General features: G+C 51.6%; 1 protein-coding gene across 1 annotated transcript; it reads left to right on the top strand.

Annotated features, from left to right (window-relative positions):
- The first annotated feature begins 38,137 nt into the window (after positions 1-38,137).
- LOC120385088 (corticotropin-releasing factor receptor 1-like) lies at positions 38,138-119,871 on the top strand. The gene is made up of 13 exons (XM_039504210.1): positions 38,138-38,242; positions 47,607-47,693; positions 82,376-82,495; positions 91,663-91,748; positions 93,709-93,815; positions 95,939-96,059; positions 98,907-99,060; positions 100,177-100,237; positions 101,367-101,439; positions 107,763-107,848; positions 111,976-112,111; positions 112,784-112,825; positions 118,779-119,871. The coding sequence occupies exons 1-13, from the start codon at positions 38,140-38,142 to the stop codon at positions 118,917-118,919; spliced, it is 1,317 nt and encodes a 438-aa protein (XP_039360144.1). The 5' UTR covers positions 38,138-38,139; the 3' UTR covers positions 118,920-119,871.
- Positions 119,872-143,052: the final 23,181 nt, after the last annotated feature.

Genomic DNA, 143,052 nt, shown 5'->3' with positions numbered 1-143,052 from the left:
GCCATCCCCAGAGTATGGTGTCCCCGTCCCCTTCTTCCTGCAGCGCTGTGCAAATGGAGTATCCAAGGAGTGCTCGTCAGGACAACCATGCATCTAGCTGCTTGGAAAGCACGTCTCTAGTTACGAACGAGGCATCTCGGCCCTGCAGACCCAGTGCCCTAGAGATGCAGCTCTTCCCAAGCAGGGTGGAGGGAAAACTGATCGCTGCTGGAGTGATATTGTTCAGATTCTTCCCTGGGACCACAATAGCAAGTGACAATTCTTTTCTCCCTGCACTCTCGTTGGGTGCAGCTGTAACTAGACACTGAATTCCACCTGACCATAGAGGCCGGAGATTTCTGACAGGCAGAGAATGCTTCCACTCCAGCTCTCTGTGCCAGGCATGCCAGTGGGATATAGCCTCACAAGGTGACCTTGGAGGGGAATGTGAGGGTGGGGGAAGGCAGGCTTCCTGCTTAAAGAGAGAAAAGGTGGCATATGGGATCTCCGGGGAGCTGTCAGAGGAGTAAAGATGAGTATGGTGCAGGACTCCAGCCTTTACCGTGGCCCAGATGCAGGCAGGACATGGGAGGCCAGTTTCCCAGTGCAATGTGACAGGTTCATTCTTAAAAACTGCATTGTCATACGTGCTCCTGAAGGCAAGAGTAGAGCCGGGTGAATAATGGAGTTTCCGTTGCACAGGCAATTCTGACAAGTCGTTTCTAGGTGGAACCAACCATGAACAAATGTGGGTGAATAGAGAAGCCGACAAAAGTTTTGGCTTGGCTCGCATGGAATGAATTGTTTGGAGACAATCAGGATCCTTCAGTTCAACGTTGAGCTTTTTTAAGTGGGGTTGAATTTTTAAAAAAAAATAAAACGAAAGTCAATTTTGAAATGGAAAAGTTGTTTTTTTGACTTGGAAATGGACACGTTTGGTTTTGTCAATGTCACAATGAAATGGTTCCGTTTTTTCAGATTTTTTTTGTTTTTTTCCCCCCATCAAAACAATTTGGCAAAATTGACATGAATTTGCAAAATATTTTCATGTTGTGCTTTTTTTGGGGTCCCCCCCCCAAAAGCTTTGGATGAAAAATTTTACCCAGTTGTACTTGAGTGTGCAAATGCCTTGGGCTTGATTCTGCTTGGGGTCTGATCCAAAGCCGACTGAAACCCACAGATGCTTTTCTATTGGCTTCAGAGAGCTTCGGATCAGGCTCTCACAGCAGCGTGATGCCCCTGTTCAAGCATTGGCATGCGTCACTTTCCTCTGGGGGTGAAAAGGTCTTTGCAAACCTGCGAGCCATGCAGGCTTTGGAAATTCATTATTTTTATTATTATTAACTTGCAGCGACAGCATTATTATTTCAATTGAGCTTTATCCAAATCAATTATATGATGTTAATTAAAATTTTATTAGCATGCTAATTAAGCCTCATCTACTCCTGTGATAATGATCATGAGCCTTCTTTTATGGATTGGGAAACTGAGACATGAGGCAATGAAGTGACTTGCCCAAGGGCACGCTGTAAGTTGGTGGCAGAGAACACAGGAGACTCGGCTCTAATGCCTCTCCCTTCCACCCCCTGCTGTGACACCCTTCCCTGAGTAACTGATCAGCGGCAAACCAATCTAATGATGTCCACCTTGTGTCTTGACCGTGCCCCTCGTCGCCAGGGTACAGATGGGGAAACTGAGGCACAGAGAGGTGACTTGCTTCAGCAGCTGTGTTTACCACAAACTGTACCCAGGGATTCTTGCAGCTCTGAATTACACCCACCCCCCAGGGAACACCTTCTCAGAAGTGTATCCCTGCCCCTTGGGCTAGAAAAGCTAGGGAGGTCCTCTCTCCTTCCAGAGATTCCCAGGAAGGGGCTTTCATAAGGTGTTTTTAAGACTGTCCCTTCCCAGCTCAAGGTTACCTTTGTCAGACTTAGCTACTACTCCGGTCACCCTAGTATCTGAGCACCACACAATCTTTACCGTATTGATCCTCAAACAGCCCTCTGGAGCAGGGCAGAGCGATTGTCCCTTGTAAAGCGGGAAGAAGTGACTCCTCCAAGGTGACACAGGGAGGCTGTGCCAGGGCAGGGAATTGAACCAGGCCTCCCAGGTTGCAGGCTGGTGTCCTGACCACCGGAACATCCATCTTCTCCCCGCAAAACGTCCCGAGTGAGCCAGCCCGCTCTGGGATTGGGATTGGCTCATAGGATGGATGAATCGGTGTCAATCATCTTGATAACTCACATGCCACAGGAGAACCACAAGAGGGTTTTTCAGAGACCTTCCCCGCCAGACAAAGTGCTGTCCTGTTCTTACACTCTGACCTCCTCCTTCCCCCAACCCCCTGTCCTCGCTCGCTCCCCTGTTGGGCTGTGATCCATTTGAGATGGTAAGGCAAGCACTGGGCCATTCATCTGGCTGCAAATCCTCTAGCATGCTCCAGGTGCCGGGTAAATACCAGTAATCTCCACGTGGATTCCCAATGGGAAACCCAACGGGCTATACACACAACCAGGGCTGGCCATACATTTTTCATCAAAACTGTTTTTCAATGGAAAATGGAGGGGAGGGAGGCTTGACTAAGTATTTTTCATAAAACATGGTGAGTTCCTTAAGAAATTTTTGGCTTTTCATAAAAAAAAACCCCAAACTCCTGAACACCAAAATATTTCAGCCAAAAACCAAAATGTTTCCATTTGGAAATCTTACTGCAGCCCCTCATGGGCGTAGCAGTTCCATCGCCTCATGTCCCCATTCTCATCTCTTGGCTAAGCGCCCCCAGCTGGACCACATCTCTCATGGCACACAATATCCCATAATGCACTGCCTCCCCTCTCAAAGTGATGCATCATGGGATATGTAGTCTGAGTAGGGAGCCCCACCCATAGACAGGAATGGGAGCATGAGACACCCAAACTACAACTTCCATGAGGCATCATGGCAGTATTTCCAACCCGAAATGGTCCAGTTTTCAGCTAAAATATTTCACTACTTGAATTTCTGCTGAAAAATGGACATGTTCTGTGGAAAAAATAAATAGTTTTCAACCAGCTCTACCATGTCACTTGTGTAATTTTCCCACTGGAATGAGGAAAGCCCTGGAGAAGGTATTGTAGATAATATCCTCATATTAAGCCACAGAAGAATGGATAAGAGAGAGCCTGGTAAGTATTTACCGTGCTGAATTACTAAAATTTGCTGAGTGCCTAGAATGTTTCTTTTTCCAATAAAGGTTTAACCCTTTTCATAATTCTCCCAACTGGAACAGTGAAGACCAGTTCAAAGGCAGAGAAAGGAGCCCCAAAACAGTCCCATCACTAAAGATGCAGTCCTGCAAACTGCCCCATGGAGAACCCCAATGAAAACCCTGGGCGCTCCATGATCAAGGCAGTAGCTTGTGGGATCATGGCTTAGGCATGCCTGGACGAAGAAGTGTTTGGTACAAAGAGAACATTTGGTACAGGTGCAAAATATCTTTCTCTCTGCAGGCAATAGCAGCAGTACAGTGCCATTGCTCCTTCACCAGAAATTCTTAGATACACCAGAAATTCTTAGATACAGACCCAGCTGGGGAAACCTAGTAAGGTGGAGTGGCCTGCAGGACCTAATCATGGAGAAGAACTTGAGATGATGGGCAAGCTCATTAACTAACCATATTACTGCAAAAGCAGATGGAGATATTCCGAGTGGGTCAGGCACCTGCCTGCATCTTTGACCTATGAACCCTTCCACAGCAGACACATTTGCAGGAATTCCATTCTAATCAGGCTGAAAGTCATCATCTAGCAAGATGCTACGGTTGCTAGGCAATAACAGCCGGTGGTAACCTCTACACATCTATCCCTTTGGATCCTGCCGATCTCCTAAGTGTTTGATTTTTGGCCGGCATCCTGGCAAATGCCAGCCTCCTAATTAAGGCCTGAGAGAAGTAGGGGTAAATCAGCGCAGAGACCACACCAGGGAACTGGAAGGGAGAGTTGCTGACATATTTTGTCGCTATCATATTTAGGGCCCAACCAAATTCACAGCCAGGAAAAACATGTCATGGACCATGAAATCTGGTCTCCTCCTCTGTGAAATCTGGTCTTTTGTGTGCTTTTACCCTGTACTGTACAGATTTCACAGGGCAGACCAGTGTTTCTCAAAAACCTGACCCAAAAGAGAGTTGCAGGGGGGGTCACAAGGTTATTTTAGGGGGGTCGCAGTATTGCCACCCTTATTCTGCACTGACTTCAGATCCGGGCGGCTGGAGAGTGGCGGCTGCTGGCTTGGTGCCCCGCTCTGAAGGCAGTGCCCCCCCAGGCAGCAGCGCAGAAGTACGGGTGGCAATACCATACCGTGCCATGATTACTTCTGCACTGTTGCTCTGCTTTCAGAGCTGGGCTTCGGGCCATTAGCAGCACAGAAGTAAGGAAAGCAGTTCCATAACCCCGCCTGCAATAACCTTCTGACCCCCCCGCCACACACACACACACACAACACCTGACGTTTCAGATTTAAATAGCTGAAATCATGAAAAATTTACGACATTTAAAATTCTATGACTGAGAAATTGACCAAAATAGACGGTGACATTGGTAGGGCCTTAATTATATTGCAACATGGCGCTTGCAAAATCAGGGGCCAGCTACATGCAATGACAAGGGTAAGCCGTTGAACCACTATTGGGTCCCCACCTGGCTCACCACCTCCTGCAGTGCGCATCACCTCTTTATTATTTTGCAAACAAACGACGCATTGTGAGGTCAGTAAAGTGTGATACAGCCCCTTCCCAGCCAACCAGTGCAGCCGACAGACTCCGTTCCATCTATCCCACGGTTGGATCTGTCATCAGGGCACTCAGGATCATTACCCTGAGTTTTTCCAGCTTCATTGACCAGACGTTGTTGGGATTCCAGGTCTGCTTTTAATTGCGTGTCGTGTTTATGCAGCTGAATTTAGAGCAAGCAGGACAGCTGAAAATAAAGCCGGTTTCAGTCGGGGGAAGAGGAGGGAGGAGGAAGGAAGGGCCTGTCCAGCATCATTGTACCTCCTCAGTGGAGCGTGATATGTCCCACCCGGTCCTGCCACTCCCTTCGTGCCAAGCCATCTCCGCTGCATTCCAGAGGCCAGGTCTCCTCATCACTAAAGCCATCACAGCTGGTAGTAACTTGCCCCGTTACTGAGGCCTCAGCAGAGAGGCCAGTGAATTGTGCAGTGATTGTCAGATTGGATCAGACCTGAGATCCATCTGGATCCTGTCTCTGACCATGGCCAGCACCAGATGCTGCAGAAGAAGGAGTAAGCACCCCGCAGTGGGATAATCTGCCTCTCATATTAGGTTGCACAGAGATCATTTTAAGCCCTGAAGCACAAGGCTTAATATCCCTTCCAGAATTGTTGTTAGCACGATAACTCTGGGTGTTCTTGTTACCCACAGAAATGTCCAATCCTTCTCTAAACCCTTCTCTCACCCCACAGTGGGTGCTTTGGGCTCAAAGCTGGTGCTGTGGAGTTATGGGGGCTTTTGCACTACCCCCGTTCTGTGCAGAAAGGACTGATAAAACTGATAGAAGGCAACACTTTTTCAATCAACAGATAATTTGACTGTGGGACTCATTGCCACAGGATACTGCAGAGGCCAAGAATTTAGTAAGAGCCAAGAGAGATCGGATGTTTACATGGATAACAAGTCTATCCAGAGTTATCATAAGTTAACATAAAAGAATAACATTGGAAAGGAGATAAAATCTCATGCTTCAGGGCTTTAGCTGATCTCTAACTATTAAGGATCAGGATGAGCTCTTCATAGGGGGCAGATTATCCCACATCTGCTGCTGCAGGGTTCTTGCACATCCAACTGCAGCATCTGGGCACTGAGCTAGATTGATCTTGGGTCTGACACACACAATTTCCATGTTCCTACAACACCCGTATCCAGGGCTGTCAAGCTGACCACTGTGACCAGCACTGGACCTGGAGCCAGATGAACTGGGTTCTGTCCCCAACTTTATCATTGAATCCCTGGATGAGTTTGGGCAAGTCACACACACACACACTCCACCCCCCATGTGCCTCAGTTTCCCCATCTGTAACACTGAGGTAATGACATTAGCCTCCCTTTGTAAAGCGCTTTGAGCTCTCTGGAGGAAAGGGGGGTTTGGAAGGGGTAGGTGTTACTATTCAACCTCAGCTGAAACTCTCCCGCCCTGCAGAGTTATTTTTAAAAACACAACAACAACCAACCCACCACGGCAAAGCAACATTCCACACGTGTAACAAACACACTCCCTGCACTCCCAGCACATCATCCACCTCCAGGTATCACAGTCATCCAGGCCTGGCCTGCTGCAGCCCTTACTCACCCATGCCAGGGGCAGTGGAATAGGGTGTACGGACCCCGTGCGTTGGAATTATTATTAATACAGGGTATCGCACGACACCAGTTCAACCATGAATTCCCTTATTGAATCTAAAGGCCGAATGGTATTTGTACAGTTGCTCCATACACGTCTACCAGCTCAAACAATAAGCCAGCACTACCTCCGTGCAATGAAACACACTCATGAGGCTTTGATCAGAATACTCACAAACTGGACCCAGCGATGCTCCAACGCACCTTGACGGGCACCAGGAATTCGTAACGAACCTTTAAGAACTTCCCCTGTTCAGACTCGTCACCAAACAAGCGATGTCAGATTGACTGTTACTAGCTTAGCTGAAAACCGGGCTTTGCCTGGCTTGCGGTCAGTACTGGTTTAAGAAGCACAATCCTTTTTATTCTTCAAAGTAATCGGAACTATCCCTGATAACTGCCCTCCCAAGGACTTTTTCGCCCAGCTTACCAGTTCCCTTTTGGGTCCAGTTTTTCCAATTAAGCCACATTCTAAGCCCAGCCCTTCCCTCACCCCTACCCTCTTTCACGTCCTTCCTCTATTTTACTTAAATTACAAAATGCATCTGTTTCCCAGCATTCCTATCCCCAGGCTACGCTGGCCGCTGAGGGGTTAACTGGGAGACTAGCTGGCATCTCAGCTGAGGCTAACTGCTGGCCTTGTAACAGGCTGCAGGCCACCAGCAGCCAGAGGTGGCTGTCACTGAGAGGGGATCCCCTCAGCAATGGATTGGTAAGAAGCTGCCCAAGAGTGGGAGAATCGGAGCATGGGTCTGGGAAAAGCCTGATTTAGCTGGAGATTGGTCCTGCTTTGAGCAGGGGGTGGGACGAGATGACCTCCTGAGGTCCCTTGCAACCCTGATCTTCTATGATTCTCTGAGATGGGAAGCAGCGAGGGAGCAGGAGGAACTGGTTTCAGCTGCTCCATACAGGGTCCTTGGGCTGGGGAAGCCGCGGGTGGGCCGGGGTTTCCTGCCACGGCGAGCAGAGGGGATAGTGAGGACTTTGGAGCAAAGAGGTCAGGCCCTGTTGGTCACGGATGGTCAACCCTTTGCTAGGGTCGTGGGCCTGCTGGTCCGCCAGATTCTGTATTGCCCTCCATGGGGAGAGGCTATAAATGACCTGGCTGGAGTCCTAACAGGACAGCCCCAAACACAGAACGAAGCGCTTACTGGCAGCGAGGTGGGAGGATTGAGTCAGACTTGCTGCAGCATCCCACACAGCCAGGGAAGGCAGGAGCCGGGGAAGGCAGCCCCCGAACAAGACAAGCAGCTGGGCCCTGCTCAGAGAACTCACTGAGGAGCAGCAGGGGCTACTTGTCTGATACTCCCTGTGGCAAGCGAGCGAAGGGGTGGAGAGTGGGAAGAATCCTGGCTCCCACCCACCCCACAAAAACAATCACCAGCCACGATCGCTGCCCTGGTGCACTGGAGGAAGGAGCTGTCCCCGAGCAAGGGGAGGAATTGGGACTTTCAGGGTGCCCCAGGGGTGACGCTGCGACACGCCACCCCATACCCAGGGCAGACTGGGCAGATCTGTGCCCTCCCCGTTTCCCAGATGGGGGTGGGGAGTGAGCCCCAGAGGGCTGGCGTCTGACACCCTGGGTCTGCAAGGACCCCAGCGGGTTAACCCGCAGTAAGGTACCGCTCAGTGTGAGTAAGGGCAGCCCAAGGTCACAGCCCAGGGATGGGCCCAGCTCCCAGCCCCGCTTCTCCGTTTGCTAGACCACACCTGCCCTTTTTCCCATTGCTCTCCAGTGCCTTTGTGAGACCCCTGGGCCCGTCGCCAGCGGGGGCTGGAGCTGCAGAGCAGAGAGGCTTGGTCCCCAGCTGAAATCACAAATCTAAGCCCAGCGGGGTCAGCCCCTCTATTGGATTTCAGCATTTCTGGACCCTTTCCCAGCAGCGCGTAAATTGGATTCCCAAGGAAGCAGCCCTAAATAATCCTGGCATTGCTTCGCGGCTGTCCTGGCTAGGGAAGAAAACGCAGAGCTTAGAGTGCCCTGGGGGATAGGGTGCCTTCCTCTTATGGGCAGTTCTCTCTGAAGCCATTACCTCTTAGACCCATTCCCTGTCCAGGGGGGAACAGCCTCCCACCTATGGAGAAAACAATTGTACGGGCTCAACCCTAAGGGAGAGCTCAAGATCAAGCAGGGAAGGGAGACCAGGTGCCTGACCCACAGCCCACTGAAGTCGATGGACAGAATCCCATGGGAGCTGAGCCCACGTGACGGGGACTGGCTGGGAGAATCCATCCCAACCAGAAAGGCTGGGCTGGGGATGGGAGCTGAAGTCTTGAGAAATTAGCGGAGGGGGGGGCCGTTACCCTCTCCCTTAACCTGTGTCACCTCCCTGTTCAATCAGATCTGTCTCCTCTCCCTTGCTTGGGCCAGTCACCCCTCCACCCACCCACCCCCACACACACACGGAGAAGATCCCTCCCCCCACGTAGCACTGTGAAACCTCACCCCTCCCTGCCCCAGGACTTGGCACCAAAGCCCCCATGTCCCAGCTGCCTGTCGCCCCCGCCCTCACCCCCACCCCTGGTGGCTCTCTGCCTGGGGGAGGGTCGAGAGTTGGCAGCCCTGGGGGGCAGGTGACACAGAAAGCTAGCGGAGTCAGAAGGGAAGCTATAGACAGAGCAGGGCAGGATATGGGCCTCCCAGCACCAAAAAACCTGCCCTCCCACCTGGCACAGTAACCCCTGGGAATGAGCCTATGCCCAAGTGCCATCTGTCCAGGAATGAGCTAAAGATTCCTACAGAACCAGGCTGCTTCTGGTCCCTTTGACACGTCACCCCCCTGCCATGCATGACCATTTCCATGTCCGTTATGGTTACACCTCGGGGCTAACCCAGCGGTGGCTGAGCAGGGGAAGGTGCCTGATTTACTACCGTTCTGGGATCCGTTGCCGTTGACACCAGGATAAGAGGAGAAGAATCCGGGACAGAGAACGAGAGGGGTAAAAAAGGAGAGAGGCGGAGAAGGGAGAAAACACAAGATGAGGCGACAGCGGCCACCATCCGTTGACTAAGAGACAGGAGCTCAGACAGATCTTGGAGCTGGACACTGGGATTTCCCGGGAGCCCCGACTGAATTGCCGGCTGGTTAGTCACCCTGCTGCGTAATGCCCGGGCTCGGATGGGGAATATCTCTCTGTGCCAGCTTTCAATATTTACCTTCAGGTCGTTCCAATTTCCCCAGCTGTCAGTCAGAACGGCTCCGAGCACAGAACCCCCTTTCCAGCACTGCAATGCAGCTTCGCTAATATTGACCTGATGCCCATTCCCAAGGGAGGTCAAACTGCTGCAGCCCCATTTAAAGAACCAAAGCTTGTGTGACGTTGCAACATTTCACACCCTGACACGCCGGTTTGCAGCACAAATGCGACTCGTTCATCCTGGAGGACACACTGGGAACGGAGGGCTCATTGGGGAAGTAAAGAGGGAAACTCACAGGCCTGATCTTCCTCTCGCATTGATGTAAATCAGCATTACCTGCGGGTGTCCAGCTGAAGCTATGAAGAAAGTGTCTTCATTCCTCATGTTGGAATTAGGCCAGTCCGCGGTTCGCACCCTGACGGCCCCAGGATGTGGTGTAAGTATCAGCCATCAGGGCCTCTGCTGTGCAACTCAGCTGAAAGAGGCCACCCTTAGTGTCCCTATTATCCTATGGCCACCTCAATCAAAACCACACGGAGACCACGGCACTTCCTCACTCACCAGCATCACTTCCTGAAAGCCCAGTGCAATTCTCTCACCCAAATGCTGACCAGACTCCGTGCTGCTTAACTTAAGCTTCCCAGGCTGCAGCCCAGCATGGTAGAACTGCAGATAATGGCCCAGCTTGGAAGTCTTCTCTGGGCTCTGCCACAACCCTTCTGTGGGACCTTGGGCGAGTCACTTGACCGCTCCGTGCTGCAGGTTCCTTCTCTGCAAAGCAGGTCGAGCCCCGTCTGACGCTCTGCCATGGCTGGTGGGAGGCGTCCTTCACGGAGGTGAGCAAGGGGTGCAGGGGCAGTCGCGAGGCTGAGTGTGAGCTGACATGGCCAGGAAAATACGCTGTGAAGAAGCTCAGCTTCTTGGGGAGGCCTTGGCTTTGTTAATGACCCATTAACTCACAGCGTCGTCGGCTGGGAGAACACGCTGCCTGCCTCTGGGAAGGACTTTCTGTCCGACCTACCCTGGGGGGGCAGAAGAACGGGTTTGAGAGCTGATCTGCAAACTCTCCAGTGACAAGTTTAGGGTTGATTCCAAGACGGATTTGTTTGTCCTTCATAAAACTTTTATGTGCAAATCCCACCCCCGTGGAGAAAAGCAAAAACACACAGGTTGCACCGAACAGAAACGTAACGACGCACGGTCACGCTTTACATTTCTATACAAGCCAAATTCCCTTTTCTAATACAGGTCACCTCGTGCCTTTGACTGGTTTCTGAGCATGCCCTCTGTCCAATGGATCCCGTGCTTCCTGGGCAGCACCCTGCTTAGAAGCTGGCCCTCGGTTTCTGGAGGCAGTATGTTCCACAGGTTAATTATGCCTTGGGAAAAGGTCTATGCCCTTTCCAGCCCCGGTGCCAGGCAGTACTCCCAGTACTTTTTACTCGTTGCTGCACCTTTGGCCTGAGCATTTTAACCAATATTCAAGGCCTTGCAGGCTTTTTGTTTCAATTAGGATGAAAAATCGATACGAGTCAGATCTATTCGTGGCCTGATCTTGTTTATTCATAAAGTCCTGTTTCCCAGAACGCAGTAGAAACAAATGACGACAGGGAGCATCCTTGTTCAGAAATCCCCACCCCTGCCCCTCCAGTTTTGAGTTCTGTGCCCAAGAAGCCCCGTCTCTCTGCTTCATCTCAGGGCCAAGCTCAGAATCCCTTCTGGCCTTCTGCCTTCAACACACGCAGCCTGCACCTGATAGCCTAACCCCTACATTCGCAACCAGGCAAACCCCCATCAATCTATCTGGCTTAGCTCTGCTCTACCATTCGGCCTGTTGCCTTGGGTGGTCGCCCACATTTTACCACATAAATGGGCTTTAATTGCTCCTTCTGTTGGGCCTGAAAAAGAACATTCGGCTCCCATTGGCTTTAATGAGGTCTGTGAATGGCTTTGCCTCCAAGACCTCCCCCAGATGTCAAGCCATTAGCACCGTACAGTGTAACACTGTTATAAATACTAGTACAAAGACATTTTCACACAGGGCCATTCTTGTGCTTCTTGAACTTTGCACAATTTCTATTGAATTTATTTTCAAAATGGTTTGGGGTTTTTTTGGTAGCCTTTGACCAAGTTTGAAAATCCAGCTGAGTTCTTGTTTGCTCTTGAAAGCACTTTCCCTAATTATTGGGACTAATCCCTCAGTAAAGTAATAACGGCTGAAATGAAAGGCCAACGGAGATCTACATTTTACCCCATGGGCTTCAGTCATTTGCATATCTGTGCTCTATGGTTTAGTAGAAAGGGGCAGGGGAGGGTACAGAATTGTCCATTACGCTGGGGAACTTTTTGCTTGTTTCTGCTTAGCCAGTCAGCGCGTCATTTCTCCTCGGCGTCAGTCGATTATTTTTTGGAGAAATGGAGATTCATTTTTCATCCAACGCAAGTAAAATTAATAAAACGCATTTCCACAGTTCAGCTCCCGCTGAGGGTAAATGTACAAGCCCAATTATTACAACCGGTGGCACGGATGAGCCTGAGTCCCAAACTCCTTATAGGGACAGGTCACCCTGTGGCAATGCCCTTAGCCCGTAACTGGGGGCGTTCTGCACTCCCTTCCCTGTTTAGGGGCACAACTCCCTGAACGCGGGATTTGATTTGTTGTTGTTGCCCGTGGATATTACCCTGATGAGACGCGCCGATCATATCCCTCCACGGTGGCTTTGTACAAGTCACTGAGCATCTCAGTATCCCCTGCCCCTCCAGCCCTGAACACCCAACCCTGACCTGGAGGAATTAACTCTGAGGCTGACAGGTGAGTTTGGTCTCCATGATCTAGGGTGACCAGACAGCAAGTGTGAAAAATCTGGACTGGGGGGGGGGGGTAATAGGAGCCTATATAAGAAAAAAAAATCGGGACTGTCCCTTGTAGACGTGCGGACTCACCCCTGCGGCGCCTCCTGCTGGTGTATTCCAGGAATTAGCTCACTGCCAGCCAGGAGCGCCCTCCGCAGGCTGGTGATCCACCTGTCCTCTGGCCCCGAGTCCCTCCCTGGACCCGGTGCCCTTTTACCTGGGGTGCTGCCCCCGGGCAGTACCCCACCAATCTGGGTCTCCCCTCCCTGGGGAACCCCCAACCCACTATTCCCACTTTGCCTCAGTTTGGGGCTACTGCCCAGTCTCCATCTAGCCCCCGCTCACTGGGGCAGACTGCAGTGTGAGTGCCACTCATCATAGGCAAAGGGGTCTGGACCTGCTGCCTCTGCCTACCCCCTGGGCTGCCCCCTGCAACCCCCAGTACCTCTTGGCCTTATGCTAGGCCGCAGCCTGGGGCTTTCCAGGCAGGAGCTCCCCAGCTCCTCTGCCTTTCCCCAGCCCTGCTCCCCTCTATAGGTACCTTGTCTCCAGCTCCCTGCAGCCAGGCCCTTCTCACTCTGCAGCCAGAGAGAGACTGCCTGGGCCTCTGGCTCACTGCCTCTTATAGGGGTCAGCTGGGCCTGATTGGGACCTGGCCCCAGCTGAGCCTGCTTTCCTCCAATCAGCCCAGGCTTCTTGCCCCAGCCACAGCCCTCTCCTGGGCTGTTTTGAACCCCTCAGGGCAGGAGCGGGTAACCACCCCACTACATCCCTATAAAATCAGGACATCTGGTCACCCTACCATGATCCCTTAAGTTTTTGGCCTCAAAATGGACATGCGCTGAGAGAGCTGCTGCTTTTCAAGAGACAGACGTATACCTGTCCACTGGGATCTGAACTGAGACCCTCCATACTCATGTCCAATCAGTCACTGGGTATCCACCAAATACAGGCAACTTTTAGAACATTCCTCGGCTTGCTTTGGTCCAGTGCTCTGGCAGAGAAAGGCTCTGATCCCATTACCACCACCTGGAGCTATCTGGTTGCCCTGAGCGGTTGCAAACTTTTTTAGTTTGCCTTTGAACTCCAGCCCCTGCATAAAGCCCGAGGAGAGTAACAATATATGCCACCGAGATCTGTCATCGCCCGGTCCCCACACTCCTCCCCAGCACCAGCTGTCTCGGGGTGCGGTTTTCAAGTCAGATGTTACTAATCCCCACCACATGAAAAGCCAGGGGAGTGGCAAGGACGTGAGGAGCAGCTGGCTCAAGCGGAACCCGGACACAACGTTGTTGGGAAAGGGGAGATGCTCTGAAGAACGGTCGGGGAGGTTAGCTTCCTCTTCCATTGTGCAGGAGTGTGGTGGGAAGCCTCCGGCCTCTGCTTGAGTCCCCACTTATAGCTTGGGTGATCGATTAGCATCAATATCTCAAAGGGATTTCTTTCTCCTCCCGCTCGCTAGGAAGCTTCATTCCTTCCTGCCAGACGAATAGCTGGCCACTGCGATCCTTGCACGTGTCATCTCCAGCCTGCCTCATGATAACTCCCCGAATAGGAAGTTGTATGTGAAGACAATGCACAGGCTGGTACCGGATGTGGCTGCCCGGCCTTCTCCAGGACTTAGCTGCTATGAGCACGTCAGGTCCATGCGCCAATCCCTCCACTGGCTCCCAGTCACTTCTGACGCCAGTTTAAGGGCTGGGTCCTAATTTTCAAAGTAAAGGATGCATCAAGCCCCTGCTCCATCGAAGACCACATTTTGATCCATGAACCACTGCAAGAGCGGGCATCCTTGGGATGATGCACATCCGAGGCCAGGGTGATGCAGGTGAGAGCTGGCGAAAAAAAAAATTCTCACCCAAGCAGATCCAGCCACAGAACCACTCCCGGGTGACTCCAGAGGTGACACTGAAGAACCTTCCTCTTGGGAAAATTTTCCCACCATAGGAACAATACAAACTTGACACTCCTTCTAGCTATAAACCCTAACCCAGACACCCCTCCTGCCCCTACCAATCCAAAGAGGAAATTAAGAACACAAGAACAGCCATGCTGGGTCACACCAAAGGTCCATCAAGCCCAGTATCCTGTCCTCTGACCGTGGCCAATGGCAGATGCCCCAGAGGGAATGAACAGAACAGGGAATCATCAAGTGATCCATCCCCTGTCACCCAATCCCAGCTTTTGGCAAAAAGAGGCTGGGGACACCATTCCTGTCCATCCTGGTTAATAGGTCCATCAGTGGCTATCTTCCATGAATCTATCTAGCTCCCATTTGAGCCCCATTATAGTATTGGCCTTCACAACACCCTCTGGCAAGGAGTTCCACAGGTTGACAGTGTGTAGCATGAAAGAATACTTCCTTGTGTTTGTTTTAAACCTGCTACCCTATTGATTTATATTCATTACTATTCAATTAATAAAATCTACAGCCAAAAACCCTCCTGCAAACAGAGCTTTTAGCCGAAAAAGGGAGCCAAGCCAGAGACTCATGAAACCTACAAGGGATTTCACTATTGCCATTGATTTTATGTAGAAGACCGTCAGATACTAGATAGATAGGCCGGCCGGCCAACAGCACTTTGCTAGCCTGGCTGCTCAGAGCGGAGTGTTTAATTCATACCAAGTGCCTGAGAGCGAAGGGGCAGTTAAGGAAAGAGCCAGCCAGCAGCGAGCGGCGGACAGAGCCAGCCAGCAGCGATCAGCTGTGCCTGTAGTTTACATGGCACAAGCTGCCTGTGTATATGAACTGGCACCTCTGTGACACGCCTCGCTTTCGAATGCACCTGCTAACCCCCTCCAGCCCCTTCTCTCTGACTTTGCTCTGGGAAGCCTGGGACCATCGCACATAGGCCAGTTTATCAAATGTGTCTATAAGCCGCCATCCCCCTCTCCCGCCGGTGCTAACGGAAGCTCCCCGGGGGCACAGGTGCAGCCTATATTCCCTGTCCATGGCAACAGTGCTGTGTAAATAGGAGCTGGCACGGAGATTTAAATGCCACATTCTTTCCATCCTCTGGGCTGAAGAGTTAATGGACGGGGTGCAGAGGAGCCTGGCAGCATGGTTCTAAGCTCAGCGAGGTGGGCGACACCTCCCGAGCGTGTCAAGCAGGCATCCATCCCGCTTTGGATGCAGCAGAGTCCAACCCGGGGCTGTTTCTCTCCGGCAGGGAGCTCCCTCGTTAGTGACCTAACTCACCTTTCTCCCCATGGGTGCACACGGCCCGGGGTAGGTGCATGGGGACTGAGAGCCAGGGTCCTTGGGCTCTGCTCCCCGCTCTGGCAGGAGCAGAGGACTGGGAGCAAACACTCCTGAGTCCTTATTTTTCTGCCCTGAGTGGGGACAGTCTCACCCTCCCTACTGGCAGCCCCAGTCCAGCACCTGTTAGACACACGCATGGGGGTGGGGGGCATCGCTCCCCCAAACTGCAAGCCTCGGGGAGGTGCAGAATTTGCACACGCAGCCTCACGCGGCCCCTTTAGCCTGACTGGAATGCCCCCCCCCCCCGCCACCTCCCAAATACAGAAGTCAGACTTCACCTATGGCCACGTGGTGATAATGAACTGGACAGGGCAGATCTGCCATCAGCACAGCGGTGGGGACGATGCCACGAGTCACATTACGTGGGGCAGAAAGTCACGTTCCTTTGTGGGGGTGGAGGGGTGGGGTTAGCCAATGTGTGGAAATAGCACGTGGAGTTGTATGACAGCTCCCTGGCTGAAGCGGAGAGCTCGTATGTAACGCCCAGCCAAGGAGCGGGGACCAGAGCCCTTCTCCATCCTTTACCACACCAGCTCTCTGTCCCCGGAGCAAGAGGGAACCACCTTGGCCCACCCTTTGTTTCCTGGGGCAGCTCAGCCATGACAGGTCTTGTGGTCCAGGCACTGGCTGAGGTGCAGGAGATCTGGGGTTAATTTCCCAGATTCCCCTGTGCGACTCTCGAGCGAGTCCTTTCTTGGGGCATGAACTTGCCAGAGAGTAGGGTGCCGGTGCTCGGAGACCATTGCCCAGTGTAACAGGGCCGTACTCACCCCTGCCGCGCCTCCTGCTGGTCGGTCCCGGAATGTCCCTCGGTCCGGCCCTGGAGCGCCCTCAGCAGGCTGGTGACCCGCCTGTTCTCTGGCCCCGGCGTCCCTCCCTGGACCCGGTGCCCGCTATCTATAATTGGGTCTCCCCCTCCCAGGGGAACCCCACGCTACTATCCCCGCCTTGCCTCAGTAGTGGCTACTGTCAGTCATTGTCTAGCCCCACACCCTGGGGCAGACTGCAGTATCAGCCCACTCATCACAGGCAAAGGGGGTTTGGACCTGCTGCTTCGTCCTACCCCTAGGTTGCCCTCTGCAACCCCTCAATACCTGTTGGCCCACTGCTAGGCCGCAGCCTGGGGCTTTCTAGGCTGGAGCTCCCCGGCTCCTCAGCCTATTCCCCAGCACTGCTTCCCTCAGGTACCTTGTCTTAAGCCCTAAGCAGCCAGGCCCATCTCTCTCTAAAGCAGAGAGAGACTCTCTGGGCTCCTGGCTTCCCTGCCTTTTATAAGGCCCTGCTCCTCAGTTTGGGGCGTGGCCCCCAGCTGCAGCCACTTCCCCAATCAGCCCAGCTCTGTCAGGCCACTTTTAGCACCTTAAAACCCCGGAGCAGGGTCCACCCTGCTACACCCAGCAATATGGGTTCATTGTTTCCTTTCGCTCTGTCTGTGTCCACCTGGTGTCTACGGGGGGGTTGTGACTCACTGACTATGGTTCAGGTGCATTGAAATGACCTGCATACACAGCTACAAACCCTTCACGCGCCACAGTAGAGTGGCCGGCAGTGCTTGGCCGGCATAGTGCGTTCACTCTGGATTGAGTTAGTGTGGACGAATGTTCATGTGAACACATCATTCATTTGCCTTGGTTTGGCTGTCCTCCAACAGCTATCCCACACTGCTTTGCGTGTCACTGTGACCAACCTGTCTGTTCACCGGGGGACCCTCCACTGCTCCAGGTTGACTGGATGTCACATTCCTCTTTAGCAATGTAGATTGTCAGCTCTCTGGGGCAGGGGCCATCTCTTTGTTCTCCATACAGGGCCTAGCACAATGGGATCCTGATGCATGACTGAGGCGCCTTGACACTGCTGCAACATAGATAATAATAAATTCATCTGTACCTCAGTTGTCCCATCTGTACAATGGGAGTAGCACTTAATGATCTTGCAGGGTAGGTGTGAGGGTATGTTCGTGAGGCGCTCAGCTCCTACAGCCATTCACACAAAGCTAGGCCAGTACACTTAGGTTAGTCACCTCCCCCCTCTGCGTTTCAACCCTCCCATACGTGCAATGGGGCAAACACTATTTCTCTATCTCCAATGGCCCTGATGAGGCTCAGTTAATTAATGCTGCTAAGCCAAGTTGCAAGAGAGGGCAAAGCATCTGGATTATTAAGAAGTAAACTTGCAGTGTATGGAGCCTGCCTGCGACGCATCATGACGAACTTTGCGATGCAAAGGTACGTAAATAGAGGAAGATTTCATAGCAGCATCGGTTATAATCTCCTTTCCAGAGCCTGCAGGGATTATGTGGCAGGGAGGTTGGTTTGGAACTTCTGGGCTGTTTGAAATAGATCCTCTAAGAAAACAAAATCCTTGTCCTTTTTCTGTACCCGCCTGGTTTCCGGGGCTCTGGGGTCACTGCTGGGTTGTCCCCTGGCCAGTAGGGCAAAGGTCTTCCAATGCACCCAGTCCTGGGCGTTACGTTCACGGCATACACACAGAGAGTAAGACCCAAAACAGAAACACTTTCCCGGAAAGGCTGCGACATGACATTACTTCATGGCTCAGAATCCAGAAATCCGACATACAGCCGCCAAAGACAGAGAGAAACAAAGCAAGCTGTGAACTCAGCCCATCTTCCTCTAGCTGGCTAAGGACCCAGATCACATGCTTCCCCACAGAGCCCCCCTCACCGGCCAGCAGGACCAGGGCACCTTAGAATGTAAAGCCGTCACTTGTAATGTTAACGCCGTTTTCAATGCACCACTTTCGGCAACAGTTCAAGGCTCAGGTGCGCAGCTGCAGGAAACAGACATTTGAAGCAGCTATTCCAGTCCCGGGCCCCTTAACACTGCGAATCCCTGGTGATTCTGCTCAGCTTTCCAACCCCTGAATCCTGCTGCTTTCTCCCCCATGCACGAGGAGCAGACCTGGTCTTTCATGCTTCCATGACCTGGGTCATCTATGAAGAAGACAAGTCAGGATTCCCTGAGACAGCAAAGTGCCTCTTGCAGAGTACAGGAAGAGGGATGCAACCTAACACCCCTATGCCGGTCATCCACGGTGGGGCCTGGGACTGCTGCATCTTAATCCATTAGCAGCTGCTGCCTCAGCTGAAAGCCCCAGTGCTGTGTGAAAATGCTGTAGCAGGATCCTGGGTCTCTAAATGGCCCAGCCACCCCTCTGGAAGGGGGCAGCACACCGTCCTGAGTGGGCTTGACTTTCACGTACTTTCTCTCCTGAATGTTCCCTGGGGTTGGGTTGGGTCTGATCTGTTTCCAGTGCTGGCCTTCCTGAGTCTGCCTGGCCACGTGCTTCGGGAACAGGGGCTTGTTCCTGTTATTTCCGGGCTGCCCAGGGAAGAGCCCTGGATCTGCTTCGAAAATAGGCCGCAGCTACAGGCTCATCGCAACAGCCACCGACTAGCAGCCGAGGACCAAATGAGCCAGGCAGGTGTCTCCATCTCCCCCTGCACCTCCGTCCCCACCCTCTCTACAGACTCCATACGCCTCCTAAGGAAGCGAGTTGCTTAGAAGAGGGGTACCAGGGCGACCAGACTTGCAGTGTCCGATCATCCTGTCAGACAGGTGAATCCAGTAAATTTCATCCCAGCTGACTCCTGTTGCCTGCTGTCAATGTGGGCATCTGGCCAAAGGTGCCAGGGAACGGTCTGAATGTGACACCGGGCACTGTGATTAAAGTGCCTCTTCATTTGCAAACTGCTTGTCTGATTAACTTCAGCTTTGGTTGGGAATGTCTCCTTTTCCCATCGGCTAGACTTCCGCCCTCCCTCAGCTCCCATGTGGAGAGCTTCCTGATGCCGCCAGGCAGAGGGCACGGGGGTGCATAGGATTTTACAAGGATCAGATATATGCATATTAGTTCACCAAAGGTGGCATGTAAGAGCTCTACCAAGAGCCAGTAGCCTGCTGGTCGCTATAATCACTGTGAAATGCAGGTAAGGATCATATTTAAGCAGATACGTATCTACCCTAAAAATTGTTCTTCGGGTATTGAAGGTAAATAGGTCACCAGGAGGTGACATGCCTCGAACAGGCCCCTCTCAGGCAGGGGGTAATAGATGCTTCTCTCCCTGCCTGGTCATATGTGTTCTGTGTATTGTCTGCTTCCACGGAGGCCTATTTGCAGACTGAGCTGATTAAGAGATAATAAAATCTACCCAAACGGTGTATACAGGAAAAACCAACCTTCAGAGGGGGCGTCCTGTTATGAACGAGGCCAATGGATTGTTCTGATCTCTCTTGGGGTGCAAACAGACATGCAGGATCTGTCGCCGAGTCTGGCTGCGAAATGCTGGAAGGATACTGGTTGAGCATTGCTCAATAAGACATGAAACGATCCCGTTAGGTGAGTCTAGGTTCTAGAATGCGTCTCAGGATTCTATTTTAGATGGAGCCGTTTGTCTCCAATCCTCCTTCTCGCTATCCCTGGGATCTCTCGACTGTCAAATCCGCACGTGTGTGTGTTCACCGGATGCCCGTCGGAGTGTTGCATGTCGGGCGGAGCAGGGCGCAGAGGGGAATGGGGACCCTGGGCTGCACTGGCTTTTTGGAAACAGCAAACCAGAAAATACTGCGAGCAGCCGGTGCAACAGGGGCTGGCCGCTCCAGGGAGACAACCGCGGAGCTCTGGGTGCCTGTGGCTAGCTGGGAGAGATAGCGGGAGCCTCCCTCGGCCTAGAGAGCTACTGGAGCCTGGTGGAGCTAGCAAGCTGACTCATAACAGGCCCAGACAAGGCTCCTCGCGCTAAGGGCAGGTGATAGCGAGGTGCTGCCCAACTGGGTGCCCCCGGGAAGCGTCACAAGGAGGAAGGATGGTCCAGTGGTTAGGGCTGTAACCTGTGCTCCCAGAGACCTGCCCCAGATTCGCTGGGTGACCGTGGGAAGTCACCGAGCCTCCCTGGGCCTCGGTTCCCCAGTGAGGATAACAGCCCTGCCCTGCCTCGCTGGGGAGCTGGGAAGGTGAATGCATTATAGACGGTCAGAGCAGCACCCGAGACAGACAGCAGCTGTGCAGGAGTAGGCTTCAAATGCTGCTCCAGCAGACTAGGTGTCACTGACCCAGGTGGCCGGCTGCACCAGCTCAAGGGCTCGTTGCTCGTTAAGGCCACCGAGCCATTCCGACCTCGCTGCTCGAAATCTTAATTTTAAAACTACAAGTTAAATCACCTAATCTTCGGCCTCCCGCGCTGGATCACGCCCAGATGAGTCCAATACACGACCTTCTCTCTCCCTGCTTCTCAAGTTGTTTTGCAACCAAGTGGCAAAATCTATTAGCCTGTTTGAACTCTGGGGAGCAGCCTGTGTTCCTTGGCTGCCAGGTTTTGAGAACACCTTGTTCGGTAAACTTCAGCCCTGAGGGGAAAATTCAACCTTTGCCTCAGACCTAATTTATCAGTTTCGATGTTCAACGTGCCTTTGCCTGTGGATTTTAGAGACAGAGCCAATGAGAGGCTCATGGCAGAGACTCATTGAGGCCCATTTCTGTGGAGTAATTCCCAGCACTCCACAACAGCGCTCACCACGGGTTTTTCATCCACACAGCACAGAGCACTTTATAAAGGGTCCCAATGTACAGATGGGGAAACTGAGGCACCGAATTGACTTCTGAGCTTACTGTGCCATTTTCCGTGCCTGTCCCAGTGCACCGTGGGGCTTCGTGTTTACTGTCTCTTAGTGATCCCAGCACAAAAGTGCTCAGCTGCCGACTAAAATGAATTCAAACTGCGTCATCACTAGGAATAAAGGGTCTGCAGGGCAAAGCAGGCCCACAGTGCAGTCCTGTTACTGTCAGCTGGCGTGCCCAAGTGTCACTGATTGTACTTCAGTACATAATTCTGCAGACAGCATCCAAGCAGAAATAGACTCCATCTTCCTTGCCCTTAGCCGAGCTGCACAGCAGGACGGAGCAAAGGCCAGTTGTCCTTTTAGTCGCCAGAGCCAGCAGATCCAACTCTGATGTACCCAAGGGGGCAGCTTGGCTGAGTGAGACGACGACATGAGCTTTGACTTTGGGGCTTCATAACAATCGCTCCAAATAACGGGCTTTGGGAGGACGCTGCTGGGGACCCAGAAACATCAGGAGCACTTACAGACGGGGGCGGGGGGAAGAGTTTAAAGGCATAAAAATCTAGTTCAAACTTCCCCCCCTTGTGATCTTTCAGCAAAGCTTTTTCTCTTCTTTTACCCTTCCCTAATACCAGCTCCTGCCTTAGCGTCTCCGCCATGTAAAGGAATTTGAGCTTAACCATGACGAATGTACTGTCTCCCTTTTCTCAGGGACTGGTTTATTTTTCCTCTGCCGCCTCTGACAAGTTGCATTTTGCCATAAATCCCTTCAATTAGGCCTTTAAAACAGCTCTGCAGTCATTTCCTTGATGTATGGGGTTGGAATTAGCTTAATGTCCCTGGCAGCCAATTCCTTGACTAAAAATAGTGCCGGCTGGCTTCGCTTCCCCTGCCTCTCCTTCCTTTCTCCTGGCATCTCAGATGCGCTGTCATTGAGGTCCTCCTTCCCTGGGACTCGCGGACAGGCTGGACGGCTAAGAGTTAACACCCAGACCTAGATGGGAGCCACTCTGCTGCAGTCTGTCCTTTGCATGAACAGACAGTTTGCAGTGCTGGAAAATCCTCATTCCAGGTGGCAGTGGCTATCCTGCATTGGCTTTGTGTGGAGGAGTGCGGGGGTGACAATCCCCTCCTGTGGGTGGGCCTTGAGGAAGGCTAAACCCTGCCGTTGAGGGTTGTTAAATTAGTCCTGCTTTAGCTCAGGGAAAGAGGCCTGTGGCTGGAAGACTGTGGGGTCCAGCCCCAGCTTCTGCCCCCAGCCGGACGCTGTGTGGATCCAGCGCTTGTGCCTCTCTGCAGGACAGGGCTCCCTTACAGTGCGGGAGAAGGGGCAAAAGCGGATCGTGGTTCTGCTAGATGATTTTAAAATTGGGGTGTGCTCACATCTGAGGTTGCCATGTGCCCCCTGCACAGCATCCCCCTGCCCTGCTATCATGCCACCGGTCAGTGCTGAGCTGGTCCCAGACCAGCAACGGGAGGAGGAGAGGTGAATGGGATAAATCATAGAATCATAGACGAATCATAGAATATCAGGGTTGGGAGGGACCTCAGGAGGTATCTCTGCTCAAAGCAGGACCAACCCCAACTAAATCATCCCAGCCAGGGCTTTGTCAAACCAGGCCTTAAAAACCTCTAAGGAAGGAGATTCCACCACCTCCCTAGGTTACCCATTCCAGTGCTTCACCACCCTCCTAGTGAAATAGTGTTTCCTGATATCCAACCTAAACCTCCTCCACTGCAACTTGAGACCATTGCTCCTTGTTCTGTCATCTGCCACCACTGAGAACAGTCTAGATCCATCCTCTTTGGAACCCCCCTTCAGGTAGTTGAAGGCTGCTATCAAATCCTCCCTCACTCTTCTCTTCCACACACTAAACAAGCCCAGTTCCCTCATCCTCTCCTCATAAGTCATGTGCCCCAGCCACCTAATCATTTCTGTTGCCCTCCGCTGGACTCTCTCCAATTTGTGCACATCGCTTCTGTAGTGGGGGCCCAAAACTGGACACAGTACTCCAGGTGTCTTCACCGGGGTGAGTCAACTGCTGCCGCTCCCCCGTCAACTCCACCTGGAGTACAGGAGTCGATGGGAGAGCTCTCGGGGGCGCGATTTATCCCATCTAGACTAGACACGATGAATCGATCCCGGCTGGATTGATCGCTACCCACCGATCCGGCGGGTAATGTAGACATTCCCTCAGTCTTGCAGCCCTTACTCAGGTACAATTCCTCTTTAGAGATGGTTGAAATCCTGCATTTCAATCCCAGAGGAAATTCCAATATTTGTTTTCATCCCAAATTAGGACCAAAAGGGAAAATCTCAGAATTTGTTGCAAAATGAAATAGACAGCAAATATTTTGTTTTGACTTTATCAGAATATTATATTATATTATATTATATTATATTATAAAGCAATGAAGTCAGAACAAAACATATCAAAAAATTCCTGCAAAAATGCTCAAAAAATGGATCTGTTCCTGTGAAATATTTCAATTTCATACAAATAAGCATTTTCTGGCAAAAATTGGTTTCCTCTGAAAATTTTTGACCAGCTCTGCTCCCATTATAACCCAAGTTCCTGCCTCCCAAGGTAGCTGATACCAAATGCTTTAGAAGACAAAACCAAAACATAATGGGCCTCATCGTATATAACTATCTGAGGCATTTCTTCCTGACCTCAGCTGGGAGTTACTCGTGCCATGAAGCATGAGGATTGCAACCCCATGTAATTTTTATCCTAGTTAGTATAATTCCAGTGTGGAGGCTCTTCTTGTGCCTAAAAAATCATATCAAACTGCTTGTTCCAATAAAATCCTGCCACAATGAGTTCCAAGGCTTAGTGTATATGTTTATATAGGCTTGATATGGAAGCTGTTGAAGTAAAACAGAATTGGACCGTAAAGACTGCTGCCTTGTTTCACCACCTGTTGGTGCTCTGGGATGTTATGAGACATAAGAAACAAATAATAAATGGCTTGAATTTTTAAGGCTTTTAATTATTTTCAACTATTTTCTTGGCTAAATACACGTCATAATATTTGAGGAGTTTAGTTTATATTATATGTTTTAATGAAAGTGCCTAGAGCATGTGCCCTTCAGGAATTGAAAGAATCTGTTCTATTCCTACAGTCCCTTCCATACCAACAATCCCAAAACAGCCTACAAATATAGACAGGAATCACTTCACTTGTCACTGAAATGCAGCCACCACTGGTGTGGAACGCAGCAGGTGTTTTATCAGTGCACAGCAAAACTACCCAAGAGTTAGTTCAGGAAGCGAAGAGGAATTCTGACTCCAACTGCAAATGCAGGCAGAATTCAGGTGGGAGGAATGTAATTACCGAGGCTGGAATTTGACCAGGAAATCAGATATTAAATTTTTCTTCTTCTTGAATAAGGTGCCTTGGGATCACTCATGTTTGGTACCCTGCTGGTTTTATGTCACATCCATCACTGAACCTCCTAGTATCTAAGTGCCTTCTTGTTATATTATGACAACACTAGGCCTGATTCTCATGTACCTCAGGGGAAGTCATCCACTAAAGTCAATGCATGTCCTGTGAGAGGAGAATCAGGCTTTGTCTATATCTGTGATCCTCTGATTCTGTTGCCCCATCAGCTGTCACTGGTCTGTGAACGCCATTTTGGAAGACTAAGTCCAGTGGCGCTGGGGAAGGTGGCTGAGGGATGGACGTGTGCAGGTCTGGACTAGCGTAAGACCCACCCAGACTCTGGTACAGGGCTGCATAGGTGCCGACTCCATGGGTGCACCTTGTTCCAGCCAGATGGAGAGCTCCAGTTCTTGAAGTGACTTTGCAGGACGTTTAAAGAACATCAAAGAATGTGGAGAGAATTTGTATAAATTATCTGGACTTTAAAGTGGCCCTTTTGGCAGTTAGCAGGGTGCTGATGGAACCGCTGCAACATGAGCAAACATTACGGCAAACTTGGGCAAGGGGTGTACCACAAAAGGGCCCACAAAAAGTGACTTGTGGAGGTAAGTGGCTGAACGGCACAAAGCTGCCGGAGTTGCAGGTATGTTCCAAGATGGTTGTATCAACAGTTCCGGCCTACCTGGCCTTAAAGGAGGTGGTGTGATAAAATATGTTGCACAAACAGACTGGAAAATTCCAATCCCAGTTGCAAGATCTCAAAAGCTGATGTCTCCTTCCCAGATTGGATAGGTGAGAGAGGACGGCTCTCATTTTGGTTGGACATTTTGAATCTTCAGAAGATGTATGGGTCACCATCTGATTGGTCCCTGCCTGCACCTCCAAGAAGAAGAACCAAGTTGGATCACAAAACAGAAACAGGGTAAAACGGCCTTTCTCCTTCAGCACATCACTTCCTGAAAGCCAAAGACACCTGGAAGAGAGACGACTGAGGTCCTGGGCTAGCCACCTGGGCATCCTGGTAAAATCAAGGACTTAGGCACCTTTCACTGTCTCGTTCTATTTTCCAGCAATTCAGGTTGCCCACTAACGCACTGGGAAAAGATTATAGTTGAGTCTGTCCTTCGCTCCACCCTTGTTTGCAGTGTCAACGCCTGCTGTGAACAATAACTGAGCTGAAACTGATGGTTGAGTAAAGATCTGGTGATAAGCATCACAGACACTTTCTCTTGGGTGATGACCCAAATCAGTCAATTGACCGCTTTCTGAAACTGAGTAAGGATGCGTATATGCTTTTTTTATGCATTTTAAAGAGAATTACTGTGTCTTTGTTTTATAGCAGGTTACAGTCAAGATTGTTGTAAAACGGAACCAGTTGTTGTTAACTAAGACCTGGTCTACACTAGGGTGGGGGTTCGATCTAAGGTATGCACCTTCAGCTACGTGAATAGCACCTGGCACTGGCACTGGCCACTCTCAGAAGACAGGACACTGGGCTATATGGACCATTGGTCTGACCCAGTATGGCTGTTCTTATGTTCTCTTGCTTCTGCTGGAGGCTGACTCCTGCCACCATGGCTTCAATATGAAGCAAATGCCTTGTCTTTGGAATATACCCAGAGAACCAAGCGGGAGTAGGAGAGGGAGCAGGGCAGGCAGTGTGGCCTAGTGGACAGTGCACTCGATTGGGACTCAGAAGCACTGGATTCTGTTCCTTGCTCTGGCCTCCTGGGTGATGTTGGGCAAGTTGCTTCACTTCTCTGTACCTCAGTTTACACACCTGTAAAATGGGGATAATACTGCTGCCTTCCTTTGTAGAGCACTTGGTGACCCACTGATGAAAAACAGTACATTAAAAAGCAGGTGTTGGTATTATTATGCCATTCCTAGTGCATAAAGGCTGAATGTCAGTGCAGGTGCTGCTCCCTTTGCCCCAGTTCAGTTGAATGGATAGGAGTTGGCCGGTCCAGAGAATGAGGGGAAGCTGGTCCCCATGTGTGGGGTGATAGGATTGGGGTGAACCTTCAAGCAGGGAGTTTGCCATTAACTCCTTTTTGCTCATGCCACGTGCACGTACCTTGACGTCTTGTGATCGCTTACAGAAAAGGACCTTGGTGACTGGCTGGTTTTTTCCTACTGAGTCTTTCATTATTATTTTTTTAGGAAAAAGGACTTTAATTCTCTCCAGTAGATGTGGAAAAAAACTAGAGACCTCTGAGATTGGAGCTGTTTCACACATGCAATGTACGCACATATCAGATGTTTAAAAGACCATATGCAAATATAATAGTCCCATTGAGGCATGTTCTTCAAACAGCTTCTGAGCTTCTTCAACAGGACCAACCATGTAAAAAGCCTGTTCTGGTAACTGGTCATAGTCACCAGATAAAATGCTCTTGAATCCCTTGATTGTTTCCTTCAAAGGCGCCAGTTTCATTCCAGGCAGGTATATTCCCAATTCATTTCCCTGGGGCTGGCTAACCCCAATCACCCTTCTACAAGACAGCCCCACATTCTATGGCCATTGCCCCGCCAAGGCCTGCAGGAGCAGTTCTGGAAGCAGGGGTGTGGAGGATCATGACTGCAGAGTGCTGGGGTGCACCTCACACAAAGCAGGATAACCCCAGGTCCCATTAACGGAGATTGACCCATAGGGAAAATGCTACGATATAACATCCCTGAACACTTCAGTAACGCCTCTGTGAGCTACAGGGGCTAGGACCGTTAGGGAATATTACATCCGTCCAGGTAGCCCGAGTATTATGGCCCCCAGAAATGCAGCAATGTTATTGCATTGCAATGCTTTGAACCACTGCTTGACCTTCTTTTATGAAGGTAACCCCTTCCTCTGCCGGCTTCCCCTGGGAATGACTCCGCCCAGGCCCACTAGGCAGCCAGGAATAAAATCCTCCACCAGATCTATCCCTCCTGTCCTGGAAACAAATTGAAAATTGTACCCTGGGTCCTGGAATGCCAAGAAACAAAACAAGAAGCGGCAGCTATGTTGTCCTGACTCTATCCCCTAGCGATCCCAAGGAAAGTGACCGGGGGAGCTGTCCCCCCCCGGGGCTCTCTCTCGGCTCTCTCTCTCGGAGCACTTCCCAGGCTCCCCTGGAGTGGCAGTTAGAGCAGTGGAGGTTAAGAGCCAGGACTCCTGGATTCTACTCCTGGCTCTGCCACCGACTCGCTGTGTCCCCTTGGGCAAAGTCACTTCCCCGGTCCGTGCCTCAGTTTCCCCTGCTGTAAAATGGGGATAAATTACACTGATTTCAATTCGGGTTCAAAGTTCATTGGCGTCCGAGTTCACAGGACTTGCTCTGAAGCTCTCACGTTTCCGAGGTCAGACAAGGGGCTGGGGTATGGGAGATGAGCCATGTGCCTGCAAAGACACCTGTGAATTCAATCGGGGGGTTGCAGGTTAGCGCAGGGCTGTCATAGAAGGAGACGGGGGGGGTGCACTGGGCTGTGGAGGGGGATAATCGTCCTAGGAGTGGGGGCGGAATTGCGGGGGCAGAGTCCGACAAGGCCCAGGGCTGCTGGGACTTCCCTAAAATCCCCTGCCCAGCCGCGTCTCCCCCAGCAGAGCCGGAGGATGGGGGAAGGCGCCAGGGCGCAGTACCGCCCCAGGAACACCAGAGGCGGCGGCTGGCACAGGCGTGGGTCCCAGCCCCGCCGGCTGCGGGCAGGCGGCAGCGAGCCACCCCCACCCGGGACAGCTCCCAGCCTTATCCCGCTCCCTGCAGCTCCTCCGTGCGCCCTGCGCCCCTGCCCGCCTGGCGCGCTCCGGCCCGGCTCCTCTGCCCGGGGCGCTCGGTCCATTGCCGTGTCCGGCCGCGCCGGGCGTCCCGCCGGCTCCGCGCCTGCAGCGCCGCAGGAGTGAGTTAAAAATACCCAGGATCTGCCTCCTCCCCCGGCCTCGGGCTCCCCCCTGCAGCCGATGCGCCGGGCTCAGCCTCCGCAGCGCCAGCCTCGCTGCTGGCCTCCGCCGGCTGAGCCGCTGCTGCAGGAGCAGGGACTGGCCGAGGGATTGGGGAGCCGCTGGCCCGGGCGGGCTCCCAGGCAGCCGGCTGCAGAGAATCGGGTCCTCCCCCCTTGGCTGGGCAGGTTGGAAGTAACTGTTGCAAAGGGCGGGGGAGTGGGAAGGCGAGGGAGGAGGAGGAGGAGAGAAGCTGGTGGGAGGATGGCGAGGAGAGATGTAACCCAGCCCCATCCGAACAGGGGAGCTGGAAGGTGGCGATCCAGGAGCCGGAGCGGAGCGAGATTATAAAAGGAGGACACAGGCTGGAGCAAAGGGACAGCGCCTGCTCCCAGAGACCTCGCTCCCCAGGCTGGGAGACCTTGGCTTCCTCCCAACTCCTTCTCCTTGACAAGAGCCTCTGAAAACAGCCCAGCGCCTTGCTCCCAACCAGCAGAAGGGAGCATGCCTGGGTCAGCTGGCCCAGAGAGGAATTAAAAGCCCCAGGATGGTGCTGTGGACATGTCCTCATATCTTCCTTCAGGTAAGAGCCTCTCCGGTTCTCCTGCTGGGTTTGTCAGCCCTGTCCCCCGCCCCAGAGATAGGGCCCCCTTGGGATGTCGTATCCCTGGATTGTGGAGTGAGAGGGGAAAGTGAAAAGCTGTGCTGGGGATTCTGCTGGGTGACACGTAGTTTGGGGACAGTGCCGTGAACAGAGACATCGGTGCACATACCAGATGAACTTCCAGCCAGGAAGCAGAGGAGCTACATGGAGGTAGTTTCTGCATGGCTTTGCTTTCATGCAGATTAGTATTTCACCCAATCTCAGTATTGCGAGCTGGGCACCCACAAGGAAATGGGCTTAAAGGACATTCTCTGGTGTCGTAGAGAGTGAGCCAGCAGTGAGAGAGTGTCAGCCCATCTTTCCTCCAAGCAAATCCTCTGGCATGATGCTCCGCACCTCTCTTGCTTCATTTCCTAGTAAAACCATCTGCTCACCGGTTTCCTTAAACTGCAGGAGAGGAAAGTCCCCCTCTGCCTTGGCTGGGAAGAAGCAGGCATGGCAAATACATGTCATGCCCTCCCCACCTATGTTTCGAAATAAACATTCTTTTCAAAGGAATATACTTAAAAAATTGCTCTGAATAAAGCAATTTCATTTTTTCATGAAAAGCAGCCTTTCATTTTTCGGAGGCGCAAAAAATGCAACATTCCAGCTGCTCAGGAAATGACATTTCTTTTTCTCCCATGAAAATGTTCAGGGTTTCATTGAGAAACCAAACACTTACAAACCGAATGTTCTTCCATTGCCAAATGGGGAGGGATTGTTTTTCGATGAGCATCTGAACGTTTTTCACCAAACCGGACATGTGGGTTGAAAAATGCCAGATTTGTCTTGACCAAAAATGTATTGAGAGAAATGTGTTTGACCAGCTCTATGCAAAACACTGCGTTAATGGCACAGTAAAGGCTGCATCCTTCAAATGACAGTCAGCAAATGCAGAGGTTCAAGTTCTATCATCCCTTTTAGCACAGCGGCAGTTTGCACGCTGTGTGCCTGCATGTTAAGTTATATGTTGTACAACAGGAACGGTAAGAAGTATTTAGATGCTCATTTTAAGCAGCAAAACTCGGAGTCAAAAGTGCCAACATGTGCCAACAATTGCTAATAATTGTTCATAAGTGTTAATAAGCTGTTGGAAGTTTCTGTCTTGAATGACCTGAGTTTCTGAATCCTATTGCATTAACAGAGTGTTTTGTAGCTAAATTCCGTGGTGGTTTTTTTAACGAAAATAATGGGAAATATTGCCTGTTTCGAGTTAGAATTTAAATGGTCCTCTATAGTTCCACTGTCTTTGATCGCAGAAATAGCTGAACCTTTCCCCCATCATTCTTTCTAAGCTTAACTCACCCTTGGGCAGAGACCAGTTCTGGATAATTCCATCCCGAACGATTTGAGAAATTATGATCAGTTCACAAAGTGGGGTAGAGGGATGAGAATGGAAGTAATTGAGCAGCCTTAGTGACAGTGGGTTCGAGCTGTCCTAGTATATAACGTGTGTGTAAAATAATCAGTAATACACCAGACTCACCATAATAAATTTACATGTCAACGCACCTCATAGAGTCATGGAACTGTAGGGCTGGAAGGGACCTCAAGAAGTCATCAGGTCCAGTCCCTGCGCTCAGGCAGGATCAAGTAAACCTTGCCCATCCGTAGACTATCAGACACTTTGCTTCCTTCCCCAGACCTGAAGAAGAGCTCTGCATAGCTTGGAAGCTAGTCCCTTCCACCAACAGAAGTTGGTCCAACCTCTCCCACCTTGTCTCTGTCATATCCTGGGACCAACATGACTACAACAACACTGCAGACTAGAGCATCCTTCACAGTGTTTATCCAAGCTGTTCTTTAAAACCTCCAAAGACGGGATTTCAAAACCTCCCTTGGAAGCCCGTTCCATAGTTAGAAAGTTTTTCCTAATATCTGACCTAAATCTCTCTCACTAGGGTCCTGGTTTAGATGGTTATCTGAACTAACATACAGTGTACTCACCTCTGATGGATCACACCATGCCCCATAGCTCCCTTCCCACACCAATACTTTCCTCCCAGCACCTCCCATCAGTTCCTCCCAGGCGGGGCCTCTCTGGGGAAAGGCTGGTGATTTCTTACCATCCTGTCTATGTAGAGTAGATGGACTGTTCTCCAGTGTCTTCAGGAGCAAACCAGGCATGGCCTCTGTGTTGCTCAAGTCCTGGGCAGTCTTTGCAGGGCTTGGGAGAACTAAGAGTCCCTCCTACATGGCAACAGAGTGGAACAGAGATGTTCTGAGTGGCTCAAAAGTCAACCAGGGCCCCGGAGACAATGAGCCAATATGGCTTCTGCTAATTCTGTTGACCACCCAAGTGAGTTCAACCAATCAGGGAACCAGAACCAATGTCAAATGATTTACGCAGCCAATCACAACCATGCAACCCAGCCTGAAAGAAGTCAACCTAAAAAGAAATAAAGTCATTTAAACTTAAAAAAAAAATAGAAAATTAAACCCCTCCTCCAAGCAGAATGTTTGCTCCAAAATGAGAGAACTGCCAGAGACGCCATGAAATCCACTAGGGACTTCGCTATTGCTATCAATTTTGCGCAGATACTATGGTGATGGAGGGCAATCAAAAATCCAGAGAGAGATGTGAACATTTGCTGCAAAAAGTTCACCCTTATCCTACAAGTGATTAAAAAACCCAAAAATGTTCATGTGACATTTTGTCAGGAAATGTTGACATTTCATACAATTACTGCAATTTCCAAATTGTTTTACCAGCCACAAACTTGATGGGAAGGGAGGGGGGGAAGAAACCTTTTTGCTGCCAATCTTTTGCCCGGCTCTAATAATAGTAATAATGAAATTCAAAACGGAGACACCTCTGCTCAAAAGCCTGAGGGAACTAAGTAAGTAAGTAAGTAAGTAAGTGTGTGTGTGTGTGTGTGTGTGTGTGTGTGTGTGTGTGTGTGTGTGTGTGTGTGTGTGTGTGTGTGTGTGTGTGTGTGTCTGAACTAATCCCCTGGATCGTTTCATGTCTCCAGCAAATGAGATAATAGTGCAATCAGTGCTGAAAGTAGTTGTTCCATTGCTATCAGATGGCTGTGCAGAAATACAATCTGAGAAGCCAATGGGAAAATCAGAAATCTTGTGTAGAGTCCCTGCATATGTTTACACAGATCCATTGGAAGGTTTGCGTCCCAAAAGCCTCTCTAGAGTGGTTAGTCTTGAGTGAAGTTATGCATCACCAGCATTTTTTTTCACTGCGTCTAGGGAAAGATTTAATCTAGCAGACAAAGGAATAATGAGATCCAGTGGTTGGAAGCTGACAGTAGGCAAATCTAGACTGAAAGCAAGGCCCAAATTCCTAACAGTGAGGACAATTAACCCCTGAGACCAGGACAAGGTGGATTCTCCATCATTTGAAGCCTTTACATCAAAGCTGGAGGTCCTCCTAAAACACATGGTCTAGCTCACCTGGAAGTTACGGACCACATGTAGGAATCACTGGGGGCGGTTCTCTGGCCCGTGTGATGCAGAAGGTCAGACTGGATGAGCACAGTGGTCCCTTCTGGCCTTAAAAAACCTATGAATTCATGCCCTCCCGATCCCTGCGGGGTCAGCTTTGTACAGAGCACATCTGCTCTGAGCATGTCGGCCAATTTGAGTCTCTCTCTTTGAAATGATGCAAACGACGGGGGCCGCGCTGCAAAGCCCTTCGATAAACCGTGACCGAATCCCCCTTGGAAGCTTATTTCTGTGCAGTGAAAGGTTGCCCTGGATTTGGGGCTGGCTCCTTTCCCTTAGAATCAGAATTCTGCCTTCATTTCTGTACTTATTGATTTTTGGACTAGGAGAAAACCAGAGACGGTGAAAATAACAGAAATTCAGCTACAAACAGGCTGGGAAGAGGAGCTGCTGCGAGAACCAGAGCAGTTTTCAGTTAATCGACAGGTTCATTGGAGTGACGGCGACTGGAGAGGAGACTGAGTGATGAAGAAATTCACTCAGAAGGGCCATTTTTCTTATGCTGCAATATTAGACTCCTCTCTAGTCAGTCATGTTCTGAGGAACTCACCTGAAAAGTAGCTGACACACATAAGGTTGAAGCACTATTCATTTTTGGCGTGTGTCTTTTTCCTAGTCACTCTCCCTAAATCTGGGCTCTGCATTATGTCCCCTGTCTGTCCCATGAGCGCACACAGAGAACAGCTCCCTTCATATAGTGCCTACTCCTCGGGGGTAGGTCTGTCTTTCTTTTTCATGTACAGTCCTTCCCCAGTCTGCTTGTGTTCATAGCTAATGCTTTAGGTGAAATCGTGGCTTCATTGAGGTCAATCGCAAAACTCGCGTTGACTTCAATGAGGCGTGAAGTTCATCGATTCCCTGGCAGAAGGAACCAATGTGATCTATATATGGAGATATACCTATCTCACAGAACTGGAAAGGACCTTGAAAGGTCATCGAGTCCAGGCCCCTGCCTTCACAGTAGGACCAAGTACTGTCCCTGACAAATGTTTGCCCCAGATCCCTAAATGGCCCCCTCAAGGATTGAACTCACAACCCAATGCTCAAACCACTGAGCTATCCCTCCTCCCATCTCATCTGAGCTCCTGCAAAACACCTGCCAGAGAACCTCACCCAGATATTCCGGGAAAGCTTCTCCCTTTACATTGTAGAGCTCAAGGGAAGGGTGAGTATCATTATCAACAACCCACAACCCCTGAGTGAGATGGTAGCAGAACTCAGGTCTTGTCCCAGGCAAGAACCACAGTGGTCCCAGTTGCAAACTCTCAGCTAACTAATTATATTTGCACATCCGTGCTTGTTAGAGACCAAAGCTGCAGGGTTGAGCTGAAAAGTTCACCTGGAGGGGATATGTTATGATCAGAGCTGTTCGGAAAATGGAATTCCCATCCCATGGGAGCCTGGTATTTCAATGTTTGTTTTTGTCCTGAAATGGGACCAAAATATGTTGACATTGTGTTGCCGTGCAAAAGGTCCCCAAACAATTCCAGATCTGCAATGTCTGAGCATATTATTTTTGACATCGTCACACGAAGCAAAACATTTCACTTCCAAAACATCGGTGGTTTGGACATTTTCCAACCAGCGGTGTTTCAGAACGTCAATATGAAATGAAATGTTTCCATTTAGAATTTTCCCATGGGAGAAATTCGTTGAAATTGACATTTGCCCATGAAAAAGGTGGTTTGCCGCGCTATGTTGGGAGAACGCTTTGGTCAAAAAAACGTTGACTGGCTCTAGCCAAGAAAGACGTCCGCAGCACAGGAAACTTACAAAATACTGTCCCCAGGGCTGTATTATTATAATTAGCTGGATTACTTTGTATTGGGAGCATCAAAGAGCCTAGCAGTGCTAGTCGGGCTCCCATTGCGCTAGGTGCGGTACAAACAGAACAAAAAGACAGCCAGTGCCCCCAAAGAGTTTACAATCTAAAGAGACAAGACAAGACCGACCTCGGGTAGGGGAGGGGAAGAGATAAAAACACAAGCAGAGGGAACAATGTATAACATTGTATAATCTGTAACAGGGCAGCCTGCCCCTTTAGGCGCCAGGAGGCTCGGGACTGCTCAGCCCCGTTCATTTAGCCCAGCCCTGATACACACGTCCGGGGTGGTGCATTTCAGAGGAAAGTGATTCTATGACCCTATTAGCCGTGCCCCTGGCGGCCATTAACCCTACCCATGCCACAGTTCGGACAGGCACAGCTAACACAGCCGGACGACCTTACCTCTGCTCACACCGTGGCGCCACCATGGGACGGTGGCTAAGGGCCGCTGGAGTTTGTGGGCCCAGCTTTGCTGAAATGGCACTGGGCGAGATCAAACCGCATGGGGTGATGTCAGATTGGGGTCAGCCGGGGGTGGGGGAGTCACTGAACAAGCTTGAGTCCTGGTGTGAGCAAAAATAAGCGATAAGGACTGGAAACATTTAGGGGCGCTGGATCTTGGGAACCCCTTGGCCAAATGGCCTCAAATTTGTACTACCAAGAATACCCTGGCCTCCGATGGAGCTTGGGAACTTTCGGGACAAGCTGAGCATGCACGTGGCTTTTAGGGCAGTTAGCGGGTAAACAACAAGCTCCTGACCTGTAGCGGAGCCACTGCCCCACTCTGCTCACTTCACCCTCTGTAACTCTCACTAGCTAGATCACTTCCTCCCTTGAATACGCCTAGGACTGACCGACTGAAACCTAACACAGCCGCAGCCCCTTTGCTCTGCTTCTTCTCAGGGGCTCGCTCAGCCAGGGCCCCTGCTGACTTGCAAAGCCCAGGGCAGCTGTTGTGCTTCTGGGGCCGGGGAAGAAAGTTCCCCGGCCTTCAGCTTGGCAGCCCGGCATGCATCGCCTGTCAGGTCCGCCTGCCTTCGACCGGCCAGTGGAAATCCCTGCTGTTCAAAGGCAGCGCGGCGGGTCCCTGGGATCTGGATGGAACCAAGAGTGAGTGGGAGGGTGCTGGCACGGCTGTGTCCATCCTCCCCCTTGGTTTGGGTCTGGTATCGTCAGAGAGGTTTGCCACGGGCTCCTTAAAGGGCGCTGTGCCTGCCAGGCTAAAGTCTGAGTCCTCCCCCGCAGCGTCGCAGCTGCCTGGGTCGAGATGGACTCCGGATGGGCCTCAGCTTCCCTTTACGGTTTCTCTGGCTTGGTTAACTTTTCACGCGCCTGTTGCAGAGGCATAAGTGAGGACACCAGGCAGGAGGGATGGGGGGGATCCTCCCTGCTAGCAAGGGATGAGGGATGCATCCACTCTGCCACCTCGGCCGATTCTGGCCCTGCCGTCAGGAATTGCAGAGGTATGTAACCCTGGATAGTGCCAGGGGCCAGGGGCATTAACCAGGTTCTATCGCACTGCAGGAAAGGACCACAGTTCTCCAGCCAGGAACGGTCTCTGGTTTAGGGCCGGGTTTTGATTGATTTGATTCATTCCACAGGCTGCATCAGCCCAGCTGGGAGCTAGCGAGCACCCCTGGGTCTGTCCGTGTCCAGCCAGCCTCAATACAGGAGCCCGTTGATGGTCATTACTGCAAAGCCAGACGCTACAGGCTGTTTGTAAGCCATTTGCTGCAAGTATTTGCCTCTCACCCTAAGCTGTGGAGCCCTTCCCTTGATAATACCTGCCAGCACTTTTCATGAGTACAGCTCAAATGGGGAAACTGAGGCACAGGCATGGGCGGTGTCTTGCTCCAGGTCACCTACCAAACCAGTGTCAGGGCTGGGAATGGACCCCCAGTCTCCCAATGCCCGAGGCAGATCATGCATCATTTCTTTCCCTGTTTAGACGAACAATCCTTTATGGGTGACTTCTGCTTCTCCCTGAAAATGAATTGCGCTGGCTCCCGAAAGCTACATGGCGATTAAACGCGCCTCAGCCATTGCCGCCTGGGCATGTGCACGCAAAAAGTGAGCTGATGTGGGGGAGGCATGGGGGTGGTCAGAGCCACGTCTGACAGCGAAGGGACCAAACTCTTTGCAGGGAACTTCCAGCTGTGAAAAGGCCTCATCCGGAGTATTGCGTCCAGTTTTGGTCCCCTCACTACAGAAGGGATGTGGACAAATTGGATACAGTCCAGCGGAGAGCAATGAAAATGATTAGGGGGCAGGAGCACATGACTTATGAGGAGAGGCTGAGGGAACTGAGCTTATTTAGTCTGCAGAAGAGAAGAGTGAGGATTTGATAGCTGCTTTCAACTACCTGAAGGGGGGTTCCAAAGAGAATGGAGCTCGGCTGTTCTCAGTGGTGGCAGATGACAGAACAAGGAGCAATGGTCTCAAGTTGCAGTGGAGGAGGTTTAGGTTGGATATCAGGAAACACTATTTCACTAGGAGGGTGGTGAAGCACTGGAATGGGTTCCCTAGGGAGGTGGTGGAATCTCCATCCTTAGAGGTTTTTAAGGCCCAGCTTGACAAAGCCCTGGCTGGGATGATTTAGTTGGGTTTGGTCCTGCTTTGAACAGGGGGTCGGACTAGAACCTCCTGAGGTCCCTTCCAACCCTGAGATTCTATGATTCTATTAAACTGCCTTCTGTCTCCCAGCACTTGTCACTGACACCCCACGAGGCGCTGCCGAGAACACAGACGCTAACGCAGCTGCCTGGCATGTCTTTGTTCTGCAAGGCATGGAATAGTTTGCTTAATAAAGCTTAGTGGCTCGCGCTCCAATTTCAGCCCCGCTGAGAGGGGGAAACCCAAGCTCCATCGCCCATTGCTAATTAGGCAGCTGCCCGTCCATCTTTCTGCTCCGAAGCTGTTGCAGGCCTTCCAGCCGCCCTGCTCAGGTCTTGTCCGGTGCAGGGAAATGCTTGGACTTGGACATTAATTAATTAGTTAATGGCTCTGGAGCTCTTTGGAGATGGAGCAAAGCTCAGTGTTAATCCTGATGAATGAGGATTTTGCTGTTAGGTCACTGGCAGCTCAGGGGTGGTCACTGTGTCTCCGCGTCCACCGCTCACACACCTCTTAGCAGCAGTCACCGCCAGGGCTCTCCTCCGAGCTGCTTCGTGCTAACAAGTGCTGACAGCTTGTCTCTCAGCCACCACCTTTCTCTCCAGCAGGGAGGAGACCGGCCCACAAAGCACGTGGTCAAGGCCAGATTCTTCTCTGAGGCTTGGGAGGAACTGGAAAAGTAACGCATAAAATCAGAGATGCACGCCAGCCTCGACCAGGCTGGGAAGGGTCCGGAGATGCACGCCGGCCTCGGCCGGGCTGGGAAGGGTCCGGAGATGCACGCCGGCCTCGACCGGGCTGGGAAGGGTCCGGAGATGCACGCCGGCCTCGACCGGGCTGGAAGCGTCTGGAGATGCACGCCGGCCTCGACCGGGCTGGGAAGGGTCCGGAGATGCACGCCGGCCTCGACCGGGCTGGAAGTGTGCGGAGATGCACGCCGGCCTCGACCGGGCTGGAAGTGTGCGGAGATGCACGCCGGCCTCGACCGGGCTGGAAGTGTGCGGAGATGCACGCCGGCCTCGACCGGGCTGGGAAGGGTCCGGAGATGCACGCCGGCCTCGACCGGGCTGGGAAGGGTCCGGAGATGCACGCCGGCCTCGACCGGGCTGGGAAGGGTCCGGAGATGCACGCCGGCCTCGACCGGGCTGGGAAGGGTCCCACCCGGGAACGGTCTGCCCAGAGTGAAGACATTGGGCTTGGTGTGCATGAGTGCAGGGTGGGACTGTGATGTCCCGGGGATCAAACCAGCTGATCCATGCTCCCTTCCAGCCTTAATTTCCATGAGGGGGGCGGTGCCAGAGAGTGTGTTGCACAGGGGACTTTATAAAACCAAACAGGAGCTGCAGTGGGAGCCCTGATTTCTAGCTGGCAGCAGGGCCTGATCCTGATGTCGCATCAGAGGGCGTAAAAGAGCAGTACGTAACTCCGCTGCACCCAGCGGCTTTACACTGCGGGGAGGTGGTGGCGTGAGACCAGAGAGCGCGCCCCAGGTGGGGTTGTTTAGGGTTTCGTTTAGTTTTGAAGTCAGTGTGGGTACGTCTACACTGCCGTTCGACTCCTGCGGCGGGCCTGCACCAGCTGCCTTGGGCTCGGGTTCAGGGGGTGTTTAATTGCTGTGCAGACGTTGCGGCTTGGTCTGTAGCCCAAGCTCTGGGACCCTCCCGCTAGGTCCCGGGCTCCAGTGGGAGCCCAGATGTCTACACTGCAGTGGAACAGCTCCGTAGCCCAAGCCCTGCAAGCCCAAGTCACTTTCACAGGCTCCTCTCGTCCAGCAAAGCCCAGGGTCCTGGCTGGAGGCTCTCGGGGTCAAGAACAAAGCTCAGAGGCTGGCGTGTTATCCAGCTGGCCGTGCGGTGCACATTCCCGAAATGGCGTGCCCGCTTCGGGTCCCTTTTACACAGGAAGGTTTGGTGCATGACTCCTCTTGTGCTGCTGGACGTGCCATCCGCCAGTCCCCAGGTAAAAGCGAGGTCCTGGCGGGTTACATTCATTGAAGAGCCGCTGGCACTTTTGATAAGAAACAAGGTGTTAGCCCCGGTGTCTTGACTAAAATGCACTTCCCTAAAATCTCCCTTGATACTTTCAATTGGATTTGCCCCCTTCTTCACTTCCAGTCCTACTCTGTTCTGTAGTGCTGTTAAACAGCACGCACGTTCCACCCCAGAGATGGCTGCATTCCAGCTTGCCTCAAGGAGAAAGAAAGGGCTGTAAATCCCTTGACATTGAGATCACTTCCTTGTGGACCAGGGCTTCAGATCCCTTGTGGGGAGGATGTTTTATCCCAGGGCTCTGCCTCTCTGTCTTAAGCAGGATCCCTTGAGGTGAAATAGATGAGATGTTCATTTATAGGTCCCCCAGCTTTGAAACCATGGCACATCTAGCTGGTGGATTGACCCAGCCTAGATATTACATTCCTCCCATTCGTGACCCTCCAGCTAGCCAGCGAGACAGGCTGGGGCTGTCCCTTTGAAAAATGGAGTGGGTCGTCTCCCACCTCCCACATCCCAGGTGCCATCACTTATTTTTAGACAGGAGACAATGAGCTTTTCCGATTAAATCCGGGCAGCGGCAGCAGCCGTCAGATAGCATCCAGGTGGATTCAGCCTACACAGGCAATATTAATATCAAGCCTGTTCTCAGAGTCAATGTTCAGGTTATTAATTCCGTCACTTCGGGGGCAGGAAGGTAGTGGCATGTCCTTCCTGAGCGTCGAGCAGCCGTGGCTTTAATGGGAGTCCCAGGCACCACTCCCCACAAACCCGCTGGCTTGGAAAGGGATCCTGGAGACAAAGGGAGAGAAAGAAAAAGGAAATCGATTGCTAGGGCAGGTCAGCTCAGTTCACACAGGGAAATCTCCCGGCCTCCGGCCAAAATGCCAGACCCACCTTTCAGAAAAGTCTGCTACCCCGTTATTGGGGGGGAACTTTCCCTTTTTGCTGGGGACTGAACTTGCCACTTCGGGCCATGCTGGCGAAAGAAGCTACCAGGCAGAATTGGCAAACAAACTTCCGTAAGCGGTGACGTCTCCGTGGTGGGAGACGGATCCCACTACATGCTGCTTTTGAGACTTCGGGGAAAAGTGCCAGAAATGCCGAAGTGACTGTGACCCCCTGGCACCCCGTTATTCACCACTGTCCTGTAATGAGGATCTGCCTTATACGTAGTATGTCTTGTGAGGTGTCACTCTAAAAGTCTTGATCTGCTAGCCGTTAATAGCGCGTTGGATTGTGTGTGCTATCGTCGTGTGTGAAGTTATGCAGTTTGGCTAGGTAGGTGTTGCTGAAACATGTCGTGAGGTTGAAAACACCCACAAGCAGCCTTTCAGGTATGGCAGTAAAAAGGCCAAACAATGTGAATGGCTTATTGAGGAAATGCACACTAGCAGCAGGATTACCCCAGGAACTGTGCGCAATAGGAACCTCTCAGGGATAACACTGCTCAGTGGGAACTGCCTGACCCAGGTCACAGCAAACGAGCTTTCCAGCAAGTGGGGAGAAGAGATAAAAGGGAGACAACGACATCATGATGGTATCTCACTCTCCCTACAACAACACACCTGCAAACACCTGAGGGACAAGGACTGCACTGGGGGGAGTGATGGTCCCAGGCTAGAGGGATTTTTAGCCTGAGTGTGAAAACCTGGGAAAGTCAAGGCAACTTGTGCCTTAAGAGTCTGCCAGCCTGTGTATCACTCAGGGTGAGAATTTGCTAATTTATATCCTACTTATCTAGTGTGTTAAGCTCGGTTTGTGGTTTTGTTTAAGTACCACGGTTATCTGCACAATGCAGTTGCGGCGTCTTCGGATACTAATTGCCAGCTCCTCTGTAGCACTTTTCCTAGACAGAGCTCAAAACTCAACCCAGTCTTTCCTCCTCACCGCCGGCGAGGCCAGGCAGTGCCGTTACCCCCGTTTGGCAGATGGGGAAGGTAGGCACAGGGAGACCGAGTGACTTGGCCAGCATCACACAAGGGAGCTGGAGCAGAGCAGGGACTTGACCCCTCATCCGCTACACTAGGGCCCTAACCACTAGGCCTTCCTCTCAAAAACGGCTGCTGAGGAACATGCGGATGCTTCGCAGCCTAGTGTGGAGAAAAGCCCGTTCATCCAGCCTCCCCAGCTTGCCTGCGGACAAAGAGAAGGCTGAAGCATTCTTCATTCCCAAGAGTCAGGAACGTCCCAGGCGTAATTCTGTTCCCAGCATCCCGCTATAATTCCCTGCTGTGATGCCAGAGGCTGTGCAGTGAGAGCCCAAGCGCCTGTCCGGCATTGTGGGAGGAACATCTGAGCCCCAGCTTGCGGAAAACAGGCCTGGGACCAGGGCCAGAGGGGGCCCTGCTGACCGTTAGCTCCGATAAGGGCTGCAGAGCAAACTCCCTTCTAACCCTCTGCTCCTAACTCCCAGTCTGCCATTGCCCGTGGCTGGGCCTACATTTTCCAAAGTTACTAGTGAGTCTGGGGGCTTCTGTTCTGTTCTGTCCAGATTCTTGTCCCACGCTCATCACCGCAGTATCTGAGCGCCTTCCATGGGCCTGACCTCTGTGATTGTTCTTATCCTAAAAGTCCATGCAGGGGAGGGTCTCATTTTGATAGGAGGTTTTTAATTATTTTTAGGGGGTGAAAAGTCCTCAGTGTACAGGGGCCCAACAGGAGACCCCTCGAAGGGGCCAGACTTTAAGAGAGGGCAGAACACCTAGCACCCTGAAAATCAGACTCCTCTTAAAGGAGCCCCCAATCTGAAGTCCCCAGGATCCCTAGCCACTTTGGATAGCACGGGTCTCGGTCTCTGCCCAGCGATGAAGCTGATCTGCCGCCCTGGAGGACGAGAAGAGAAAGGACACTTTGCCCCCTGAAAAATATTCTTGCCATTTAGTCGCCATCTCTAAAGCCAAAGCGGTGAAGGGCTGAACGCTGCAATCAAAGGAAACAAGCCCTCAGGGCGGATCATGGCACAGCCTTCCCCTGGCGGGAACTGGCTTTGATTTGACTGAGTGGGGAAAGTTTGGCTTGAAATGGGATCCCAGAGGGTGAAGGTTATGGCAGGCCTGGTGTGCCACGCAGGAGCTAAGTCTCATGCAAAGAGACACAGGGGTCCAGTGGAAGGGACTGAAGATGGTGTCAGAAGTGGGATCATTGGGACAGGACAGCGAGTGTTCTGAGCTGTGCTGGGAGGAGGAGGTCGCATGCACTGGGGCAGCAGGGACTTTTGCAGTTGTGCCGAAAGCTGTACGAATTTTAAAAAAAGCTGGGGCAGGAGACAGGGACTGAGATGCCCAGAGCTGCCCTTCTCTGCCAGCAACTCACAGAGCGGCCGTGTGGTTCCCCAGCGGGCGAAATAACTCCCAGTGCTGGAGGTGTGGTGTGAGAAAGCAGGCTCGCGCCAAGCACCCGCATTCCCTAGCCCCACTGCAGCAGGCGCAGTTCGGCGATTCAGACATTCCAAGGCCAGAAGGGCGCACTGTGATCGTCCAGTCTGACCTCCTGCGTTACCTGCCCCGAAATCATTCCTGGAGCAGGGCCGCTAGAGAAACAGCCCATCTTGCTTTAAAAACTTGTCAGTGATGGAGAACCCCCCCCACGGCCCTTGTTAATTGTTCCAATGGTTAATTAACAAATTGCGCCTTATTTCCGGTCTGAATTAGACTCGCTTCAGCCTCCAGCGTTGGATGGGGTGATACTTTTCTCTGCTAGATGGAATAGCCCATCATTAAATACTTGTTCCCTCCTATATTACCTGTTGTGGGCTGTGATCACCCCTCCCTTGGCCTTCTCTTTGTTAATTGAGTTCTTTGAGTCTGTCACTATAACACGTTTTCTAATGCTGTGAATCATTCATATGGCTCTTCCCTGAACCCTCTCCAATGTATCAAGATCCTCCTGAACTGGGGGCACCTGAACTGGACACAGGATTCCAGCATCAGTCGCACCAATGCCAAATATACAAGATTGCCCCATTTTCGCCTTCCGGGATCACATTAGCTCTTTCGGCCCCAGAGTCACCCTGGGAGCTCACATCCGGCTGATTATCCACCATGAACCCCAAATCTTTTTCAGTCAGTTCTTCCCAGAATAGAGTCCTCCCCATCCTGAAAGTGTGGCCTATATTCTTTGTTCCTAGCTACATACATTTGATTATTTTTGCCCAGGTTACCAAGCAATCCAGAGCGCTCTGATTCTGTGTCCTGTCTTCTTCAATATTTACCATGCTCCCAATTTTTGTGGCATCTGCAAAGTTGATCAGTGATGAGTTGATGGTTCCTTCCAGGTCACTTATCAAAATAACCTAGTGCCAGGAACTAATCTCTGTGGAACCCCACCCTCTAGAAACAGACCCACTTGATGATGATTCTCCATTGATGGTTTCATTCTGAGTAATATCAGTTGGCCAGTTTTTAATCCATTTAACGTGTGCCATGTTAATTGTATATTCTTCTAGTTTTTTAATCAAAATATTGAGTGGCACCAAATCAAACACCTTACAGAAGTCTGCATGTATTACGCCAATACTGTTGCCTCTATCAATCAATTTTATAATCTCATCAAAACCAGACATCAAGTTAGTTTGAGAGGATCTGTTTGCGCATAAACCCATGCTGATTTGCATTAATTGCATTATCCTCCTTTAATTCTTTATTAACCGAGTCCCCAATCAAGTGCTGCATTATCTTGCCTGGGACTGATGTCAGGCTGACAGGCCTAGAATTACCCAGGACAGACTTGGTGGAAAGGAGAGTCAGCCGGAGCATCAGGACTGTAATAAAAATCTGGAGCCTTTCCCATTGGTGGCCTGGTAGAACAGCCAGGAAGAGCAACCTTCACACACGCCGCAGGGACTTTTCATCCTGAAGGGACCCTGAGAACCTCAAACCAGAGCGGGGTGGAACCTCTGGCAGCATCACAACCCTGAACCAGAATTTGGGGCAAGAAGGAAATAGACAGATCCCTGGTGCTTATCATACACAGCGTTTCACTAGAGCACTTTATGGGCACTAATTACCTCCCCTTCTTAACAACCTTCTGAGGGAGAAAAATAATTATCGTCCTGTTTATACAGGTGGGTAAACTGAGGCAAATTCTGTCCTGGTTAGTGCAGCTGCACCTGGGATGAATATGACCCAGCGACTTCCCTAAGGTCACACAGTGAGCCAATGACCTTACTAGGAATAAAACCCAGGAGTCCCTTCTCTGTAGGGTGACCAGATAGCAAGTGTGAAAAATCGGGACAGGGACTGGGGGGTAATAGGAGCCTGTATAAGAAAAAGTGCCAGATATCAGGACTGTCCCTATACAATCAGGACATCTGGTCATCCTACTTCTCTATCCCCTAAACTCCCCTCCCCAATCTAAGAATAGAACCCCAGAGTTCTGACTCTGGTTCCCTGCTTTAATCACTAGTCCCTTCTCCCATCCTAGACCTAAGAACAGAACCCAGGAGACCTGACTCCCCTGCTCGAAGCACTAAACCCTTCCACTCCCTCATTGTAACACTAGGCAAACCCACGCTCCCAATGGAACACGACTTGCCCTCAGACAACCCCCTTCATCGCAAGTGACTGAGGACCGAGCCCAGGCTGCTTTGCAATTAGCAGAGCCGCGAGGGGAGGGCTTGCTAAATGACCTTCCCGGGCCATTTCTGACAAGCCTCCCAATTATTTATCTTCATCAGAGGGAGGCAGTTTTACTCCGGGGACCTGGAGCTCAAAGCTCATCTCAACAAACCGCACGACAGTGCGTCAGGATGTAACGCTGCACCCGCAGAAATCAGAGGCGCTGCCTCTCTCCGCCAGCAGCTGCAGTCGAAGGACAGTGCTTGCCTGGCATCTTGCTTTACCACGGGCCAGAATTTTCCCAGGTGCTCATAAATAAGGCAGGACAGACGGATTGGTGGCGAGGGGGCCAGCCTGTGTGTTAAGAGACCTGGATTAGCTTCCGCTGTGGTACACACTCTCTGACTGCGGGCGGGTGATTTTATTCCAGTTTAACGACTCCATTTTGGAAGCGCACTAATCATTTCAGAATAAAAGTGACTTTTACTCCGGATTAGAGCGTCCACACAGGTAGCGGTGCCAGAGCAGCTCCTTCTACAGTAGCAATTCTGGGTGATTTCCCCAATCAGACAAGCCCTTGGCCTTTGCTTTGGACATCCACCAACTTTAACCAGGTTTGTGACTGTCTGTAGCTCAAAGACCCGCTTGATGGAAGCCATTAACATCTTCCAGCGTAACAATGTAGTCAACGTCTGTGATTTTATTAGCAGCACTGTAGTATTTATTATTTCTCTTCCATAAGGGAAGAGGGTTTGAATGTGAAGACAGCTTTGCAGGCTCTCTCTCTCACCGCACCGTGGTACCTGCAACTGCTAAGGCTGAACAGGAAGATGATAATTGTTGTGCCATTGCTAAATAGGGTCAGAGTAGGTTGCAGTGTGATCACTGGGCTGCAGTGGGTCAGAGTAGGTTGCAGTGTGTTTCCTGGGGCTGCCATGGGTCAGAGTAGGTTGCAGTGTGATCCCTGGGGTGCAGTGGGTCAGAGTAGGTTGCAGTGTGATCTCTGGGGCTGCCGTGGGTCAGAGTAGGTTGCAGCGTGTTTCCTGGGGCGGTGGTGGGTCAGAGGAGGTTGCAGTGTGATCCCTGGGGCTGCGGTGGGTCAGAGTAGGTTGCAGTGTGATCCCTGGGGTGCAGTGGGTCAGAGTAGGTTGCAGTGTGTTTCCTGGGGCTGTGGTGGGTCAGAGGAGGTTGCAGTGTGTTTCCTGGGGCGGTGGTGGGTCAGAGGACGTTGCAGTGTGATCCCTGGGGCTGCGGTGGGTCAGAGGAGGTTGAAGTGTGATCCCTGGGGTGCAGTGGGTCAGAGTAGGTTGCAGTGTGATCCCTGGGGTGCAGTGCATCAGAGTAGGTTGCAGTGTGATCCCTGGGGTGCAGTGGGTCAGAGTAGGTTGCAGTGTGATCCCTGGGGTGCAGTGGGTCAGAGTAGGTTGCAGTGTGATCCCTGGGGCTGCGGTGGGTGAGAGTAGGTTGCAGTGTGATCCCTGGGGTGCAGTGGGTCAGAGTAGGTTGCAGTGTGATCCCTGGGGCTGCGGTGGGTCAGAGTAGGTTGCAGTGTGATCCCTGGGGTGCAGTGGGTCAGAGTAGGTTGCAGTGTGTTTCCTGGGGCTGCGGTGGGTCAGAGTAGGTTGCAGTGTGATCCCTGGGGTGCAGTGGGTCAGAGGAGGTTGCAGTGTGTTTCCTGGGGCTGTGGTGGGTCAGAGGAGGTTGCAGTGTGTTTCCTGGGGCTGTGGTGGGTCAGAGTAGGTTGCAGTGTGATCCCTGGGGTGCAGTGGGTCAGAGTAGGTTGCAGTGTGTTTCCTGGGGTGGTGGTGTCTTCTCTGAGCCTGAGCTGGGAGTGATTGCGTTGGAGAAGGTGCTGTGCGTTGCGGTGACAGACAGTCATGACGGCAGTGGGCTAACGCGTGCACGCCGCTGTTGCGTTGGGTCGGAATGGCCCCTTACGTTGGGTTTTCCTGACTTTTCAGGGTGCGTCTACACTTCAGTCAGGGGATGTGATTGAAGCTCATGTAGCGCTAGCTGGGATCTCGCTCGCTTGGGTGCCAGTTGCAGCACGGCTGCAGCAGCGTGGGTTACAGCACAGGCTGTACGAACCCACCCGGGCTCTTGGCTAGTTACATTGGCAGCTGGCCGGAACTGAAGGCCTTGCGGCCACGGCTTCACTGCTATTGATACCTGGGCTCACTAGAGCAAAGCTAGCGGAGGTGTGGCAATATGCTGCAATCACACCTCCGACTGCAGTGGGGACAGACCCTTAGAGTCTGCGTTGGGAGCAGATACACCCGAGCAAGCTTATTTTCCATTCTGGTGCCTAGGAAAATGGTGAACAAAGGTTTTTGGGGGGGAGGGGCATAAATGCGATAAATTTAAAAAACCTACAGCCTGATTTTCATTTACATTAAGGCCACTTTATACAGTTCTGGGTGTGGAGAGGGCTCTTAAAGTGAGTGTCAATGTAATGTATGTTCACTGCAGGCTCCTTAGGCAAATCTGTTTCCTGGCTCCGTGCCTCAGTTTCCCCATCTGCAAAATGGGGAGAATAGTACTGACCTCCTTTGTAAAGGGCTCTGAGAGCTGCCCGTGAAAAGTGCTATACAAGTGCCAGCTATTAATTAATTATTAGTATAGATGAGAAGCAGCCCCTTAGAGGAGCAAAGGGAGTTTATTGCAGATTCTCATGCAGAATAATAATAATAATAATTAATTAATACTCATAGACAGCTCTGGGCCTGGGTCTCTGAGAGTCATCCTAGGAGCAATTCCTCTGGCTCCAGGGGCATTACGCCAGGGATGGATTTGGCTCTGAGCAGCTCATTGGGCCAGGATCAGGTGGCTTTGTGCACAGTCCTCACCCAGAGAGGGCTGATACGAGGGAAGGTCCCTGAGGCCCCATCAGGAGGTTGGGACAATGTGACCAAAGCAAACCTGAGTTACGTAGGTGAGATCAGAATCGCCCACTGTGACGGCCACCCACCGCCCTAACAGCGCTTGCTTCCTCCTCTTCTGTCTGCAGGTATTTATCCTCTGGATTAGCCCCATCTCGGCTTCCATCCAGGATCAATACTGTGAGAATTTACCTCCGAGCAGTAACACCACCGGTAAGCACGCTACCCGCCCTCCCCGCCACCAACCTCCCTGTCCCGTCTAGCTTTGTTCCTGGAGTTGCTGAATGGACATTAGCAACCTGGTTCTCCACTGGGGTAAAGGCTAGTCGGGCTGAAGGGCTCTGGGGTTCTGCTGGGGTCAAATCACCCATACTGCAAACTTCAGGGAGTTTGTGTCCTGGGTGTGAGAACCTGACTCCCAGCTCTGGCTCAGCCCTCGCCCCAGTAGTTACAAGGACACCCCGAGACAGATTCTGGGCGGGGTCTCTAAGTGGTGCAGCATAGACCTCCCAGCCTGCCGTTCTTGGGCTCAGAGACTTCAATCCACATTTATGCCCTCCTAGGCCTGGGGTGCTCCATGGGCCGGAGAGGCCCTCACTGTACCTCAGCCAGCCCCAGGGGGTGGCAGGGCTTTTAAGCTCCTTTATGCTGCTCTGGTCCTTGTAGACAGGGGACTGCACGCCAGCTGAGAACTGGGGGAGTGCAGACATGTTCCATCTCGCTCCCTCCTGCCCCCTGCGCTAGAGGGGTGCCAGAGCTTTGTGTCCGCTCCCTGCAATGGCGGGGGGGGCATCTCTGCTGGCCAATTAGAGCCACATTACGTCACTCCTATTTCGGGTGTTCGCCCTGCACTATTGATCATCAGCCTCGTCGTCAGTAGAAAACTCTAGGCAGAAGGAGGCGGTGAGCAGCGGGCGAGAGCTGTCTCTGAGCAGGAGACACAGGGTGTGTCCACATTGCACACTAAACCTGGGCTGTGGCTTGGTTCGAGCCCAAGCCCCCACTTCCATCCACACACCTGTCAGTCTGACTGGCACCAAGGACCCGGCTCCTCGGATCCTGCTTGGGGCGTGGGTCAGAGCCCAAGTCCCGCTGTGATTCGGGTCCAAGCCCTGTCATTTTGCAGTGTGGACGCAGGCGAAGCCACAGACCCGAGTCAGAAGGTCTGCGTAGCGCAGCGCGGACGCATGTGCACGGCTGTGAGACCCGGATCCGGCCATTGCAAACCCAGATTTACCGTGCAGCATGGACATTCAAGCGTGAGCTTGCAAACACCGAGCCCCACTGACCCGGGCTTGGGGTGCAGTGTTGACGTACCCGCAGAAACCCGGAGAGTCAGCCCCTGAGAGGACTCAGAGACAGAAGCAGCAAGGCAGAGCTGGCGGGAGCTGAGTTTGAAGGGAGAGCAGTGACTGAGCAGGGAGCTTGGAAGAAAGCTGTTGGTGGGAACGGAGCAAAGCTCAGGACCCCCAGGGATGAGAAGGCTCAGGCCGTGGGCCCTCGGCAAGGGGAGGCACCAGCTGGGTCAATGGAAGCCAAGCCCAGAAGCCAGAGGGTTCTTGTGGGACGGTGGATCCCACTGAGAGGGGTACAGGCATGGAGGAGCCGGACACTGCAGGAGGGGGAGCTGCCTGGGGGAAGGTACTGGACAATGGGGCCCTCAATCAGGGCCAAAAGGAACTGGGAACAAAGTGCCGCTATTGACCCTCGGGTGGGTGACTTGGAGGTGATGTCTCTGGAGAGGAGAATGGAAAAAAACCCTGCAGTATCTTTCTTGATTGGGGGAATTGGAGAATGGTTTTTATTACAAGATTGGGGATGGGGGGGGTTGCTGCACTGTATGTGAATAAATTATGCCCCGAGACAGGCTTTGTGTTGGACACAGAGAGATTATATTCCTTTCTTGGGCACACAAAAGGGGAAACTGAGGCAGGCACACTTCTTGTGCCATGGCCTGATGCCGGAGGGTGCCTCAGGTGGGGGCTCGCTCTATCGCAAGTTGGAAATGTACTTCTACAAAAAATGAAAGCCGAGATTATCACCTAATCCCATGACTCCAAGAGCTGGGGCTTTACAAAAAAACCCACTAAATGTCATGAGAGTTGTGATAGCACTGGGTGAGCTGTCAACACTGAGTTTGGGCCAGATGCTCAGCCAGCATAAGTCAGCATAGCTTGGGTGAAGTCAATGGAGTGAAACTGATTTACACCAGGGAAGGGTCTCCTGTCTCTCTCGCCCGCTTCAGTCACTGAGAAATCCCCTCCAGGGGACACAGCTAACCTTTGGTTAGGTGAGAGCGCCAGCTAACTGGGCCTGCTGAATAGCCAAATGATTCTCCTCTCTATAGCCTGCAATTGGTTTTGAAAGCAGATCTGGGCAAATCACAATTTTTCCATTCACTAGCCATCAAAAAAAAAATCATTATTTGGTCATCGGTCTGAAAATGAAATGTTCACAAGCCTTGGCAAATCAAAAAGATAAAACACAGGTCAAATGAAACATTTCATTTTGATTCTGACCATTCTAAACTTGTTTGATTTTTTTTTTAAATACAGTCATAGAATCATAGAAGATGAGGGTTGGAAGAGACCTCATGAGGTCATCTAGTCCAACCCCCTGCTCAAAGCAGGACCAACACCAGCTAAATTATCCAGCCAGGGCTTTGTCAAGCTGGGCCTTAAAAACCTCTAAGGAAGGAGATTCCACCACCTCTCTAGGGAACCCATTCCAGTGCTTCACCACCCTCCTAGTGAAATAGTGTTTCCTAATATCCAATCTAAACCTCCCCCACTGCAACTTGAGACCATTGCTCCTTGTTCTGTCATTTGCCACCACCAAGAACAGCCAAACTCCATTCTCTTTGGAACCCCCCTTCTGGTAGTTGAAGGCTGCTATCAAATCCCCCCTCACTCTTCTCTTCTGTTCTGCAGACTAAATAAACCCTTTTCCCTCAGCCTCTCCTTGTAAATCATGTAAATACTCCAGATGTGGCCTCACCAGTGCCAAATAGAGAGGAATAATCACGTCCCTCGATCTGCTGGCAATGCTCCTACTAATGCAGCCCAATATGCTGTTAGCCTTCTTGACAACAAGGGCACACTGCTGACTCATATCCAGCTTCTCGTCCACTGTAATCTCCAGGCCCTTTTCTGCAGAACTTCTGCTTAGCCAGTCGGTCCCTAGTCTGTAGCAGTTCATGGGATTCTTCCATCCTAAGAGCAGAACTCTGCACTTGTCCTTGTTGAATCTCATCAGATTTCTTTTGGCCCAATCCTCCAATTTGTCTAGGTCACTTTGGACCCTATCTCTATTCTCCTGTGTATCTACCTCACCCCCCAGCTTAGCGTTATCTGCGAACTTGCTGAGGGTGCAATCTATCCCATCCTGTAGCCAGCTTTCTATCCACCTTATAGTCCATTCATCCAATCCATACTTCCTTAACTTGCTGGCAAGAATACTGTGGGAGTCCGTATCAAAAGCTTTGCTAAAGTCAAGATATATCATGTCCACCGCATTCCCCATATCCACATTGACTGTTCCTAATCACCTTCCTCTCCTCCAAGTGCTTCAAAATTGATTCCTTGAGGACCTGCTCCATGATTTTTCCAGGGACTGAGGTGTGACCGATGGGTCTGTAGTTCCCCAGACTCTCCTTCTTCCCCTTTTCAAAGATGAGCACTATATTTGCCTTTTTCCAATAATCTGGGACCTCCCCCGATCGCCACGAGTTTGCAGAGCCATTGGCCATTACCCTTGAAATCACATCAGCCAACTCCCTCAGCACCCTCAGATGCAGCGCATCCGGCCCCATGGACTTGTGCATGTCCAGCTTTTCTAAAGAGTCCTTCACCTGTTCTTTCACCACTGAGGGCTGCTCACCTCCTCCCCATACTGTGCCGCCCAGTGCAGCAGTCTGGGAGCTGCCCTTGTCCGTGAAGACCAAGGCAAAAAAAGCATTGAGTACTTCAACCTTTTCCTCATCGTCTGTCACTAGGTTGACTCCCCCATTCAGTAAGGGGCCCCCACTTTCCCTGACCGACCTTCTTCTTGTTGCTAACATACCCGTAGAAACCCTTCTTGTTACCCTTCACCTCCCCTGCTAGCTGCAACTGCAGTTGTGCTTTGGCCTTCCAAATGAAAGGACGTTTCTAAGCAAAGTCATTTCAGACTGAAACATCATTTGGAAAAAGAGGAAATGAGCTGTTTTGCCTTTTCCTAGGCTTTTTTCGGGGGAGGGGGGCAGTTAAAGATGTCTCTCGGGGTGTGGATTTTCCACACTCCTGCATGACATCTCTATGTCCATGTTGCCTTTCATTGCAGAGCAGCCTTTAGATGCTGGTCTTGGTTTCTCTGTGAGAGCCCATGACGCTCACAGCCAGCCAGTAGAGGGCGGTCACAGACACACAGTCATTCACCCACCCCAGGAGAGCACAGGCTGCTTATTAGCATTATACCTGCACAACAAAACAGACATAAGCTAAGCAACGGCCACTTCTGAGTGCTGCCGTTAATAATTGGTATTCGTTTCTGTTAATTAAATACTCCCAGGTAGTCCAGGCATGGGCTTTACTGGTAGAGTTTCTCCTGCATTAGATTTGTGTAGGAATTAAAACACTGCCTGTAATTTGTGAGCTGATTCATAGTTAGCGCCATGGCTCCTGAGCTGTTCCCTTGCAACAAGGTGGCAAGTTTGCATCCCTTTCGAGCGCAGGAGAGTCACTGCCCTTTGATGGGCCTTTGGTCTCCCGAGTGAAACGAGCTTGGCAGGTCTCAATCCGGCCCCACCATCACAACTGGCCTTGTTGGAAATCTACACCTTGAAGCCAGAGGTGAAATAGGTCATAGAATCATAGAATCTCAGGGTTGGATGAGACCTCAGGAGGTCATCTAGTCCCACCCCCTGCTCAAAGCAGGACCAAACCCAACTAAATCATCCCAGCCAGGGCTTTGTCAAGCCGGGCCTTAAAAACCTCTAAGGAAGGAGATTCCACCACCTCCCTAGGTAACCCATTGCAGTGCTTCACCACCCTCCTAGTGAAAAAGTTTTTCCTAATGTCCAACCTAAACCTCCCCCTCTGCAACTTGAGACCATTACTCCTTGTTCTGTCATCTTCTACCACTGAGAACAGTCTAGATCCATCCTCTTTGGAACCTCCTTTCAGGTAGTTGAAAGCAGCTATCAAATCCCCCCTCATTCTTCTCTTCTGCAGACTAAACAATCCCATTTCCCTCAGCCTCTCCTCATAAGTCATGTGCTCCAGCCCCCTAATCATTTTTGCAGCCCTCCGCTGGACTCTCTCCAATTTATCCACATCCTTCTTGTAGTGTGGGGCCCAAAACTGGACACAGTACTCCAAATGAGGCCTCACCAGTGCTGAATAGAGGGGAATGATCACATCCCTCGATCTGCTGGAAATGCCCCTACTTATACAACCCAAAATGCCATTAGCCTTCTTGGCAACTGTTGACTCATATTCAGCTTTTCGTCCACCATAACCCCTAGGTCCTTTTCTGCAGAACTGCTGCCCAGCCATTCGGTCCCTAGTCTGTAGCAGTGCATGGGATTCTTCCGTCCTAAGTGCAGGACTCTTGTTGAACCTCATCATATCCTCCCAGTTTAGTGTCATCTGCAAACTTGCTAAGGGTGCAGTCCACACCATCCTCCAGATCATTAATGAAGATATTGAACAAAACCGGCCCCAGCACCGATCCTTGGGGCACTCCACTTGATACCGTCTGCCAACTAGACATAGAACCATTGATCACTACCCGTTGAGCCCGACCATCTAGCCAGTTTTCTATCCACCTTACCGTCCATTCATCCAGCCCATACTTCTTTAACTTGCAGGCAAGAATACTGCGGGAGACTGTATCAAAAGCTTTGCTAAAGTCCAGAAATAGCACATCCACTGCTTTCCCCTCATCCACAGAGCCGGTTATCTCATCATAGAAGGCAATTAGGTTAGTCAGGCATGACTTGCCCTTGGTGAATCCATGCTGACTGTTCCTGATCACTTTCCCCCCATTTAAGTGGTTCAGAATTGATTCCTTGAGGACCTGTTCCATGATTTTTCCAGGGACTGAGGTGAGACTGACTGGCCTGTAGTTCCCTGGATCTTCCTTCTTCCCTTTTTTAAAGATGGGCACTACATTAGCCTTTTTCCAGTCATCCGGGACCTCCCCCGATCACCATGATTTTTCAATCTCTGCAATCTCATCGGCCAACTCCTTTAGCACCCTCGGATGCAGCGCATCCGGCCCCATGGACTTGTGCTCGTCCAGCTTTTCTAAACAGTCCCGAACTACTTCTTTCTCCACAGAGAGCTGGTCACCTCCTCCCCATACCGTGCTGCAGAGTGCAGCTGTCTGGGAGCTGACCTTGTCTGTGAAGACAGAGGCAAAAAAAGCATTGAGTACACTAGCTTTCTCCACATCCTCTGTCACTAGGTTCCCTCCCTCATTCAGCAAGGGGCCCACACTTTCCTTGACTTTCTTCTTGTTGCTAACATACCTGAAGAAACCCTTCTTGTTACTCCTAACATCTCCGGCTAGCTGCAACTCCAAGTGTGATTTGGCCTTCCTAATTTCACTCCTGCATGCTTGAGCAATACTTTTATACTCCTCCCTGGTTATTTGTCTAATGGAGAATGATCCCCCTTCTCAGTGGGGAAAGTAGGGGGCAGGGGTGCCTTGTCACAGTCTCCATGCCGTGCCTATCCAGTGCCCTGCAGGCCACTCCGGCACCTCTCGCCACGCTGGGTTCCCATCCAAAACGAAGGTCTTTTCTTTTTATTTTCCCCACCAGCAATTAAAACGCACCAATATTTCCCCCTGAGGACAATCGCATCCCTGTGTCACGTAGCCAGCGGGGCTGGGGAAGGATGCAAAGGAAAGCAAGAGCCTCGCTGGTCTCTTGCATGAAAATGCTGGAAAGGTTTATTTTCCAATTTGCATGAAAGAAACAGTGGCCTCAGAGAAATCTCCTGGCCTGACCCAGCTCCTGTAATCGGCGCCCGGTCTTGGTGACTGATGGACTCAGAGGAGCCGCGCTGATGGATGATCCCTGCCATGCAGCTCCAGTTAGCACGCCTCGCACACTACTTTCTGAAATTAAATATTGGCACTGGGGCAGGGTGACTCCCTCCCTCTCTGGCTGGCGGCTGCTGGAGAGTAGCGAGCCTCCAGCCGGCAAAGCAAACACTCTGCACGCCCCGCACAGCAGGGAAGGGAGGGGGGCGAGGGAACCCTGCATCGGTGCCAGGCTCGGGAGAGAGCTGGCCGCAGAGAGCGAGCCATACGGCTGCGCCCTGGGATCGCAGCACAGCTCTCGGGAAAGGGCCGGTGGCACGGTGGCAGCAGCTCGCCCCGTCCTTTGGGAGCCCGAGTTCAGGCTGTGCAGGTCCGGAGCAGGATGGGAGCTGGGAGAAACACAGAAGGGACGTCCACACTTGCAGCTCCAGGAGACGTACCCACGCTAGCCCTGATCAGGAGAGTGCACTAAAAATAGCGTAGCCACCGCAGTGCAAGCGGCGGGAGGGACTACGCACCCCAAGTGGGTACCTGTCTGAGACCCCAGGCATATCCTCAGGGTGGCCAGCCCCTCCTGCCACTTGCTGTGCCGCGGCTACTCTGCAGCAATCTCTCTGGCCAAGGCATGGAGTGGTGTCAACAGCCATCAATATCCTGAGAAATCAGGAGGATCCACTGCCCACCTCAGCTTCCCCTGAGGCACAGCTCCCTCCCCTGAGGTTCTCCCCTCCCATGTAGGGTTCTGCCCCTATACGCCCCTGGAGGGCCCCTGCTCCTTCTGAGCCCCACACCAGGACCCAGCTCCCATGAGCCCCTTTCCCTCTGAGCCCCACACACAGACCCACCTCCCATGAGCCCCTTCTCCTTCAGAATCCCACACCAGGACCCAGCTCCCATGAGCCCCTGCTCCCTCTGAGCCCAACACCCAGTTCCCATGAGCCCCTGCTCCCTCTGAGCCCCAGACCCAGCTCCCATGAGCCCCTGCTCCCTCTGAGCCCCACACCCACACCCAGCTCCCATGAGCCCCTGCTCCCTCTGAGCCCCACACCCAGCTCCCATGAGCCTCTGCTCCCTCTGAGCCCCAGCTCCCATGAGCCCCTGCTCCCTCTGAGCACCATGTCAGCATCCTGCTCCCTCCAAGCCCCAGGCCTCAGCTGCTCTATTTCTTCCAGCCCCGAGTTAAGGCTCTGATTCTCCTGCCCCACACCCCAGGTGTCCTGCGTCGGCACGACCCCTGTGCTGCCCTGCAGTAACTGAGCAGAATCAGGCCTTTCACAGTTATGAGGCGCAGACGTCTGTATTATTATTATCCATTGCTAGGACTCTCAGGTTAGCAGCTAGAGGCCTTGTTCAGGGATCGGGACCATACTGTGTCAGGCGCTGTACAAGCCAGTATAATAGCCAGTATTCAAAAATAAACTCTAGTGCGAGAGGGTATCGGCCAACCACCCCAGCTGCTGGGGGTCTGGAAGACGTTTTCCTGGAGGGAGGTTATCCCAGAGCAGTCAGCTTCAGAGTTTCTTGGGTCTTCTTTAGAAACAGCTGGTGAGGATGCCGTGCTGTCTGGAGTAGCTCATATCAGACTGTCCAAAAGCAGGGCAGACCCCCCGAAACTGGCAGTGCGTTCTGTGATTAGATTTCACCAACCCAGTACCAGTTCTGAACTCCTGATGCACAAAACCAGTCTTACCATGAAGCCCCAGACAATTCCCTTGAGCATTCTGGCCTAGCTTGCACCCAGGCCAGCCGGACTTAGCGATAGATCATCACTTATACCAAAGATCACGAAATATTCAGGTTCCCAGGAGACCAGTCACTTACCTCGGGTCAATTTGTACCTTAGATCTCACAGCCAAGCCAATCCTGTAACAAACTAACGAAGGCTTTATTAACTTGGAAAAAGAAACGAGAGAGTTCTTTACCGATTAAAGCAAGCAACGTATCTTACCAGTGAGTTACCGACTTTGGTTCCAAAAAGTGACAGAGTTGTAGCAATCTGGCAGCACTGAATGTCCTCTCGGGCTAACCCAGGTTGACCTGGGGGATCTTTGCTTTTGTTTCTTGACCTCAAGCCGGGGCAGTCCAAACAGCAAAGAGATTAAACATTTTCATGTCAGCTATTTTCATTTCGCTCTTCCAGAATCCAAACGGATGGGACGAGCCCCTCAGCACATAGCCTGTGTAGGACCAATTAGCAAAGTCTGGCTAACGTGATGTGCCACAATGATTCATCTAGTTCTGATAATCCTCCCTAATGGTCGGGGGAACCACTGCGCCTGCCTGAGTTCACAGGCGCAGAGCAGGCATTTGTACAGTTACAGAGCAAAACTTACCTATTACCTTAGCATGGGATACAGACATTACAAGTCCGATTAACGCAGGCAGCAACTGACAAGCATTCTACAGAGCAGGGGTCGGCAACGTTTCAGAAGTGCTGTGCCGAGTCTTCATTTATTCACTCTGATTTAAGGTTTCACGTGCCGGTAATACATTTTAACATTTTTAGAAGGTCTCATTTCTATAAGTCTATAATATGTAACTAAACTATTGTTGTATGGAAAGTAAATAAGGTTTTAAAATGTTTAAGAAGCGTCATTGAAAATTAAATTAAAATGCGGAGCCCCCTGGACCGGTGGCCAGGACCTGGGCAATGAGTGCCACTGAAAATCAGCTCGCGTGCCGCCTTTGGCACGCGTGCCATAGGTTGCCTACCCCTGCTATAGCATCTAAATACGAAACACATAGTTCCAAGTCCAACACCTGTCTTGAACAATAGTAACATACTGGTTGGTCTGGCTTCCAGCAGTGAGTTTGTCAGTACTCAGCTGACAGCTACAGCCTTGGGAAGAGCTGGTCTACCAGCATCACAGTCAGAGACAAGATACTGGTTAGATGAACCAGTGTTCTGGCCCAGTCTGGCACGTCCTATGTTCCTAATGAAAACAGACAGTCCTTGCCTCAGAGAGCTCCTAGCTCAGGATTATGACAAGGTGAAACAGACAAAAGAGGCTGGAGAAACGAGACGATGTCTGAGTAAAGTGAGGTGTAAATGAGGGCTCTTGGTAGTCCCAGGTTGAGTGGGGCCAAATTTTTCACACACAGCTTTTTTTGGCAAAAAATGAGGGTTCGGGGCCATCAAAAGGTTTATCGAATACATGTTGATTTCACCTAATTTTTCATCTAGGAAAAAAAAAAAAACCTTCTAAAAAATTCCCCCCAAAATCTGTTGTTGATGTTTTCAAAACAAAACATTTCTCTTTTTCAGTTTGAAACAACTTTTCATTTCAAGTTGCTTTAATCTTATTTGTATTTATATTCAAAAATGTTTTAAAACGGTCGAAACTGAAACCAAACAATTTGTTTGACCTAAAACATTTTTTTTTCAAATTGTCAATTCGCTGACAAGCTTTTTCAGTCTAACCCAAAGTGAAATTTCCCCCAACTTTTTAAAATTGCCACTGAACCCCCCAAAGCTGTTTTTTTCACCCAGCTCCAGTTGCAGGGGGTTGCCAGCCTGGCTGAAGGCAGAGGGTGGTCAGTTGTTGGCATCACCATAGGAAGTTCTCTGTTGTTATTATTATTCTGTTCTTTGTATTGTGGTAGGACCTAGCAGCCCCAGTCATGGACCAAGACCCTGTGACGCTAGGCACTGTACAAAGTCAGAACAAAAGGCGATCCCTTCCCCCGAAAGTGTCCAGTCCAAGGGCACGTCTACACTTGAAATGCTGCCTTGATGCTGCTGTAGTGAAGACGCTCTATGCCGACAGGAGACAGCTCTCCTTTTGGCGTAGTTAATCCGCCTCCGCCAGAGGTACTAGCTGTGTCGACAGCTTTCCCACCGACGTAACACTGTCTACACCAGGTCCTAGGTCAGTAGATCTACGTTTTCACACCCGCGAGCGACGTAGTTACACCGCAGTAATTCTGCAGTGTAGACCCGGCCTCCTTTGGCACGGAGACTCCTTGTGAACCAGGTTCACCCTCACACACACGCTCCAGCAAAGCGATGCGATGAAGTTACGCAGCCCAGGGTGAAAACAAGGCATGTAATGGAAATGCCAACACAGCCTTGGCTGGGATGCAGGGCAAGCAGGAGTCAGGGACATAATTCATTTGTTTTCCTTCCTGAAGGGTTTCATTACCTTGCTAGTGCAGGTGTCATTTGTCCTTGGGAGTGTTAGGCGGTGATAAATGGCATTTGGTTTTCTCTTATTCATCTTCCCTGAGCCGCAGTGTGCCTGGCTTTGTGGGTTCTTGATCTATTTCATTCCCAATAGTCTCCTGATCAGGGGCCATTTGTCTGCCTTCTGCTGCGTAGCTGCCTAGATTGATAGACACACGCAAAGAAAGACTGATGGATAGAGCCAGGGACCGAGGGGTGGCTGGCTGTCACAGGGAGAGGGGAAACCAGTAACTCTTTCAGCGCTGTGTCCACCCAATGAAATGGAATGTGGGGGCATCCCTGACCCAGTCAGCAAGACAGCCGGTACATTACTCTACCTTAATATACCTGCTGCATTCAGCACGGCGGCCTGCCCTGGTATGCTCAGCAGCACAGCAGGGCCATTCTGCGTGGCTGTATCCGGCACGCTGGGCCTGCGCTTGCTTTATTTTCCCATCAGTTCCCATCTGAGCAGCCGGGCTATCAAAGGTGGAGTGAGAAACCGATTCCTTTTGCTCTCTAAAACCAGACTCCTTCCGGCAGCAGGAAGCCTCATTCCCGGACTCTCTCATCTCACCAGAGAGCCGCCGCGAAAATCGGGTCCGAACGGAAGGTGGGGCTGGTGGAGAGAACACAGCTGATGAGAAAAGCGGGACTCTAATGTCCAGGACCGTGGGGGGCTACCGGGAAGTGTAGACATGGACACTGCTCCGCCAGGGTTTGGACGTTGGTCATGTAGGGTTTTACTGGGACTGTCCTTAGTAAAGCCCTGATCAGGGCAAAGTGCCAGTTTCACTTGGAAGAAGGCAGCTCACCTGAGCGCAGGTCTGGGAGACGGGAGTTCCTCAATGCTAGACTTGCCTGTGCCTCCAGCTAGCTGTGTGACCACTCTGCTTTGCATCCCGAGTGCAAGCTGGAGAGGATACTCAGCTAGGGACAAGGGGGAGGGATAGCTCTGTGGTTTGAGCATTGGCCTGCTAAACCAGGGGTGTGAGCTCAATCCTTGAGAGGGCCTTGGCAGGCAAAAATCTATCTGGGGTTTGGTCCTGCTTTGAGCAGGGGGTTGGACTAGATACCTCCTAAGGTCCCTTCCAACCCTGATATTCTGTGACCTCTTTAAAGGGGGGTGAGAGGAAGGATTCTTCCTGTGCTTCACAATCCTTGAGAGCTGCTAGGGGAGCATTACATTGTTGTTAATTATTAATCAGAGCACATAGCGAGCCAGTTACACTCCATCTCTTTGATTTGTCCTGATATTGTCTCGGGTTAATCCATTGTTGCTCAGCACCAGGTTTTCTGCACCTTTTTTGGAAGCATCTGGTTCTGGCTTCTATCGTCAGACAATCCTGGTCTAATGCAGTCCAGCCATTCCTAGGCTCCAATGAGAGTAGGGAGGGGTGAATTACAGGTGAATTACAGTTTGATATCAGCAGAAACCGTCACGTGGTAGGGAAAGGTGTAAGCTTAGGATAGGAATTGTTTGATGCTTTTCCACAAACAGCAAATTTCCCCTTCTGCCTTCTCCGGGCAGTGGGAATTTCTCCACACACCTGCGCTGGGAACGACTGCAAAGGACGTGTTCCTCTCTAACGCCTGCTCTGTGGAAATGTGTCCCAAGGTGTTCTACTTGCGTCGCTTTTCTCCGGCAATGTCCCCCCATAATCCTTTGGCTGACGAGGCGCTGAGAGTTTGGGAAAACAAATACTGGCTGGGACGTATGAGCATCAAAGCTGGGACTGTTCAACTGTGTGTCACGGGCCGTATACTGCGAACGGCAAACGGAGATTCTCCTTTAGCTCTAGTGGCGGAGGCCTGGGCTTGCGGAGCAGGAGGATTTGAGTTCTCTCTCTGTGGCCTCCCTGACGTTCTGAGTGGCTGTGGGGGAAGCGTAGTGTCAGCAGAGTCCCCGATGTGTTACAGGGTAATAAAAACAATCTGTTGCCTTTTTCATCCAAGGCTCTTTTAAGCCCCACCGGGTATTTATAAATCAAACGCGCAGTCCCTCGAGGGATGGCGGCTGTGATGTGTGCATTATAAGCAGCTCTTCTGGCCTCCGTTCCACAGGTGCAATTCCTGCTGGGGTCAACACTTGTCTGAGAGCTCGTCCACACGACGCTGCAGTCCGGAGTACGGAGTGTGACCTGCAGAACACTCCAATGGGGTGCTCTCTAACTGCCCCGTCTAGACCCTGCTGGAGCCAAGTAAACGGTACCGAGTGTGCATTAACAGAGCCCTGTTTAAACAGGACAACATCAGCATGAAGCAGGGTCTACACAGGGCAGTTAGAGCAGAACACGGCAGAGCATTCGACAGGTCATGCCCCCCATAGGTGGCTCTGTGTAGACAAGCCCTAAAACACAGCAGAATCAACTCCCCTGTAGACCTAAATTACCGACCTAAAAGTCACAATTCTTCAACAAAAAAACCTCAAAAACAGAGTCCAACGAGCAACCGCAGAACTGGAATTAATTTGCAAACCGGACACCATTAAATTAGGCCTGAATAAAGACTGGGAGTGGTTGGGTCATTACACAAAGTAAAAACTATTTCCCCATGCTGATTTTCCCCCTACTGTTACTCACACCTTCTTGTCAACTGTTTGAAATGGGCCACCCTGCTTATCACTACAAACGTGTTTTTTCTCCTGCTGATGATAGCCCACCTTAATTGATTAGTCTCGTTAGAGTTGGTATGGCAACCCCCATTTTATCATGTTCTCTGTGTATATATATCTTCCTACTGTATTTTCCACTCCATGCATCTGATGAAGTGGGTTTTAGCCCACGAAAGTTTACGCCCAAATACATCTGTTAGTCTCTAAGGTGCCCCAAGTACTCCTATTCTTTTTTCCCCTGTAGTGCGATTCCCAACTCCCTTGATTTCAGGATTTCTGCTGCTGTTGCCAGGAGCGGAATCCAGCCTCTGGGCAGATGAGCGCAGGATAACTGGATTAATCCATTCTCGCCTCTAGATAAGTAGATTTCATCTGCAGCCCGTTTTCCTTGGCGTGCGTTTCAACTTCATGTGGGCCAGCAGCGCTCCCGTAGGTGGGATTTTTACAAAACTGCAGGGGAATTTAGGAAACCTTTGTTCGGGGTAATTTTAAATTAGGAGTTTTATAATGAAGCTAATGAGAGCCACAGTAGGGCTGTGATACGTAATTCGCTAATGTCTGTGCAACGCTTGGGGACTGGCACGTGCTCATAACAGGAGGATGATTAGCCTCAAGAGCCGCATGCTGCTGAGCTCGGTGTCTGCTGAATACAGAGGAAGGGCTTCCTGGCATTTTGCAGCGAAATCGCTTTTCGCATCGAAAAATATTTTGGAGATGGGTTGTATCTCACTTAGCACGTGAGCCCCTCTCAATCTTTAATGCATTTCTGCTTCCAACCCCACGGTGAGGCAGGGCAGGGCTAGTCTCCATGTTTTCAAGTATGTCGACACTTGGAGCTGGGGGGTGATTCCCAGCTGGAGGAGACATACCCATGCTAGCTCTGATAACCGATCGCGCTAAAACTAGAGCATAGCCAAGCGTGTGCCTGTCCAAGGCACTAGGTACGTACCTGCAGCAGTGGGAGTGGCTAGTGGCACCATGTAGATAACGAATATCTCAGCTGGGTACCTAGCTGGCTGGAGTAATGTGTTGGCATCCTTTCGTCTGCGAGAGACGGTGGGAATTGCAACCTATGATGCAGATGGTTTGTAATGTCTTGTGTGACTGAATAGTCCAATCCGAGATTTGCATGATCGCTGGCAGTTATTGTAAATGTCTGTATCTTGGTTGGGAGCGGCTTGCTTCCTACGGGCTCTTTTCTCTTCAAGCTGTAGGAGTCAGCTCCTGTCATGGACTTTGATGCCCCGATGGAGGCGATAACGCCACTTGTTACGATCACTTGCCAAGACTTCCCATTGGTCAGGATCAGTTCCAAATTCCTTCATATCTTGCTTCCATTATGTCTTTATAGTGAAGCTTAGGACGTCCTGTTGTTCTTGTTCCCTTGATAGCTCCCCGTACAGCATGTCCTTGGGTACGTGTCCGTCTTCCAACCTACTCAGATGGCCCAACCTGTGCAGTCATCTTCCCATGAGCCTGGTTATCACACTTCGTAAATTTGCCCTTTGAAGAACCTCTGCATTGGTGACTTTATCCTGCTATTTGGTGTTGAGTATGTAGCGTAAACAACCTAGGTGGAAACTGTTCAAACTTTTCTCCTGATGAGCATAAGTTGTCGATGTTTCCCCACCATACATGAGAGTGCTGAGGACACAGGCTTAGTACACTAGCATTTTGGTCTTGATGGTCAGCGTTGAGTTGTTCCATGGTCTTTTAGCTAGTCTGCTAAAGGTAGTGGCAGCCTTTCCAATGCGAACATTTAGTATATAACTAACATCTCAGATGGCTACCTACCTGGCTACACTGTTTTTAGCACACTAGATTGACCAGACCTAGCATGGGTATGTCTCCTCCAGCTGGGATTACATCCCCAGCTCAAAGTGCAGATGTACCATTAGAGATGAGACACACGGGAGCTAAGTGACTTGGCCAAGGTCATAGAAGAAGTCTGTGGCGGAGCAGGGCCTTGACCCCGCAATGTTCCCAAGTCGTACACTCATGACATAACCACTGGATCATAGAATCATAGAATCTCAGGGTTGGAAGGGACCTCAGAGGTCCAACTCCCTCACTGCCCAAAGACCCACCAAAAAATCATCCCAGCCACTAAATCATCTGTCAAGCCTGAAACCCTCTAAGGAAAAACCTCTAAGGATTCCACCACCTCCCCATCCCCCCCATCCCCCACCACCACCCTACCACCCTGAAAAGTTTTTCTTTTTTTCTAAATCAACCCTCCTCCTCTCCTGCAGCTCCTTTGAGACCATTCTCTGTTCTTCTGTCTACCACTGAGAACAGTCTAGATCCATCCCTCCCCCTCCCCCTTCAGGTAGTAGGTAAGCAGCTAAAATCCCCCCTCATTCTTCTCTTCTTCTGCACAAACAATCTCAGTTCCTCAGCCTCTCCTAAGTCTATCATGTACTCTATCCCTCTTTTTTTTTTGTCTCTCTCCGGACTCCTCTCTTTATCCTATCATCCCTTCTAGTGTGTGGGGTGTGGAAACACACAACACTCTCTCAAATGAGGCCTCACCAGCTGAATAGAATGGGGGAATGATCTGATCCTCTCTGCTGCTCCCTACTTATACAACCCAAAATGCCATTAGCCTTCTTGGCAACAAAGGCAGGGCACACACTCACACTCAGCAGCTTTCGTCCTGTAACCCCCTCCCCCCTTTTTTTTTGCAGAACTGCTGCCCCCATCGGTCCCTCCCTAGTAGCAGTGCAGTGGATTTTTTCCGTCCTAAGTGCAGGACTCTGCACTTGTCCCACCTCTGAAAGCAGCATTTCAGCAAAGCAGCAGCAATGAGGAATTTTCTTTTGTAGACATAGTATTGCCAACCCTAAGTGTTCAAAGCTCAGGCTTCCAAAATCCCAAGATTGCCTTAAAATCGTGAGATTTTTCAAACCACAAATATGGAGTTTGTTTTATTTCCCTTCTGGGTTTTCAGCCTTTAGGGCTCACGTTTTCATGTTTCCTCCACTAGGAATAGCTCGAGTTAATGAAAGCTGAGAGTTTCACCTAATCCTATGACTCTAGGAGCTGGGGCTTTAAGTGAAACCTCATATAGCACGAGATTTGCAATAAAACAATGTGAGACGGCGACACTAAATGTGGGGGAAAGCAGGCTGAGTATGTCTGGAGGGATCAAGCAGTGTTAGGTCCCTGGGGGTGGTTTTGTAAAGGCAGCAAACCTTCTAGGAAGGGTTTGGGACATTTGTTCCTCCTCACACATTGTTAATGCCCCTAGATGCACCTGCAGTGCCAGTTCCCGCTCCTCCCTTCGAGGGGATGAAAATGAACGCGCAAACAAGCCACCTCTGGTTATCCCCGGATCCCGCTCGGCACAGAGATAAGACTCCCAATTCCAGAGCAGTTAAAACTCTGAGCCCTCACCGATCCCCACGGCTTCCCAGCATGCACTGCAATCATCTAAGCCTCTTAGGTGGCTCTGATGGATCAGGCCCCTGGAGCGTCTTATCGGGGGGATGCATTCCCAAGAGCTAAGCCGTGAGGCGCTCCAGGTCCGTCTTGCGTATGCGATAAGCACAAGAAAGCCAGGCGCTAAGATGTCAGCTTGGCTTGGGTTATCAGGCAGCCCCGTCTCACTCTTGCTGGGAGTGGTTCAGAGAGAATGACGGAACGATCTAGTGCCGCAGCTGTTGCTGCCCGTGAGAGATGGGCCCAGACCAGAAGCTTCGGGCAAGTCCTGAGGTTCAGAGGCGTTTTAATGTTTGTTCCACAAGGATGCTGGGAGGGAAGGTGCATTCCCTCCAGAGAAGCATACCAGGTGAAAGCAGGGAGCAGTGCTGGTGAGGCGGTAGGTGGCACACTTCCCTTGGCGTTAGTGCCAGCGGGGTCCGTGTTCGTGGCAGTGCCATCTTTCAGATGAGAACTAAAACCTCCATTAAAGAGCCTGTAAGAGAGGGATGTTAAGGTTGGTGTCCCAGCCAAATTCCAACTCGGGCAATTCCCCCACCAGCTCTGGTTAGACTTGGGGTTCTTCTTCACTACAGGCCTGATCCACCGCTCATCTGTCCCGCAGCGGGTCGGGAGTGGCTCCGTTAGCATTAGCGCAGTTACACCAGGGTAAAACCAGGTACATGTGAGACGTGGCCTCCCCTCCTCATCACGTAGCATCGCTGTGTCTTGTTTAAGAGCCACGCCCGTCGATCTTCTCATCCAGGGGATGTGGGTACGGTGACCCTAGAGTTCCATTACCCACTCCACAGGAGTGCTGTAATTAATGCTAATGAATTCATTGGGAGTGCTTATTAATGTTTGTAAAGCCATGTGGAAAAATATTATGTGATCATGTAATTAAAGGCATACGCACAAGGGGATGAATTAAGGTTGCACAGGCAATTAATTAATTTATTATTATATTATATTATGGCTGTTGATTAATCACAGTTAATTCATGCCATTAACCAAAAAAAAATCATGATTTTCAAAATTAATCGCTGTTTTAATAGCACTGTAAAAGAATAGAAATACCAATTGAAATTTATTAAATATTTTGAATGTTTGTCTACATTTTCAAATATATTGATTTCAATGACAACACAGAATACAAAGTGTACAGTGCTCACTTTATATTATTATTTTCATTACAAATATTTGCACTATTAAAAAGACAAACAAAAGAAATAGTATTTTTCAATTCCCCTTGTACAAGTACCGTAGTGCAATCTCTTTATCGTGAAAGTGCAATTTACAAATGTAGATTTTTTTTGCTACATAACTGCACTCAAAAACAAAACAATGTTAAATTTTAGAGCCTACAAGTCCACTCAGTCCTACTTCTTGTTCAGCCAATCGCTAAGACAAGCAAGTTAGTTTACATTTACGGGAGATAATGTTGCGCACTTCTTATTTACAATGTCACCTGAAAGTGAGAACAGACGTTCACATGGCACTTTTGTAGCCCGCGTTGCAAGGTATTTACGTGCCAGATATGCTAAACATTCATATGCCCCTTCATGCTTTGGCCATCATTCCAGAGGACACGCTTCCATGCTGATGACACTCATTAAAAAGATAATCTGTTAATTAAATTTCTGACAACTCCTTGGGAGAGAATTATATGTCTCCTGCTCTGTGTTTTTCCTACATTCTGACATTTATTTTATGTTATAGCAGTCTCGGATGATGACCCAGCACATGGTGTTTGTTTTAAGAACACTTTCATTGCAGATTTAACAAAACGCAAAGAAGGCACCAATGTGAGATTTCCAAAGATAGCTACAGCACTCGACCTAAGGTTTAAGAATCTGAAGTGCCTTCCAAAATCTGAGAGGGGAGGAGGTGTGGAGCATGCTTTCCAAAGTCTTAAAAGAGCAACACTCCGATGCGGAAACTACAGAACTCGAATCACCAAAAGAGAAAAATCAACCTTCTGCTGGTGGCATCTGACTCAGATGATGGAAATGAACATGTGTTGGTCAGCACTGCTTTGGATGGTTATCGAGTAGAACCCGTCATCAGCATGAACACATGTCTTCTGGAATGGTGGTTGAAGCATGAAGGGCCATCTTTAGCGCAGCTAGCACATAAATATCTTGCGACACCGGTTGCAACAGTGCCATGAGAATGCCTATTTTCACTTCCAGGTGACATTGTAAACAAGAAGCAGGCAGCATTATCTCCTGCAAATGTAACCAAACTTGTTTGTCTTAGCAATTGGCTGACCAAGAAGTAGGACTGAGTGAACTTGTAGGCTCTAAAGTTTTACATTGTTTTATTTTTGAATGCAGTTATTTTTTGTACCTAATTCTACATTGGTAAGTGCAGCTTTCATGATGCTCCACTACAGCACTTGTATTAGGTGAATTGAAAAATACTATTTCTTTTGGTTTTTTACAGTGCAAATATTTGTAATAAAAAATAAATATAAAGTGAGCACTGTACACTTTGTGTTCTGTGTTGTAACTGAAATCAATATATTTGAAAATGTAGAAAACATCCAAAAATATTTAAATCAGTGGTATTCCATTATTAACAGCGCGATTAATCACACGATCACGATTAATATTTTAATCACTTGACAGCCCTAATTATATTATATTATAAAGTCAAAATGTTGGGGTTTATGATGTCTCTCCCAATTTTCACCTCTATAGTTGCTGATTCTGCATTCAGAGAGAGTCGGCCATAATTTTGAAAACGGCACTGTGCTAAAATGTTCATTTTCATGCCTTCTTCCATGGTGTTTCTTACACGCTCAGCTCCATATCTCTGGGTCCCCCAGCCACCTCTCCGTCCTCATTTGATTCCCCCCTTTATATCACATTCCTTCCACGAGGCCTTTTCAGTCATGCTGCTCAGAAAATGGGCATGTGGGTTCCCCATGCAAAATTTCAACTTTTCATAGAAAACCTGAAAACAAGCCAAATATGTGTCTGCAAACCCAACAGTTGCATCCTGTACACACCCGTTTTCTGACCAAAATCAAACATTTTTGGTCAAAAACTGGACAAAAAAATCAGTTTTTAGTCAACATTTTTCAGTTTGCAGTGAAAAATCAAACATCTTCGACGAAAGCAGACATTTTCTGCTAGGATTTTCATTTCATGGAAAACCCCATTTTTGGATGGAAAATTTTTGACCAGCCTTACGCTTCAGTGGCGATCTCTCTGGGATATTTGTCTAGTCTGGGAAAATAAGTTGTGCCCAAAAATCCATTAATGAATGTGCTTTAAATAATGTGATCTTAAAGACGACTTTGTACCTGGTCTAGGCAGGACAAGTCCCATTTAATAACGTGTTACGTGAGCACGGCCGGTCTACGAGGAAGCCTAGGGTTGACTCTTCCTAGATAATGTGCTCTTATTTCCCCATGGTGTGTGAGATTGGCCCTACTGGGTGTATATGATCCTCTGCGTTACCTGAACCTGAACGGCTTTGTGTATCTTAGGGTACGTCTATACTACGTGCCAGATCGGCGGGTAGTAATCGATCTATCGGGGATCGATTTATCGCGTCTCACGTAGATGTGATAAATCGATCTACGAATCGACACCCGTACTCCACCTCGGCAGGAGGAGTAAGCAGCATCGATGGGGGCGCCAGGGTGGTCGACTTGCCGCCATGAGGACGGCCAGGTAAGTCGAACTAAGATACTTTGACTTCAGCTACATGAATAGCGTAGCTGAAGTTGTGTTTCTGAGATCGATCTCCCCCACACACACAGTGTAGACCAGCCCCTCACAGGCTCAGGATTAAACAAAGACTGTGAATGGCTTGCCAATTACAGAACCAGTTTCTCCTCCCTTGGTTTTCACACCTCAACTGCTAGAACAGGGCCTCATCCTCCCTGATTGAACTAACCTCGTTATCTCTAGCTTGCTTCTTGCTTGCATATATAAACCTGCCCCTGGAAATTTCCACCACTTGCATCCGAAGAAGTGGGTATTCACCCACAAAAGCTCATGCTGCAAAACGTCTGTTAGTCTATAAGGTGCCACAGGATTCTTTGCTGCTTTTACAGATCCAGACTAACACGGCCACCCCTCTGATACAATGATACCTCTGTAGAACTGAAAGCATTTTAAAAAGGCGGGTCAGCAATATTTTCCATCGGGGCATGACATGGAGACCTTACAAGGCTTTTCCGACTAAGGGCAGCGCCGCACAGAAAAGTTAGATTGACCCAGCTGCACTTTTTGGGCAGGTGAAAATTCCATACCCCTGAGCGACATGGTTAAGCCGACCTACGGCCCCGTGCAGGGCACTGCCCCACTGTAATGCGTCAGTAGGGGTCGCCCAGCGGCAAAGGTGATCCGCCTCCCCGAGAGGCTGTAGCTAGGTGGATGGAAGAATTGCCACCAGCTAATTAAACAACATGTGCACAAACCTCTTAAGGCACAAAACCCCAATTCTGTTCTTAAAAAGGGTAATTTTTTATTTTTAAAAAAGGAAAGAAAATGCATCCGGGAAGTCAGCTGTTGCTAGATTTCAGAAGAGCAATCACCAGGAATAAGCAGCAAGCATAGCTCTCTTGTGGTCCAGCTTAAAGGTTACAAGTAAAGGCAAAAGCCCTGGGTGTTGGCACAGAGGAAGCCACAAGCCATAAAGAAATAAAAGGGATAAACTCTTCCTAGACATTTCCTGATCTACTTACGTATCTGGGGTTTTAAATGAGTCGTTCCTAGGCACGACGCTGATGATTTTTTCATACCTGGCCCAAGTTTTTTCACAGCATAGCTCTGCCCCGTCCACCTCTCCCCAGGAGAACAACAACAGACAGACAAAAGGGGAGTCGTTTTTCAATTTTAAAAAGTTCTAGCCTTCCCATTGGCTCTTTTGGCCAGGTGGCCACTCACCTGTGCAGAGCAATGAGACTTTTTTAACCCTTTACAGATAGAGCAATTAGAGAACAGCTACTAAGAGGGATTTTATAGCTACTGGCTGGCTGGGTGTCCATAAAAGGGAGTGTCCCTCTCCCCCCTCCCCCACTTCATTTATCACAGCCCGAGTAAGAAGTTGAGATGACTGTGAGGACAGACCCTAAGACACACTTATGCCCCAGATCCATGACATAACTAGAGTAGACCTTGAAATGATGGTGATCCAGGCATTATTAGGGTGGGGATCATGGGAGGAGAAGGGGCTGTGTTTGCCTTGTCCTCGGGCAAATACTGGAGTTTGTCAGAGGATCTGGAAGTTGCCTGCTAATTGTTTCCTCCTCTGGTTCTACCAGCTGAAGCGGTTGGTGGAATATAAGCAGTTAGTGGCCTCTCCAGCTAGTCCTGCTGGCCAAAGCTTTGGGGAGCTCAGACCCTCAATTATTCTGGTCCCACTGCTGCTGAGCCAGCTAGACATGTGCTGCCAGAGCCTGCAGACAGCCTGAAACAATGGGTCAGAGAGGTGTGAACCATCCCGAGCATCAGGTTGTTAACTCTGAAGCTGAATGGCTACCATGTAAATTTCAGCAACTTTGGTAGCTATTCCATTGCTTATCAAAAACACAAAAGGAAGCAGAGAGACAATCATTTCATGGAGATCGGCACCGTGCACTGAGAGCGAGCCGCCTCCTTTTGGCATCTTGTTTTAGCTTCTCAACTGGGCAGACCTTGGTTTAGGTGGGAGCTTGGGGGGGGCTACACCACAAGGACTGATCCAAAAACATCACAAACATTGGATTTCGGACCTATCAAAAATTGTCACAGAACGTGTGTCCTTTTTCCTTGAAAACTTCCCGTGTTTTGTCAGAAAATCAAACCTCTGCAACCTACAAATTTTGGCTGAAAATTATAAAGACTTGGGGGGTTACAGTTTTCGGATGAACATTTTGTGGTTTCTGATGTTTTTCCCAAACACAGCAAACAATTTTAAAGATTTTTTTTCATTTTCATGGAAAGTTCCAGTGGAAACCCCACTCATTTTCTGATTGGCAATATGCACAATTCATTCGTAGTTTGCCGTCTGGGGCTGGTGGAAGCAATTGAAGCAGAACATACTGTTTAAAGCTCTTTGGGCCTTTGGGTTCCGGGAACTTTATTTTCATAATTGCTCAGTGCAAAAATTTCATGACTGGGGCTAGATTTCCCGAAATGCTTAGCACACTGCAGCTTTCGTGCCAGGGAGGCCCAGATTTTCAGAGAAACTCAGCAAATGGATTTTTTCTAAACAAAAGTCTGTTTTGATTTGAATCCAATAGAAATAAAAACAAACGTGTGATTTTTTTTTCTTTTTTATGTAGGTTTTGAGCTTGTTTTTAAAATGTGTCATCAAAAAAAACTAAAACCTGACAAAAGGTTGGTTTTAAATCCAAACAAAATTTGTGTTTTGGCAAACAATTGGCACAGTTGAGCTAATATGGTTATTTTTCCGAATACTTTGCTATGATTTGCAAAGCATTTCATTAAAAAAAAGCCCACATTTTGATCAAAAACGCTGCCCCAGCCCTAGCTTAGATCCCTGAGAATGTTACCTTGAGGCAATCTCTTTCCGTGCCCTCGCTTTCTCAGCCATGCACGACTCCCTTGGGGTGCTGCTGGAATTTCAATCCATAAAGGTCAAATTAACAACATCAGCATTTCTTTCCCCTTCAGTCTCGCACGTCTTTCACACAGATATAGACGTACCAAGCCGAGGAACTAAATTGGGATTTCAGAGACGGGTGATGTAAAATGATCAGAAGTCTGGAAAAAATTCTATCCAAACATATTGGAACAATTGAGTGCAGATGAATAAGAACTTGGCCAGACACAAACATTTGACCTCTTTAACTAGACTGGTATATTTAATGCTGTACAACCCCCTAAGATGGACACGGTTATACTGGGATAGAGTGTTTGTACTGGTATAGCTTTTTCCCTATAAGGGAAAACATGCTATGCCAGTACAAGGCCCCTTTATGCCAGTGTAACTGCGTCCACATTAGGGGCTGCACTGCTCTAACTATACATCACACCTGTGGCTTACAGAGGTATAGAAAAGCTGTGTGTACACCAGACCTAAGAGAGGACATACTGGAGATTCACAGAATAATGACTGGGCTGGAGAAGGTCGGTCAGACACCTTCCATTCGCCCTGTCGCAAGAAGACCACCACCCCCAAGCTCTTCTATAGCACTTTTCAGCAGCAGATCTCCAGGCTCTCCAGCGCCTTTAATGGAATTAGCCTTACAAGCTCGGAGGCAGGGCAGGGCAGTTCTCCCCATTGTACAGATGAGGAACTGAGGCCCAGAGAGGCTAAGTGTCATGCCCAAGGTTACACAGAAGTTAGGTGAAGCAGGGATTAGAACCCAGGTCTTCTAAATCTTAGGCTAGTCCATGAATTATGAGACTCTATAAATGGACTCAAACAGAGGGGCACTGAGGGACGTAATGGAGAGGGCGCTAGCTCCTGGATTAGGATGCGAAACAGGTGCACAGGGGTGAATTAACATCCCTGAGGAGCAGGCTGGGCAGCTTTCCAGACAGCTGTTGTGTGTCGCTACCTCCCAAGGACTGCTTTGCGGGTGAGCTGGGACATGGGATGACCGAAAAGGAAACAGAACAACTGAGTGGCCACCTTCAGGTCTGGATATGGCGATAAGCCAAGCGTATCCAAAGACCCGGGCCTTGAGAAGCAGGTGCTGGGAGACTGGGACCAAAATAAAGGGAAACTGAGCGGTTTTCTCTTTTTTTCCCCCGTCCCATAACATGATACTAAGGGTGACCCTGGGAAAAAGCAAACAACTGTAAAGCAAATGAAAGAAAATACTTCCTCACACAGCATGTAACCAGCCTGTGGGATTCTGTGTCTCAGCAGGTCACTGAGTCAAACACTGCAACTGACTCTGGGTAGTCTCATGACCGATAACAACATCTGGGGTTTGGCATCTTCAGTGTCACAATATGGTGCACGTGCTGATTACTGCAGAGGAGTGGGAGGAATCAGAGACGATTAGGGTTGGAAGGGACGTCAGGAGGTATCTAGTCCAACCCCCTGCTCAAAGCAGGACCAATGCCAAACTAAATCATCCCAGCCAGGGCTTTGTCAAGCCTGACCTTAAAAACCTCTAAGGAAGGAGATTCCACCACCTCCCTAGGTAACCCATTCCAGTGCTTCACCACCCTCCTAGTGAAATAGTTTTTCCTAATATCCAACCAAGACCTCACCCACTGCAACTTGAGACCATTGCTCCTTGTTCTGTCATCTGCCACCAATGAGAACAGCTGAGCTCCATCCTCTTTGAAACGCCCCTTCAAAAGGTAGTTGAAGGCTGCTATCAAATCCTCCCTCACTCTTCTCTTCTGCAGACTAAATAAGCCCAGTTCCCTCGGCCTCTCCTCATAAGTCTTGTGCCCCAGCCCCATAATCATTTTCGTTGCCCTCCACTGGATTCTTTCCAATTTGTCCACATTCTTTCTGTAGTGGGGGGCCCAAAACTGGACACAGTACTCCAGATGTGGCCTCAACAGTGCCGAATAGAGGGGAATGATCACTTCCCTCAATCTGCTGGCAATGCTCCTACTAATGCAGCCTAATAGGCCATTAGCCTTCTTGGCAACAAGGGCACACTGTTGACTCATATCCAGCTTCTCGTCTGCTGTAATCCCCAGGTCCTTTTCTGCTTAGCCAGTCGGTCCCCAGTCTGCAGCAGTGAATGGGATTCTTCCATCCTAAGTGTGAGACTCTGCACTTGTCCTTGTTGAACCTCATCAGATTTCTTTTAGCCCAATCCTCCAATTTGTCTTGGTCACTCTGGACCCTATCCCTACCCTCCAGCATATCTACCTCTCCCCCCAGTTTAGTGTCATCTGCAAACTTGCTGAGGGTGCAATCCATCCCATCATCCAGATCATTAATGAAGATGAACAAAAGCGGCCCCAGGACAGACCCCTGGGGCACTCGACTTGATACGGGCTGCCAACTAGACCTCGAGCCGTCGATCACTAGCCATTGAGCCAGACGACCTAACCAGCTTTCTATCCACCTTATAGTCCATTCATCCAGCCCGTACTTCTTTCACTTGCTGGCAAGTTTTTAACTTGCTGCCAACATGGGGTGGAGGACCCCGCACATCAGTTATGCCAGCTGCAGTACGCGGTCACCAGCCAGCAGGCCTTGCAGGCCACTGAGCTGGGGGAGATTCCGCAGTACCCTCGTCTCCACCTTCCTCCTGCGGAGGCTGCAGGGAGAGCTCCCGCCGGAGAAGGTGGGAGCTCAGAAGGTGCCGACAGCCCATCATGGAGCTGACAGCATGGGTGGTTTTGTGGACTTGTGGCCGTGCTGTACATATGCTGTAGGGGTCTTTGCTGACCCCAGCTGTATAACAGCTGTTCTCTGGGGATCTCAGAGAGCTCTGTAATTCCCACTGCGCTGGGCAGAGGAACCAGCATGGCTATATGTAGCATTTAACTCCCACTAAGGCCAGTTGTGGCCTTGTGCAGGCTCTTTGCACAGAGGAGAGTTTCATCCTGCAAGCGTCAAGGGTGAAACCCATCAATCCGTTCTATTTTATGCTAATCCTACCCCCTGCACCGTCCTACCCGAACATCTGCACTAAGCGACGTGACTAACATCTGGCACATGTGGTTGGTTCTCTCTCTCATCCTCTCCGCAGGGGCAGAATGGGGTGCGCAGTGGAGGGGGCTCTTTTGATTTTGTGCTGTGTGGGGGGGATTTCAACACCCACATTGCTGTGTGTTTGTGCAAGAGAAGGTAAGTTGAGGAAGTGCTCCTGGCACTCGGAGCAGAAAGTGGGGAGGTTTGGGGTGGTCCTTAGCCTAAGGAGCTCGTCCCCTTATCTCGGACCAGCCCCTGAGTGCCCTCGATCTCCTGCACAGATGAGCTTTCCCCCATGATACAAGGTTATGGCATCTGCAGACAGAACTCCCATTCGCTTTAGGGAAGAGTTTAGCTGGGTAAGAACTGAGGACCAGTTCAGAGTTTGGGCTCACAAGGCACCGTCGGTGTTTAGCTGGCTGCAACTGAGAGGCTGTGACATGCCAGAACCGTGTGTATCATATTTACATTGTATAGACACCAGCTAGTCACGTCAAAGCCACGTTTCTCCCCCGGGGTTGCAAAAAGGAAGAAGAAAGAGACGTACATGGTGTAAACCTGGCGTGTTGCTAGCCGCGTGCATGTGATCTCTGTCTCACGGACGTGCTCATCACAGAGCCCTGCGTCAGAGTGTCGTACCGGATCTGTGAGCAACGTGAGATACAGAAGGGAGCAGCAAACGTGGATCCGAGAGCTGGAACCAGTTTTAAACTCACCTACCGGCATGTGGAGAAATAACCCCTGCACTGCTAGATATTCTGGGGGGGCTTTCTCCAGTCCAGTTTGAAATAGCTCCAGTGCTGGCATTTCCACTGCCTCCACAGGGAGTTGATCAGGAGCCATTTCTTGATGGCAAGCCCACATTTCCCTGAGCTCCTTGCCAGCCCACAACTCAGACTGGGGGCGAATTGTATCTGGGTTTGGACAGGACCAAGCTCTCCAACTCGGGGCTCGGACTTGCACCAGCTTAAGCTGTAAACTGCGCTGCCAAAGGCAGTGTGGACGCTCTTACTTAGGTTTAAATCCTACTTTTGTGTTGGTTTATCTTAAGTCGGTTAGGAACAGGTTTCAGTTAATGAATAGGGCTTGTCAACATGGGGAGATTTACCAGCACACCTCTGACAATCTCATTAGCCTGCTGTGGTTATGCCTGTGTGGATACCCTTGTTCAGTGATAACAGCGCTTTTTTCCCCAATCGAGTCTGTGCTGCTTTCAAAGCGACGCACGCTAAACGCAGAGGAAGGCATTCTGCACCCGAGCACCGCCAGTGTAACTCGCCACTGCACGCACACGTGTGCAGAGATCCCCTCGGCCTCTTATTGTCGACACGCTGGGAAGAACATAAACAATGTCACTGGTATAAACAATTCTGCCGAGGCCAGAGCAGGTGTTTGCAGAAAGCAGCTTGCGGAATAATTCCCTCTAAAATATGGATGGGCTGGGAAAGAAAACATGGATGCATTTAGTATCTGATCAATATCATTTCCACGCTAAGCAGTGCTCTAAACGCTGGCAGCCAGGTGCAGCCAATGAGCAGCTAGTCATGAGGCACAAATGGGACGGAACCTCATAGACTCACAAACTTTAAGGTCATAAGGGACCATGATGATCATCTAGTCTGACCTCCTGCACAACGCAGGCCACAGAATCTCACCCACCCACTCCTGTAACAAACCCCTAACCTATGTCTGAGCTATTGAAGTCCTCAAATCGTGGTTTAAAGACCTCAAGGTGCAGAGAATCCTCCAGCAAGTGACCCGTGCCCCATGCTGCAGAGGAAGGCGAAAAACCTCCAGGGCCTCTGCCAATCTTCCCTGGAGGAAAATTCCTTCCCGACCCTAAATATGGCGATCAGTTAAACCCTGAGCATGTGGGCAAGACTCACCCGCCAGCACCCAGGAAAGAATTCTCTGCAGTAACTCAGATCCCAACCCATCTAACATCCCATCACAGACCACTGGGCATATTTACCTGCTAATAATCAAAGATCAATTTAATTGCTAAAATTAGGCTATCCCATCATACCATCCCCTCCATAAACTTATCAAGCTTAGTCTTGAAGCCAGATATGGCTTTTGCCCCCACTACTCCCCTTGGAAGGCTGTTCCAGAACTTCACTCCTCTAACGGTTAGAAACCTTCGTCTAATTTCAAGTCTAAACTTCCTAGTGTCCGGTTTATATCCATTTGTTCTTGTGTCCACATTGGTACTGAGCTTAAATAATTCACCGAACAACACCCATTTCTTTTATTATGGCAGACCACCAGCTCTGCTCTAGTTAAGGTTTAGACTGTAAAATCTGCACAGTTAATCTGATTTCCTTGAAATCTAGTGTGCTCGTGTGCCTCCAGGCCAGCTTCTGGGCTGTGAATTAGATTCATATTCCGTCCCGCTCCGGCTGACTGGGAGTGGGTCTGGGCCCTCCAGTCCCCTGATGTCAGCCCCCACCCCACATCCCCTGCTTCAGGATCCTGTTCGCATTCAGCGGGAGTTGCCTGGTGACCAGTTTCAGCCCTCGGCCACCTCCTGACGAGGGGGCAAGGCCCAGCTGCTGACAGCTCTCGAAGCCCCTAACTCCCAGGATCTGGGGCTCGGTGCTGTCAGTCAGGATCCAGCCTCCCGGTCACGCCTGTGACACTTACAGGAGCTGAGGACAGGGAGGGCCCAGCCCATGTTTAGGGCCTGGACAGATTCTTTCTTCCCGTGGCCCAGCTGCCTCCCCCCCGAGAGTGCTGAGCGGCTCATTTTGTATGTCACACACACACACAATGCTGAACGCAGTGCATGTGAAGGGTGCCAGACTGATGTCCCTGTAGGCAGAGAGCGGGCACTGCCCAGGCAGGTGAAGCATCCCAGGCATACCCTGCCGCAGGGATATCCGGCCGTTCCGGCCAGGGCACCAGTGTATCACTGAAGCAGGGTCGAGGGGCCACAATCCCTACTTTGGGCAGATCCCCTTGAGCCCCTCGGGCAACACAAAGGGGGCAGACATCAGCTGCAAGTCCCCTGCTGGAGGAGGGCCCTGTGGGCATGCAGCCGACATAGCCGGTTCGCCCCCATCCCTGCAGCCCCCGGCACAGTCCGGGCTGGGGAGGGGGAGTGGCTGCCGCGCCCCGGACTCCGGCTATGGTGGTCCCTATGGGACTGCTGCCAGCCGGTGGAAGTTAAAACTACCCCTAGAGCTCGGACAGCGAGTCAGGGGCCACAACCGGCTGTTGGGGTCCATCTTCTCCCCCTTTCCCTGCTCCTGGGCTGCTGGGGGAGGCTGTTTGGAGGAGAGGGGCCGTCCTGTGTTACCCCCCCACACACACACACACACACCCCACCCCAGGTTCAGTGCTCCTTCCCTGCTTTCACTGGGCTCCTGCAGCCTGGCTGGGAAGCAGCCAATGGAGCAGCCACAGTGTCTCCTCTCCCTCTCTCGCAATGCAGCAGGCAGCCACTGGGTGAGCTGCTGAGACGCTGTTGCAGAGCTTAGAGCTGCCCCAGGGCTGCTCAGGATGGTGACCTAGAGGCAAAGGGCTCCATAGTTCCTTCCAAATGCCCCCTGACCCGTCTGTCCCCACCACTGTCTGAGCTTGGACATTAACTGATCTGCCACTGGCCACAGCATTGCCCTAGCTGCTCCGCCTCAGGCCAACTGCTGGGACGTCCCGTCCCTGCCCGGCCGTTGCAGTCCTGGAAAGGCAGCTGCTCTCAGCTCTGTGTGCACCAGCCGCAGGCAGCTCCGTCAGCGGGATTGATTTATGGGGTTTTCTTTATTGCCTGACGCCATAAATCTTTCGTCTGCGGACACACGGGACCCAGCTGAACACTGTCGCAGGGGCAAGGTTGGGGGAGCTGGCTGCATGGCAGAACTGGGATCTGAACCACCAGACAAAGGCCCATTGAACGCTGGTCCAGGGGCAGAGCGTGAGACGAAGCAGGGGCCTATTTCATCCTGAATAGCGGTGGTTGCATTAGAAGACCCTGAGAGGAAGGATGGGCCAGTGGGTAGGTCACTCCCCTTGGGCTTAGCAGCCTCTGGGTGAAGTCTCTGCTGTGCCACAGATTCCCTATGCAACCTTGGGTAAGTCCCTTTGTCTCTCTGCCTCGATTCCCCATCTGTACCCTCCTCACAGAGGCATGGGGATGCTTAAATACAATGCAGAGCCAAAGGTGTTCAGCTATTACCCAGGGGGGCATATTAATATGGGGAGATGTTACCTGGTAGAAAAGTGAGGGGAGGTTTACACAGACTCCTCTCCCCAGTAGAAATGGCAGCCTCCAGGGCGCATGTACCAGCCTGGCAGAGCCCGCCGGCACTCCTGCTAGTTGATAATGCTCGTTGAGATCTGTCTGGTGTTAATTCGTTTCTTTTGGGCCCACCTTCGCTTTGTATCATGCTAATTCTTTCATCAGAAAGTCACGAGGTAGGATGTCAAATGCCTTCTGGAAATGTAAGTATATTACATCAAGACAGCTGCCTTAATCAACCACGCTTGGAACGGTCTCACCGAACAATAGCACGTCTGTCTGACAAGATCTAAGTTCCGTGAAAACTATGTTGGCTGGTATTAATTATATTTCCATCCTCCTTTCACTCTGTATTGATAGCACACCATATCTGCCATTCCATTATTATGCCCGGGGTCAGTGTCAAGCTATGTAAACCTTTAGTTATTCAGATCATTCTGTTTAGCCTTTATAAATATTCTGACTTCTCATTTTTCAGTGCTGCATCACTATGCAAACCGCACGCCTCCCAGCTCCCCTGTGATGTAGGCAGGTGATCAGCCCCATTTTACAAATGGGGAAACTGAGGCACGTGGGATTAAATGGGATCTGCCCAAGATCACACAGCAAGTCAGAATGACCACCATGGATTTTTTTTCCCCAAGGAATGGGCAATTTAAGGTTGCTACAGCAACATAAATGTTAGTAAAAATAGAGTTACAATTAAAAACAGCTTACCACTAAAAAATATGGAATTGTTTCCAAAACTCTGAACACTTTTACAATTCGGATGTAGAACTATCGGGAAATAATTTTTTCCTGCAATAATTTTTTGGAGAAAACATTTTTTTCAGCAATTTTTTTAAAGGACTCTGCATTTTCATCAAAAACTCAAACAGTCCATTTTTAGTTTTTCAGTGAAAAACAGATTTTTTTTCTCCACACATATTTGCATTTTATCAAAAATCCAATTTTTGGCCAATTGTTTTTGGCCAGCTTTATTCATACGCAGTGTAGGAGAAATGTAGACACCTGAACATGAACATTAAAATGTCCAGTTGCAACCAGAGCTTCTCCACAATGCACTGCAGCTACCAAGATACACTTGGGCCTATTCTGCTCTCATATCAACAAAAGTATGGAGTAACTCCATTCAAGTCCTATGTAGAATTGGTGTAACTGAGTTCAGATTCACGCCCATGGTATTTGAGATGCGGAGTTACTGAAAGCCAGTTAGAAAAGAATGAAACCACTCGTTTCAGCCCAGAAACTGCTGCTGTATCTTCAATAACTATAAGTGCTTTGCACTAAACCAGACAAACACCTTTCAAGGTCTGTTGCACACCCCTCTTCAAACTGCAGAATGTTAATTATTGAATTATGTGGACATGACACAGAGAAATCGGTTTTGTATCTAATCCTCAGATGTAACAAAGACATATTTTGCTGCAGAACATCCTGTACTATGTTAAAAATATATATAAATAACTCTGCAATCTGGCCTCAGTAAAGCCTAAATTAACACACTGTGCTTTCATTAGCCATATTAGCCATGGCCCGGATAGAGCTGATTTCCTGTACAGTACCACAGTTTACTGAGTGCTAAACCCACACCAAGAAAAGGAGGTCAGAGTTAAAGCCACCATTAAAATTTGATGTTGGATTATTCCACCTGCAATGCACCGAAAATCTTTTCACGCAGAAAGTGTTACGCACATAGCACTACGGGTGCAGAATTATTTTCAGCCCCGAAAGCAACATGCTTAATTCCGGGTGCCACGAATAGACTCCAGCCGATGAACATGTGCCCAAAACATCGTGAGCCAAATCAGGCCTCTTTCGCTGCCCCAAAGGCAGCATGAAGCACAAACTCCCTCTGGGTTCTTCCAGAGGACCCAGTGCTTGAAAACTGAATAGGAACCAACCGAAGGACCACGGAAGGGGAGGGGAGCCTGCAAAGGAGTAATGGGGAAGGGGGCAGGTGCCACAGAAGGAAGAGCTGTTGCTTTTTCTCAGTACGTGCTCTGCGCTGGTGGACTGGGTTGTGAAACAACTACTGGCATCAAATGAGTTAATAAAACTGTGTTGTACCCTGTTAACCATGCAGCTGCCAACTTGCCCTACTGAAACTTGAATTCTTAAATTACCTGGAATAAAGTATTATTGCAACCTGGGGGGGAAGGAGAGAAGGAAAGGGGAGGTTTCACCCTGCAAACATGGTGACACCTCAACAGAGGGGGCTCTCTGTGCCACAGGAAACCCCCGATACCTTGTTATTCTCTCAGTGTATACATGAATTTTTTGCTGTTTCTATAGACGTGGAGGCTGAAGGCCACCGTGACTGCGTGTCCTTCCACCAGGGCTCAACGCTCTACTCGAAAGACCCCACATCAAGCTCCTTGTCCCATTCAGTCCTTCCTTGGCCAGCAGATGTGGGTTTTCAGAGTGGGTTTTATAACAGGTGCTGCAACTAGGGCTGGTTGAAAAATGTTCATTAAAATTTGTTTAACAGAAAATTGGCTTTTCAGCTAAACAAAATTTGTCTTGAAAAGTTTCTGCCTTCTTTGAAAATTTTGAGAGTTTTTTTTTTCAGAAACCCAACATTTAGATAAGATGTTGTGGTGCCTCATGGGAGCTGTAGTTCAGCTGCCTCATGTCTTCATTCTCCTTCATGAGCCACGTTCCATGGTCGGACTACATCTCCCATGATGCACCATATCCAGGGACTCCCAAGATACAACTGCCTCTTCTCATTATGAGGGGACACTATGTTGCATCATGGGAAATGTAGTCTAACCGAGGAGTCTGCCTTATAGAGGAGAATGGGAGCATGAGGCAAGTGAACTACAACTCCCATGAGGCAACTGCAGCAGAATTTCATAATTGAAATATTTTGGTATTCATGTACATACACACACACACACACACACCATTTTCCAACCAGCTCTAAACATAACCAAACAACTCATTACACATAAGACAGCAGGAAACTCTCATTTATTGTCACAACTTTTGGTTCCTTCTCACCAGGGATGGAGCTGAACCACCCAACTGCCGCCTCCCTCTAATTCCAAGTCCACCCAGGCCTGCTTATTATAATCCACTTTGCATCGGAGTCTGAAACGCAGGTATCCCCAGACAGACTCCGACCCAGGGTAGGGCAAGCATTTCCCCAGTCACACCTATGTTCAAGCTAGTCCAGTTCCTGGGCTTGCCTTCAGTAGGGAAAGAGGAGTGTTTCTACAGTGAGATAAGCTCTTGCACGTTAGCTGTCTTGCTGTAAAACCCGAGTGGAAACCATGATGTAGCGGTAGTTGCTGGTTGAGATAAAGGATGGAGGGGGAGGGTTTAAGGCAGGTGCTTCCACACTGCAGTACATGTACCACTGATGGTACATGAGCTTGATGTTCCATCCATTGCTTCACAACAAGTTTTTAAGAAGGTGGTTCATAAACCGGTGCAGTTTAGGAGCCAGTGGTGTGGGGTTTCACCACAGCCAGCTACAGCAAGGTAACCCTTCCCCGTGCCTCGTCTCCACTAGGAGCTTGCAACGCTGTGGCTATTTCAAGTTAGCTATCTCGTAAGAGAGACCCCTTTTTTATTTAGTGAAGAAACAGGCTCTGACAGTGGCCAGCAATGATGGCTTCAGAGCAAGAAAGCTTCCAGTGTGTTAGGGAATAATGGGATGCTGCAAGCAGCTGGGGATGAGAATGCAATACAGTGAGAAGCCAGCAACAAATCCCCTAGCCCACCATACCCGCAGCTCTGCAAGGTTCAGTCCCTTTGCTCTGTTGCCCAAGGGGTGCTGCAGGGGCAGGGAGCTCCATGCAGGTAACTTTGAGATCTCTGGTAACCCTCTCCCCTGTCTCTCCCAGGTCTCCAGTGCAACGCCTCCATAGACCTGATCGGTACATGCTGGCCCCCGAGTGCTGTGGGGCAGCTGGTGGCCCACCCTTGCCCCGAATACTTGAACGGAGTCCGATACAACACCACAAGTAAGGCATGTGGGTCTGACGGGGCGGGGGAGGGAATGGGAAGGGGGTGGCCGCACCAGTGCCACTGACCCCGAGAGATGAGTGTGGCATCAGTTGCCCACACACAGGGCTATGACAGGGCGATGGGGCACAGGAAACCCCCTGATACCTTGTTATTCTCTCATGGCTACCAAAGAGCTTCTGCTTCTTTTGCAGCTGACATGGGCACCTGCCCAGCACGCGTGTGGTGTTCAGATCTCATGGGGGTGGGAAATAAGCACCCTAGGTCCATATTAATGTGCTTGAGAGAAAGAATAGTAGGTTATTATCTAAAGTGCCCGGATCAGCCTCAGGAGTAAATATGTGGGTAGAAAGCGGGTCTGTGCCCCATGTTTAGGAATGGTCTCATCCTTCCACACAGAAAAGGAAAGTGCAAATTTCCAAGCGCCTTCGGATATAAGGGCCCTGAAGGGAATTGTTTCCTGCTTATTCTTGTTCACGGCATTTTAACGAAAATCGCTTGCAAATGGCTGAAGTTTTGCTGAGAGCCAGAGGTTGGGGGAGAAGCGGGTGGGGGAAACCTTGAGTCTGGTTAATGGCTACGGCACGGAGAAGGGTATCTTTTTTCCCCTCAAAAGTGGTGATAATTATCAACCAAAAAAATCCATCAGAAACATGAATTATCCCCGGCTCTCCCAGGAAACAGGATAATGGGTTTATATTTCGTTACTGTTCTTAAGCTGCTGATTATCATGATTGTCCACACGGCGTTATATTTAATGACTTAATGATGAGGCCACCTTTGTGATGTCAGCTTGTTGTCATGGGGACTTTCCGACAATGCTTCTTTGCAAGGCCGCGTGGATTTGTTTGTTTGATCTCTGGGGCGACTTCATTGTTGGGAAGGTAGCTTTGCTCAGTGAAACTGGGCAGGTTTATTTTCCTCCTGCCTGGCTCTGCTTTGATGTCTTCATTGTTTGGCAACGCATATTACAGTGCCTCGCTGGTGGCTTTGCAACCCGGCATCACTAGCCAGCGTCTTCAGTTTATTAGGAGGGGAGATGGGCTCACGGACAGAGATGTAAGGGATGCTGATCACATTTTCCTATTGCTTTCATGCCCTTTGGGCTCCCATTTCCTTCAATTTCATGAGCTAAATTTATACTAGGTGAGGCTGAACCTTGGTCATTTCAGAGCTATTTATTTAGCTGAGGTCCCCATTATCTTAGCATCAGAGCCGCATACAATCTTCATCCTCACAACACCCCTATGAGGTCGGGCAGTGCTCATATACCCATTTTACAGATGGAAAAGAGAGGCCTCAAAGGTATTGAGATTTGTAGTTAACAATGGGAACCTGGGTCTACCCAAGTCTGGGGCTGGAGCCTTGACCAGTGCCCCAGCCTTCCACATACCCGGCTTTGGGACATTTCTTCCACACGCTGGCCCTCTTGGGCCTGCGGAGCAGGGATGGGAATCTTCCACAAGGTGTGCAACTTCTGCTCAGGTGAGGAGGCCACGGGATCTCCCAGCGCCGCCGCCTCTTCTGTGATGCCTTTGCAAAAGAAGGCAGCCAAGTGAGATGCGTGTGTTCAAAAAGTGATTTCCTGTCTGCCGTGAGTCTGGCTAGCACGTTGTGTGGCAGCCTGTGTTAGCCCCCGATCCAGCAAACACTGGATCATACGGTCCCACGGACACAGATTCTAAGACAAAAAGGGACCAGGCCTCAACCAGTCTGACCTCCTGTATAACACAAGCCAGGGAACTGCCCCCAAAATAATTCCTAGAGCAGATCTGACCTCGCTGGCACTCCTTGCCTTGGGCAGAGCTGCCAGGTCAGGCCCATAGAATGTGACTAGGACTCGTGGGAAATATTCTGGCTAAACTAGTTTTCGACGGAGAGTCGGGTGTTTGGCTTACTGGTGCCCTTTCACCACAAGGAAGCACTTTCCACGGAAAATCTCCAAATCTCATCACAAACGCTTTTGGCTGAACATGGAAGTGCCTCAGCCCGTGGAACATTTTCTTATCTTTGATTTTTGGAGGAAAAGTCCACATTTTCCATGGAGAGCGGCGAGGGGGAGAGCCCATATCTTCACCAGCTCTAAATGTGAGCTCTTAGAGAGCGCCTAAATCCCTTTTGAAAAATTAAACTCAGGCTCCTAAATCAGTTAGGCCTTGCAGTGGGGCTAAGGGCTTGTCCACACAGTCTGCAGCAGCGAGCCTCCCAGCCCAGACAGACAGACTTGGGCTTGCACTGAAAATAGCCATGTAAACTCAGGGTTGGAAGGGACCTCAGGAGGTATCTAGTCCAACCCCATGCTCAAAGCAGGGCTAATCCCCAGACAGATTTTTGCCCCAGATCCCTAAATGGCCTCCTGAAGTACTGAATTCACAACCCTGGGTTTAGCAGGCCAAGGCTTAAAAACCACTGAGCTATCCTGGAGCTTGGGCTCTGAAGCCTAGAGAGGGGGTGAGCGTCAGACCCTGGATTCAGCAGCTACATGGCCATTTTTATAACACTGGCACAACCCCCACCAGGCCCAGCCTGGGAGGCTCGCTGCCATGAGCTGTGTAGATTTATCCTACACGACTTGCCCCAGGTGACACAAGATGGCGGTGGCAGAGGAGGGGACGGAGCCCAGGACTCCCAAGTCATAAGCTATTCCCTTAACCACTGGCCCATCCTTCCTTCAGAGGGAATCACTGTGGTTTTATTCAAATGGACGCTCCCCCCTCCAGTTCCTTTCTCGCTGCCCTAGCCTCAGCCCTAGCCTGGGCATTGTGTGTTGGATGTTTATCATTAGCCGTAGTGGCTAGCAGCTCTCATCATGGACCACGATCCCATTGTGCCAGGCGCTGTACAAACAGAACAAAACGACAGCTCCTGCCCTAAAGAGCTTCCAGCAGGGGCGGCCCTTTGTCTTGCCCTGTTAAAGCCGATAGCAGGACCCGTGGCCCAGGCATCTTCCAGCTCCTCACTTGGTGCAGTCAGCATGAAGAGGAATCTGACAGCTGGTGCTTACATTCACATACTCGCTTCCGCTCTCCCCCGCTCAGCGGCCTTCCCACACAGTAGCTCCTCCACCGCTTTGTCCTTCGCCACATCCTGGCACCTGGCACTCTCGGAATTAATATGCCCATCTGCCAGCGCTTTGCACTCACCCCTGTTGAGCCGGTTCGGTTAGTGGGCATCCGGAGACCCAAGTGCCGCTGCCCGCTGTGTGACTTTGGGCAAGTCACTCTGCCTTGAATCCTTTCATGGGCCTGTGAATTGGCTCTGTGTGTGGGGGGGGGGGTAGGGGGTGAGTGTCTATGTGTGGGTGTGCATGCGCACGTGCACACCACTGCAATCTACCGGGTAGAATCAGAGCTACTCAACTGTGTGTCTTCGGCCCAGCGCTGCTACTAGCAAATGAAGATTCTCCTACAGCTCAGTGTCGGGGGACCTGGGCATTGAAAGCAGGACAGGCTGAGTCCTTAGCCCACTCCTACCACTAAGCTCTGAGTAGCCATCTTGTACAGTGTAGTGACAACCAGGAAGCTCAAGGTGGTTCCAAATTTACAGTGTTGTTTGAGACCCCCGGCCCCACTTTTTGCTTGTTTTGCTGTTTTGTGGGACTTTTAGAATTCACAATATGGTGCAGACACCATCCAAGCGTCCCACAAACCTTCACCTCTCCTAGTCTGACCTGCATAGCACAGGTCTATACATTTCACCAGTTACCCTGTATTGAGTGCAATGACTTTGGTTAGACTCGAGCATTTAAGTCCTCCTGAGACTAAACAGCTGTGTGCTGCAGGCAGAGACCATGCCCGTGGCCCCTGCATTGGCAGGGAATTGAATCAGTACCAATCTGTGTCCCCTGGGAAATTCTTTACTGACCCCCCTCTGGTGATCAGTGTGACCCTGAGCTTGTGAGCAAGACACACCAGCCAGGCACATAGAAAAGAGTCCTCTGTACCTCGCGCCAATCTGCTTCAGTGTTGGCCATGTCCTGAGTCCAATCCAGTTTCCTGAGTTCTCTCCAGATTTTGCATCCAGTTTGGATTCCTCGTGGAGCACAGGTTGGGTGACCAGATAGCAAGTGTGAAAAATCAGGATGGGGGTGGGGGGGTAATAGGAGCCTATATAAGAAAAAACTCCAAATATCAGGACTGTCCCTATAAAATCAGGACATCTGGTCACCCTAAAGGACTTTCGGAGCTGAGAGGCTGTTTTAGGTGTAGACTGGTCCCAGTCTTGCAAAATGTAGCATTAACTATTAACCCAGTGGGCTGTGAAACACACAGTAACAGTGCCCTGGCTTCTGACACTTATCCCAGTACAGCACCCCTCACGTGCACACACACACAGCTGGAAAGTGCCTCCCCCGTAGCTTGCAGTACTCCCTGCTATTCCAGTCCTGGGATCCCCAGGCAATTCTGCCAATACATCTCTGATCCACGGTACCTGGTTATTACAATCCTAGACCCAGGGCCGGCTCCAAGTTTTTTGCCGCCCCAAGCAAAAAAATTTCCCACACCCCCCCTGGCCCCACCCCAAATCTGCCCCTTCCCTGCCCCATTCCAACCCCTTCCCCAAATCCCCGGACCCAGCTCCTCCCCCGGGCACACCGCATTTCCCCTCCTACCCCTTGCCTGAGAGGGAGAAGGGAGAAACGGAGCAGTGGCATGCTGGGGGGAGGAGGCGGAGGTGAGCTGCAGGAGGGAGCGGTTCCTCTGCTCCCCCACAGTTACTTCCTGCAGCCCTCCCCGCGCCCTCCACCGCCTCAGCTCACCTCTGCTCCGCCTGCTCTCCTGAGCGCGCCACCGCTGCTATGCTTCTCCCCCCTCCCTCCCCGGCTTGCCGCAAAACAGCTCATCCGCGCGGCAAGCCTGGGAGGGAGGGGGGAGAAGCGGAGCGGCAGCGTGCTTGGGGGAGCAGGCGGCAGTGGAGCGGAGATGAGCTGGGGGGGGGGAGCGGTTCCTCTGCCTCCCAACACAGGGAGGCCCTCCCCGCACCCCCCACCACCGCAGCTCACCTCCGCTCAGGGTGGCTTCCAGTTTTTTGCACCCCAAGCCAAAAAAAAAAAAAAAAAAAGGAGCCGGAGCACCACCCCTTGGAAAGTGCCGCCCCAAGCACATGCTTGGAGCACTGGTGCCTAGAGCCAGCCCTGCCCAGACCTCTGCTGGACTGACTGCAACTCCTCTGTTTAACAAACCCGCTCCACCCTCGTTCATTAGCACTGGCGGCCTTTGTGGAGAAACGTTGCCGTCGGGGCTGTCAATTAATTGCAGTTAAAGGCACGCGATTAACGCAAAACAAATTAACTAGATTTTTAAAAAAACAGTCGTGGTTCATGGCAGTCGTAATCGCACTGCGAAACAACAATAGGCCCCCAATTTACGTGTATTATAAATGCTGTGGGATGCTTTTCGACATTGATTTCAGTTACAACCCAGGATACAAAGTACAAAGTGTACAGTGCTCGCTTCATGTCATTATTTTAGATTGCAAATGTTTGCACTGTCAAAAGATAAACCAAAGAAATAGTATTTTTCAGTTCACCTCATACAAGCACCGTAGTGCAACCTCTTTATCGTGAAAGTGCAACTTACAAACGTAGATTTTGGGGGGCTACATACCTGCACTCAAAAACAAAACCATATAAAACTTTCAAGCCTACACTTGTTTGCTTTAGCGCTTGGCTGAACAAGAAATAGGACAAGTTTGTTTACCTTTACTGGAGATGCTGCTGCCCGCTTCTTATTTGCGATGTCACCTGAAAGCGAGAACAGGCGTTCACACGGCACTCTTGTCGCCGACATTGCAAGGTATTTCCGTGCCAGATGCACTAAACATTCGTATGCCCCTTCCTGCTTCGACGTTTGTAAGTTGCTGTAACAGGTTGGGACTCACCCCCTGGCGCCTCCTGCTGGTGACTCCGGGAATTAGCTCTTTCCAGTGGAGCGCCTCCTCCTGGTGGTGTCCCGTCCGTCGTTCTGTCCTCTGTTGTTATCTCTGGACCTGCGTTGCTGCGTGCTCGGCGGCATCCTCTTCGAGGCCACTGCCCTCCAGTGGTGCCCCTTAGTCCATCTGTGCCCCCTTCCGGGGGGCAGTGATCAGCAGTCCCACACCCCAGTCACTATGTCCAACTGCCCTCTGAGTCCAATCCCTCTTGTCAGGGATCTGGCGTAGCAATATGGCCGCTTCCTATGACCAAGGGCTGGGTGCACTGCAAGGAGTGAAGGGGGGGGGACCCAGGCCCACCCTCTACTCTGGGTCCCAGCCCCGGGACCCTCTGGCATCAGCCTCACTGTCCTTCTCTCCCCTTCCACTGTCTGTTTCCCTGGGCCGCTTCCCCTACGGCCCCTTGCGCCCGCTAGGCCCTTCCCTTCAGGGCCTGCAGCCTGGCAGGCTATGGGTTCAAGCTCCCTAGCCTCCCTGAGCCTGGCCAGCACTGCGCTGTCCATGGTGCTAGTCTCCTCCCTTGGAGACTGACCTTCCCCTGTCAAAGGCCTGGGACAGACTGACTGCTCCTGCTCTGGGCAGCCTTTATATATGTCTGAGCCTGGCCCTGATTGGCTGTCCCTAAACTGGGCCCTAATTGGCTCACAATAAGCCCCTCTCTGATTGGCTCACAATAAGCCCTGTCTGCGCAGGCGCCCTGGCCTGCTACAGCCCATTCTCACAGGGAGTGGGGCAATCCGCCCCGCTTCAGTTGCACTTTCACTTTCAGGGTAGTTGCAAATGTAGAGAAACATCCGCAAATACTTAGAATACGTTGCAATGAGTATCCTGTTAGTGTTAAGCGGCGCAATGAAATCTGCAATTAAGCACGGGTCTTTCTGTTTAATCTCGTGGTGAACGGCGAGGATATTTTTGAATCGTTTGACCGCCCTAGTGGCCAGGGCCGGCGCCAGGCGCCAGCAAAGGAAGCAGGTGCTTGGGGCGGCCAATGAAAAGGGGCGGCACATCCAGGGTTTTCGGCGGCAATTCGGCAGCGGGTCTCTCGGTCCCTCTCGGAGTGAAGGACCCGCCGCTGAGTTGCCGCTGAAGAATTAAGTGGCACGGCTGAATTGCCGCCGAAATGCCACCGATCGGGGCTTCATCTTTTTTTTTTTTTGCCGCTTGGGACGGCAAAAAAGCTGGAGCCGGCCCTGCTAGTGGCCGTATATTGACCGGAGATGCAACACGAGTGGTGAGTGCGATAAATTAGCCTCAGGCTTAGGTTTGGGATCAGCGCTGCCTGTCGCAGCTCTGTGGCATTTGAGGGCATAAATTGATCTGAGGGGAGGTGGTGTGCAGGAAGATGCTGTGAAATCATTACACCATCAATAACCCTGGGGGGGTTGTTTGTTTGTTTTATTTAACAAACAATCTAAGGGCTGTCTGTGTCCCTGTGAATTCTCCACGGCTGGCACTGTAATGTGTGGTCTCTAATTCACATTCACACATCTCTCATCACTAATCTAGTCCTCCCAATTGATGGTGTGTGTGAAGTGTGCATGAGAAACAAATGGCACGTGATCACATCTAGCGGCCAGAGGCCTCCAGAGGCGGATGAAAGGACAGGTTTCCCTGTCTAAGCCATTTAGCTATGGGCACATGGATACCATGCTCATCACTGGGCTATCTGAGTGCCTCACTGCTGGGGGGCGGGGGGTGCACAGGGTACCAAGGTGTTCTGTGTGCATTCACACCAAATGGCAAAGGGTTTGTGGCTCCATCCCACCGCAAAGCCGGCACTACGGAGGTGGAGGGTGGCCGGCAGGAGGAAGCTAACCACATCCCGGCGTGGGAAAGGTATCGGCTTCGTGTTTCATTCAAGAGAGGGTTCCCCCTGCTGCGGCGCTCGGGCATTGGGACCAGCACTGTCGCTGAGGGGAGATCACCCCCTATTGCTCTACCCGCTCCACTGCCTGCAGCCCAGCACCTCCTGGCACCGCACTGGGGTTATCGCTGGCACCAAGGGGCTGAGACAAAAACCAGACGTGAGGTTTTGTCTGGTATCCCACATGGAGGATGCCATTGGCAAGAGCGCGCCGCTCCGCCTCCACTGGCGGGACTTTGCGCACACGCGTGTGAGGTCATGCTGGGCGGCGCGCTCTTCAAAATGGCGTCCTCCGTGCAGCATGGCCTCACCTGCACCATGCTCGCGAGGCCATGCCAGCGGGGGCAGGGTCACGCAGGTGGGGGCAAGCCGTGCCACTCCTGGACGTACCGGCCTGTCCGGCATTCTGGGCTCTGAAACCCAGGCTCCAGGCCTGTCCGATGCAGCTCTCCAACGGGGGGGGAAAGCAGAACAAGAGACTGGGCCCCAGTGTGGTTGGTGATGAAGCAGCTGAGGCTGGGGGCAAGGGGAGCTGCTGGCAATGTCCTGATGAGAGGTGGCAAGAAGAAAAAGGCGTCTCCGGGTGAGGAGAAAACTGAAGCTTGGGGTATTTCTTTGTTCTAGTTCGTTGGTTATTGGTGACTAACTTCTGCCGTGAACAAGGGGTTATTGAAGGTAAAGTTTGACTCAGACTGGTTTATATCGCCAAAGGGGAAACTGAGGCATGGTTTGGGACCTGGGCCTATGACAGGTCCCTTCCAGCCTTGTAATCTCTGAATCCGATTTCTCTGATAGGGCACAAAGGCTTGTTTGCTAATAATAGACCCGCAATGTCCCCCTCGCTCTGTCATTCCTCTGGTGCTAACGCTAATAGGATACTGCTCTGGGCTTGCCATGGGAGCTGTCTTCTCAGCTCATGGTGCCTAGAGTCATCCCTGTGAAAATGAAATTTGCCAATATGCTAAGGAAGTTGCTGTTGCAGGAAATAAGGTGCCAGCTTCACATTATGACCAAGAAAGCATTGAAACAGACAGGGAATGATCATCCGGGCAAACAGCCGGTACGAAGGGAAAATTACCGCCAGCCCTTTCCTCTAGATTTGCTTTTCTTTCTTTCCTTCTTGGCTCCTGCTTTCATCCTTGTTTGCAAAGAAAGTTTTTGAAAGAACAAACGTGGCAAATGGGTTCCCATGTTGAAATAATAATAATCAAGTCAATGAGTCAGGAGTACAGAAAAAAGATCCAGTTGGCCCGATGCCATGGCAACCTGCAAATCTCGCCATAGCAACTTGCAAATCTCTTTTTTAAAAAGGTTTGTGCCCAGCGCCCTGCATCCTGTGCTATTCACTGTGTTTGTGTCTCTTTCTTCCAGAAAATGGGTACAGAGAATGCCTCATGAACGGGAGCTGGGCAGCGCGTGCCAATTATTCCCAGTGCCAGGAGATTCTCAACGAGGAGGTACGTGCCATCAGACCGTGCTTGTTCCGGGGGGTTGGAAGGAGGTGGTCGGAAGGAGGAAGAGGAAATCAAGTTGCAAAAGGAAGCGGGTGTCTTCAAGAAGTTTTAGGGTTTCACAGCAACAAGCTTCGGTGGATGGGCGTCTTTAGGGAGAAGAGTGGCACATGTAAGGATGAGGAGACATCTTTAACAAGTCATCAGCAGGGAATCAAACCTAAGGCTGCTGGATCATAACACGCAAACCTTTGTTCCCTGACTTAAACAACCGGGTGCTGTTAGCCAGGCCCAGAGCAGGGTCTCTGACTTCTCTATACGTGACTCAGGCACCGCTACAAGGTGACAGAATGCCGCAGTGAGTGAGCGTGGGTTACACACTGTGTGCGTCCTGAGCCATCCGTGTTCACAAGCAGCCATCTCGATGCACCGGGAGCTTTTAGGGTGACCACCTAGGGAGTAAAGGACACGCTGCATGAGCAGCATAGAACAAAGTGTATCCCAGCCCACGGTGGCATGAAATAATCCATTGGCCGCACAGGGCATGATTCACAGCACAATTATCACTGCTGCCCCCCACCCTCCCAGGCCTTAATTATAAAAGCGCTGGATTAAAAAACGAGCCAGATAAGTTCCTGAAGGATAGGTCCATCGGTGGCTATTAGTGAAGATGGTCAGGGTGCAACCCCATGCTCGGGGTGCCCCTAAACCTCTGACTGCCAGAAGCCAAGGAGGAAGACGGGGTGGATCACTCCAAATGGCCCTGTTCTATGCACTCTCCCTGAAGCTCTGATACTGGCAACTGTCAGAGACAGGATACTGGGCCAGATGGACTCAGCGTGGCAGCTCTTACATTCTTCAGACCATCCTTCCCCTGTAGATTGAGATTCTAGCCCAGATTTTCAAAAGTGGCCTGAGATACGGGGGGTGCCCCAGACTTCGGGTTCTCAAGCTGAGACGCCAGCTAGAGGCTGGATGTTCAGAACTTGCTGACCCACCCATACTCCAGAAATCAGGTCCTGGGCAAGTGTCCCCTTCGAAGCACCCCACGTTGAAGGACCCCAAGTCACTAGACACCTTTGAAAAGCTTGACCAGCCTTTCCAGTTTAATGCTTGAGGGTGTTAGACATGAAACGGGGAAGGAGCTTTTAAAAAATGTCAGGCCTGATTTTCATTGATGTCCAAGACAGCTCGCGCTCCGTAAACAGGCCTGCAAGTGGGAGTGAATTCCGTCTACACTTGCTTGGACATCTTCCACACTGTCAGAGCCTTCAGGTCGATGCAAATCAAGGCCGTGAATTTTTGTCTTGAGATATCCTGGTGATTGGCTCCATGAGGTCTGTGCCGAGATCTTGTATTTTCCCTTTTTGCCACTTTCTTAAAGATTTAATAAAAATTTTTTTTTAAACGAGGCTCCCCCAGCAGGGCTGAGACGTTATCGAGTGCAGGCTCGTGTGCACAGTCGGTCTCATCTCCTTGCAGGGCTTTTGTGGCCAACAGCGCCCCCTGTGGATTCATTGTGCTCCTCCGCCCTGGGCTCCTCCGGGCCAGGAAGGAGGCAGCTGCAAGTACGTCTGGGCCCTGCACTATAGAAAAGATGTCAAGCAGCTGACTGGAATCTAAAGCAGGGCAGCCGCATGGATTAAAAGAGGCTTGGGGACCCCAAACCCCCAGAGCCGGATGGAGAGAGGCAGTAGGACAGAGTGGTTAGAAATGCTACGAAAAACCCAGTGGGAACCTAGCATGGCGTTTGCAAACCGTCACTCTGCTCACGTGTTAACTATATTCCTTCCTCCTGCCCGACGTCTGTCTTGGCTACAGAGACGGTAAACTCCTCAGGGCAGGGACAACAATAACAATAGCGAGCTCTTTCGTCCGTAGGTCCCGAAGCACTTTACAAAGCAGTGGCCCTCGGCGGCCACCAACTTCCAGCTGATCCACCGTTGTTGTGTCTTTTCTCCCTCAGAGGAAGAGCAAGCTGCATTACCGCATTGCCGTCATCATAAACTACCTGGGACACTGCGTCTCGTTTGGGGCCCTGCTCCTGGCCTTTGTCCTCTTCATGCGCTTGAGGTAAGAGACCCAAGAAGCGGGTGTCCGAGTGGCATCCAGGGTTTGTTCTCCTCCTTTCTCCTGCCAGTGTGCAGCCAGAGATAGGTCCTCTTGTGCGGCTCGCTGAGATTGAGATGGAAGAACTAGACTTGGTCAGAAACATTTTTGTCTCCATCTACATTTTCCATGGAAAATTTCAATATTTCAGCAGAAATTCGAATAACAACAAATTTCGGCCAAAAACCTCAATATTTTGATTTGGAAATGCCTCATGGGCATTGTAGTTTTGGTCCTTCATGCTTCCATTCTCTTCTATAGGCCAGGCTCTCTAATTGGACTACATCTCCCATGATGAACCACAGTCTTGGGGAGGAAGGGTGGTGCATTATGGAAGTCCATCCCAAGGTGCATCGTGGGAGGTGTAGAGCAGCCAGGGAGCCTGGCCCATGAAGGACAATGGGGACATTAGGCACCTGAACTACAGCTCTCATGAGGCATTGCTGCAGTAAATCAAAACTGAAATATTTCAGGTTTTGGCTGAAATATTTTGACCGGGCGCCTTTCATTTTTCAACAACAAAATTTCCAAGGAAAGCAGGCATTTTTCAGCAAAACAATTTGTTTAGTTAAAAATCCGATTTTTTGACACAAAAACAGTTTAGACAGGACATTTCCAAGCAGTTCTAGGAAGCACTGTTTTGAGCCCCTGCTTGCATTTCCCATCTTGTCCATTTTCCCCACCAGTTACTCCACACAGACCTATACATCAGAGAGCTTGGGGAATGGATCACTACCTCTTTGCCTGAAAGGTGAACTGTTCGTGTCGTTTTCCACTCAGTCGGGTTGGTGGACAATTTTTCAACAAAACAATTTTTGTTGGAAAATTCCGATTCATTCAAACCAAAACTGTTAGTGGGAAAGAATCTGATTTGAAAAAGTTCCCCTCCCCCAAAAAAAGATTCAAATTTGTCAAAACGTCCCGTTAACAAGATTTTCTAAATGAAAAGTTCCAGGTTGAAAATGACTTTTCATTTCAAAATTTAACCTCATTTATTTGTGAAAAAAAAATTAAATTTTAGAATTTCAGTTGGTGGAAAATTTGGAATTTTTTATTTTTTGTCCCAATTCAAGTTGGGGAAAGCTTTTCAAAATTGCAAATTGTTCCTGGGATTCTGACCGGCCCTGGGCCGGGCTGCAATGCTGGTGCTCAGCTTGGGAGACGTTCTGTGCTGCATGGGGCAGGTCGGCCCAGGGACCTGAGTGCAGGAGCTTTTCCTCTTTAGAGCCAGGCCAGCAAACACAGCCTGATTCAAGCCAATGGGCGTTACTTGTACCTGCAGAGAGAGACTAAGGCCCCGGGGTGGCTGTGACTGAAAGTGATGGTGGCGTGGCTGCCTGTGTGAAATGAGTCGGGTGTGGAGAGGGAAGGAGACAGGTCTCTGTCCCACAGAAACAACCGCCGGCATGAACGAAGAGCCAGGAGGCTTTACTAAGGGGACTTGGCTGGCGTGTTGTCCTGGCTCCCCCAAACACACACACTCACTCAGAGGCACACGAACAGGGGCCTCACAGACACAGAGCCAGGGGGATTTGCTCAGGAGATTCGGCCAGCATGTCCTGGCTCTCTCACACACACACACACAGCACTGTGGAGAGGCACCACTACGTCCCCTCTCTACAGGGACATAGGGTCCCTCTACACAACAATTAAACACTCGCGGATGGCCCGAGTCAGCTGATTTGGGCTCGCAGGGCTGGGGCTGTAAAACTGTGGTGTAGACACTCGGGCTTGGGCTGGAGCCTGGGCTCTGAGACACCATTAAGTCCCTTGTAGGTCACCAGTTTGACTGCATCCCGGCGCAGTGGGGACGAAGAGCTGCTCCCACCTAGTAGAAGGCTGAGATGAGTGTCACAGTGTCTGGCCGTGGGGTGCTCTTAGGGTCACAATGAGTTAGGCTCCCCCAACTCCAGCTCCCCCACCACAAACTCCCCCCCCCCCCCGTGCGTGGCACTGATTGGCCAGCTCCGCAGGTGGACGTCAGGGAGGCGGGGGAACCATTAGATAGGGCAGAGGTTGGTACCGCTTTGACGCCGAACGGCAAAGGTGTCCTAAGAGCCGCTTTCCTTCCCCTCTTGTGTGCTCAGGAGCATCCGGTGCCTGCGGAACATCATTCACTGGAACCTGATCACAGCCTTCATCTTACGAAATGCCACCTGGTTCGTGGTGCAGCTCACCGTGAACCCAGCCGTGCATGAAAGCAACGTGGTGAGTCCAGCAGTGGCCAGGGTGGGCTGCTACGTGCCCAGCGTGCTGGGCATTTCCCAGCTGAAGTAACAATCGCAGTGACTCTGCAGCAGCACGAGCTGGTCACATGGTCCCGGGGGGCATGGGGCACTGGGGGCACTGAAGCCGATGGCCACCGCAGCTTTGCTGCTATTTTTAGACGTGTTCACTAGATTAAAGCTAGCGCTGGTCTGGCCACCCGGGCTGCAGTCACACACCCGAGGTGCAGTGGAAACATATCCCGAGGGCGCCGGGCACTGCCCAGGGTGGGCTGGAGCTCACCTGATGCAGCAAGTACTGCCAAGTACTGTCGCACGCCCAGCATACCGGGCACCGGTCAGGGTGCAATGTTCCATGCCTGGCGTCCCGGGCACTGCCTAGGGTGCCATGTTGCACACCCAGGATACTTGGCACTGCCTTGGCTGCCATGTTGCACACTCAGCGTGCTGGGCACTGTCTTGGGTGCCATGTTCCATGCCTGGCATCCCGGGCACTGCCTAGGGTGCCATGTTACACACCCAGGATACTTGGCACTGCCTTGGGTGCCATATTGCACACCAGCATGCCGGGCACAGCCCAGGGTGCCACGTTGCACGCCAGCGTTCCGGGCACAGCCCAGGGTGGTATGCGATACCCAGTGTGCCGGGCACAGCCCAGGGTGGTATGTGATACCCAGTGTGCCGGGCACAGCCCAGGGTGGTATGTGATACCCAGCATGCCGGGCACAGCCCAGGGTGGTATGTGATACCCAGCGTGCCGGGCACAGCCCAGGGTGCCATGTTGCACACCAGCGTGCCGGGCACAGCCCAGGGTGCCTGTTGCACACCAGTGTGCCGGGCACAGCCCAGGGTGGTATGCGATACCCAGCGTGCCGGGCACAGCCCAGGGTGGTATGTGATACCCAGTGTGCTAAGTTGTAGCACTGGGTGGTGCTGCCCCCACATGGCACATGTTGCCTGGCCCCGTGGGTGAGCTGCTGCCCAGCCCAGTTGGGTGGTGCGCCCTGCAGCCGAGAGCTGTCACGGTGACAAGTCTGTGCAGCTGCGGCTAGAGCGGCACTAGCCAAAGAGGCAGGAGTTGCCAGCACGGGCATCGTGGCAGGGACCGGTGCTGTGCACAGCTCCCAGCAGGCAGGCAGCTCAGGCTGGATCCCAATGATGCAGGCTCCCCCAGTGTAGAGGGCAGAGCCCCGGGTCACAGCAGGACCCACTGGGGGCCCCGCTGGGTCTGCTGGGGCCCCATTGAGGGGATTCACAGCCCCGTTGTGAGTCCCACCGGGGACCTGCAGCAGCAGCAGCCTCAGCACAGCTGTCAGGGGCCGGGGAGCCCATCACCACCCCTCAGGGCCCTGGCTTGTGTCTGTTGTGTGAGTTCATCCCCCGGAGCAGCCTGCCTCTGGGGACACGATTAACCTGGCGCTCGGCCTCCAGGAGACGTCCCGGCCCCGAGGCCTCCCCGGCAAGTTAGTGCAGAGGGAAGGAGACGTGCACCCCTGACCTTTGCCTGGGGAGGATGACAGGGGCCCCAGAGTCAGTCTATGGCCCTCCCCCCCCCCGCCCATAGATCTGCCTCTCACTGCTGCTTCTGACTGAGGCACCGGAGCCCCCAGGCTCCTCCCCCCTGCCCCCCACCCCCACAGACCTGGCTAGTTGTCTGCAGGCGGATGTGCAGCTCCTTGGGTTCAAACCCTTCAGGCTGCCCTGGCTGGACTCCCAGCAGGGTCCCCCAGGGGTGCAGGCCAAGGGGTAAATATCCCCGGCTCCCGCCAGCACCCCCGGTGAGAAGCCACCTTGCAAACGCCTGCAGAGTGGCTCCCTTAGCGCTAGGGCACAGGGGCGCTCCAGTGCTTTGCTTCCCGTGGCAGCGCCGGATTCTTCACAGCCGGCAAAGAGCTGAGCACGCGGGTAGGTACTGGGCAAACTCCCCTGCCCTCCGCTCTGCTGATGCACCTCGCTCCTGAGCCACCGCCCCCTGCCGAAGTTCGCACCCAGGGCTGGGATGTGTCCAGCAGGACCGGCCCCTTCGAGCCCTCTCCCAGCAGCCCTCGCTTTCAGGTCAGCCCGGCTCCAGCCAGGCCTTGTGGGCAGTGATTTGTGGGAGATGGGGGGTGACATGGTCTCTGGGAGGGGAGGGGAAAGGAGAGGCATGAACCATAGCAGAGGAGAAGAAGCCAAGTCCATGCCCAGGCCACCCCTGGAACATGCCTGGTCCTGGGGCCTCTCAGCAGGGAATCGCCCACGTGAGATGCACCATGTGCCATCAGCCCTGGGGGTGGGTATCACGCTGCAAGCAGGTCACCCCTTGCGTTAATTTACTGTATGTGGAAGACCATGGAGTGCGCCGAGAGGCGCAGGGATGGCGCAGTTAGGGGACTGGCCTGGGACTAAGGTGACCTTTGTTCAAATCTGTGTTCTGCCACTGAGCGCTTGGGTTAGTTTGTGCCTCAGTTTCCCATGTGCCGCAGAGGGATAATAGCAGCGTCCTGCTTCACAGGGGTGTTTTGAGGATAAATATATGAACGATTGTGAGGTGCTTTGATGCTACAATAACAGGGACTAGATAAGAACTAAAGTAGATTCAAGAGAGTTGGGTTCTCTGCCACTGACCCACTGGGTCTCCTTAGGCAAGTCACTTTCTCTGTGTGCCTCAGTTTTCCCTCTGTAATATGGAGCTTCCTACTTTGAGCGCCTGTAGGAAGTGTGCTGTCTGTGTTCAGCACCAGATGAATCAAGCAGCCCAGCGGGGAGAAGAAACTCTGAAATCGCTTCATGGTCTGCTCCTAACACACACCCTCTCCTGCTTCCTTTGTGTCCCTCCCCACCATGGCAGGCCTGGTGCCGCCTAGTCACAGCCGCCTACAATTACTTCCACGTCACCAACTTCTTCTGGATGTTCGGCGAGGGCTGCTACCTCCACACGGCCATTGTGCTCACCTACTCCACCGACAAGCTCCGCAAGTGGATGTTCATCTGCATCGGCTGGTGTAAGTCCCAGGGTCGGCGCCAGCGCTGCATGCGGGGATCTGTGCAGACACCAGGCTGGATGCCAGCGCTGCATGTGTGGGATCCATGCAGACAGCAGGGGTGGACACCAGTGCTGTATGCGGGGGATCTGTGCAGACACCAGGGGTGGACACCAGCGCTGCATCCGGGGATCCATGCAGACAGCAGGGGTGGACGCCAGCGCTGCATGCGGGGGAATCTGTGCAGATACCAGGGGTGGACGCCAGCGCTGCATGCGGGGGATCTGTGCAGACACCAGGGGTGGACGCCAGCGCTGCATGCAGGGGATCTGTGCAGACACCAGGGGTGGATGCCAGCGCTGCATGCGGGGGATCTGTGCAGACACCAGGGTGGACGCCAGCGCTGCATGCGGGGGATCTGTGCAGACACCAGGGGTGGACACCAGTGCTGTATGCGGGGGATCTGTGCAGACACCAGGGGTGGACACCAGCGCTGCATCCGGGGATCCATGCAGACAGCAGGGTGGACATCAGCACTCATGCAGGGGATCCATGCAGAGCAGACAAGCACAAAAGTCCCATCAACGTTCAGTTGGGCCTTTTTTAAATCATGTCAGTGTGCCTAGGGAGTGTTTGTTGAGCACATTCCTTTAAGATCATTATTAGTGTCCCTCATACATAAGGTCGACTTTTAAAAAAGAAATAACTTTCACAAGATACAAAATCTTTAATCTTAAAAAGGAGAAAGCTGCTGACTAAAATGTATCCGCATGAGTCACCAGTAAATCTGGCTGAACGGACTCTTTGCCCCAGTCATGTTGTCTTTGTTTCAAAACGTTCACCTCGTTTTTATTTTGTCATTCACACTTCCAAGCCAGCCCGATATTGGCTTGAAAAAACAAGGAGGCGGAGGGGGAACGTTCATGAAAACATCGCCTGCATTTGTCCCAATTTCCAGATTTTGAATTTGCAAATTCCATCAGAAACCATCTTCCAATCGGCTCCGCCCGAGCCGGCGCTTTGGGGGCAGCGTCTCACGAGTGCCCTCAGAGTCCTGGTCAGGAATCTGGAGTAGCTCTTCCCAGGACCTTCATCCGTACTTCTGCCACTCAGACCGATCTGTTTCTTTCCTCGCAGGTATCCCTTTTCCGATCATTATTGCCTGGGCCCTTGGAAAGCTGTACTATGACAATGAGAAGTAAGCCTGATTTCTACGACGTCTATTATCATCGGGGAAATATTGATATTGACGTGCTGCTCAGGATGGCTGCGGTACAAACAAAGAGGTGGCTCTGTTCCCACCCTAAAGCGTTTGCGGACGGACGGCTACATGCAGAAGGTGGGGAAAGACAGACAAGATTCTTCCTGGGTTTGGTGCTCGAGCCCTAGTCCCGCTCAGTGACTGGCGGCCGCTGGGCTTTCCCCTTGACGTGATAAGTGAGGATTGAAGGGGAGACGTTAGCCTGATCCTGGGATCCTACAAAGTGTTTGCTAAATGGAGCTGGGATTTAATCTGCCAGTAGTTATACGCTGCCTCCGCCTGTGTCGTTTTCACAGAGACCTGCTAAGGGAGGACTTAGCTGGAACGTGATGTGTTTGTCGTGGTGTTAAAATTAGCCCATTTCGGCGCCTGACAACTTGCCTTGTTTTTCAGCCGCGGCTTTCCCGCTCCCACAGGAGATGAACCGGTTGAGATGCCCTTAAAGTGTGGCAAAACCCGGGTAGACACTCTCAGGACTTGTCCACATGGGATGTTAGACTTGTATACTTCTACCGCTTTGGTTATACCTTTCTAACTGCCTGCGTGGATGCTGTAATTCCTGGAGAACAGAGTCTCTTCAATTTAGATTAGACTACTTCCGAAGCAACATAAACTAACCCGCAACATAACTAAGGCCCTCTTAAAGCTTGCCTACACTTGAAATTTAATTCAGATTAGGGTGAAGTGTGAATTTAAAGTTCCATTGCTCTTCCTAACTCCACGTGTACACCCCCTTCTTCCCGAATAAGAGTGCCTGATTCCCCTTTAGTTAAATTCAACTAAACCAGAGCAAGGTCCTTTTATTCCAGAAAAAGCCTATCCACACATGGAGCTGATCAGTCATAGCTATTCCAGAATAACTCCAGGTGTAGACAAGCCTCTATTCCGGATTAAGAGTCTCCACATGGGGAGTTATAGCCAACGAGTTATTGTGCTTTAAATTCACACCCTACCTGACACCGATCTAACTTCCCATGTAGACAAGGCCTTAGGAGGGGCTCTTCCGAGGAAGTTGTGCCTAGATTCATGGCCCTGATGCTGACCGCCCTGTTTGCTTGACTTGCAGATGCTGGTTCGGGAAGCGAACAGGAGTCTATATCGATTACATCTACGAAGGCCCCATGATCCTGGTGCTCCTGGTAAGAGCAGATGTTCTTGCTCCCTTGATGATGCCTTCACTCTTGTCCTGATTGTGGTGGCCACGTTCTCCTAAGCTGCTCAGGCCTCTTCAGCCAGGGGGAGCGTCCCTGCCCATGGGACAGGTGAAGGGGGAACGTTTCTTAGGAGAGCATCTGCCTCAGCAGACTGAGGTCTCCTTGGAAATAACCACAACCCCTCAGTGTTTCACCCCACCGAGCGATGTGCCAGAGCCAGCCGGTCGGGGTGTCTGACACTCAGCTGCTTCTGTGGGGCGCCCTGGGGAAAGCCTGCGGGTACCACGACAGCTGTTGTACTGTGATTTGCTGGCAGCCCCCTGACAGGGTGAGGTGAGCGGGGAGAGCAAGGGCTAAGGACAGAGCAGTGCACTAGCCGGCCAGCATTGCTTTGAGCAGGAAAGACAGGTTAGAACGTGACGCAGCTGCCCAGGTCAGCGCTGGACGTCCCAGCCAGTGCAGTTGAGCGGCTAACGAGCCAAGGCCCTCGTCAAACTGTACGATCCCGACCCAGCTGCTAACCCCACCACCCTGCAAAATCTGACCCCCTTGGCTCTCAGCTGATAAACTCTTTAAGCACGTTGGCCGTTTTCTCTCTGTACGGCATCTTGCACCCTGATCCTCCAGGTGCTCCCATCATATAAACAATAACTGGAAATCACACTGAAAATGGATCCCCTTCCTGCACCCCCAAGCTATCCTACACCCCAACTTCCAACCCCACCTTTGCACCCTGCTGGTAGGAGGCCCTCCCTGCTTGAGTCCTCTCCCAGCCGGAAACCACCCTCCCACTTGTAACCCTGGGTCTGTCCCCCCCAAATTCCAAACCTTCCCCCCGTGCAGCATTATCACTGCTCCCCGCTTCTCCCAGATGCCAAATGCCTTCTTGGGTCTGAATCGGGTCAGCTGTACAGTGTAGGCAGCTCGCTGTCCGCAATGGACGTCTACCAACCATCCCAGATGGGCACTATCCTGAATTCCATGGCAACGTGGTTTGCCCAGATTAGTAACATTAACTATTCCTTGGATTCTCCCAGCATTTCCAGGCCCAAGGCATAGATCAGGGCCCCATTGGGCTAGGCACGGTACAGACCCAAATCATAGAATCAAAGAATATCAGGGTTGGACGGGACCTCAGAAGGTCATCTAGTCCAACCCCCTGCTCAAAGCAGGACCAACCCCAACTAAATCATCCCAGCCAGGGCTTTGTCAAGCCTGACCTTAAAAACCTCTAAGGAAGGAGATTCCACCACCTCCCTAGGTAACCCATTCCAGTGCTTCACCACCCTCCTAGTGAAAAAGTTTTCCCTAATGTCCAACCTAAACCTCCCCCACTGCAACTTGAGACCATTGCTCCTTGTTCTGTCATCAGGTACCACTGAGAACAGTCTAGATCCATCCTCTTTGGAACCCTCTTTCTAAAGCAGTTATCAAATCCCCCCTCATTCTTCTCTTCTGCAGACTAAACAATCCCAGTTCCCTCAGCCTCTCCTCGTAAGTCATGTGCTCCAGCCCCCTAATCATTTTTGTTGCCCTCCGCTGGACTCTCTCCAATTTATCCACATCCTTCTTGTAGTGTGGCGCCCAAAACTGGACACAGTACTCCAAATGAGGCCTCACCAATGTCGAATAGAGGGGAATGATCACGTCCCTCAATCTGCTGGCAATGCCCCTACTTCTACAGCCCAAAATGCCGTTAGCCTTCTTGGCAACAAGGGCACACTGTCGACTTATATCCAGACCAATGACAGTGTCTGCCCCAAAGAGTTACAGTCTAAGGGTAACATTGAGAGACAACAGGTCATTGCGACAGCCAGGGGAACACAAGACAATCCCGGTCGGCAGAACAGGCAGCAGACGGTATCAGCACACCAGCTGCCTAACCGGCATCTAGGTTTTTTTCAGGCTCATGGCGAAGGGGAGTTTTGAGGAGGGTGACAAGGTGGTTTTGCTGATGTTTACGGGGAGTGTGAGGGGCTGCGCTGGAGAAGGCACGAAGATGCGTGTTAGAAAATGTCACGAACGGGCGCCGGAGGCCGGCGTCTCTGGCTGAGCAGAGTAGGGTGTCAGCGTCTGGGTAGCGAACGAGTGCCGAGGCGGGGATAGGCCGTGAAACGAGATGAGCGGTTTGTGTTTGAGTGGAAGGAATCAGCAGCTGAGCCAGCACTCTGGTCACCGGTGAGCAGCCTGGGCCTGATTGAGGAGATCAGATCAGATTGGGGTGGAAGCAAATGAGCCCCTTAAGGAGGAGGCTGGAGAGAAGAGCACAGGGAGGCCGTCTCGGGAGAAGGAGCAGAAGAGAGAGAAAGGCTAGTAGGGCTGACAAAAGGAAGTTCTCTGGGAGGAGGCATCTCTGCTCCCCCCACCTTCGGAGAAGGGGCAGTAAAATGGAGGAGCACTGAAAATCCTGCGCCTGCACTGGTACGTCGAAGGTGGTGGAGTGAAACACTGCCCGGATGTATAGGTCTGTGCCAAGCAGAGGGTGCCCCGTCCCAGAGGGGTTGCAGTGACAAGCCAGGGCGATGCTGTTTGAATGGATTGATCCTGTAGAGATGCCAAAATATTCCCCGTGCCTGGGAAGTTCCTTTTAAAATGGTCCCAAAGGGAGCATCCGTTCCACCGCGTCTTTGCTACAGCAGCTCACACAGCACGCCTCAGACCGGCCCTGGCTTCTCAAGGCCTGTTGGGATCTGAGTGCGCTTGGCGAGGAAATGAACCGGGACTCGCCAGACGGGATTCTTCGCAAGGTGTTGGAGAGGCCACCCTGGGCACCTCAGCCGCGTGGCGTTGTGTCTGGTCCTTGCTCAGCTGACCGGCCCTTGTAAACAGGAGATGTGGAGGAGTGAGACACGGCTTTGCTCTGGGGCAGGTGGGACTTGGGATGTGGTGGCGGGAGGGGAAACGCCACGTGAAAGGCCCCTGTGGCTACTCCTCCCTTCTCGCCGATCAGTAATAATACCCAGCGCTTTTAATCACCGGTATCAACTGGCCTCCCCCTGGCGTCTCATTTCCCAGCCCTTTAGGTAGCCAGACCGCTTTTAATCTGTGTTGGTTTTTGCTTGGCCCTGTCTGCAGCTCCCCCCATCACCTCGTTAATGGAGCAGCAATCAGGGAAGCTGCCAGGCAATGGATCGATTGCCTCCGGGACTCACAGACACTTATTCACCTTCCTCTTTCTCTTCCTTCTTTTCCTTTCTTTCGCCCCTTTCTCCACCCCTCTGTCTTGTAACCCTTCCCCTCCAGCTCTCCATCTCCCACCACCTCTCCCCTCCCCTGGAACGAAGCCCAGACGTGATACTGAAGTTGCCTCCCGAATGTCTTGCTAATAAAATGCTGCGCAGGTGCTAAATGATGCTGCCCCCTTCCCCGAGTGCCGTCCAGCCTGCGCGCTGAACGAGGCCGGGTCCTGTGGAAATCATGAACGACTCCATCAGCATTAGAGCGGGATTGATGGTTTTTTTCATCAAAGCTTTTTTTCCAGCCCAAAAAATGGCTTTTTTAAAATAAAACTTACATTGTTATTTTTGAAGTTTTTTTAATGAAAAACCATAACCCCCCTCGCCCCCCAGAATTTTATCATATTGAAATGACTCCATGAATTGCCCCAAAACTGGAGGCGAAAGGGTTTATAAGTGCGCGTCATTCCGCCCTTGTGAGACGGCAAGATTGGGGCAACTCGATGATTCCACACCACATGGGCCCCATTTACGACCAGAAAGCTCGTTTTCCTACAGACACCCATTGGGATCTGAGACTCAAGCTGGGTCTTTTCCTTCTCCTTCAGCATCCCCGGGACTAAAGGAATAACTGAGGCCCTCGGTAGTGTGTCAACCAGATTGCTGGCTACGTTCCAGTCTGATACACTGGGCCAGGCCCAGGGGCTTGAGAGAGTTTCATAGACTCACAGAAGATTAGGGTTGGAAGAGACCCCAGGAGGTTCTAGTCCAACCCCCTGCTCAGAGCAGGACCAACCCCAACTAAACCATCCCAGCCAGGGCTTTGTCAAGCCGGGCCTTGAAAACCTCACAGGAGTGGCTGATTGGACCCTAGTTCTGTCGCTGATGCACAGGAAGGAATAGATTGTAGCTCACTTGCCCAGAGCTCTGCTGGCTCTGCCAGGTGCCAAGCAGCGAGGGGGGATGCTCCCCCCAGTGCAAGGGGGATCACTACAGAGGCAATGTAGCCAGCCCCACGCCATCGCCCCAGGGCAGGGTGCAGCCAGCTTTTCCACCCTCCCTACAGCGCGCTGCACTTAGTCCAGCTCGGCTCCCGGGGCACAGTATGAGCCCTTTGAGATCAGACCTGCTGCCTTGAGATGAATACATCAGTCGCTGGGTGCCAGGGGCACCCACCAGGCATAGGGCAGGTGGCCCGGCTCTCGGGGGCGGTCTGCTCCCCTCTAGGGCCTGTTCCCCCCTGCCATGCCTGTGCACAGTGAGTCTGGCTCGGATGGGTCTGATGCCCGCCTCATAATCACTGGGGTGGGGGGTGTGCTGTGCTTTTTCCCACCAGCTGAAGCGAAACAGCATTAAGATTTCAGCTTCATCTGGTGACCGGACCCCAAGAGACGGGGGCTGGGCTGCATCTCTAAATGGAGGGGCTCTGCCACATAAGATTTACAGAGGGGCTATTTGATTCCCTGTTCTAGTCTGACCTTCTGTATAGAACAAGCCCTTAAAATTCACCCAGTGATGCCTGGATTGCGCCCAGCGACTTGTGTTGGACTAAAGCATTAGCCATCCACCTCTCCTGGCCAGGGCTGATGAGGGTGGGGGAAGCCGGTACAAATTACCGGGGCCTGGCAGTCCAGAAGGGGGCCCTGTTTAGCTGGTCCGCCCTTGCTGGGGGGGCCCGAAAAAAACTTTTTCACTGGGGCCCAAACCCGCTCTCGGCAGCCAGTCCTGGCCCTCTGGACACATGCCTGGGCCTGACCTGCAGCCAGATCCAAGCCACCCTTCTTATTCCACGATCAGGGAGGCAGCCAAGCTGCGTGGCCCCACGCAGGATAAACCACTCGGCCGGGTGGCCCCAGACCGACCGAGAGGCCCCAGAAATATTCAGGAAGCCGGAGGGGCCCAGCGTTTGAGTGACAGACGCAGCCATGGCTGGAGGGGAAAGCTGCCGAGAGGACCCAGCCAGGGACTCCAGCTTCTCAGAGCAGAAAGTAGCCAAAGCAGGAACCTTGGGACATTCAGAGAACTTTCCCTCGCCCCTGCCCTGTCCCCCTCATCCCCTGCCCTTCCCTTTCCTTCCTGTTCAGCTGATCCCCTCCTAACTCAGGGCTCTGTGTTTCTATCCCTTCCCTGCTCCGGGTCTGGCTGCTCTATTTCACTTGTAAGCTCTTCGGGGCAGGGACCAGCGACTACCCTACGTCTGTACAGCACCTGGCACAGTAGGGGCCCGTTCTTGATTGGTCCTTAGGCGTGACCATAATAATCATGATAAATAACACGCTCTGCAGCCTAGCCACTAGAGGAGGATTTGACACACGCTTGGCCAGTAGGTTGCAAACTACTGCTAGCCTGCAGGAGAACAGTGGAGAGCAGGAGTCCAGACTCTGGGCGGGGAGTGTGGCCTACTGGTCGGAGCCGAGGTTAGTGGCAGACTAACTAAAGCGCACACGTATTGAGCCCATGGGCTTTGAAAGCCTCGTGGCTGAGTGGATTAGCTGCAGAGCTGCCGCGTTAGAGGCCTGGGTCAACAGAAGGGGTGGAAGCGGCACAGAAACAGACCCAGCAGCCAGTCACGGTGAGACTTAAGCATCTTGGTTTCTGGCTCTGGGCTCTGCCGTCCCCTAGGGTGTGGGGTGTTTGGTGAGGAGCTTGTGCCTGACAGCCAAACGCATGGCACATCCTGCAAAATCCAGTGTGCTTAGGAGATGCGACACCACACCCACTGCCCTTACAGCCCTGAGCACCGTACCTGCAGCTCTGTCCATAACCCCAATCCTGCCTGCTAGTCCACTCCCGATCCTTAAAGGAGGGACCAATTGTGCCAGCTTCTAGGGGAACTTAATGCTACGGACGGATACCTGCTAGGAAACACCAACCTCATTCCCCGTGGGCATGAAATCAGGACCCAGTGCAGGTGTCCAGAGAAGGCTTGTGCTATGGGCAGAGGCTCTGCTGGTCTCTGGCCACTAGATTTTATTTTTTCCAGAGTCCTTTCGGGACTGTTCGTCTGTCTGTCTGTTAGTCTATAAGGTGCCACAGGACTCTTTGCTGCTTTCGGGATGGTTCCACGGCGCGCGGGGTGAGGCGTGGGAGCCGTGCAAACCCTGGCAACGTTCCACCTTTTGTCTCTTGCAGATCAACTTCATCTTCTTATTCAACATCGTCCGAATCCTCATGACCAAGCTCCGAGCCTCGACCACCTCGGAGACCATGCAGTACAGGTAGCAGCACGCACGCCCGAATGCCACTGACAGCCCGCCAAATTCACTTCTCACCTGGCGTACGAATAAAGTGCCAGGGAGAGCTGCCCCAGCTAGCCACCGGCTGCCCAAGGCCTCCAGGGCCTTTCAAAAGCTGGGCAGTAGTCACGGCATGGGAATGCCCCGGCCTTGCCTCTCGGCTCTACCCTCGGCACTGGCTGCTCCTAGCACCGGGGCCTGGGCGCCAGCTCCCTGAGTTCAATAATCTAGTAACGCCGGCTCCTAGGCCTGCATCTCTTAGTCCCTCCTGCGCCCCAACCCCCTGCCCCAGCCCTGATCCCCCTCCCGCCCTCTGAGCCCCTCAGTCCCAGCCTGGAGCACATCCCAGCCCCCTCATCCCCAGCCCCACCCCAAGAGTCTGCACCCCCAGCTGGAGCTCCCTACCACACTCCGAACCCCTCAGCCCCAGCCCGGAGCTCCCTCCTGCACCCCAAATCCCTCATCCCCAGCCCCACACCAGAGCTCACACCTCCCGCTAGCGCCCTCACCTCCCCTGCACCCCAACCTCCTGCCCCAGCCCAGAGCCCCCTCCCATACTCCGAACCCCTGGGCTCCACTCTGCAGCCAAGAGCCCCCTCCTTCACCCCAAACCCTTCATCACTGACCCCTTCCCAGAGCCCTCACCCCACCCACACCCAACCCCCCTGAGCCAGCCCAGTGAAAATGAGCGAGTGAGGGTGGGGAGAGCAAGCGACAGAGGGAGGGGAGGATGGAGTGAGCAGGGGGCGGGGCCTTGGAGGAGGGGCGGGGAAGAGGCAGGGCCTTGGAGGAGGGGCGGGGCAGGAGGCGGGGCAAGGGTGTTTGGTTTCGTGTGAGTATAACGTTGGCCACCCTATGTAAAGATCCCTGCTCCTGGCTCTGAGAGCGCTCTGGTTTTGCCCTGCTGTTCCTGGCCAAACGTTTCCTATTCCTCCCACGCACTTTGCCATGCCCCACCCCAGAGGTGGCTGCATTTCAGCAGCACTGTCTCTGAATCCATCTGGAGCCCTCATTAATGAATGATCTCCTCCGGTTCCTGCAGGGGCATTGGGGCCCCGAGGGGTGCTGGCAACTTTCACACTGACGGGGACGCAGGCTAAAAGGACAATGATGCCAGGCCCTGCCAGCCAAGCGCGACGGGTCAGGGGGTGTGATGGGCCAGGCTTTCAGAGGCTGGGGTCTCCCTCTGAAAAGCACCAGAGTGACTTCAGAGCACATCCCCCATTAACCATAATCACCCTGATCACTCAGGGCTTTTGAAAATGCCAGCCAGCGAGCCCATGCCAGAGACTGCGGGCTGCTGGGTCCTCCCCAAAAGGGAGCAATTAGTAGCTGAATGACTGTCTTTGCAAAAGCCTCCCGCAGTGGGAGCTACCCTTTCTTCTCCCCACAGCTGGCCCTGCCAATCCTGGCACGGAGGTGAGAATTAAATCGCCACTTGGGAGCAAAGCAAAGGACAAAGTAGGAGGAATTAATCGATGCAGCTCAAACACCTGCCTGCCAGAGCTTTTGCCGTCACGTGGCACAGAAAATTTAACCCTTCCTCTGCTGGGCAGCATGTTCCAAAATGAGACAATTGCCAAGTCCTACCATTCCAGGGGTCTTGCAGGGACGCTGGTCCAGATTTTTAAAACTATTTAGGGGGCTCATTCCCATGGGACTGCCTTTCTTACAGGAGCTTGATGTTATTGGGAAAAGCTTCCCCTGCAGGACAGGACCCAGGATGTACCTAGCACATGGTTGAGACGAGGATGCCTTTGCACTTACCTTGACAGTTTCTGAGGCTTAGGGACAGCCAGAGCACAAGGTTGTGTCCCCGCCCCTCCTGGCTAATAGCCACTGATGGACCTGTCCTCCATGAACTTAGCTCTCTTTTTACCCTGTTATACTTTTGTCCTTCACAACGTCCCCAGGCGATGAGTTCCACAGGTTGACTGTGCGTTGTGTGAAGAAACACTTCCTTATGTTTGTTATAAACCTGCTGCCTATTCATTTCATTGGAGTGACCCACGGTTCTTGTGTGAAGGGGTAAAAAACACGTCCTTATTCACTTTCTCTACACCAGTATGATTTTATAGACCTCTCTCTTATCCTCCCTCTTTTCCAAGCTAAACAGTCCCAAGCTTTTTAATCTCTCCCCATATGGAAGCTGTTCCACCTCCGAATCATTTTAGTTCCAGGTCCAGGTACACTATATCGATGGGATCACTCTTGGCCACGTGTTTGCTGAGCCCCTCAAAGGATTCTAATAGATTAGTGAGGCATGATTTCCCTTTACAAAAGCTGTGTTGACTCTTCCCCTGCATATAGTGTTTATCTATGTGTCTGATAATTCTGTTCTTTACTACAGTTTTAACCAATTTGCCTGGTACTGAAGTCAGGCTTACTGGCCTGTAATTGCCAGGATCACCTCTGGAGCTTTTTTAAAAATTGGTGTTACATTAGCTAACCTCCCAGCACCTGGTACAGAGGCTGACTGAAGTGATAGGTTACATACCAGAATTAGTAGTTCTTCAATTTTATATCTGAGTTCCTTCAGAACTCTTGGGTGAATCCCATCTGGTCCTGGTGACTTCTTAAGATTTAATTTATCAATTTGTTCCCAAACCTCCTCCTATTGACACCTCAATCTGGGACAGTTCCTGAGGTTTGTCACCTGAAAATAATGGCTCAGGTGCGGGAAACTTCCTGGCATCCTCTTCAGTGAAGACCAATGCAAAGCATTCATTTAGCTTCTCGCAACAACCTTGTCTTCCTTGAGTGTTCCTTTAGCACCTCGATCATCCAGTGACCCCACAGATTGTTTGGAAGGCTTCCTGCTTCTGATGGACTTAATTTTTATTTTATTTTATTTTTGCTGTTAGTTTTTGTGTCTTTTGCTAGTTTCTCTTCAAATTCTTTTTTGCCTAATTATACTTTTCTTCTTGACATGCCAGAATTGATGCACCTTTCTATTTTCCTCTGTAGGATTTGACTTCCAGTTTTTAAAGGATGCGTTTTTGCCTCTAACTGCCTCTTTTACCTTGTTTTTTAACTATGGTGGCATTTTTGGTCCTCTTTTTTTTTAATTTGGGGTATACATTTAATTTGAGCCTCTGTTATGATGTGTTTGGGGGTTTTTTAAGTTTCCATGCAGTTTGCAGGCATGTCACTCTTGTGACTGTTTCTTTTAATTTCTGTTTAACTAGCCTCCTCATTTTTATGTAGTTCCCCTTTTGAAGTTAAATGCTACCATGGTGAGCGTCTTTGATATTTTCCTCCCCACAAGGACGTTAAATTTAATTACAGGATGGCCTCCATTACCAGCGGTCCAGCTATATTCACCTCCTGGACCTGACCCTATGCACCACTTGGGACTGAATCAAGAACTGCCTCTGCCCTTGTAGGATCCAGGACTAGCTGCTCCAAGAACCAGTCTAGAAAGTTTGGTGTCTAGAAAATTTCTCTCTGCATCCCATCCTGAGGTGACACATACCCGGTCACTATGGGACTAGCTGAAATCCCCCATTATTATTGGGGTTTCTGTTTGTGTAGCCTCCCTAATCTTCCTGAGTATTTCACAGGCACCATTCTGGTCAGCAGCAAAGAATCCTGTGGCACCTTATAGACTAACAGACGTCTGTTAGTCTATAAGGTGCCACAGGATTCTTTGCTGCTTCTACAGAACCAGACTAACACGGCCACCCCTCTGATACTTGACATTCTGGTCAGGTGGTCGGTAGTATATTCCTGCTGCTATACTTATGTTAATCAAGCATGAAACGTCTATCCAGGGGGATTCTCTGGCACAGTTTGAGTCATTTAAGATTTTTCCAATATTTGATTCCGTGCTTTCTTTCACATACAGTGCCACTGCCCCACCCACACGACCTACTCTGTCATGCCTAGATCGTTCGTACCCCAGTATTACCACAACCCATTGATTATCATCGTTCCAGCGAGCTTCTGTGGCTGCCCCACTCCCCTGGCTCACAATAATCTGATTGCTGTACCTTTGTCCAGTAAGAGACAGAGATCCCAGCCTCCCCGCTCGGATCTGCCCAGGGTAGTGGCAGGGGGAGGAATCTGCTGCGGCGCTGACGTGGTCGAACCCTGTGTTCTTTCCTCAGGAAAGCAGTGAAGGCCACGCTGGTCCTGCTGCCGCTGCTGGGCATCACCTACATGCTGTTCTTCGTGAATCCGGGGGAAGACGAGATCTCCCGGGTGGTTTTCATCTACTTCAACTCCTTCCTGCAGTCGTTCCAGGTATGCGTCCCAGGGGTATGCGCCAGGCATCATCCCCTGCTGGCCAGAACCCTGCCTGCACCGGCAGGCCATGTCTCCCAGCTGGAAAATGTGCCTGAAGTTGCATCAGATGCACATCCTGGCCGTATTGAGACCAGTGGCCACCCTCACTGCTGGGTTCTACACGAAACCCTGTGAAATGGCGAGATTTTAGCCAGGCGGGTTCCACACCTCAACAAACCAGAGATTGGCTTTAAAATGGTGAGATTAAAGGCATGAATTGAGGGGAGTCTATTTCTTTGCCTTCTGATTTCTGGGCCTGTCGGTCACACCTAGGGTGACCAGACAGCAAGTGTGAAAAATCGAGACGGGGGTGAGGGGAAATAGGAGCCTATATAAGAAAAAGACCCAAAAATCGGGACTGTCCCTATAAAATCGGGATATCTGGTCACCCTAGTCACACCCCGCTCACATTTCCAGCTTTTCTCTGCAACCACCAGGGCTAGAAACTTCCTGTTTTGCAGCCAAGATTCTCACTCCATCACTTGACTCCAGGAGCTTGGGCTTTAAGCAAAGCACATATGACAAGAATGGACATGTCTGATCAATGCAACGCAGGTGGCTGTCAGCCCCAGAGCAGCCCGTGGGCCCTGGTCCCCCACAGATCGTAACGACTGTGTTTCTTTCTTCTAGGGCTTCTTTGTCTCGGTCTTCTATTGCTTCCTGAACAGCGAGGTGAGCGTTTCCTGGTGAGGTGGGGGGATGGAAGGGGATCTCTCAGCTTTACGGCTCCCACATGGCGGTTCCCTCTGTGCCTGGCAAATGAAACAGCCAGGGGTAAAGGGGTAAAGGCCAGGGACCGAGGTACATCGGCAGAGCTGGGTGTGGTCCCAAAGGAGTCAATTCATCAATGGGAGCAATCTTCCCCCGGCACTGCCAGATCTGTTCCCGCAGAGCTTGTAATTGGCGCTATTCACAAATACACCAGCTCCCAGCCCTGCATTTCAGGAACAAACTCAGCACTGCATTGTCTGGAAGGCCAAGAGGCAGTCACAGCTGTGTGCAGTTGCTACAATCCCTGTCTGTACTGAACAGATTCTGGGACTGTCGCCCTCCTTGGGATTAATTTCCAAGGTACGAAACTGTGTAAGCAGGAGACGCGCACACACGTCACTTCTGGGGAGAGCAGGTCAAAAAATGGCAAGTATTCGTCATGGGAAAACCTCAGGCTTGAATCGCTTTCATCAGAATTTCCCATTAAAATGCCTTGGGTTTGGGGGTTTTTTCAACAAAAAAGGAAAACTGGAAACAAATATTTTCAGTGTCTTAAAAACATTTATAGGGGGGGAGGTTGGGTTGGGGGTTTTTTTTGGTGAAAAGGGTCAGATTTTGCACATCAGAAACCAAACATTTTCCTGAAAGCCCAACATTTTCCCCAAAGGCTTTTACTGAAAAACAATTTGGTCTTGGGAAATTTCGGCCGGAATGAAACTTTCCAGGCAAATGTTCAGTTTGGTCCCATTTTTCATTTCACTTCCTTTTCCATGAGGCCATTTAAGGCCGACTCTGCTCCCATGGCAGGAGAAAGGGTGCCGCTGGGCTGGCCGAAGGAGCATGAGGCTAGTTTGACACAGTGCATGGGAAAACCGTCACGACGAGACCCCAGTCCAATTTGTCCATTAGGTGGGGTCTCTGTTAACCCTTTCCTAAGATGAGCAGAGTTTGCCGGGGTGGCACGCCAGTGGCGGGTGCACCGTCTGTTTGAATACAGGGATCGTTTCCCCAAACCTAGCGCATTGGGACCCAAGAGAAAAGGAACATGGCTGGCCAAACCAAAGCCCCTCTCTGGGCTGATCAGTTGTGTTTCCGTGTTTTGCACAGAATCATAGGACTGGAAGGGACCTCGAAAGGTCGTCTAGTCCAGTCCCCTGCACTCATGGCAGGACTAAGAACTATGCCTCCCTGCAATTGCTTTCACACCTTTGCTAGCTGTAAGAACGGATGGCTGAGTACCAGACAGATACAGCAGATCCCGGGGGACAGGGGGCATAAAAAGCCTTTTCTGACAGCATCTCTTTGCTGTACCCGTCCATAGCCTTCCCTCGGGGAGAGACAGCTCCCAAGACAGCAGCTCTGTGAGCTAACAGTCTGGTGTTTGCTAAAGAATTCACCCACCGTGGCTGCTTTCTGTCCTGGGATCTTGGTGGATGGATTTTTTTTATTATTATTATTTTCAAAAACTTTCTTTTTTAACCCATTTCCCACCTTCTGCAAAGCTGCAAAATGGTCTAGTTAATAATTCAAGGATGAGATTGGCTTTGCCCTCCTCGTCACCAAGGCGGGGGCGTTTGTTCGGTCACTGAGGCTGATTGATGCTCTAAGCCCCTTCAGGGCTTACGCTTTGATAACAGGCAGTTTGCTGTGGTCAGTCAGGCCAGAAATGACCAAGGAGCAACCAGGGGAGCAGATCACTTGATGATCTCCTGGTCTGTTCATTCCCTCTGAAACATCTGGCACTGGCCACTGTCGGCAGACAGGACACAGGGCTGGATGGACCTTTGGTCTGACTCAGTCTGGCCGTTCTTATGTTCTAAATAGGCCCAACTCCTCCAAGGTGTTTAGGCTCCTAACCTCTGGTGGAAGCACTTGAGGATTTGCGCCATAATGCCTGGCACTCAGCTATTTACCAATTCATCCTCACAACACACCCATGGAGAATTAGCCTGGCCCCTGTTTACAGAGAGAGAACTCGAGAAGTAACATGGACAAGGGTCATGCGGTGAGTCAGTGGCAGAGTTTGCCGTGCAACTGGAGTCCTGACGCCCACTTCCCTGCTCTAACCACTAACCAGAACTTCCTCCCAAAGCCAGGCATAGGAGCCGGTGAGTCCTACTCCATGTCTCTTCCTCTAATCACGTGACAGCATTCCTGCCCCAACAGCCACTTCCAACAGGGAAGGAATATTAGCTAGAAAGAGGCTGAAAAGATAAATGTGCTGGAATGGCTCCTGGGGAGCTTGAAACCCTGAGGGGAGATGTGGGATGGGATGAACTCGGAATCCAGGGGGCTTTGCAACGCATGCTAAGATCAGCATGGAGGGGAAGGGACAGACGTCTTGGTGACTGGGTGCATTGCTGCAAATTAGCCAGGGCAGTGGAGGAACTGAAAGTGGGACTTCCAAGAGGGACTGTTGGGAAGCAGCTTGGAATCCTTCCTGAGCCTACAAGGAGGCAGCCAAGATGGGGACAAAGGAAGGCCAGTGCTGGTTTTTCCAGGTTACTCATGAAGGGTTTTAATGCAGCATGTTGGAGACCAGGGAGCCGATGTGTGACTCTGTTATCAGCTTCCCTGCAGACTAGCTTGCAACCTCCTTGGGGCACAGCCCTGACTCCTCTGTGTGCCCTGAGTCCTCTTGGCAATTCAGCACGTGGTAAATAATAACAGCACTCCTCTGTGGAGAGGTAGCAGATGTCGGGACCTTGCAAGACCGCATCCTGTTAGAGGAGAAATCGGTAATGTGGAGGCTGGGGATATTGGTGTAATTTGTTTATTTACTGTATATTCATCAGTCCTGGAACAGAGGTGGGCACAGATAGCACACAGGCAATCCCCTCTTTCAGTACACACAGCCAAAATCCCAATGCCCAGCTCCCAACTCTATCCCCAGAACAGACTCTGCTTACAGAGGTTAAGGCAGAGAGCAAACTCTCCTGCTACTTGCAACAGCTCCCCCCAAGGAAACTGCATCTGAAAACCAACAACACAGCATTTCTTCCAAGGCTAAAACCTTGCTCACACACTAAGAAAAAGAATGTGGCGGTCTATATGTAGCACTGCCGTCTGATAACAATGGCAGGGCTACATATAACAATGATATTATTTGAGATGTGTGTTCCAAAGCATGTTTCCTGTCTAAGTCATAAAGAAACTCGAAGCCCAGAACAAGGGGAAGATGCTGCCAGCTACTGAATTTGTAGCAGGTGGAGAGAGGCTATTTTTTTCCATGTGGATCTTTCACCCCGAACTCCCCTTCTCCTCCCTCATCTCCTGTGTCGCAAATCTGCCTGTCATTTCCTTCTGCAACATCCCGCATATGCTATGACTTCCCGTCTGTCTCTTTCCTCCTTGGTTCCTACAGGTCTAGTCCCCTGCAGCAGCTGCTGTCCAGCTACATCCCCAATCACAGCTCTCCAGAGTCTAGCAAGTGCAGAATGCTGCCTCCCTCCTCAGAGAAGCATGGCCCCATGCACCCCACTCACCAACACGGGTTTGGACCCAGTTCAAAATCCACCCTCCACTCCACCTTTGACCTTCTCTCTCTGTACAGCCCTCCCCACTCCCTTCCTTTAGCATTGGCGTCCTCTCTGCCCAAACCTATAGACACCGTGGGTGCAAGAGCCTTCTCCTAGGCAGCTCACGCCATGAGCAGCAACCCCCTTGTGTCTCTAAGTGCAGAGTCCTGCACTTAGGATGGAAGAATCCCAGGCACTGCTACAAGCTGGGGACCGACTGGCTAAGCAGCAGTTCTGCAGAAAAGGGCCTGGGGATTACAGTGGATGAGAAGCTGGATATGAGTCAGCAGTGTGCCCTTGTTGCCAAGAAGGCTAAAGGCATATTGGGCTGCATTAGTAGGAGCATTGCCAGCAGATCGAGGGACGTGATTATTCCCCTCTATTCAGCACTGGTGAGGCCACACCTGGAGTATTGTGTCCAGTTTTGGGGCCCCCACTACAGAAAGGATGTGGACAAACCGGAACGAGTCCAGCGGAGGGCAGAGGAGAGGCTGGGGCACAAGACTTATGAGGAGAGGCCGAGGGAACTGGGGTTATTTAGTCTGCAGAAGAGAAGCGTGAGGGGGGATTTGATAGCAGCCTTCAACTGCCTGAAGGGGGGTTCCAAAGAGGATGGAGCTCGGCTGTTCTCAGTGGTGGAAGATGACAGAACAAGGAGCAATGGTCTCAAGTTGCAGTGTGGGAGGTTTAGGTTGGATATTAGGAAACACTATTTCACGAGGAGGGTGGTGAAGCACTGGAATGGGTTCCTAGGGAGGTGGGGGAATCTCCTTCCTTTAGAGGTTTTTAAGGCCCAGCTTGACAAAGCCCTGGCTGGGATGATTTACCTGGGGATTGGTCCTGCTTTGAGCAGGGGGTTGGACTAGAACCTCCTGAGGTCCCTTCCAACCCTGATAGTCTATGATTCTCCATCTCATCACCGGGCTGCCGGGGCCTCCCATAGGATTGCAGCAGGGCAAGCTGGGCGAGCAGTTGGCATTTGCCCCTGTGAGCAAGTAACAGGCAGCTTAGGATGAGACCCCCGCTGGAGACGATCTGGGAATTTCAAAGCCCTCAGGAATTTCAGTGCTCGCCCAGGGTCATGAAGCGCCGAGATGCAGACACGCCCAGTAGCCATTACATAAACCAGGCTCTTCGATCCCATTCCTAGCTCCGCTGTCGGACAGGACACACTGCTGGGCTGCGTGGTGCGTGTGGCCTGGTTCTGCTGCAGCGCCGAGACCGGATTGCCTGCCGGGGCGGTTCCGTGGGAAACAACTGTCCCCTGCACTGACTCGAGTAGCTCGGAGCCAGGGGAATGGAAAGGCGGCAGTGCCAGCTAGTTAGCAGCCCAGATCTCCAGGTGTTAAATATTTGGAAGGCTAAGGACGGGCACTAAGAAATCTGTCCCCACGCGGCTGTTTCATCCGCCCCAGCGGCTTCTGTTCCCGTTGGTGGAATTCGCACCTTGCTGTCAATAAGCCGCCCTCCTGCAGTAACTCTTTGCATCCGGGAGGTCAGACTAGATTAGCATGATGGGCCCTGCTGGCCTTGGAGTCTGTGAATCTCTGATCTTTACCAGGCACCCAAGGCATCTGCGCCGCTCTAGGTTAGAACGGACACAGATGCGGCCCAGACAAGTAATAAAGAGACTGTGAGCCCATCGCTTGCTTGCCCTCCGTCACACACTGGACAGCCTCAGGTTTCTGAGCCGCTAACCCCTTTTTATTATAGCCGAAGGCCGGATTTATCTCCTGCTCGCTCTTTCGTGTTCCTGGAGCTGGGTTCATTGCTCTCGTTTCCTGTCAGGCCTTTAAAGACGGGATTTATGGAGGTCAGTGGCCAGCCATAGAGAGTGACTAGCCGGGCCTGGGAGCTGGGACTCTACTCCTGGCTCTGGGAAGGAGGCTGCCTTGTCAGAGCAAAAGGTTTGGAGTCAGAACTGCTGGGCTCGAATCTCCCATTGCCACGTCCCAGTGGGGTGACCTTTTGCAAATGCTTTGCCCCCCGCATCTGCCTCAACTCTCCCCCCGGCACACTGGGATAAGAATTGTTCGCAGATTTGTAGGCTCTGGGGGTCAGAAGGCTCCACTCTGATCACCTAGTTGGATCTCCAGCATAAGGCAAGCCCCAGAACTCCAGGCTGACCTTGGGCAAGTCAAGTCGCTGCTCTGTGCCTCAGTTTCCCCATCTACAAAAACGGGATAATGCCATGAACTGTCCCTTCCTCCTGGGGAGTTTGAGGGCTTAGTTCATTGATGTCTGTAACCTGCTTTCAGCCCCTTAGCTCTAAGCTGTATTGCAAGGCCGTGCAATGGGAGAGGGAAATCTTGCCCCAGTTCTGCCTCAGGTCTAAGAAAAGCCCTTTCCGGCAGCATAGTAGTAAATGTCCTGTGTGCTCTGCAATGTGTTGGCAGGTCCGTTCCGCCGTGCGGAAGAGATGGCACCGGTGGCAGGACAAGCACTCCATCCGCGCCCGCGTGGCCAGAGCCATGTCCATCCCTACGTCGCCGACACGCGTCAGCTTCCACAGCATCAAGCAGTCGACGGGTGTCTGAGCGGGGAGGAAGCCATCGCGTGGGAGGGGGGCCGGGGTTTGCAGCAGAGCCTCCGCTGCTTGCACTGCAGACTGAGCACGGCCTGTGGGCCATGTACTTCCAGGACGGACCCCCCAGCCCCACGAGCCCAGCGAAGCACAGCAGAGCCCCGGCGGGGACTGTCCAACACCAAAGAAACCCCTCGCCAGTGTCTGCCCTGGGAGACCAGATCTTATTCGCCCAAACCCTTGTGAGGCCAGAACCTCCCTGGCCCAGGACTGTGGGTCTGGACAGTATCTGGTGGCCCTGGCAAGCCTACAGAAACTGAGGACAATGATCCAGTGAGGGCTTCACATTATCCCAAGGCCGGCTGAGGGCAGAGCAATTCCCCGAGTGATGCCGGGTTTGTTGGAGATCCGGCAGAGTCCAGCATCCGCCCCAATCCTGACCTAGCAGCAGGTGTCGCGGAAACCCGTGTTCGTCCAGTGAGAGCCCCGGTCCTGCTAGCGCTGGTCATTGTGGCTGGGATGTGACCTGTCGGCGTTCGTGCCTCTCTCCCCATTCCCATGCATGTCACTGTGGCTATAAATTCCTCGCTCTGGTTCAGCGGCCGCACGGCAGGTCTGCATCCAAAGGTGTCGTGAAAGCCCTGTTTGTGGCACATGGCGATGGCACCTCGGGAACGGCCCTGTCAGAAGCCACTGCCACCCATGGCGCTGCTAACCCGTTCTGGGGGTTAAGGCTGCTAAACGCTGCTTCCAGGCTCCTGCTGCCAGCGCCGATGCCCTGAAGAACCTCTGCAAGCGGCGGTGATGGGGAGGGATGCCCCGATGTGCATTAACCCAGAGGACAGACCGGCTGCTTGGGCCATGAACGCAGTTTGCCTGGGGCCATTTCTGTGCTTTGCCTTATGCCTCCGTTTTATTACAACCCTGCGATTATTCATCCCCCCACATCCACCCTGTCGCCCCGCACCAAGCGGGACACCTGGCGAGGTCACACGGCAGCTCCTGCCATGCGGCCTGCTGCAGCACTGGGGTCACCCTGCTCCCGCCCCCAACCCCAGCACGCGGTGCCTGGCGAGGACCTGCAGCCAGGCCCGCACGTAGCTGTGTGAATTCAGCGTTTGTGAGAGTAACCTGAGCCTGAGTCTTCACTGCACCAGGGACCGGCCCTCACGCTCACTCCTCTGGCGTTAGGAAGGCAGCTCCCATTGAAACACCAGGGAAAATTGAATTGGGGGGTGTTGGCTTCTGCCCATGGCGAGACGAGGATTGGGAGGACACTTGGGTTCACACCCAGATCCGTGGGAAGAGGGAGTCAAAAGCGCCACAAAATCTTTTAACTTCTCCCAAAGCCACATGCGCACACACACCCTCACACACACATGCACTCTCCTACACACACCTACACACTCACACTCATGCAACTCACACACACATAAAGCACCTTGGGTTTATGCTTCATCAGACCACACGGTTTTGATGTATTTTTTTTCCTAACATAAGCAAAATTTGGTCCAACTCTGCTGCATTGTCTTCAGGCCGCAATTCCCGCAGGAGAGCTGTGGGGAGGCAGGAGGGGCCATGGGGCTGAGCTGCCCCCTGGTCTCAAGCTGCTCCGCCGGGCTCTGTTCCCGAAGGGGGTACAGCTGAGATGGAGAACTACAGAAAGCATGGAGTCGTGGGTGGCATGTCCTGAAACCGGCAGTTTTATAATCCAGCTACTTCCGCATATTTATGCATATTCATTCAGTATGCAAATGAGGATACTGACTCATTTGCATAAACCCTCCAGATTTCTGGATCTTCGGCCTTGTGTGGCTACACCCTCTGGTGGGTAGAGTTGTGTGGAAAATATTCCCAGCTGCCCTGAACTGCTTTAGCTTGTTTGTGGGAAGGGTTTGCTTGTGCCTTCTCTACGGAAAAATCGCAGATGACTAACAAAGAAATGCAAATCCTGCTTTTCTCAGCCCGTAAACTCCTGGGAGTAACAGTGGAGCTAGTCAGGAATTCTTCGATGAACCGATTTTTCTTCCAAAAATGTCCATTTTTCTAAACTGCAAGATTTCTCAGGAACAGCTGAGTTACAACGAATTCCTCAGCTGTTGAAAAGAAAGTTTCAAAGTTCCAGAAGGGTCCCGTTTTGACGTTTTCTAAATGGTTTTCCAAGTCAAAAGCACTTTTTGTTCAGAAATTAAAGCTAATTAGAGTAATGACATTTTTAAAAAATGGTTGAAATTGAAATAAATGTTTCAATTGGCCCGAAGTGAAATTTGGGGGAGGGAGGTTGTGAGGGGGGTCATGAAAGGGATGAAAAGTGGAACTCTCGAACCTAACTTGGGACAGGAAAAATGTTCAAAATCCGAAAAAGGTTCATGGGACGGGGAATCCGTTTCCCACCCAACCCTATGTGACAGACCTACACCCATCTCCTTGTACTGAACTTCCTCCGAAAGTCCTTGCTCGGTATTATTCAGTTCTACCAAGAGTGCCAGCATCTTCTCTGAAATACCCCTCTCACTCCATGGCCCTATCTCCGTCTACGGCCTTGGAGACCCCTAATCCAGACCCGGTGTCCGTACTTCAAAAAGGATGTTCAACAACTGGCGAGGGTTTAGAAAAAAACCTATCCGGTTGACTCAAGATCTGCAAAACCTGCCTTCCAGTGAGAGTCTAATGGCGCTGCATCTGCTTCGTTTATCCAAGATGGTTAAAGGACAATTTATTTGTGGTCTATGAGTAGGGTCCTATTTTTCAGGGTTTATTCATTTCATTGGGGAGGGGTATTTTTAGCCATTTTTGAGTTCTGTGTAGCTCTCCAAAAACTGGGTTATTTTCAGGGCTTTCCCTTTGGATATACACCTTGTACTGTAGCAAACTGCACCATGTTCGTGTGCAGTAGGGAAACTGGTGCCCACCAGCAAGGTTTACCCAGACCAATTCATGCGCAACACCCTAGTGCGCTTTAGAAGTCACACTCCCGTAGTCCGCATTGGTGCTCCGTGTAGACAAGCCTATAGATACAAGCCAGTGAGTAGGGACATCACCTCTGTAAACACACAGGGCTGGGAAAGGGGTGAAATCCACGCAAATTGAGAAACCATTTCTGGTGTTTTTCAGTGTTACTGGCTAAACACTGGTTGGTTTGGGGGTTCTGTATCCGGGGTGTTTGATCAGTGTTTATCAGTTAAAACCTGAACACAGAAGCCCTATCCAGCCATACCAATGCCAAGAGAATATATCAGTCGTAGAGGCCTCTTTTAGGTAGCTGGCAGAGGCAGAACAAAATCCACCAGCTGGAAGCTGCAACCAGGAAAGTTCAAAAGGGAAACCAGATGCACCAAGGGGAATTAATTCTTGGAACAGATTAGCAAGGGACCTGGCAAATTCATCATCACCGGGAGGCTTTACATGGAAATGGGCCTGTGCTACTGCCAGAATCACAGGGTGACATTTTCAGGACTGTGGTATGCAGGCGGTCAGACTAGAGGATCATCAGAGTCCTTCTGGCCTTAAAATCTATGACTTCACAAGGCTGTGCCATTCAGAGAAGGACAACCGGGGTTGGTGACCCAATGCTAGCCAGGCAGCATGTCTCATTCCAGGAAGTACCACTCCGGACAGGGTGAGCCTGTACCAGGCTTGGTTCTCTGGGGTCCTGGCCGATTCCCCTGATGGCCATTTCTTATGCTTGTTTGAGCTGTCCCATGTTCTCTACACACGCATGTCACATCTGTGTCTGACAGTTCCACGTGGCTGATGAGCCAGCAGTTCTCACAGCAGAATATTTCCCGGATGGATGGGGTGTAGGAAGGATCGTCTGTCTGGCAAAGGGGCTAAGCAGGGGTGTGGTTTGTGGGTCCCATTTCGCCTTAATCCTCCCCGAACATGAGCTAGTTAGTGCTCAGGGGCAGGTGGGCCCAATGCAAAATTTACCGACATGGGGTGAAATTCTGACCCCCCACTGAAGTCAATGGGTGTTTTGCTATTAACTGCACGGGGGCCAAGATTTCATCAGTGTTGCCATTACAAACAGTTCTAATAAGGGCAAGGATAGTACACTTCTTAAAGGGCAGGGTGGTGTAATGGTTAAAGGGCTGACTAGACTAGGTTCCTTCTGCTTTAGGAGATGCATCATTCCTGAGGACCCCTGGCTTCTAATCCCCACTCTGCCACTGACTCACTGTAGGACCTTGGGCAAGTCACTTCACCTTTCTGTGGCTCAGTTTTCTCCACTATAAAGTGGAGCTAATGATACTTCCATAAAAGTGAGTTTTGAGGCTTCACATTAATATTCACAAAACCCTTTGTTATCCTGGAATAAAAGGTGCTAGAGAGGAGAAGAAGAAAATACACAATGAAAACCTCCATCCAACCTTCAGGACGTTCCCTGAACTGAGCTCCATCTCTGGACCTTTTAGGCCCACCCATGACCAACTGCCACATGCCCAGAAATTGCTTCATGACCCACAAGTCATTGAAAAAGCCCTAAATTGATGCTGAGGGTCAGAGTTACCATGTTCTAACTTGAAGATGTTGCTCTCTCATTGGGGTGATTCACCAGCACATGATGATGCAGCAACATCATGGCATCCAAGCCAGGTCACAACCTGAAGACAGAAGTTCATAGATACCAAGGCCAGAAGGGTCCCTTGTGATCATCTAGTCTGATCTCCGGTACAATACAGGCCATAGACAGGACTTCCCCAAAATAATTCCGGGGTGCTGCAGCATTGTGGAGAAATGAGTAGAGCTGGGCAGAACCTGGATTTTCCATTTCAAAGGGAATTTCATAGTTTCTAAATTTGTTCCCTTCCAAACCTGTAACAAACAAACAAAATCTAATTTTCCTGCGAAAGGAAATTCTGGGAGGAAAAATCACTTTGGGTCCATGGGTTTCATGTTGGTAAAATCAAAACATTTCATTTCAATTTCAACCTTTGGAAACCCTTTCACCTTTTTTAAAAATATAAGAAAACGCAATACATTGCATGTCAAAAATCATTTCAAACTGAAAAATCACAGCAGTCCACACCAAAAATGTCGAGCGAGGATAATATCAAATTGCTTCGTAGGGGGAGGTTTTGCCAAACGCACCATTGTCAAATTGACACTTTTTCTCAGCATTTTGATATCGGCAAAACAATATTTCAATAAAAACGTGGCGCCCAGCTCCAGGAACAAGGCAGTGGCTCAGTACTTTGCTGACGGCGTGTCAGAGCCAGGAATGGGACCCAGGAACTCCTTGTTTTCCACCCGGATGGGATTCCCTGCACTAGAGCTGCCACGTAGAACCTGATTCAAATGAACCCGTTTACAATGAGCAGAGTCAAACAACGCTCACCTGCTCCAGGGTGCAGAGGGATCTGATATGAAAAGTGAACTCTAAAGAGAATGAAACGAGCGCAAGCAGATCCAGGAATGGCATTCATCAGATTCCAGGGAAACAAGCCGATGTGGGATGCCCAACTTGCTGTCAACCCAACGTCTCTGCCAGTGCCGTGTGGAATGCCACCAGTGCCCCGTGATTTCACGGTCAGATTTTTGCCCTGCAGCCTAACACCTCAGCAAATAACCGAAACGAACATTGCCATCCCACAAGCTATAAAAACTGCTGCCTAAACAAACCATCACCTTCAGGAGATTCCCACCCATTGGGATACACTTTAACAGGGAAATCCATCGGCCCCAAGGGACCAGGGCACTCCCTCCTTGGGATCCCCTCATGAGGGCCAATGACCTTAGTTTGCCCTTGGGTGCCCAGGAGAATGGATGCAGGACGGTGCCAGTTTGGGAGACCTCAAGCTGGCTGATTAATCCCTTTCTCCCTCTCCCTGTATCCTGCTCCCAGTGGCCAGCATGGAGGCGCCTCACCAGGGACAATCACCTGCATAAAGATTTGGAACCATCTCACCTAAGAGCCACAAAACAAAACCTCGCCGCTTTATTTTGCTTCTCCGAGAGGCCTCGCTTTGTCCAGGCAACGGAACGGGATTTCCGAGCGCTTTGACTAGCACACAGCTTACATCCCAATCAGCAAGGCCATCCTGTCGTCGGTACAGCATTGTGTGCGGATTTCACTGCCGCCCTCTCTCAGCAAAGGGCAGCATTTCAAACTGGGAGCTGAATCATGACCTAGAACCCCCAATCGGCTGCCCACGAGGTCAGTTTGATGTATCCATTGTGTGCTGGTGGGAGATATCAGTGGAGCTTCTGCTTCACAGAAGGGATATGCCCTGGGGGTGTTTTCACTGTACATACGAAATGATAATGTCATTGACTTTAAGAAACCACCCCAAAGTCCTGGGTCGAAGGGCGTTTTAAAAGCGGTGCGTGTCGTTTCGGCACAAAGCACTCTGATTTATTTTTTTCAAAAACGACAACAAAAAGCAGCTCTGTGTGTGTGTGTCGCTATTTATTTCATCCTCCTGTTCTACGATTGTTCAGATGTACACAATTTGCTTTACAAATCTGTGTGTTGCCCGGTGTACTCTCAGCTCTGTTCGATTAAAACTGCTTTTAATTATTTCACCGGGACGTTGCGGGTGTGTTTGTGCCCCGGAGAAGGAAGAGTTGGTTCAGTCATGGCGCTTCACACCTCTTGAATGGGACCCCAGAGTCCTGCCTTTTCTCCCCACATCTAGGACACCTCAAGAGGGACTGCTTCCAAAAGACCAGAGCCAGGAAGGGGCTGAAGACCCTCAGATCCAAGGGCACGGTCTGCAAGTTCCAGCCGATGATGGGCATCAGAAGCATCAGGGGTTGAAGCCAGGGCACAAAATACGAAGCAGAACCTGCTCCTGCTATTTCTTTTCGGGTACCAAATGAGCTAAAATTGGGTGGTGATCTGTAGAATTAACCTGGCAACTTGGAAGGCAGTGTGGCCTAGTGGACAGAGCTGAGAAGACCTGGGTTCTCTTCCCAGCTCTGTCCTGGGGCAAATTACTTACCCACTCTGTGCTGCATCTACTGCTAACAAGTACGCTGTGGGTATTACTATTCTTTAATGTGCGCCCCCAAAGCCCGCCCCCTTTGCACCTCTGTTCCCCATCTGTTACGGGGGTCACGATATGCGAGGGGAGTTGGGTGGGATCGGCGGTGTGGTTTGCAGACAGGAAGTGCTAATTATTACTATGATATGTTTGAAAAATGATTACATGGCTCAAGCTGTCAATTTCTACATGTAGCGGCGAGCGCCCCCTACTGCGCCAGCCCACTCATAGAGCCTCCCAGCATTGTACTGGGCTCAGCGCTGACTCAGAGGGCAGAGCGCCCCCTACTGAGCCACCAACACCATTCCCAGCACAGCATCCCCCACTACCACCACTTTGGGGCATTTTAATCAGAGAGGAGAGCGCCCCCTACTGAATCCCCTCCACAACTCCCTACAGAACAGCGCCCCCGGTGAGTGTAATCCAGTGGGGCGATTGGTTCAGGACTAACTCGGAGGCTGAGCAGTAGCTAAAACGCCATTTCAGGCAGAAACCAGGTTGACCTTTGGCCTCTCTCCCCCCGCCTCCATTTAGACTGTGACCAAATTCACAGGCTGAGGTGGCAGGGCTGGAAAACCACAGTGTTATTTGAATTTCTGCATGAGGCCTCCGAGGCTGTTCCTCACTAGCTGGGCCAAGCTATAAGAACGTTGCAATGCAATTCCCCGGGGGCAAGGCCAATCAAAACTGAATGCCATGCCACGGACCTCTGTTTACCGCTGAAACTCGGACACAAACATCTCTGGCTGGTCAGGTTAGTCTCATGCAGAATTAATTCACGTGTTGCGCCGAGCTTGAGGGGCAGAAGCACTAGGCACATAAATATAAAGAATAGATAAATCTATTAATGATATTATTACATAAATAATAATTCTAGGTTCCTGCTGATTACATGATAATTATATTTAAGAGAGAGAAGCAGGGGGAGGCAACAGCTTGTATTGGACCAATGTCTGTTGGTGAGAGAGAAGCTTTCGATCTACCCAGAGCTCTTCTTCAAGTCTTCAGCCCAATGTCAGCTTGAAAGCTGGTCTCTCTCACCAACAGACGCTGGGTCAATACAAGATATTACCTCGTCCACCTTGTCTGTCTAATATCCTGGGACCAACATGGCTACCACAACCCTGCAAACATTAACGGAAGTTCTCAATTCCCAGATTAATGAGCTGTCGCTTGCTGTCCTCAGATCTCCTGACAAGCTTCTAGCAGGGCGAGATGATCCTGTGGTAACCCTCCAATCATGTCCCGCTATGTCTCGGGAACAAGAGATGCCCTGTTCAAACACAGGGTGTAGGACTTCCTGGGTAACGGAGGCAACCCCACCATATCATCCCATTCATAAATTTAGCAAGCTCCATCTTCACAGATTCTAAAGCCAGGTGGGACCACAATGATCATCTAGTCCGGCCTCCTGGGGTCTCCTGGCTCCACTGCTCTTACTGGCAGGCTGTTCCAGAACCTCCCTCTGCTGCTGCTTAGAAACCCTCTTCTCATGTCAAGCCTACATTTCATCATGGCCACTTGATCCCCGTTTGGTTTTGTGCCAGTCTTGTCCTTTGGCTCCAGTACCTCTCCTCCCTCACTGGGGTTTTCCCCGAGGCCCTCTGCATCGACGCAAGCAAGGCCTAGAGGTCAGTGTCTCTACCACCGGGCTCTGTACTGGTCACTAGATGGGTCTTTGACTCGGTTTAGTTAAACCCGCGGCCCTTGGGGTCACGTCCATTCAGAGACATTGTGTGGGCCGCCCTTCGGCTTTTTTAATAGTTTTATGCCAATGGAAGGCCAAAAAAAACCACACGGGAAGAGAAAACCTCCACAGCCACTCTGAGGAGCGTAGGCGGGTGGAGGACTAGCCAAAACCTCCCCCGGCGGTGAGAGACTCTCCCCAAACCTAGGCTGAGCTAATAGGCACCCATCCAGTTCCACGTGGACTAATGCCTTTTTCACAGGCACACATCCCCGCTGTCTCCCCATATCTCCCCTTCCTCCCACAGGCTTCGTCCCAGCCACAAATGACACATGGCACTAGCACACTGGCCTGACGTGTGAGCAGGGCACGCTCTGGTCGGAGGCTCCCGCGGCTGAACACGCTAGCAGCACCAAGCAGAAGGCACCGTGCACGGGGACAAGTGGAGGCACAAGGGACAAACGCTGTCCCTTTCCCTTTGGGTAAGTGACACTCCCGCAACAGAGATGCCTGCAGGAGATGCTGGGAAACGCTCCTCAGTTGGAAGTCACAGGAGGTGCAGTCCCGGCTGGCTTCCTTTATACAGAAAAGGGGGTGTTTTGAAGGGGCAAGACTGACAGCCCTGGAGACCACAGGTAACATTTCCAAACATGGCCAAATCCCACTGAAAGTCAATGGGATGTAGGTGCCTAAATCATTGAGGTGCTTTTGAATGTTCCCCCCGGGCAGGTATCATCCCCACCCATCAATGGGCCTCACCCTTGCCCCGCCGGAGGGGTCAGCTGGCAGGTGAGTTTCCATGGCCCATTCCATCCTTACCCTCTCTAACAAAGGCCAGATTTGCACGTGCCCAGCTCCCCAGCGGCTCCCCATTGACCTCAAACACTTTGGAAAATCTGGCCAGTCTGTTTCCCTGCCGAACCGGGAGCGGCTGAGGCCCCCAGACGTGTTACATGAACCAAGCAGCGGGCAGGCAGGTGGTGACGAGTTGCAGTTGCTACCCAGCCAGGTTGGCTGTAAAGCAGACACCTAAAGGTAGAAAGCTCTGTAGGGTCTTGCAAGTGCCCTGGGCTACCCAGTTCCCCCCACCCTGGCCAGCCATTGACCCCTCCTGTTATTGCAAGCGCTGTCTTGGGCGCCTGGATGCTCGTGTCTTTGGAGTTCATTCTCCGACTGCATCAGAGCACGCAGCATTTTACAGAGTGGCAGAGTTTAATGATTCCCCGCAGCGCTAGATGAGGCCAGAAAATGATGTGGGAGGATGCTCAGCAGGACAGGGGTGTCCTGGGGTCCCTCTTTGGCTGGGGGCTGAGGCAGATTGAAACCAGGAGCCCTCACGAATTCCTTCAATGGGACGACACCACAAAGCCCAGAATGCAACGTGGGAGAGACAGATGGCAGGTGGCATTTCATTTAGCTCCCTTGATTTGATTAACAAACAAAGCCCTCTCCAGGGGCTGCCTCCCGCCCCACAAATCGCGCCGGCTCAGCCTTCACCATATGGGGTAGCGTCGGGATGACATTTAGCGCCCTGCTCTCGGTCTCCCGGGGACTGCGCTCTTGCGAAGACAGCCCTTCATTGACAGCAGTGACAAGACCAAAACAAAAAAAGGGAAAGGAAAGAACTCGAGAGCTCTTTGTCCATCGCTGGAATTCACCCATTGCTGACTGCACCCCTCTGCTATTAACAGGTCCACATGTGCCGCTAGCAGATGCAATTCCAGATCCTGAATAAACCTTGGAGAACCAAAACTAGAAGTCCCTGAGCTAAAGGAGCACTCGCCTAACGGATACGAACAATACATCTCTTATTGTCTGTTTGCCCAGCTGCTAGATGGGGACAAAATACACCCCCCCTACTTAGCTACCTTAAGTATGTCGACAGCTCCCTATTACCTGATCACCTCCCACTCATTGCATTCTTCTCAGAACCGCCTTTCGAGTAGGGCAGTGTTATTATTCCCAGTTTCCAGATGGGACCAGAGGCCAGATGACTACACACACACAGTGACTCGAATATGGGGCTTATAAGTGCTAGACTAATACCCTAACCACTGCACCAGCCTTCCTAGCAGCAGGAGACTTCCATAATCCAAGGAGCACCCAGCAGGACTCACAGTTGCCCAGCGGGTCCAGGAGTAGCTGGCCCTGCTCAGAGGAAGGAAGATCCTCCTCTCCACTGGAGCCTTTGCTCATTGTCAGACCCGAACGTCCATCAAATCTGTGGAAAGGCTGCGAAGTGTCCACATCACTTTGTTTCCCTCCCGTTTATTTTTTGCATTTGACAAAAAGTCCCAGCCAGAGGTTCCAGCTTCCCAGTAAGTCTGTTTCCATGCCAGAAACACATCATCTGACTAATCCCTTCTCCGTCAAGGTGTGCCAGGGTCAATCTCCCCATTTTACAGATGGAGAAATGGAGACGGCAAGTGTTTTGCCCGCAGTCAGGAAGTCAGTCCGTGGCAGCGGTGGGAATCGAACTCAAGTCTGTGCTACGAATTAAGCCACGCGCCCGGAGGCTGGCTCATTCAGGACATGTCTCCATGCCCAGCCGTGGACTAAGCTTGGGCACAGTCTCATTCATGGCATTCAGTCTGTGATAGCAACATCAGAACCAGGCTCTACATGGAGGTCACTATTCAATCAGTCCCCACGCGCTGCTGGGACGGACGTGGGCTATTCCACCCAACTGGAGAGTGCAGGGGACCCTGGTTCAATATGGTGCCGCTGGAGAGTTTGTTGCCAGGATACAGCAGGTTTTTGGGGGTGCTCTTCAGGGGGCTAGGTGCTGCACATGTTCGCTGTCCCTATTTTAGCGCCTGGGTTTGATCACAATGTCACCCAGGCAGGATGTTGGTCCCCAGCTGCACAGTCCCTTGGGTCAGGTTCACATGGGCATACAGTCCCCCAGCTCTGCTTCTGCAACGGCTTTGCTACAAAGGGGACGTCTACACTGCAGCCTGCACCCATGTCTGGGCCAACCCAGCTTGCCAGCATCCCCACCGCAGGCTGCACAAGGCTTAGACATCGACCTGGAGCAGTGACAGCCCTAGGGCAGGATCCTGGGCGGGGGTGCACGGAAAAGTGATGATGGAAGGAGGAGAAGCAGCAAATTAAAGTCTCAGGCTTGGTGTGGGACAGAGAGTGCTCCCCCCCCTCCCCCCCAGGTGTCTGCTTAGCATTTTTCAACCATAGCACAAGGACAGAGAAAGGGGGAGGGGCTTGAAGGTCACAGGGTGAGTTAATGGTGCAGTCATGAATGGAAAACCCCCCACAATTCCCCCCTACCCATTCTGGGGCCCTGTGCCTGGCCCCACCCAGCCAGCAGTTCCATCATTTACGTAGAGCTGGCGCTTGGATCGCGCACTCCACCAACGGGCTCAGCTCTCTCTCAAAGCTCTCATCAGTACAACTCTGCTGGGAAGCGACACACAGAGTAATATAGGAACTGAGAGAGGGGTTCAGGCCTTTTCGGCATGCTGCTAAACTCCAGGCCACAGCAGTGTCCAGCAGCAGTGAGTTCCACAGGCTACATATGAAAACATATTTCCTTTATACTGTGTAGCTTCCTGGGCAGGGGAGAAAGGGCTTTGTCAGAGGGCTTTTTCAACTCCCAGTCAAATGATGCCAGCCAGTTCTCCTGGCTCCACTCTTCTGTTGACGCACTCGAGGGTGTGGAAGGCATGTGAGATGGGTTCTATCACAGTCCATTCAGCTTTCTACAGCGGTTCTCAAACTTCATTGCACCGTGACCCTGTTCTGACAACAAAGTTGACAACTACATGACCCGGGGGTGGGGCAGGGCCTGGCGGCTGTAGCCCGAGCCCCATTGCCCTCGGTGAGGGTGGAGCTCGGATTTCAGCTTCAGCCCCCAGTCCCAGCAAGTCTATTCTCGCCCCAGTGACCCAATTAAATGGGGTCCTGACTCACTTTGGGATCCCGACCCACAGTCTGTGGTACCAGATGACAGAACAAGGAGCAATGGTCTCAAGTTGCAGTGGGGGAGGTCTAGGTTGGATATTAGGAAAAACTATTTCACTAGGAGGGTGGTGAAGCACTGGAATGGGTTCCCTAGGGAGGTGGTGAAATCTCCATCCTCAGGGGGTTTTAAGGCCCGGCTTGACAAAGCCCTGGCTGGGATGATTTAGTTGGGGTTGGTCCTGCTTTGAGCAGGGGGTTCCCCAGGAGCACCCCAACTGCCTTTTAAAAGAGACCTACTCCATTTGCAGCCCTCCTGTCCTCAGGGTTTCTGTCCACCGCAGGGCCTAGGGAATTGGCACACCCTGGTCCCTCCTGGTCTCTGCCTGTGGCACGCACCAGTTTCATCTCCAGAGGGCTGTAATACTTTGGCCTAATTCTGTTTGGTGGGGGATTTAGTGTGACGGTTAGTTACCTGTGCTATACAGGAGGTCAGAATAGATGATCTGCTGACCTCTTCTGGCCTTAAACGCTGATTCTGACTCTCATGCCATAGAATCATAGACTATCAGGGTTGGAAGGGACCTCAGGAGGATCTAGTCCAACCCCCTGCTCAAAGCAGGACCAACCCCAACTAAATCATCCCAGCCAGGGCTTTGTCAAGCCTGACCCCCGTGGCCCTGCACCTCATGTGTAGGATTTCTACATTCTCCTACTCTGACCTGGCTGCCTCTTAACAGCACTTTGCACTGGTGTAAGTGCTGACACAAGGCAGGGAAGAAACAGGCCTCTGCTATGCTACTTTCAGCTGGGTAAACTGAGGCACCGCATCCCCCCCCCCAGGTCACACGGCAGAGCCAGGAATGGAACCCAGGCGTCCTGAGACTCAGTCACCTACTTGACCACATTCCCTGCTGGGCCTCTATAGAGGCAATGCCATTTACGAAGATGTCAATGGCATTGGTACGCAGCAGCCACACGCAGGGCAAACAGGGGTTACGTTCATCCCTACAGGCTGGGGCGGGGAGGGGAAAATCTCATTTCCTGTTACAGCTGAAAATGTTGAATTTGAGCATTTTTATTGCCGTTTGCCCAGAGACGTCTCCCCCCCCATATTATTATTCCGACCTCATGAAACTCTCAAATTAATATTTAATCCTTCCCTTCCCCTGCGCTTGCCTTCCCTGCTCCCCCGAAGGAGCCCGGCTCCCATTTGTCAGAGCAGTCGCAGTGACAGAGCTTTACTGATCTCATGAAATTTTCAGAGGGCCGGATAGTTCCTGGCTGGAGGGAACGTGAAGGCAGGAGACACAGTCCGGCCTCTGCCCTGGGAGATGAGCCCGTCTGGGGAGACTTCTGGTAAAACACGCCAGATGGAGAGCGCTGGAGGCTGACCTCCCCCAAGCCACAAAGCATGGACCCTAGTCCCAAACCACTTCTCCCTGACCACGTGCGACCCCTTCTGGTGAGACGACAGGGCCGGGGCCGGGGCTCAGTGGGTCCCAGTCCTGTCTGCTGAGGTTGCTGATGAAAGGGCCCGTTATGCCAGTGGATTTGGGGATGGGGTCACCTGTCCTCTGGGACTTAGAGAACCTTCGGCCTTAGCCATCCCCCACCCACCACCTTGCTCCACACCTGTCACTGAGTCATCAGCAACCCCTCCCACCCCTGGCTCTGGGCTACAATGACAAAGGAGAGCACCAGGCTTGGTGCGGCTGGGGACTGCTCCCAGCTAGGCAGGAGGTTCGGAGAAGCAGCTCCCCTGCATCTTAGGCCACCCCAGCACTCTCCGGGGACTGGCTGAAAAGAAACCTATTTCTAAAAGCATCAAGTCTCCTGTGCATGGCCGGGAGAGGGAACAGACACTGGCTGTGGTCACAGCTATGTTCGTTCCCTGCCTTCTGCAGGTGGCTTGAGCCTCTCTGATTCTTATGCCTGCCAGCAGGATGGATAGGCCTGAGCCATCAACCACCTGCCCTTTCTGGGGTACCCAAGCAGCTTCAGACATACTAGCCTTTCCTGCTCTCCACACCAGGGGCTAGAAAAACCCCATAGCCCTCATCACTCTACAACAGAGGGTCAGGAACATTTTCCACATCTGTAAAATGGTGACACTGAGGCACGGTGACTTGCTTGAGGTCATGCAGCTGCAGAGTTGAGAAGAGAACCCAAGTCTCTTGACTCTCAGGCTTGGGCTTTCACTGCTATACCCTTGGGGCCACCTTTCGTCAGAAAGTACCTGGGCACGCAGCAAACTTTAGAGGCTGAAAGGGAGATGAGGTCAAAGCCTGAGCCACGAGTGGCTTGGAATCCTTCCAGATGGCACCGTTGCCTTCATCCTCAATACAGAGGTGTGGCCCACTGAGGCGACAGGTCCCAGAATGTGACACCCTCATTCGATCCAAATTGAGGCGCACTTGGACAACGCAACTTGGTAAGGCTCCAGTCCCTTCCGCCTTCAGCCCACTGCCCGGATATTGACCGGTCAGTCCTCCCTCTGCTCTTACAGCATCTCCGGCCCAGTTAGAGCTGAGCATCTTATTCCAAGGGCAGATCACTTCGGAAAGGGACGTGGCACGGATCCTGCATCCATCGGCTAGTAAGAAAAAATGTCATTGCCCACCTTGGGACTTGATCGAGATTTCAGGGTTAGCAGCGAGGGGTTCATGGCCCCTTGGAGCACGAGTGTCCTTGGCCGCAGCTTTGTGCGGCGAATAAGAAACCCCAAGATCTAGCAGCCTGGCATTTATGTAAGGGGAAGGCCTGGTCTTTAAGGGTCATTGGCTTTGTTTGGGATGACACGTGCTGTGTGCCAAGCCCCTGCCGGGCTTGGGGGTGATGGATGGCATAAGAGATGGGCAAGTAGAAGGAGCTCTGAGTCTTGGCACGTCACCCACCCTGCCTTTGTAGTTCCTTGAGTGTGTGGGTGGGAGCTTTGGGATCCGTTCTAAGGCAGAGCTTCTGAAGCATGGCTGGGGCAGGCCGGCTCGCAGGCCTCAGACACCGGTGTCCGGCGGCTGCACACCCTGCTGCTCATCAGAATGTTTTTATGCCCTACGGTGCCTATCAGTGGGGGTTTGGAGGCACGGCTGCTTCATGGGGGAGGGGATAACTCCAGGGGGGAGAAGGGACTAGCCGACCCTAAGGGAAGAATGATCCTGTGGCTAAGGATGAGGGGCACTGTGCTGGCTCGCAGTGTGAGCTGTACCATAGGGATAAGAGAGACTCTTTCCTGCCTCAAAGATTGCTTGCAGCGTTGCTGCAGCTGGGTTGGTCACAGGATATGAGAGAGACAAGGTGGGTGAGGTAATAGCTTTTACTGGACCAACTTCTGTTGGTGGAAGGGACAAGCTTTCAGCCACACGGGGCTCTTCCTCAGGTCTGGGAAAGGTCACGCCGAACGTCCCAGCTAAAATCTTCTGGCCTTCAAACACTCCCCCAGGCTCGCCCAGCTCACCATCAGAAGCAAGCTCCCCACAGACCAGGCCAGACCAACACAAAGTGGCACCGGACCCGGCCAGAACAGCAGCTGCAAAACCTTCCACAGCTAAATTCCTCAAAGAGCCCAACAACACCTCGGGCTGGGCAAGACTTTCCCTGCAATTGCAGCTCTGGGTCTGGATAGCTGAATGGAGAGCAGGGAGCCTATTTCATCTGGACTCTCAATGACCCTCTTGCTGGGCTCAGGGAGGAAGCTACTTAATTCATATGCAGAGGGGACAAGAGCTGTATCAAGGAGGAGGGACAGGGAGCTGGTTGTGGGGTGGAAATTAGGGATGGAGGCTGGCAGGGAGGAAGGAAACTGGGACTGGGAGTTCGGTGGAGGGTGGCTGGGCAAGGAGACTGCGAGTGAGAACGAGTGGGGCTGGGGGAAGGAGGTGAAGAGGGAGGGGACACAGCTCTGCTGAGGAGCTGGGATGCAGAGGGAGGGCTGGGTTTGGCTGGCTAAAGAGAGTGGGACAAGGAGTCTGAGAGGGGGTGGGACCAGGGCCGGCCCACAACGTTTTGGCCCCTGAGGCGGGGAGCTCAAATGACTCCCCCATGCCCTCTCGCTTGGGCCAAAACTTTGAAAGGTCTCAGTTCTGCCTTCTTCCTGTTCTACTGGTTGGATATTAGGAAAAACTTTTTCACTAGGAAGGTGGTGAAGCACTGGAATGGGTTACCTAGGGAAGTAGTGGAATCTCTTTCCTTAGAGGTTTGACAAAGCCCTGGCTGGGATGATTTAGTTGGGGATTGGTCCTGCTTTGAGCAGGGGGTTGGACTAGATACCTCCTGAGGTCCCTTCCAACCCTGAGATTCTATGATTCTACTCCTCTCATGGTACTGCTCTGCTACCTACCCCAATAAAGGAGAACTAATAACTTAAAATGCCTTGTTCAAAAATTTTAAGTAACACTTAACTTTCAGACACCTGAACAACAAATGTAACTTTTCTTGTCTGCATAGTAAACCCTGGCATTTTACAGAACCTTCCACCTGAAGTTCTCCAAGTGCTTTATGTACTTCAATGAACTGAATCTCTACATCGCTCTCTGAGGTAGACAATTGGACCAACTTCTGTTGGTGGAAGAGACAAGCTTTCAAACTTACACAGAGCTCTTCTTCGGTCTGGGAAAGGCAATGTGAGTGCCACAGCTAAATACAAGGTAGGACGGATTGTTAAGCATAAGGAGTTAACACACGTTGCAAGTGACCATTCGGGGTGAAGTGGGCAGGTAACATCTCTGCATGCATAGGCCAAAGGAGGGTCAGTGGGTCACAGATGGCTGTAATGAGCCATAAATCCAGCGTCTTCATTGAGTCCATGATTTTTAGTGTCTAGCAAAGTTATGAAATTTAAGCTCCCAGGCTCATCTTTTGAAAGCGTCACACAGGTTCCCTTTGATAGGTCAGATCTAGCGTGATCGCCTAGTGAAAAGTGTTCACCCACAGGTGATAGGGTGTTTGTACCTTTTATCATTTTCCTGTGTGAGTTCAGTCGAGAGCGTAGGGATTGTCCGGTTTCCCCCACGTAATTGTTACTGGGGCATGTAGTGCACTGGGTGAGGTACCCCACAGGTTGGGACAGGCGCGGGTAGGACCTATGGAACTCGAAAGGTGTGGTGGTGGTGGTGGGGATTTTGATCCTTATGGATATGCATATCATCCACCTCAGGCCTTCAGTGTCTTGTGTCTGCAGGAGTCTCACCAGCGACATTAGACAAAAGCAAAGCATGGGCGATAGAAAAAGCTTGTGTGACACAGCAGGTAGCAAACGTGTGCAGACCCATTAGGCCATCAAGGTTTCTTGGCAACTACCTGAAGAAAATTGCCGAGGGAGAAGGACAGCGCAACACATCACCAGTGCTATTATCCTAAATGGCAGTTATAAATATTAGTCCCAGAATGCAATCAGAACCATTTATTTTCTTGGCCAGGGAACAGAACAATAAGTTGATCACCGTATCAAGCACGCAGCACTGGCAACCTACAACGCCCCGCAAGCAGAGAGACAGCGGAGAGAACAACTGCTGGCTAAATGCGAGCCCAGAGAGCCGGGAAAACGGCTGGGCCTCTCCTCTGATCTTTCTGCTTTTGAAATCCGCTGTCTAATCAAAGCTGGGGAGCAATTTCTTTTTTAAAAATTGCTTCCATGCAAGGAGCAGGATTGACAGCTCTGGAAACTGAATCCGTGTGAGAGCCACAGGATGGGGGCAGAGATTCAGCAGTGCTGCAGTCTGCCCAAGCACCCTTTGCCCTCAGCTCAGAGACTTTAGACCGTGATGGTCCCTTTCTGGCCTTAGTCTGACCTCCTGCACACCCCCGGCCACAGATCCTCACCCCACCACACTCCTTAAATGGGCCCAGAACCTCTGGCTGAGTTACTGACCTCCTCAAATCTTGATTTAAAGACTTCAAGTTCCAGAGAATCCACCCTTTGTTCTCACTCAAACCTGCAACTGCCCCGTGCCCCGTGCTGCAGGGGAAGGCGACAAATGCCCAGGGCATAGGCTGTGGGTATCGAAGGCCAGGATAGGCTAAGCCACCCCTGACCCAGGCCATGTTCTGCCCCAAGGCCCTGCCCTGCCTCCCCATCTACCCTGATGCTGGCAGGCTCCAGCCTGCAGCGGCACTTGGGGCAGCCCGGGGAGGGAGGGGAAGTCAGGCCAGCCCGGGGGGGGGGGCGCTCAGGCCAGTGGCCCAGGGTGATGTTGGGACCAGCCCAGCACTGAGGGGGCCAGCAGCTTGTCCCAGTGCTGAGGCAGGCAACCCCGTACTAGGGAGGGCCAGGACTGGAGGAGCTCAGCACTGGGGGTGGGGGACTCACCCGTGCCCAGGCCCCAAGGGCTCTGCCAATCTGACCACAGGGAAAATTCCTTCTTCTCCCCAAATATGGTGATCAGTTCGACCCTGAGCATGTGGGCGAGATCCACCAGCCAGACAGCTGGGAGAGAATTCTCCTTAGTACCTCAGAGCCCTTCCCACCCAGTGTCCCAGCTCCAGGGGGACGTCTGTGGGTCAGAGGAAGTGAGACAGCAGTCCAGGCTAAGCACCCGAACTACAGCTCCCACCAGGAACCGCGGCCGCTCAGGCGAGCACAGATTAACATTGAACTGACCCAAATATTTCATTTCTGATTTTCCCCAATGGAAACCTGAAAAGTTTCAAAAATATCAAACCGTGGAAAATATCTATTTTTGCAGCCACCACATCTCCTGTTAAAAATAAATGTTTTGCTGGAAGATTCCCAGCCAGATCTATCTTGCATCAGCCTCTAGTCCACACTAGATTTTGCAAAAACGCAATAAACTCATTTCTGTTCTTTGTTGCCACTTTGTAATAAACTGTTCCCCAGGAATCCGACCTTACAAGAAGTGCATTTCTGCCCTGGTACTAGTTAATCATAAGGAAATATCTGAGGACGGTGAAATGGCTCCGAACATGATCCCAGCCAGAACAGCATTCATGGCAGCAGCAGGGCCCGTGCTTGGATGGCAGAGGGAAGGAGACAGTAGCAATACAGGGTAATCTATGCAAAACGAGCTAGCAATTAAATCAGAATTAACTGGATTGCAGGAGGGGAAAATTGCTTCTTTCAGCCTTCTTGATTCTAAAGCTGCCATGGCCCAGCGCTTCCACCGCGTTTCCTTGCACCAAGCAGCTGAAGAGGCTGTTAATCAGGATTGTCAGATGCCTTCCCAAAGCTGAACATCCTTGTACAGAGCATGGTTCAGTGGTCCCATTCTCGTTCTCTGCCTCAGCTTCATCTGTTCTGCTATTAGCCACAGAAGTGACGGCTGGAGAGAGGGGGGAATCTTTCTATTACAGAGGGGAAGGATGAATAGTTCTTGCTCGGGATTGGGAGTTAATTTCCCTGGCTAGATATAATGAAGACAGAATCTATCCCTGGCTCTGCTCATCTACTTCCACCCCAGTCTGCAGTGCACCCCCATTTTTGCCAGGGCACCTCCATCCTAGCTTGTAGCTCCTCTGTTTGTACCGGCGAGAAACACGCTTGCATATGGTCCTCCGGGCATACGCCTGGGTCTCCAGAGGCAAACCCCATCCTGCAAAGTAACTCAGCTTTGAAGCCTGGGTGTGCGCTGAAGGGTCAGTATCTGCAGGGCAGCCTGTGACCCACAGACGCGGCTGGTCTGGACGTATTATGGATGCCAATTAGATTCCAGCTTGGGGCTCTGAGACAAGGAGTCCGAGCGTCTGTTGTGTTCAGCTTATCCCTGGAGCCAAGGCCGGCTGGACCTTCAAGGCATGAGTCAAACTCTGGACTTGGTGTAAGCAGGAGCAATTCCCCAGGCTGACTCCGGCTCAGTGCCTGGCCTGGGAAGAAGGCCCATGCGAGGGCAGCATATGGTGTTTTTAGCCTTCCAGGTCTCCCCTCCTCCAACTACTTCCACTCCTTCATTTCTGCACCCCGACCCCAGCGAGCCTACCAGCGTTATCCACCGCCTCCTCCTAGCTGGGAATGGGCAACAGGGGATGCATCACTGATGCATCACTCCCTCCAGGGCACCTGGCACTGGCCACTGTCGGCCGACAGGACACTGGGCTAGATGGACCTTTGGTCTGATCCAGTCTGGCCATTCGTACGTTCTCCTGCCTGTGGTGTGTCTTAGCGCAGCCCTTTGGGGCAGCACGTCGGTGGTGCCCAGCCCCGGGCACAGAGCGCCGGGCACAGCCCTGGAGCAACGGGAGGAGGAGTGAGGCTGTGACCGGGAGCCGCAGAGCAGGGTTGCAAAGGGTGGAAGGGAAATACACATCTGCTCCCACTGATCTGGCACTTGGCTTGGGCCTTTTGAATCAACGTGGCCCCTTTCCCCCCGAGGGCCTGATTTGGCCGGATGCTGAGCACCCTTCGTACTCGGCACCTGCCAGATGGGGGGGGGTCTGAGACCAGGGCTCCTGGGGGAGCTGTTTGCATATGGCTGATAAAATGTTTACACAGTACATGTGCCTTCATCATCAGCAGCCAGCGGTGGGGAGGACACGTCTGCGGCTGATGGAGGCATGTACTGTGTAAACATTTGTTACCAGCCATATGCAAACAGCTCCTCCAGGAGCCCTGGTCTCAGACCCCCCCATCTGGCAGGTGCCGAGTACGAAGGGTGCTCAGCATCCGGCCAAATCAGGCCCTCAGGGGGAAAGGGGCCACGTTGATTCAAAAGGCCCAAGCAAAGTAATGGCACTGCCCCGGCTCAGAGCCCCATAGGGACTGGGAAACCAGCCCCATCGGTGAGAGCCCTGGGATTCCCACTCCTCACCTAGCCGCAGACCCCTCTTGTCCCCGAACAGGGGCTGTCCAGCCAGCGCCACTTCTAAAGAAGCCTTTGAAAATACATGAAGGACCAAGCACAAGAGCCATCAACTGGACAGTCCACATGGCACCGTGCCTCTCACCCCAAACCCGCTCATCTCATACCCAGCCCAGAACCCCGCTCCCTAGCGCACACAGCTCCCTGCCCCCTAGCCCCACACTCACCCCAGAAACGCAGCCACCCCACTTCTGCACCTCCCCCCTCCGCTGTCCGGCCCCCGCGCGCTCACAGTTCTGCCGCTCACAGGGCACGGAGAGGGCCGCTGCAAAGCCAGCCACGGTGAGCAGCAGAAAGCCAGCGCTATGAGATGGCCCTGGCAGAGGATGCTAAACCTCAGCCTCCAGCACCGCAGAGACAGGCGAGGGCTCCTGAGCAGAGCAGAAACGGGCCCTTCCTGGCTCAGGGCCAGGAACAATGTGTCTAGTGGGGGGCGCTGAGAGCCATTGAACCAAACCGTAAATCCTGCATATAATGGAAACTGCTTCAAGCCAGGGGGTGCTGCAGCCCCCCCAGTCCCAGCACCCAATCTGCTCAGCAAAAGCCAGAAGTGGCTCTGCCCAGTGCACAAGCCAGAACTTGATCCCCTTCCACACACACAGGCAAGAGCCTCTGCGGGGGCCTCCGGGGGCACAACCCCCCCATGACTAGTAAGAAGGATGTGAGGCCTGGGCCCTTAACCCTCCTCTCCAATGACCAGCAAAGCAGGCGGCCAGCTGCCCTGAGGAATTGCACAGCCGGCAGGCACCGTGGGCCATGATTTTAAAGGTATGTAGGCACCTAACTCCCATTGGTTCCCATAGGAGTTCACTCCCTAGGTTTGAATGGCCTCAGTGTCTCAAGGGTCACCCTACAGACAGTGCCTCCAGGCGGCGGGCGGGCATCTCACACCTGTCTCCTGAGATCCGTGAGCGTGAGACGCAAACCCCCAAAAGGCAGCATGCTCTATGAACATAGCCCAAAGCCCATTGGTTCCCATAGGAGTTAGGTGCCTAAATGCCTTTAAAAAACCTGGCCCGTCCTTCCCGCTCGGGAGCGCTAGGAGATATTGGGCCCCCAGCACTCCTGCTGGGGCAGGGCAGCTTGGTACCACTCCAGTGCAGGGCAGGAACGAGAGCCAGGATCTGAGGAGAGACAGAAAGCACAAAGCCATGATCCAGTTGCAGAGTTCCCCCAACCTTTGGGGGTGTTTGGGTCCCCAAGAGCCTCTTGAAGAGCTGGGAGTTGGGGGGGGGTCCCCTCACTTCAGTGGAATGACTGCACTTCCCCCGGCAACCAGAATCTGGCCCGGTTCGCTCACTGAATCGAATGATTCCCCTGCCTTCTCCTCCCCTCTCAGAACCCCGCCATGCTCAGGAGAACTCCCCGCTCTTCCAGCACAGCAGCTGAGCTGCACCTGCCTGGAGCTGCTGCTTCCTCATCAGCCAATTAAATACTTAAACTAGCGCTACGGCATTAATTGCATTAATAAGAAACTAATCTCCTACCTGGGCCATGTAATCGGGAGCTAATTACCCAACCTGACACTCAGCTCCTCTGGCAGAGCTATTAGCCTTTGCTAAGTGCTTTTGCGCCAATTAGCGTCCTCGCCGCAAGCCTGGGGTTGTCTCATTACATCCCACGACGAACGCTGCTCCGGCACCGGGAGTTTTTCAAGGTTGCCCGGCTCATTGGACACGCAGGCGTAGATCTGTAAATGGCAGCCACGGGAACCTGTAAAGTTCAGCATCTACAGGCACAATTCCGCTCTGCATTGCGGACGCTAGAGTTGCAACCTGGCCAGTTTTTAAGCAGCCTGGTTGTTTTTTTCTGCTCCTTGCTGGTGAAGAGATGTAACATGCTGGGGTTGGTTTGTTTGTTGCTGTGCCCTGGCACAGCCGTGCAGGCAGTGAGCTTGTAACCACCAGCCACACGAGTGACATGGCTGGGCGCACAGCCGGCACCTGGGTCTGCGTGCTGGGTGCTCACCCCTACAACCATGGCAGCTCCTCTCAGCGCCAGAGCCCAGGAAGCAGGATGGGCCTGAGGCCTGCCAGCAGGAAGGGATAAGCAGTGGGGCGGGGAAACCTGGGGGTCCTGGGAGGGGACAGTAGTGGGGTTCCCTCGAGGGCTCTGGAAGCAGGACAGAGCTGAGGTTCATCAGCTGGGTCAATCCTAGGACCCTTTTAGTTGGTAAGGGGTGGCCACTGGCCAGTTTCTCTGTCTCAGAGGTGGTAACCCCATGTCTCTATTAACCCTCCTGCTTTGGGGCATAAGGCAGCTACTGAGGGCCAGATCCTCAAAGGTGTTTAGACATCTACATCAGGCACCTAAATCCCTTTGAGAACCAGGGCCTAATTGCTTCGGGTTAGGAAGGAACTTCCCCCAAGAGCAAGTTATTGCATTAGTGTCCGTCAGGGCGTTTCTTGCATCTTGTGCTGTAGCAGCAGGGGCTGGCCACTGTCGGGATGAGATGCTGGACCACACGGACCTGATCCAGTCCTGGCTTCCGAACAGCCTGAGCTGGGATCTGGCCAGGATGCCGGTGTTCACTCCCTAGGTTTGAATGGCCTCAGTATCTCAAGGGTCATCCTACAGACAGTGCCTCCAGGCAGCGGGTGGGCATCTCACACCTGTCTCCTGAGATCAGTGAGCGTGAGACGCAAACCCCCAAAAGGCAGCGTGCTCTATGAACATAGCCCAAAGCCTGGGCTATGGAGCCCTTTGCTTCAAGGTCACCAGTTCAAATCCAGCCCAGAGCAAGAAGCA

The sequence above is a fragment of the Mauremys reevesii genome, linkage group 17, assembly GCF_016161935.1.
Source record: "Mauremys reevesii isolate NIE-2019 linkage group 17, ASM1616193v1, whole genome shotgun sequence".
Taxonomy (NCBI): domain Eukaryota; kingdom Metazoa; phylum Chordata; order Testudines; family Geoemydidae; genus Mauremys; species Mauremys reevesii.
This window is presented reverse-complemented; position numbering and strand designations above follow the sequence as displayed.

Excerpts from the sequence above, each read along its gene's own strand:
- LOC120385088 (XM_039504210.1), top strand. The coding sequence starts at position 38,140 with ATGCACGCCGGCCTCGACCGGGCTGGGAAGGGTCCGGAGATGCACGCC. Across the intron at positions 101,440-107,762 it reads CCATGATCCTGGTGCTCCTG|ATCAACTTCATCTTCTTATT; the intron begins GTAAGAGCAGAT and ends TGTCTCTTGCAG. Across the intron at positions 112,112-112,783 it reads CCTTCCTGCAGTCGTTCCAG|GGCTTCTTTGTCTCGGTCTT; the intron begins GTATGCGTCCCA and ends TCTTTCTTCTAG.